Source organism: Amphiura filiformis, chromosome 9 (assembly GCF_039555335.1).
Source record: "Amphiura filiformis chromosome 9, Afil_fr2py, whole genome shotgun sequence".
Classification (NCBI taxonomy): Eukaryota; Metazoa; Echinodermata; class Ophiuroidea; order Amphilepidida; family Amphiuridae; genus Amphiura; species Amphiura filiformis.
The window spans coordinates 48,712,690-48,833,019 of NC_092636.1; the positions used below are offsets into that span (position 1 = coordinate 48,712,690).

At 37.5% G+C, this 120,330-nt stretch overlaps 3 protein-coding genes and 1 long non-coding RNA gene across 5 annotated transcripts; 1 reads left to right on the plus strand and 3 right to left on the minus strand.

Annotated features, from left to right (window-relative positions):
* Positions 1–5,504: 5,504 nt before the first annotated feature.
* LOC140161085 (uncharacterized) lies at positions 5,505–11,975 on the minus strand. Of its 2 annotated transcripts, XM_072184474.1 has the most exons (5): positions 11,300–11,975; positions 9,548–10,799; positions 8,634–8,885; positions 7,553–7,640; positions 5,505–5,869 (listed from the first exon to the last, which is right to left on the minus strand). In XM_072184474.1, exons 3-5 carry the CDS (start codon positions 8,783–8,785, stop codon positions 5,636–5,638), a joined length of 474 nt encoding a protein of 157 aa, XP_072040575.1. In that variant the 5' UTR covers positions 8,786–8,885; positions 9,548–10,799; positions 11,300–11,975; the 3' UTR covers positions 5,505–5,635. The 2 variants fall into 2 exon arrangements, with proteins under 2 accessions (XP_072040575.1, XP_072040574.1); XM_072184473.1 differs by having other exon boundaries at positions 8,634–10,799.
* A 44-nt stretch (positions 11,976–12,019) lies between these two features.
* LOC140161086 (uncharacterized) lies at positions 12,020–15,960 on the minus strand. The gene is made up of 4 exons (XR_011860071.1): positions 15,828–15,960; positions 13,962–14,064; positions 13,185–13,340; positions 12,020–12,278 (listed from the first exon to the last, which is right to left on the minus strand). It is a non-coding gene; the product is annotated as an uncharacterized lncRNA (long non-coding RNA).
* A 28,999-nt stretch (positions 15,961–44,959) lies between these two features.
* On the minus strand, positions 44,960–74,544 carry LOC140161087 (uncharacterized). Its single transcript, XM_072184475.1, is given in 11 exon segments — positions 44,960–45,655; positions 52,907–53,014; positions 54,220–54,316; positions 58,172–58,267; positions 58,270–58,306; positions 58,961–59,184; positions 60,290–60,704; positions 61,240–61,421; positions 63,066–63,136; positions 64,482–65,296; positions 74,337–74,544. Coding segments are annotated over 11 exon segments (2,415 nt in total). The 5' UTR covers positions 74,457–74,544; the 3' UTR covers positions 44,960–45,405.
* A 13,448-nt stretch (positions 74,545–87,992) lies between these two features.
* LOC140161088 (PAN2-PAN3 deadenylation complex subunit pan3-like) lies at positions 87,993–111,602 on the plus strand. The gene is given in 19 exon segments (XM_072184476.1): positions 87,993–88,090; positions 89,736–89,894; positions 90,453–90,520; positions 96,775–97,123; positions 98,187–98,416; positions 98,571–98,625; positions 98,628–98,732; positions 99,435–99,593; positions 101,276–101,392; positions 102,465–102,527; positions 102,530–102,640; positions 103,933–104,171; positions 104,878–105,017; positions 106,193–106,248; positions 106,251–106,386; positions 107,042–107,180; positions 107,958–108,008; positions 108,010–108,046; positions 108,049–111,602. Coding segments are annotated over 18 exon segments (2,193 nt in total). The 5' UTR covers positions 87,993–88,090; positions 89,736–89,839; the 3' UTR covers positions 108,132–111,602.
* Positions 111,603–120,330: the final 8,728 nt, after the last annotated feature.

Sequence of the window (120,330 nt, forward strand, 5' to 3'; positions counted from 1 at the left end):
CGCGATTAATAAACTGGCAGATTCTAAAACCAGATCTCAAGTTCAGTATTGAAGAGTATTATAATTATGCCATTATAACATGTTGCATTTAAGAAATAAAGGGTAATGCATGATCCTTTACACGAAAATAATGTGTCCGAGGCAGTAAAAACGTAAATATTTAAACGTTTTTACTGCCGAGGACACATTATTTGCGTGTAAAGGATAATGCTGCACCCTTTATTTCTATTCTATTACCACAAAATAGTGTGAGTTAAAGAGAAAATATCACATTTTTTGCCCAAATATTTCAAGTTGTTTTATACCTCAAGGTGGAGCGCCTACGCGTAGCCAAAGCGTATGCACATTCCAATAACACAACCTAACATTCCATTCTCCCCTATAAGCAGGTATGCACATACAATAACACACACCTGGCATTCCATTCTCCCCTACATAAGCAGGTGTGCTGTGCGCTGTGATGATAGAAGAACATAAAGTTCGTTGCCCTGGTCACTTTATCGCTAATTAATGGTCTGTCACGTGACGCGTTTCAACAAATCACAGTGCGCGATTTTGAATAATGGGTCGTGGGGGGTAATAGAATCAATAATATAGGCCTGATCTACGTAAAGTTTACTTACTGTTACTAATAATTATAATTTTTATCATACCCATTTACTAGTATTTTCATGATTTTGATGTAATAAATATCAGTATAATTTCAAGTTCAACTGAATGCGTTAATCAAGATAAGGCCTAAAAATTGTTTGATTGGCGATGGCGTATTAAACATAATTTTTTTTTTTTTTTTAAGGTGTAAATTTCGTTTGATTAGTCAAAAAAAAAGGTTTGTCTCAAAGCTTGCGCGCGCGTTTGTAAAATCGCACAATTTGACAAAAAAGAAATGCGGAAATTTTTTTTATTTCAAATTTAGTTTTTCCAGAAAAAAATCGGCGAAAATCAGACTTTTTCTCAAAATACCATGAAAAAGTCGGGAATAAAATAAAAATCGCATTTCGCATTTGTTTTTAAATTTCTCGTGAGCTTTGAGACAAAACTTTTTTTTTTTTTTTTTTGGCCTTAAGGCTTTGGAACTTTTTTTCTTCTTTTTTAAAATTCATTTATTTATATTTATTTTTTTATTAAATTTTATTATTATTATTTTTTTTTTCAAAAAAAAAAAAAAAAGTTAGAGTCAGGCATATGATTTTAGGGTTGGTCGGGTTACGCCAATCAAACAAAATTTTTAGACCTAAGTGCTTTCCGCCTAGGCCTACTTGTAAAATTAAAAAAAATTTTGCGTGACAAAACCAGGAAGTTTTTACTTAGGCCTAAAAAATTTTGTTTGATTGGTGTATAAACATAAAAAATAGTTAGGGTAGGTAGATCGGATTCTTCTTCTTTTTTCATTTTTTTTTTACTTTTAAGCTGTAAATTTCGTTTGATACAGGCTTTGGAACTTTTCTTCTGCTTTTTTTTTTAATTAATTTTTTTTTATTTTTTTTTAAATGGTTAGGGTCGGGTCTAATTTTAGGGTAGGTCCGGTTACGCCAATCAAACCATTTTTTATGTCTAACATATTTTTATTTATCAAAAATCGACTATATGGCATAATCTAATTTTAGGCCTACTTAATTTGACCTAAAAAAATGAAATAAAAAAAACAAACCGCATTTCGCAATTTGGTTATTAGGCCTCCTAGGCTTAAAAGAAACAAATACTTTACTTTTTTCAGAATTAGAAGCTAAGGTGCACTTCACCACACATGCATATGGCAATTGGCAAGCTGGATAAATATCAGTAATTTGATACACTCGGTTTATCAAGTGAAAAATAAAAAGTTTTCTCAGATAAAAAGTGAGTTTTTATTTTTCCGTTGGAAGAAGCCCCCTCCATCCACATGAATGAAAAAACAAAATCTTCACGAAGTTCAAGTAAATATTTCAATATTTCCTACATTTCCTCTAGAGTAGGAAAGGCGAGGGAAATATGCATTTTACCTGCCGACCCGACCCCCCCCCCACCCCATTTGAGGTGTGTTTAATATGCCCAGATTTCCCCATCCCAGGTGTGTTTTTTTCAATGATTAGGAAATGATGACGATTAATAATAACAATGGCTTCAATTTGGGCCTTCATTTAACCCTACACCACATTTCGCCATACTGCATTTTAGAAACGCTTGCTGTTAGAATAAGAAAAATTTTAATTGTAATTATTGCACAGGTCACGGCGACCCTGTGACCTTTCCGGAAAAAGCCGAGTGGCAGGTTTTTCAAATAAATATTTTCTGTGTAAAAACTGTACCATCAGATAGGTAATGGAATATATGAATTTTAACTGTACATCTATCACAACAATTTTTGATAACAACTTGCGTCACAATTGATCTAGTATAGAAGGTAGAGAATTTATTTCAATCTTATATACGCCATTTATTTTTTGGAATTAAGTGAAAATTAATTCTGTAAAAACTGTAATTTTTTATGTAATTTTCACATTAGACCCGACAAAAGATTACCGTTTTGTTGTTATGATAATCTAATCTTTTGATTTCGTAAATAAAATTAGGGTCTAGGGGTCTAATGTGGATTTAGGATGCAAACTGGAACAATCCAATGCCTTGTCAAAAGCATTTGCTTCAAAATGGAGTTCGGATGCACTTCGTAATACAACTTCCGCCACTGCGGGAAACCACATGCACAGCAGAGCACTGTGATTTAAGGGGTACTACACCCTCGATAAATTTAGTGTCTATTTTGCATTTTTCTCAAAAACTATGAACACGGTGGTAACAAAAGTTATGTATATTATAGGGCAGGAATCAATTACTACACTGGAATTTCAGTGACCCAAGACAAGCAGTTCGTTATTTATGATAAGAAATAAGGTACCGCTAGGATGTACCTCATTTCCTATCATATATACTGAACCGCTTGTCTTGAGTCTCTGAAATTTCAGTGTAGTAATTGGATTCCTTGCCCCAATAATATAAATTACTTTTGTTACCAGTGTGTTATTATTTTTTGCGAAAATGCAAAAATAGTCACAAATTTACCACAGGGTGTAGTACCCCTTAACCCATTCATTTCAAACTAAGTAAAATTGTACATAAATACACAATAGGATAATGGCTTCAATCGGGCTTTCAGTTTGCACTCCTCAAGGGGGAACACCCCCTCAGACATGTATGCATAAACAAGTCCTTTTCGTATATAGTGCCATATTAATGATACTAGGGCCTACTAGTGAGAACTTGTCCACGGTTCGCAAAGGTTTCTCACTTCTCAAGGGGAACCCCCCCCCATATCTCAGTCCCACTATACGATGCACAAACGCGACACGATATTATTGAATCTTTCTTATCGTCTTCCTTTCATGATCACATCATTTTTTCTCTTTGTCCCTTTCTATCAAGTTTTCATTTTTCATGGCCTTCTTCGATTCCTTCTTGTTCACTTCCCCCCCCTTTTTTTTTTATCTCTTTCCCCTTGCATAGGCCTACTTGCTTCCGGGGGCGGTATGTGTGCCAGTGTGCCTCATACTGCAGTTACTGTCCGTTTTCCTATACACAATACACAGTGCTCTCACCATTGACACGTGACCTCTACAAATGATGTATGTTGGAAGACTGGGCACTTGCCTAGTTACCATCACTGTGTGAAAAATAACCAGCCAATATTTAACTTATTCTCCAAACTTCTAGCAAATATATTTCTCTAACATGACCTAAAATTACAGCTAGGTTAGATGTTCAGAAATAGTCGCACTTTTGTAAAATATGAGTGAGGGCAAGGCATAGCTAGCCAACTCCCCGTGTTAATTGAATGGAGACTTGACCGAAAATATTGGTATCGGACCGCTCACTTCTGAAGGATGCCACAAAAAAACGGGACAAGCTACATTTAAACTATTCTCTGGCAATCATCATGATGAGTTTCTTATATAGTATGCCGAAATTGGGTACTGTAGGTGATTGACAAAGGGTCGCACTTTTGTGTTTTAGGAAGGATATGTAAACGACAGATAACACCAAAAATATGAAGAAATTATTTCCAAACCGTGTGAAGTCGACAATCATTATGTTGCTCATTTTCAAGAATGCTGGTTAACAAAAAGCAGGCCATTGTCTCTTTTTGGGGGGTTAGGTATTTTTCACCCATGATCGGACATGGTCGAAAGCGACATCACAAATCCTGGAAGTGAACTGGTTCAACCTGAAGTCATTGATCTGAAGTTCATGTTTTTTTACGAAAAATGACCTCTAATAAACACCCCTTTTGGAAAATGCAATTCCCAGGTCGTTTAATCGAGGAAATACGGTATAATTAATTTGACACCGAGGGCGTCCTCCTCAGCAGGTATTACAATATGGCTTTAAATGAGGGTTTACCCAAGTGTGAATTTCATTTTTTAATTTTAACTTTCAAAACAAAAGAAAGCAAACACACACAAAATTTAAACTTAAATTACCTATTTTATTGCAAATGAAGTTAAAAAAAACCAAGTCATTTTCATGAAGTGTTCAATTTGATAATGGGTTGACCTTGCGGTAGACGAAGAAACGGATCACTTCACTAAGAAAAAAATTCCTATCTGACCCCCGAAAGCGATCGAGCCATATATAGCTCCAAGGCCACATAAAATGGTAAAAATTTTAATATGAAAATAAAAATGAATAAAAAACCATGTATATTTATACAGAAACCTATTTAAAAATCTGGACTTGTGCCGCTAATTGCCAATGGAGGTAGATTATTCTTTATTGCACACACTTTTCTAATGATTTAAACACTTAATATTAGGCGGCAAAAACAAGATCCTGTTCTACAGGCTGACAGACTTGCCAATTAGGGTGGCTTGATCAGGATTTTTTTTCTGTCAGAGGCTAAATGGACCTAAAATGTTTTTCAAAAATATTTTTAAACATTCAAAATCAATCCACATCGACCAAAAACGGCTGCTTTTAATGTCATACAGGTAAAAAAAATATCCTCAAAAGCTCCTAAAATGCAAAATCTGGGTAGGCCGAGCCTTTGGAACATATTTTTGTCGCCTTTATACATCAATCAAAACAACCGAATTTATTTTTAATGCCAAATATACAAGCCTACATAATTATTAGGCTGTAATAGTTTTGGACTGAAGAAATAATCTCAAAGAGACACTTGATATATCTCATAATAACAAAATGCACTTTACAAATTGAACAAAAATTATACATTTGCAGTATTTTTGAACCAAAGTTTATGTGATGCAGCACATGAAAAGTGAGGACTTTGCAGGTGATGTCAATTTTGAGTTAAGTATTTCTGCTTTGAAAGCATTTTGCAAGCTTTAAAATTACATCTCATTTGCTCAAATTGATCAAGGCATTCATATTTTATAAGTGAAAAAGCATCCCAAATTCTTACTATTTTCATTATTTTGTCTTTTGCCACAATATGAAGATAAAATGCAATCAATTTTCAAATTACAATGGCAACAAAAGTACTGGATGACCAGCATCCATGCCCTCAGCAGCAGCCTGTATTTATATATCTCAGCAGTATTGTTCACAGAATTGCATGTGAAGTTATTTAATCATGCAAGTTATTCTAATTGCTGAAGGTCGCTCCTTGTGGAGACACACTTGGGTCCTGATGGGACCAGGCTCAAACAAAATGCTCAAGCCAGGCTAAAAAAGCGTGACTGGATACTGCTATCATTTTTTCAAATGTTTCCCTGTTCTGATGTTGAATATGGTACTTCCATTGTTCCATGGGGATATTGTTCTTGGATGTTTTTGAAGGAGTCCTTGTTTGCTTGGAACATTTGGTAGGTTTTGCTGTGATAGGTGGGTGCATGGTTGAACTAGAGATGGACCAGGCACAACGGATACCAAAACACTGAAAAAGAAAGTAAACAAGCAGTTAACTAAAAGGACATAATATTAAACTCAGTAAACAATAATCGTTGTATCTGATCCAAAAAAATGCACTGACTTGTGAATGTTTCAGCAAACACTGTTGCCTTTGTCAATACTTGATGAACACTTGTTCAATCATAATATTATATTATATTAAGACATACACTCCTCAAAGTAATTAAATGATCAAAAAAATTCATTCAATATTTTTAAAATGTTTTAACTGTCATGACAAGACTTTTTACAGTGTTTAGTAGAGCATGGACAAGGCCACATAATATAAAAAGATACTTCGATTAGGTACAAGTATGGTCAAGATAATCTGGATGAAATTTTTTGAACCTTTACTTTGAGGAGTGTATTTTGTGTGCAAAATTTCAGTCATGTGGTCACTTTGGATGAGACAACCCACTAGTTATTTAGGGAATGAACCAACAGTTCTTTGACGTCATTTAAACGACAGTCATTTAGTTAGGGGGTCAACATTCTGATCACTTTGCCTTTGATAAAGATCCTGCTAGGACCGAAATCTCAGGCCATTATCCAAATTTGTATAAAAACTAGTAAAAATATCAGTCAAAGTTGATTTTCCAGTTTTGAATTGTCAACATTTCACACTTAGTTTTTAGGACATCATTTGTTCCCTTATGTGGATCCAAATGTGGTCACCAAGCACACAAAATACAAAGAATGTGACAACACACAGAACATTTACCTTGATCACATAACCCTCGGCAAGAATGAAGACATACACAACATGCATACAATATAAACGGGAATATTAACAATGCACATCACAATAGGTAACAGAACTTATAGGAAAATATTAAAGTTATGATGGGTAAAATTATCTAAGAGAGTGATAATAGGGAATCCTTGTTAAGACGTCAGGGTAAATTCTCGGCATGAAATTTGAGGTTTCAGTGCTGTGAGTCATACTGAGTTAACTCCCTATATCGTAAAGATTCGCCTAATGACACTATCACTAGTGGAAGTTTTGGATGAGAAAACGTACATTTTCATGAATGGCTAGAATTTAAATTTTCTCATTCTTTTGGATGAGAAACTTCCTGGTGTGTGTGTCAATCATTATTGTCTTATTAAAACTGGTGAGAATTGCTAATCACCGCTGAGCTCAAAATAAACATTATTTTCTCATCCAAAAGAATGAGAAAATTAAATTTTAACCATTTTGGCCGTTTCTCATCAAAATGTCCGTTTTCTCATGCAAAACTTCCACTAGTGTATGGGGTCCCTTGACATAAGTGGAACTTTAGGTACAAGTGCCCTCATGTACAACTTCCCACCAGCAAATAAGGACACAGAACCTTAATTCTTGTTTGAATTTCAGAGGAGGGAGCTCTCTATTATAGGCAAAATATATAATTCTCGATCATGAGAGCCAACTTGGGTACGCACAGATAATTGCGTCAAGCGTACCACACTATACCACACGCTTACAGAGCAAGCACATTTTTTAGAATTAGCCAATCACGGTCCAAGGTCAAGTGATTGTGTTGTTGCACGAAAAGTATGCCGACTCAGCAATACGCAAAAGGTACGAGAATTACATATTTTGCCTATAGCACATGAAATTTACCAAAGGAGCCCAAGTACGCCATTAGGCGAAAATTTACGGTATTTACTTATAGGTGATGCTTACCTGGTAATCATTCTGTAAATTCCTAAAATGCCTATCACGGTAACCATGGCACCATTGCCATCCATCCCATGCTTGCTGGACGAATAACCTGCAAGAAGGAAAATAGGTAATTATTATACATCAGTGATAAATTGTACTCATAATACAAACTATGAATATAAATTAACATTAAAATCCCTGCTGGTGAAATACATTAGGGGCTGTGCAATAATTATCAGCCCCCCCGGTGGGTAACATTTCCAAACGGCTCGCCAAAAATCGCTTGCCCCCCCCCCCCCCTTGAACATGCCAAACTTTAAATGGTCTAGATGTATGTTGAAAATTTGCATATTTAAGCGTTTCCTAAGCCTTTTTAGAGCGTTTTATTAAAAGGCGCCCAGTGAATGCGTGCCAAAAATCGCTTGCCCCCCCCCTCTCTCGGCTTGCCAAAATTGCTTCCCCCCCTTTCGGCTTTCCAAAATTGCTCCCCCCCTTTCGGCTTGCCAAAAAGTTCCCCCCCGTAATTTTACCCTCACCCAGGGCTCATAATTATTGCACAGCCCCGTATTAGTAACATTTTAAAATAGATTTGATTGTACATGCGTTGCATGAAGTGCACTTTCAATTTTCTGAAAATGCTTTCCAATATGTGACCATACAGCACGAATGAGCCGTAAATGTCCTCAATTGTATTCTGAGTTACAGTGTAAAATGGGAATGAAGGTCATATTCCTAGGTATTTCAATTTGGTGCTACGTGTATCTCATTAAATGAGGTACACGTAGCACCCAATTGAGGTACCTATGAATACGACCTTCATGCCCATTTTACACTGTAACTCAGAATACAATTGAGGACATTTACGGCTCATTCGTGCTGTACGGTCACATATAGTGTTGCAGTTGCTTTCTCATAAGATTCAAATTTGAAATAGAACAAGTATTCATAATCCCACATTTGACGCCGCAATAGCAGAGCCAGGGTTTAAGGTTGATGGATCATAGGAAAATTTTCAGGGTAAAATTATCCGAGAGTGGTAAGAAAGAGTCTTTTTAGGGCAAATTAATTAAATTTGGGGGTTGTAAGTGCTGTAAGTACTTACCTGGTAGTGGTGTCCTGTCCGGTGAACCAATGGGTTGAGTTGAAGGCATAGATGTTAAATGATTCGTCCTGAGGGCTCATCCTGAAGTATGTGGCCAATCCAACTACTTTTCTTGAATGGTCCTGGTTAGTGGTCTTTGCTGTACAGCTCATCACTGTTACCGTACTCGTTCAATGACATTGACGATACATAGGCAGTCGGTAACTAAACTTCACTGATTTAGCAAATCCATGACCTAACAGAATAAAATCACTTACAAGCAAAAAAAAGTGTCAGTAAAAATGCAATGGAAACAGGAACAGAATGCTCCAATCACCAAGCATTAGACCCACTTTCTGAAGACAAACAAAAGACAATCCAGGCAAGCATAACACGAAAACAACACTCATACTGCTCACCTTGTTTGAACTAAATGCTTCTCATGAGTAGGTTCTATGTACTGATGCAAAAATGCAGGCTGGTACCTCTAACCTAACCCCAACCCTGGCCCTAATCCTAGTTCTAACCCTCCCCTACCTCTAACCCTAGCCCTAACCCCACATCTAACCCTATCTCTTGGCCCTAAACCTATCTCTAACCCTAGCCTAACTAGATACCAGACACTGAACTCCCGTTCAATAAATAGATCTACTCACTTCAGTATTTCTTACAAGCATGATGAACAGCAAGGATTATTATCAACGCATTATGCAGGCTTAAAAAGCTCAGGAAGTCGACATGGAGTGGGCTTCATACTCAGCAATTCAAGTAAAATGCTCCTGCTATCCTCCTTCACTTCATCATCATCCTTCACTCCTCATCCTCCTTCACTTCCTCATCCTCCTTCACTCCTCATCCTCCTCCACTCCTCTTCATCCTTCTCCTCAGGGACAACACAAACACATAAAAAAACATACAGAAAGCAAAATACTGACCATTTATTCCGGGCATTTATTGCCTCCTCTTCTGTCGAAACTCCAATTCCTGTCTCCACAAAGCCATCTGAAACACAGAAAAAAAAAAGAATAGAAATGTTAGTACATAAAATAATACAGCTATGCGCACCCTCTCCCCCCTGCCACTTCCCTATACCCTGCACTTGAACACAACATGAACAAAACAAGATAGACACAAACATACACAAAGCATACATAAAAACATGACATGAAACAAAACACATAAACATAAAACAGACAAAGACCACAAAGTGCACAAACAAGACAAGAAAGACAAACATACACATAGACAGTACAGACAAACACAGGGAGGGAGCCAGCTCGATCTCAGGAGCCACCCCAAGATCGATGAAGCCGGGAGGGAGGAAACCAGCTAAATCTCGGGAGCCACCCGAGACATGCAAGCTGGGAGGGCTAGGGAGGAAGCCGGCTCAATCTATCTCGGGAGCCACCCGAGACGAGGAAGCCGGCTAGATCTTGGGGAGTCACCCTGGGATGGGGAGACACCCCGGGATGGGGAAGGGGCACCTTTCGCCGGCAGTACTGTCTTGGTGATATACAATAGCATTTGTACTGTACAATTGGTTGCAATTCTACAGTTCAATCGGCCGGACAGGAATTTATGTCTGCAAGAGAGGTCAGAGACAAACAAGACACATAGAATCAGGAAGGAGTTAGGAAGCGCAGCAGGAAATACATGACAATGAAACAGAACAAACATGAGCACATAATTAAAAGCTTATTCAAGATTTTTTTCAATTTTTAAGATTTTGACTGCAAAACAGCAAATCAATTACTTACCAAACTCTAATTAAATTTGCTTTAATTTAAAATCCATTTTCTGTGCCATTTATGTTTTTACATACTTGGAACCCTTCACTATAATTGTCCCCAAGTGGTCGCCTCCTGTCATATAGTACCATTCGATCACCATTGTCATCCATTCCATAACTAATATATTAAACTGCATGCATTGATCTTCTGAAATGTTAAGTTTAAAGTGTCAAATTTCCTCAAATTCCTGTCGTTTCCTTCCCTTTATTAATGTAGTGACAACACTTTGCTTTGACACATCACTGACACAAATTTATCAACTTGCTAATATAAAATTGATCACAAAATAAAATCATTTATAAATCTTTTGTCGTTACAATACTTATCTGGTAACCATTATCCTCAAACATTTGGTGGAAGATGCCTATCATGGTATTATGGTTGCTTCACCAATAACCTGCAAGATGGAAAATGTGTATTGTTATAGGTTTGTGATAGGCTGTATGGGGGGGGGGGTCAAACAAAATACCTGGTACATCAAAACTACAAATATAATTTTTAAAACATTAAAATACCTGCTGAGGAAATACATAGTTATTAGCATTTTAAAACACAATTTCATTGCACATGAGTTGTAATTTTCCAAAATAGCACCATTGCTTTCTCATCAAATTCAGAAACGATGTTGATGAGGGGTGGGAAGATACATTTTTAATGTTCAAAAACTTTTTAAAACTTTTTTTGACCTCTTATTGTAGGTGCAAAACAATTCTACAAATAAAGGACAATAATAATGATACTAAAACTATTCATGTGCAGTAAAATTGTACCCATGCTATTGATGTAAAAAATGTGGAATGTTTTGTCATTTTATGAAGTAAAATTATCAAGAAAGAGTCCTTTTTCGGGAAAATTAATGAAATTTGGGGTTTTGTCAGTGCTGTAAGTTACCTATACCTGGTAGTGGTGTCCTGTCTTTTACGGTGACCCAGTGGGTTAGATGTTAAGTGATTCTTCCTAAGTGCTCATCCTGAAGTATGTGGCCATTCCAACTACTTTTCTTGAATGGTCCTGGTTAGTGGTCTTTGCTGTTCAGCTCATCACTGTTTGTTTCTCGTTCATTGACATTAATGATACATAGGCACTAGGCAGTCGGTAAGTAAACTTCACTGATTTAGCAAATCCATGACCTGGCAGAATAAAAATCACTTACAAGCAAAAAAAAAGTGTCAGTAAAAATGCAATGAAAACAGTAACAGAATGCTCCAATCACCAAGCATTACACCCACTTTCTGAAGACAAACAAAAGACAATCCAGGCAAGCACAGCACGAAAACAACACTCATACTGCTCACCTTGTTTGAACTAAATGCTTCTCATGAGTAGGTTCTATGTACTGATGCAAAAATGCAGGCTGGCACCTCTAACCTAACCCCAACCCTGGCCCTAATCCTAGTTCTAACCCTCCCCTACCTCTAACCCTAGCCCTAACCCCACATCTAACCCTATCTCTTGGCCCTAAACCTATCTCTAACCCTAGCCTAACTAGATACCAGACACTGAACTCCCGTTCAATAAATAGATCTACTCACTTCAGTATTTCTTACAAGCATGATGAACAGCAAGGATGTTATCTACACATTATGCAGGAAAAGAAAAAGCTCAGGAAGTCGACATGGAGCGGGCTTCATACTCAGCAATTCAAGTAAAATGCTCCGGCTATCCTCCTTCACTTCATCATCCTCCTTCACTTCATCATCCTCCTTCACTCCTCATCCTCCTTCACTTCCTCATCCTCCTTCACTCCTCATCCTCCTCTTCATCCTTCTCCTCAGGGACAACACAAACACATACAAAAACATACAGAAAGCAAAATACTGACCATTTATTGCCTCCTCTTCTGTCGTAACTCCAATTCCCGTCTCCACAAAGCCATCTGAAACACAGAAAAAAAAAACAGAATAGAAATGTTAGTACATAAAATAATACAGCTATGCGCACCCTCTCCCCCCTGCCACTTCCCTATACCCTGCACTTGAACACAACATGAACAAAACAAGATAGACACAAACACAAAGCATACATAAAAACATGACATGAAACAAAACACATAAACATAAAACAGACAAAGACCACAAAGTGCACAAACAAGACAAGAAAGACAAACATACACATATACAGTACAGACAAACACAGGGAGGGAGCCAGCTCGATCTCAGGAGCCACCCCAAGATCGATGAAGCCGGGAGGGAGGAAACCAGCTAAATCTCGGGAGCCACCTGAGACATGCAAGCTGGGAGGAGGAAGCCAGCTCAATCTATCTCGGGAGCCACCTGAGACGAGGGAAGCCAGCTAGATCTTGGGAGTCACCCTGGGATGGGGAGACACCCCGGATGGGGAAGGGCACCTTTCGCCGGCAGTACTGTCTTGGTGATATACAATAGCAGTTGTACTGTACAATTGGTTGCAATTCTACAGTTCAATCGGCCGGACAGGAATTTATGTCTGCAAGAGAGGTCAGAGATACAAGACACATGGCCTTCTTTTCCTTGTTCTTGTCTTGTCAAATCTTTTTCTCTCTTCTCTTTCCATACAGGCCAGCATGCTTATATAGGCTTTTTAGCCTGGCTTGAGCATTTTGTTTGAGCCTGGTCCCATCAGGACCCAAGCGTGTCTCCACAAGGATCGACCGTTTAAACAAACAAACAAACATAGAATCAAGAAGGCCTTAGGAAGCAGGAAACACATGACAATGAAACAAAACAAACATGAGCACATAATTAAAAGCTTATTCAAGATTTTTTTTCAATTTCTAGATTTTGACAGGAAATCAATTACTTACCAAACTCTAGTTAAATTTGCTTTATTTAAAATCCACTTTCTGTGCCATTTAAGTTTTTACATACTATTGTCCCCAAGTGGTCGCCTCCTGTCATATAGTACCATTATATTGTCATCCATTCCATAACTGATATATTAAACTGCATGCACTGATCTTCTGAAATGTAAAGTTTAAAGTGTCAAATCATTATTGAAATCATACATTTTGAACAACAAATATTATCAATCCAAGTTCTGCAAGAACCCCTCAAGTCGTAATAACCAGTGGCTCCGGAACCGGGGGGGTCTCAATAATTTTGGTGAGGGGGCCCAAGTAGCTAGGACCCCTCCCCCAATAATCTGAGGATAAAATTATAAGGTATAAGGTATATTCATAATTTTAGGTATATAATTCAAAATGTAATGTAGAATTCATGTAAAAATGTATGAATTTCAAAAGCTTCCTGCAAGGGGGACACCCCTTCCTGCACCCACCCGCTTCAGCGTTTCACGTTCCGGAGCACGGGCCAAAAATTTTGGCCCCCCCCCCCAATATTAAAAATACCTGTGCAATTAATACCACCTCTTCTTAGAGGTATTATATTAAAAGTTAATATAATATATCATTGTCAGTGATAAATGTCCTCGAATGCCTGTCCCGTTTCCTTCCCTTTATAAATGCAGTGACAATAACACTGCTTTGACGCATCTATGACATACCAACTTGTAATGCTAATTATAAAATTGATCACAAAATAAAATCATTTATAAACGTCATTACCATGGTTACAATGCTTACCTGGTAACCGTGGTAACCATTCGCTAAAATTTGGTGGAAGATGCCTATCATGGTAAGTTGGTAACCATGCCATCCCATGCTTGCTTCACCAATAACATGCAACCTGCAAGATGGAAAATGTGTATTGTTATACAGTAAGCCAAAAAATTAAGGTACCAGTTACGTTCACCCCCTGTATATCCTAAACAAAGGCAGATATGTAATAATTGGAACCAACAGCCAATAGCTGCATCTTTTAGTTTTAGTTCGAATTTAAGACCTCATTCGTTGACATTGTTTAAAAAATAAAGACGCAACGATCCAAACCCCCAAGGAAGATGCTGATTTAAAAGTTGCAGTTTGCCACATCGCATGTCAGTATTGATTTGTACACAAAGTGTTCACGAACAAGAAAACTAGCGCTGTGCTTTCATTGATTAGCACGAAAAACTAGCGTTGTGCTTTCATTGATTAGAACACAAAAGTGCAACTTTTTATTTCGTATCTTCATCAGGTTTTGGACTACCGTTTCTTTAATTCAACCAATTTCAACAAATAAGGTCTTAAATCAGAGCTCTTATATATACAGGCATCGGCTGCTTGTTTTAATTTTGACACATTTGTCTTTATTTAGGATATAGCCTACAGGTCGGTCACACAACTGGTACCTTAATTTTTTGGCTTACTGTAGGTTTGTGATAGGGTGTAAGGGGGGGGGGTCAAACAAAATACCTGGGACATCAAAACTACAAATATAATTTTTAAAGCATTAAAATACCTGTTGAGGAAATACATAGTTAAAACAATTTAATTGCACATATCATTTTCCAAAATAGCACCATTGCTTTTACACCCATCGTATGTGTGAGTTACAGCTTTTTACAATTGGAGACGGTTTATATACCTGCTCCATGCTCCATACATTCAATGCAATGTATGTACATTGCTTCGTCATCAAATTCAGAAATATGTTAAGGGGGGATATATTTTTCAGGTTCAAAAACTTTCAACTACACCGCCCCCTTTTCACGAACCCAAAACTTTTTATCCTTCAATATGAAAGTCCAGTGTTCCCAGCGAAAGTGTTATAGAATTGTTTATAAATTGCTTAAAACACAAAGAAATTGACAAAGTTGAAGCCCCAATCAAATGAATGTAGTAATTATATACTGTCAGTATATAATTAAATTACAGATTCATGTAAAATGCCTTATTTTGTCTTAAATACACGGCTTTCTGCTGAACCACTAGAAGGCTATGTTAGCACATCTATGACAATGACAAAGGTACCAAAATCTGAATTTTTTGATGATTTTTTACGATCGTCCGGATTAGCAAATCACTGAATGGGCCTTTAACAGGTTTTTTGCGAAAATTCAACATCACATTATAATCCTACCAACTATTAACAAAGAATGATGCAAAGCTCTTCAAATATGGAAGCAATTCCATTGCAAGAAACACATACTTACCACTCAACTCCATTAATTTTCTTAATGAACACAACATTTATCATCAATCAATTATGAAAATATATCCTCCAACTGGACCACATCACGGTTCCTTGCACAATTCCTTTTTTAAAGGAATTTTTATTCTGAATCCTTATTAATACATGTATACCAGAGGAACAGGTGGTGTGTGTTTCTGAGTAATTTTGAACTTGACCCTCTGCGCAAAGTTCAATGACCTTTTCTCTTCTAAAATGAGGGTCCCGGGATGAGAGTATTGTTAAAATGCCTCCATGGCCTAGATTAATTAACCCTATATAAACCCGGACTATAAGTACTATTCATCTGAAATATGACAACTTTGACATGATTCAGTTGCACCATTGTAGTGCATGTAAACTGAAAATCAACTGCATCTTGTCATTACAATGCTTACCTGGTACCGGTAACCATTCTTTAAAATTAGGTGGAAGATGCCTTATTGTGGTAACCATGGTAGCATTGCCATCCCATGCTTGCTTCACCAATAACCTGCAAGATGGAAAATATGCATTAAAAAGGTGCCCCATGAATGTGTGCCAACAATCGCTTGCCCCCCCCCCTCTCTGCTTGCCAAAAATTGCTTCCCCCCTTCGGATTGCCAAAAATTTCTTCCCCCACCCCCACCACCAATTTCACGCTCCCCAGGGCTCATAATTATTGCACAGCCCCTAATAATACACACAATTTTAAAACAACATCTTTTGTACAGAATTCAATGGGATTGGAAAAGTAAAGTGGCAGTTGAAACTCTTGAGTGATAACACTTTTCATAGACTTAAGAACTGCGTGGCCAACTCCCGAGTTGCCAAGGTTACTGGTGGGCAAGATCTGTGTGATCCACATTTCTTTAAGGATCCGTCAACAAAATGGCATATAGCACCTCATTATTTTGCTCGCTATGCTCATAAATGGACAAAATTTGAAAAGGAACTAAACTTTTTTTCAGTTGCTACACCCGCAAAGTGGACCTTTTTGGCCCTAGATGGGTTTTTTTTTTTTGGGGGCACCCTCCTATGCCTCTGTATGTCTTTATAATTAAATCATGTGGCATTCAAATCATAGGCAGAGGGACATGTCCCCTAATTTTTTCCAGAGAGGGGGGGCGATTTTGGCAAGCCGTTTGGAAAATTTACCCCCCGGGGACTCATAATTATTGCACAGCCCCTTATTACTTGGACGTTGGATTTCAGAACAAAATATGGATATGCCCTATAAAAAAAGGATAATTCACACCTTCTGTAGATTAACAGAAAGTTGACCATTTTTGTTAATTCGAATCGGGAACGAAAATATCCGATCTTTGCGATCAAAAACATAAAATTACAACTTTAAACATACTATTGGCAAAAGACATTATTACCAAACAATATAGAATAGAAAATTTGACATCATTTTCTCAAAATATTGAAGAAATTTGCTCACTAGACATCGAAAAAGTACGCAATCCAATTCCCGTTCAAACGCGTGGGAAACTGAAAGTGCATAATCCCCACTAACTCGATCCGAATATTGATTGACAAAATTGCAGCGTGAAGTTGTGAGTATTGCCGGGGAGTATTGCCAACAAATTATAATACAATAACAATTTTTACTGTTATAGGCCCTATCATTAAGCTGATCATAAGCTTACACGATAATGTCAGAAATTAATAATTTGTTCTGGGTCTGATTATTCGGACTAAGCTTACCGTTAGTTTTTATCCTGAGCATCTCGCACACATCCTGTCCTATACGCAATCAGATGGACTTTAAAAATTCGCGCGAATTTTTAGTCCAGCTGATTGCTGGTTCTGACGTCAGTTGGATATTCCATTCAGTCACAGAGGGGTTCAAGTTCACAGCTAGATCCGATGACGTACCGAACCGTAAAATGGGGTAACTTCGGTGAGCGGGGTAACTTTGGTTGGTCAAATATATATTTTTAAATGGTCATATTTTCGTACAGCAATATTGTTTTTAGTCATATTTGGTGTCAATTTGGTAAGAAATATATTTGGAAGAAATAATAGTCGCTCATGTCGAATTTCCTCAAAATTATTTTAGGAAAAAATCGGATTTTTACTAAAATGAGCATTTTTACATTTTTTCAGAAAAAAATAAAATCGATATTTGTGAGCAAGGATGTGTGCTTGATTAATTTTGCAGGGGTCAAATGTCACAAAAAACAATAACTTGCCCATATACAGCGAAGATCTATTTTTTTATATTTTTTTTCCTGACCAATACCCCAAATGTGGGGTAACTTTGGTCATGCTATTTTGAACCCCTAGGCCACCCTTACGAAATTATTAAAACATCTTTCAACTTCAAGGTGTAGAACGGAACCCTAATGTCATAAAAAAGAGTTAATTAGAAATATAATTGGTTTTGTTTGGAAGCAGTGATTTAAAAACTCTGAAAAGTGTCCAAAGTTACCCCATTTTACGGTAGGCCTACTGCGAATGCAACATTTGGCCACCACTAAATATTTACACAAATTATTGATGTCTGTGATTATTTTTCATGTAGTAGGCCTACCTCTTTAAACATGATTCCAACTGCAACCGGTTGGGATGAGTATTACGCCAAGAATGATAAAAGCCCGAGGGGGGGGGGGGGCACTCGTATGAAAGTAACGTAGGCCTACCCGTAGGCCTACGTGCCCACCAGCGTACGAAACTCCGGGGGTCTATCAGTGTAGAAATTTTCAGAAAAAAGGGGTCATTCGGTGTTGGCAATGTCAAAATGGGGTGATTTTGTATCATGGGAGCGCCCAAAATTTCTCATCATTAACAATCCAAAATAGTCCTCAAAATTGAAATTTTGAGGACTAATTGTTCAAAAAGGGGGTCATTCAGTGTAGGCTACTGAAAAAACGGGGTCGGGTGTAGGATTTGCCCAGAATAACGGGGTCATTTCATGGGCACATGGCGTATGATGTCAACTTATGGGAGTGCCCCCGGGGATAAAAGTCACTATGTCACTTGTTTTGGGGGGGGGGGGGGCCTGATGCAAAAAAAATTCCATCGCGAAAATTTCAGGGCCCCCCTTTTTGACAGGACATTATGGGTCAATCCCATAGAAAAGCATATCAAACTCAATTTTCCCATAAATTCACTTTGCCCCCAATGCCCCCTAGACTAGTCGATTTTTGATAAATAAAAATATGTTATTTGATCATTTTATATAAACACATTCAGTTGAACTCGAAATTATACTGATATTATTTTATTACATCAAAATACTAGTAAATACTGGTTATGAAAAAGTTTATATAATTAAATTAGTGACAGTAACAGTAAAGTATAGGCCTACGTAGGTTTATTGAATACAACATATTATAATGGCACTTCAATAGGCCTACTGAACAGTTCTGATTTTAGAATCAGTTTAATAATCGCGAAAGCCCGAGTTAAAAATCTGGGAAGCCAACAAACAGTACGGTGACTAAAAAGATCACTGTGAAAATCTATGCACAAATAAAAGAGTAGACCATGCACAATGGGCAAGTGGACTACGGAGAAGTCTAAATCCCCCCTGAGGACTGCAACTTACAAATGACATTAATAAAATTTCTCAAAACGCATTTTTATACCGATCGCGAGTGCATCCATCCAGCATCAGTATTCACATAACCCCCCTCTGTTTGCGAATGAATTAGTCTCCTCCAGCCAAAGATGTTTACCGACCTCTGTGCCTCCAGCTGAGTGAGTCTCCTACGCAGCCTGTTTGATTACGCTCCTCCACACAAACATGTTGTGTGGAGGGTGCGGAACCAAACTGGCTGCCGTGGAGACTACCAGCTGAGCTCTATTCATCAAGGTCGTGTCAGTGCGCAAGCGTGTTTCGCATAGGCCTACTAAATGGCCAGTGATGCCATGGTGATGTTTAATACCGCGAAAATTTAAATACCTGTAGACACTGAGACGGGGGATGCATGGTAAGCTTTATATTTATACTTGAGGCCAAAGGGGTGGTGTAATAATTATGTGTACCCCGTGATGGTGAATTAAGGGGGGAAAAGATTTTTTGGCAGGCCGAGAGGGGAAGCATTTTTGGCACTCGTTGAAAAGGGGTTCAAGCGAGTTTTGGCAGGTACAAAGGGAGGGGGGGCAAGATATTTATGGTAGAGATATTTTGGGCACCGTTTCTATATTTCTATATAGACTGTACGCCCAAAAAAGATTTTATGGCATGTCAAAAAGCGGGCGGGGGGGGGGGGCGGCAAAGGTTTTTTTGCACTCCATCAAGGGGGAGGGGGCAAAGATTTTTTTGCACAGCCAGGGGGGGGGGAGCATTGTTGGCATGTCTTTTTGAGAATTCACCATCCTGGGGGTATAGGCCTACACATAATTATTGCACAGCCCCTAATGTAAAATTGTATTATTATAAAAATTAATTGAATTGTTATGTATGTAGGCCTACAATTTCGCTGCAATTTTGTTGATTACACACATTCGATGAGTGTAGCCTACATCTCTCAGGTAAGGTTGACATCTTGGTGCTGGCTGTTTGCTATTGAAATCTAGTAGAAATTGATGAAGCATGACATGACACTGTGTGAAGCAATGGAAGTTCAGAAGTAAACAAAGTAAAACAATGCTGATTACAACGGGCGATCGCTCAAATTCTCAAAGAACTTGACCAAAGCTTTAATTTGGAAATATGGGTAAAGTCAAAAATAATGGCACCGTTTGGTTATTGATGCCTGCTGTGCAAATGAAAAAGATCAGCTAAGAAATTCATCTTTCAAAAAGTGTGTCATGATAGGCTCTTTAACCACAGCAATTTGTAGTGTCCACATGGAAATGTACACTTAATACCTCTTAGTTTTGATTTACTTAGTTTTATTTTTCTCCCTTTTAAAACTATATTCACAAAATGTCAGCTTTCTTTTGCGATATACGTGAGCATATGTTATGAAATCCTAATTTGTCTTACACTTATATTCTGCATGTTCTTTATTCATCATTTTTTCCTGCTTAGTTCGTTCTACATGAATGTATGAAAGAGGGTGGGGGGGGGGGGGTGTTTGTATGTATGTAATTGTATTTTATTAGACAAATTAAGAAACGTAGGCTAAGGTTAAGGGGGTGCTTGTTCAGGCCTTTTTGGCCTTCTGAGCAACTCCTCATTCAAATGTGTTGTTTAGCTGTTATTGTATTGTTGTATTTTGAATGAAATAAAGACTGATTGATTGATTGTGTCATAGCTGTCATGTAAAAAATAATATGCCCAATATTCTTCCCCATATGGTCAGGAGTGTTACATGTTAGCGTGACAAGAAAAGAGGTACTTGTATTTTAATCATGCACTGTAAAAAATATACAAGTTAAAAAAGTTTTGCATGGATTTTCATAGCATTTTGTGAAGGGTCAGCTATTATTAAGTACTAAATTCTTTCATATCAGTTGCTTAATAGTCTACTTATGAACATGTGAAGACTACATGGTGCGAAAAATAAAATATGTTCCAAAAATCACTTGTGTAGCATTGTAAGGTCATGATGACACTAATAATCTATTTCAGTCTGTTTTTAGTCAAAACAACATTTGTTTTCATACACCAAGGTGGCAATATTCATACATTACTTTTTATTTTATTAGTGGATTGCAATAGGAACTCAAAAACAAGAAAAATATTTGCAATTGCTTGAACATGTTTACTACAGCTATCTGAATAGGCAATGTCAGGAGTGTTACACAGAATTAATTGATTGCCAATAATTCAAATTTCTGAAGAAACTACCAGTCTGTTTGTGTTCTTTTAGCCCTGAAAATATATTCCTGAGGCCAAACTGCTGCAATCATGATATAAAGACCTTCATATTCAAGAAATATGTACATAAAAACATGGTTTTCAAGATTTTCTCAAAATGTTACACTCCTGACAATCAATTGTAAGTAATTTAGGTTCAATAATAAAATTGAACTAATGTAATTCATGTTTTTGCCCCTTTTTGAGATAGCCATAGATAGTGTCACCAAAAAATTACAAAAACTACTTTCAAAAATGTGATTTGTAAATGTTTATATTTGAGGCTATACAGTTACTGTAGCAAAGTGTCAGGAGTGTTACAAAAACATGCAAGCTGGGCTCAAAAAATTAAATTGAACGTCAGTCACCTAAATTCTGTGCCTTTTTTGAGAGGGCCATAGATGTTGTCAACAAAAAATACAAAGACCGTTTTAGAAAATGTAGTTTATAAAATATTTGAAGCCATACAGGATTACAGGTACTATACAGTGTCAGGAGTCTTGCACAATAGCACTACTTTGATGGATCCTTATATCAATTTGAAGAACAATGTGATGCTAAAAACTTCAATACAGTTTTTGCACATCATATTGCATTATACAAACTTGAACAGAAAATAATTTAAGATGTATATTTTGACAAATAAAAACTTTTGTTCCTGATTTCCACAAATTTTTAGGTGTGTTTATGAAAATTTCATTTTTTTTCCCAAAACTTTGTTTCCATGTGAAAAATTCTGCATGACTATTTTAGTTTAGCATCTAAGTAATTCATTAAAACTCAAAGAATTAATTATATGCATAATTTTGTCAAAATATAACAAGGAATGACATGGAACTTTTGTGTTGTGTTTCTGAAGATTTTGGACTACCTTTGCCAATAAACCAGTTGAAAAAGTATATTTAGTAACATCACTGATGTAATTTTTTTTCTTCTTGAATTTAGATATGTTGTGCTTACAATAAGATAGACTATGCCATAGTCGATTTTTGATAAATAAAAATACGTTATTAATCATGATGAACGCATTCAGTTGAACTCGAAATTATACTGATATTTATTACATCAAAATACTAGTATAAAATGGTTATGAAAAAGTTGATATAATTATATTTGTGACAGTAAAAGTAAAGTATACGTAGCGCTAGGCTTATATTATTGAATGCATTATATCATAATGGCATAATTGTATTGGCACTTCAATACTGAACAATTCTAATTTTAGAATCTGCCAGTTTATTACGAGTTAAAAATCTTGGGAAGCTAACATTCAGAGAGAGTACGGTGACTGAAAAGATGATCAGTTGTGAAAATCTATCAATTGTGCACAAATTAATTAAATCTGAGTTTTAAGCTTAAATGCAATATCCAGAGTATGCACAATCATGACAATGGGCAAGTGGACTACGGAGTAGTCTAACAATAAGACAACAATTACATTTCTGATCACTGTTTGTAATTTTCACCCTTTTGTCACACTTTGGTGCCATTATCTCTGATGAAAAAAATCATTAGAAGTTTTACAAGGTAATATTGAAAACATTTTCGGGGACACCAAAGCACTTCATCAATTTTCAAACCAATGCATTTTTTTTAATTCTTCACACTTTTGTAATTTATTTTCTTTCCCTTAAGGGGGTACTACACCCATGTGGTAAATTTGTGACTATTTTTGCATTTTTCTCAAAAAATAATTACACACTGGTAACAAAAGTTATGTATATTATTGGGGCAAGGAATCCAATTACTACACTGAAATTTCAGTGAATCAAGACAAGCGGTTCAGTATATATGATAGGAAACGAGGTACATCCTAGCGGTACCTTATTTCTGATCATAAATAACAAACCGCTTGTCTTGGGTCACTGAAATTCCAGTGTAGTAATTGGATTCCTTGCCCCTATAATATACATAACTTTTGTTACCACTGTGTTATTAGTTTTTGAGCAAATTGCTAAAATAAACAAAAATTTATCGAGGGGTGTAGTACGCCCCTTAATGCAAAGCCATTAATGCAAAGCCCCCACCCCCCTGCGTACGGGCCTGCTGTGGTGAGCGATTTGTAGCCTGGGTTGGTACATGAAGTAGGCCAGTGTTTCAATTTGGATGATAATATATAATAACTTGGGGCTTACGAGTAATCAAGGTTTAATAATGAAGAACCACTACTTAAAGCCATATTACAACATTTCCAAGCTATTCCATAAAAAATAGAATTGTATTTAGATATGTTCTCTTTTAATTTGGGCCCAAACAGACGAGGCAATACAAAGAAAATCGCTATTTAATACCAGCGCATATGTCGCCAATGGGACCCACTCATTCGAACGAGAGTTGTGTCGTTTCTTTAACTTCTTTTGATATGTCACGACTGCCCGCACGCCATGTACGTACTGTGTTATGCACATCGTGTACGCCTTCGACTAATATTTCCATCGTTATAATAAATCGTCTTCAAAATCTCGGATTTTGACAAAACTACAGCACCTCAAGTCTTGATTTTTGCAGGACATGATGCAGTCATGTCTACAGTAGAATTCAATTCGACCTTCGCAGGACTTAAACCCCTTTAAAAGCTATTAAACCAAGATAACACTCATTGAAAACAGCTCAACTGATTAAATCATATCTTCTCTTGTTAAATACACACATCATATGTTTCTGCTTTTACACGTACAATGGAGCAATGCGCTGGGATTATCCTTTCAGTTGGGTGAACGATTATAAAGCGAGCGCTTGAGAACAATTGTGTGTGGGCTTTGTTTACGAAATGAGACAATACGTGCTTATTGTTAGCCAGCGTTCTTGAAAATGAGAAACATGGTGGTTTGCAGACTTAACACGGTTTGGAAATAATTTCTTCATATTTTTTGGTGTTATCTGTCGTTTACATCCTTCCTAAAACACCAAAGTGCGAATATTTCCAAACATCTAAATTAGCTAAAAATTTAGGACATGTTACAAAACTATATTGTCTAGAATTTTAGAAGAGTACTTTTAATATTGGCCGGTTATTTTTCACACAGCGACGTTAACTAGGCAATGTACTATTACCTATAACATTAACTAAAACACCAAAGCGCGAATATTTCCAAACATCTAAATTAGCTAAAAATTTAGGACATGTTACAAAACTATATTTTCTAGAACTTTAGATGAGTACTTTTAATATTGGCCGGTTATTTTTCACACAGCGACGTTAACTAGGCATATCCCCATACTTTTTACGTAGGCTATTTGTAGAGGTCAATGGGAAAGAGCACTGTGTATTATGTATAGGAAAACGGACAGTAACTGCAGTATGATATGTTAGTTTACTAATGTAAAAAACTGAATTTTATTGAGGGTGTCCTCCTCAGCAAATGTTATAATATGGTTTTAAGCAGCAGACAAGCTAGTAATAGTAGGCTTGTGCATTATAAAGTAGAGACTGAAATTCAAAAAACCATTGTCTTAGTTTTACAGTAAACTACAGGATGTGGACAGTCACGATGGCCTTGCACACATACTCTAGTGAAGGGACTCAGATTGCTCTGAAGAAGTGGATCATGGACGCATAGGTACGTTAGTTATCAAATTCTTAATTATCAATACTAGTCTATAGGCCCAATATGGAAAACTACATCTGGGGTTCTAAATAGGTGGCCCGTTGACCACTCTTGGTTAGCCCCTTGAACAAAAATTGTTCTAAAAAATAATTTCCAATATTGGAAAAGTTTCGGATGTTTTTGTCTAGGAAAAGTGACCGGGCACATATTGTACAACTAATAATTCTAACAAATAATATTGAGGTTTGCATTAATATGTGCTCCCTGTTATTGTTTGCTTCCTCCATACCCCATCACTGTTCCTATATTTACCCCTCAAAACAATGACCAAAAGTCTCCTTGAAGATAATTGTTCAATAGCCATGTTGGCGGCCTAAAAATGTAAAAAATAAATAGATAGATAGCAATGTTGGCCAACCTAGTAACAGCTATCTAGCTAGCACATATTTTTGCTCTATTCAGACAGCAGCTGTAACACAATTATACCAATTTGCATTGCACTATAGGACATGTGGAGGGCAAGAGGGGTGGTTTGTGCATGGTTTCTTTTATACGTACTAACATTTTCTTTTTTCTTTTTTCTCAGATTACTGGCGGAGATGAGAGTTTCTACCAAACCAGCTGCAAGGACTCCAGATTATTTTGTCCAATCAGTTATTGCCACCATGCAGTACATTGAGATTCCTTGTCTGATCAGGGACAGTGCACAATTGCCACTGGATGCCATGACAGTGCTATCGGCTTCTGGAATACTCCTGCTGGCCTACCCCCCAGTTAGTGAGATTTGGGAGGCTTGTCCGATCAATTGTACAAGTGTACAGTTGCCACTGGATGCCGTGACAGTGCAATCGGCTTCGGCTTCTGGAATACTCCTACTGGTCTAGCCCCCAGTTAGTGAGATTCCACCCCTCCCCTACCCGCCCCTTTCTTATCCTCTCCTACTGGCCTAGCCCCCAGTTAGTGAGAGGCTTGTCCGATCAATTGTACACGTGTACAATTGCCACTGGATGCCGTGACAGTGCAATCGGCTTCGGCTTCTGGAATACTCCTACTGGTCTAGCCCCCAGTTAGTGAGATTCCACCCCTCCCCTATCTACTCCTACTGGTCTAGCCCCCAGTTAGTGAGATTCCACCTCCCCTATCCACTCCTACTGGTCTAGCCCCCAGTTAGTGAGATTCCTCCCCCCCCTATCCACTCCTACTGGTCTAGCCCCCAGTTAGTGAGATTCCCCCCTCCCCAGCCCCTCTTTGCCCTCCCACCCTCCCCCATTGTACTAACATTCTCTTTTGTGTGTTTTTTTTTTTTCTTTTTTGTATCTAAGATGGATGGTGCAGATGAGGATTGGGGTTACTACCAGACCAGACCAGACCAGACCAAACCAAACCAGTCCAAACCAGACCAGACCAGACCATTGGTATAGCGAGCAGAAGACGGGATGATACTTGATGATTGTTTGTTTGTTTGTGTCTTTGTTTATTGTTATGCAAGATTCTTCGGAATCACCCCGATTCTTCGGAATCACCCCGATTCTTCAGAATCATGGTTGGATAGCATGCGTGTGGTTGGATAGAAATGGGAACCCTGTGTCCTGTGCCGTCCTGTAACGAGAATTTTAGTGGGCTATATTGTGTGGGCTCAGATGTCATAGTTTCCTTGAACCACATTTTTGGTGTAATCTGCTACTATTCTCAGTGAAAATGCTCCGCGCTGCAGGCTTAGTCGGCATTAAGGTGGGGTTGAACTGGATTTGCGTGTCCGGTTGTAGTTGTTTCCCTTGTGAGGCACAGCCAGCTCTGTCTCATGGTGTGGCTTCTCTACCCAAAAGAAACATAACCAAAAGGGGCCTACCTTGACGTGGTGGTTATGCTTTAAACTAGACGGCTACCAACTGGCATATGTATAACAAACAAACACAGATCCCTAAAACATCCCAACAACAAACAATTTGAACAGTTTTTGCTAATTTGACCTTAGATGACCCCTGGTGACCCCGAAATGACCGTCCAAAAATGTGGCCCTAAATGTTGACTGTACCCTCAAAGTTTCATGCCCATATGACAGTATTGACTAATTTGGCTTTAAATGTTGACTGTACCCATTAAGTTTAATGCCCATCTGACAGTTTTTACTAATTTGACCTCGGATGACCCCTGGATGACCCCAAAATGACCGTCCACACATTTGGCTCTAAATGCGGACTGTACCCACTACGTTTTATGCCCATCTGACAGTTTTTACTAATTTGACCTCAGATGACCCCTGGTGACCCCGAAATGACCTTCTACAAATGTGGCTCTAAATGTTGACTGTACCCTCAAAGTTTCATGCCCATATGACAGTTTCACTAATTTGACCTCACATAACCCCAGGTGACCCCAAATGACCTTCCAAAAATTTGGCTCTAAATGTTGACTGTACGCACCAAGCTTAATGGCCATCTGACAGTTTTTACTAATTTGACCTCAGATGACCCCTGGTGACCCCGAAATGACCTTCCAAAAATGTGGCTCTAAATGTTGACTGTACCCTCAAAGTTTCATGCCCATATGACAGTATTGACTAATTTGACCTCAAATGACCACAGGTGACCCCGAAATGACCTTCCAAAAATTGTTTCTAAATGTTGACTATAACCACCAAGTTTCATGCCCATCCGACAGTTTTTACCAATTTGACCTCAGATGACCCCTGGTGACCCCCAAATGACCTTCCAAAATTTGGCTCTAAATGTTGACTGTACCCATTAAGTTTAATGCCCATCTGACAGTTTTTACTAATTTGACCTCGGATGACCCCTGGTGACACCAAAATGACCTTTCAAACATAAGGCTCTAAATGCAGACTGTACCCACTACGTTTTATGCCCATCTGACAGTTTTTACTAATTTGACCTCAGATGACCCCTGGTGACCCCGAAATGACCTTCCAAAAATTTGGCTCTAAATGTTGACTGTACCCACCAAGCTTAATGCCCATCTGACAGTTTTACTAATTTGACCTCAGATGACCCCTGGTGACCCTGAAATGACCTTCCAAAATGTGTCTCTAAATGTTGACTGCACCCTCAAAGTTTCATGCCCATATGACAGTATTGACTAATTTGACCTCAAATGACCACAGGTGACCCCGAAATGACCTTCCAAAAATTGTTTCTAAATGTTGACTATAACCACCAAGTTTCATGCCCATCCGACAGTTTTTACCAATTTGACCTCAGATGACCCCTGGTGACCCCCAAATGACCTTCCAAAATTTGGCTCTAAATGTTGACTGTACCCATTAAGTTTAATGCCCATCTGACAGTTTTTACTAATTTGACCTCGGATGACCCCTGGTGACACCAAAATGACCTTTCAAACATAAGGCTCTCAATGCAGACTGTACCCACTACGTTTTATGCCCATCTGACAGTTTCTACTAATTTGACCTCAGATGACCCCTGGTGACCCCGAAATGACCTAAAAATTTGGCTCTAAATGTTGACTGTACCCTCAAAGTTTCATGCCCATATGACAGTTTCACTAATTTGACCTCACATAACCCCAGGTGACCCCGAAATGACCTTCCAAAAAGTTGGTTCTAAATATTGACTACCCACAAAGTTTCATACCCATACGACAGATTTTACTGATTTGACCTCGGATGACCCCTTGTGACCCCGAAATGACCTTTCAAAAAATTTGGCTCTAAATGCGGACTGTACCCACCACATTTTATGCCCATCTGACAGTTTTTACTAATTTGACCTCAGATGACCCCTGGTGACCCCGAAATGACCTTCCAAAAATGTGGCTCTAAATGTTGACTGTACCCACCAAGCTTATTGCCCATCTGACAGTTTTTACTAATTTGACCTCAGATGACCCCTGGTGACCCCGAAATGACCTTCCAAAAATGTGGCTCTAAATGTTGACTGCACCCTCAAAGTTTCATGCCCATATGACAGTATTGACTAATTTGACCTCAAATGACCACAGGTGACCCCGAAATGACCTTCCAAAAATTATTTCTAAATGTTGACTATAACCACCAAGTTTCATGCCCATCCGACAGTTTTTACCAATTTGACCTCAGATGACCCCTGGTGACCCCCAAATGACCTTCCAAAATTTGGCTCTAAATGTTGACTGTACCCATTAAGTTTAATGCCCATCTGACAGTTTTTACTAATTTGACCTCGGATGACCCCTGGTGACACCAAAATGACCTCATAAACATAAGGCTCTCAATGCAGACTGTACCCACTACGTTTTATGCCCATCTGACAGTTTCTACTAATTTGACCTCAGATGACCCCTGGTGACCCCGAAATGACCTAAAAATTTGGCTCTAAATGTTGACTGTACCCTCAAAGTTTCATGCCCATATGACAGTTTCACTAATTTGACCTCACATAACCCCAGGTGACCCCGAAATGACCTTCCAAAAAGTTGGTTCTAAATATTGACTACCCACCAAGTTTCATACCCATACGACAGTTTTTACTGATTTGACCTCGGATGACCCCTGGTGACCCCGAAATGACCTTTCAAAAAATTTGGCTCTAAATGCGGACTGTACCCACCACATTTTATGCCCATCTGACAGTTTTTACTAATTTGACCTCAGATGACCCCTGGTGACCCCAAAATGACCTTCCAAAAATTTGGTTCTAAATGTTGACTGTACCCACTAAATTTCATGCCCATATGACAGTTTCACTAATTTGACCTCAGATGACCCCGAAATGACCTTCCCAAAATTAAGCTCTAAATGTTGACTGTACCCTCAAAGTTTAATGCCCATCTGAAAGTTTTTACTAATTCGACCTCAAATGACCCCAGGTGACCCCGAAAGGACCTTCCAAACATTTGGTTCTAAATGTTGGCTATACCCACCAAGTTTCATGCCCATCAGACAGTTTTACCAATTTGACCTTAGATGACCCCTGGTGACCCCAAATGACCTTCCAAAAATTTGGCTCTAAATGTTGACTGTACCCACCAAGTTTAATGCCCATCTGACAGTTTTTACTAATTTGACCTCAGACGACCCCTGGTGACCCCGAAATGACCTTCCAAAAATGTGGCTCTAAATGTTGACTGTACCCTCAAAGTTTCATGCCCATATGACAGTATTGACTAATTTGACCTCAAATGACCACAAGTGACCCCGAAATGACCTTCAAAAAAATTGTTTCTAAATGTTGACTGTAACCACTAAGTTTCATGCCCATCCGACAGTTTTTACCAATTTGACCTCACATGACCTCTGGTGACCCCCAAATGACCTTCCAAAATTTGGCTTTAAATAATGACTTTACCCATTAAGTTTAATGCCCATCTGACAGTTTTTACTAATTTGACCTCGGATGACCCCTGGTGACACCAAAATGACCTTTCAAACAATAAGGCTCTAAATGCGGACTGTACCCACTACGTTTTATGCCCATCTGACAGTTTTTACTAATTTGACCTCAGATGAACCTTGGTGACCCCGAAATGACCTTCCAAAAATGTGGCTCTAAATGTTGACTGTACCCTCAAAGTTTCATGCCCATATGACAGTATTGACTAATTTGACCTCAAATGACCACAAGTGACCCCGAAATGACCTTCCAAAAAATTGTTTCTTAATGTTGACTGTAACCACTAAGTTTCATGCCCATCCGACAGTTTTTACCAATTTGACCTCAGATGACCCCTGGTGACCCCCAAATGACCTTTCAAACAATAAGGCTCTAAATGCGGACTGTACCCACTACGTTTTATGCCCATCTGACAGTTTTTACTAATTTGACCTCAGATGATCCCTGGTGACCCCGAAATGACCTTCTAAAAATTTGACTCTAAATGTTGAGGGTTCATACCACTAAATCCGCCAGTGAAGCGGTTTCCGGTAAAAGTTTATCACGACTATAGTCCCAACAATGCATAAAAATTGTGCAAAATCGGTACAATATTGACAATTTTAATGTTGCAAATCGTGTTTTGCTAGAACTTGTGAATGTGATCTCTACTAATTTGAACAGAAAACGCGAAAATTTGAGTGATGTTTACGATGATGAGCGCATGAACACACGAGGTCAAAACGCGGTTAGCAGTCGGACGTAAACACGGGAAAATCGGGCCTTTTTATATAGCGCTATTTTTCTCAAAAAGTAGACCTAAAATATGGTGTCATTTTCAGATATGTTATGCAGAATTTTATTCTGATTAAGATGATATCAAATATATATTTCAAAGTAAGACGTAACTCGACTTATAGCCTAAAACGTGACCCCTATTTTGCACGTAAAGTCTATGGAAAGCTATTTGGTGGCATGTACCCTTGACTGTACCCTCAAAGTTTCATGCCCATATGACAGACAGTTTCACTAATTTGACCTCACATAACCCCAGGTGACACCGAAATGACCTTCCAAAAAGTTGGTTCTAAATATTGACTACCCACCAAGTTTCATACTCATACGACAGTTTTTACTGATTTGACCTCTGATGACCCCTGGTGACCCCGAAATGACCTTTCAAAAAAATTTGGCTCTAAATGCGGACTGTACCCACCACGTTTTATGCCCATCTTACAGTTTTTACTAGTTTGACCTCAGATGACCCCTGGTGACCCCAAAATGACCTTCCAAAAATTTGGTTCTAAATGTTGACTGTACCCACTAAATTTCGTGCCCATATGACAGTTTTACTAATTTTACCTCAGATGACCATTGGTGACCCCGAATTGACATTTGTAAAATTTGGCTCTTAATGTTGACTGTACCCTCAAAGTTTCATGCCCATATGACAGTATTGACTAATTTGACCTCAAATGACCACAAGTGACCCCGAAATGACCTTCCAAAAATTGTTTCTAAATGTTGACTGTAACCACTAAGTTTCATGCCCATCCGACAGTTTTTACCAATTTGACCTCAGGTGACCCCTGGTGACCCCCAAATGACCTTCCAAAATTTGGCTCTAAATGTTGACTGTACCCATTAAGTTTAATGCCCATCTGACAGTTTTTACTAATTTGACCTCGGATGACCCCTGGTGACACCAAAATGACCTTTCAAACAATAAGGCTCTAAATGCGGACTACCAACTACGTTTTATGCCCATCTGACAGATTTTACTAATTTGACCTCAGATGACCCCTGGTGACCCCGAAATGACCTTCCAAAAATTTGGCTCTAAATGTTGACTGTACCCTCAAAGTTTCATGCCCATATGACAGTTTCACTAATTTGACCTCACATAACCCCAGGTGACCCCGAAATGACCTTCCAAAAAGTTGGTTCCAAATGTTGACTGTACCCACTAAATTTCGTGCCCATATGACAGTTTTACTAATTTTACCTCAGATGACCATTGGTGACCCCGAATTGACATTTGTAAAATTTGGCTCTTAATGTTGACTGTACCCACCAAGTTTAATGCCCATCTGACAGTTTTTACCATTGTACCTCAGATGACCCCTGGTGACCCCGAAATGACCTTTCAAAAAAGTCGGCTCTAAATGCGGACTGTACCCACCACGTTTTATGCCCATCTGACAGTTTTTACTAATTTGACCTCAGATGACCCCTGGTGACCCCGAAATGACCTTTCAAAAATTTGGTTCTAAATGTTGACTGTACCCACTAAATTTCGTGCCCATATGACAGTTTTACTAATTTGACCTCAGATGACCCCTGGTGACCACCAAATGACCTTCCAAAAATTGAGCTCTGACCCCAAAATGACCTTCCCAACATGTACCCACCAAGTTTCATGCACATCTGTCAGTTTTAACTAATTTGACCTCACATGACCCCTGGTGATCCCGAAATGACCATCCAAAAATTTGACTCTAAATGTTTAAAGCAATGTGTGATTTGCATGAAGAATAGATTCTTATTTAAATATTTGTTTTCATTGATCACATTATCCCCTTTTAATTTCGAACCAAACAAATGAGGTATATCGAAGAAAATTGCGATTCATTCCAACGCCTACAATGCGTGTACTACGCTCGCCGATCGTATTACATGAAACTGCACGGAGCATCGCGCTCGACGTGTGTACATACAAGCTGACATCGATCGTTGAACTCCGAATAAAACCGGGTCAACCCGGTTTTAATACAAAAAGTTAAATTTTACTGTTATTAAAGCACTTCAAGCTTAGTCTTTTACGTGGTATTTTAGTATAGTATACCACTGGGCATTATAATTATGCAAAAAGTAGAAATCCGAGTAAAATTGAGGGCGTCGCTGTGAAGCAAATTACACATTATGTACGCACCAAGTTTCATATGACAGTTTGTACTAATTTGACCTCAAATGACCCTTGGTGAGCCCAAATTGACCTTTCAAAAATTTGACTTGTAAATGTTGACTGTACCTGCAAAGTTTCATGCTCATGACAATTTGACCTTGGATGACCCCTGGTGACCCCAAAATGACCTGGCGATTTGACCCCAGATGACCCCAAAATTATGCCAAAAACCTCATCAGGTCAAGATTTCCTGGCCCCGCTACTCCCCACTAAGTTACGTCACTGTACCCCGGATCTCCACATAATCTGTTCAAAAGGTATTTTGCTTGTTACACATAAATTATGCAAATTAGGTACTTAATAGGGGAAACCGGGGCAAAACGAAAAACCCCCATTAACTTCTTAGCTTTATATGTTGCCCTCAATCTCCAAGTTCATGTATTTAGAACACGGCATGGATCCAGATAATTTATAGAAATATTATCTGCCAAAGCACTCTGCTTTTGATGAATTACTTCGACAGCCATATTAATGATAGATGGGCTTAAGCCTATTCTATGCATGGTAACAGGAATAGCATACATTAGCGTGCAAGATAGTGATGCATGTCAAGAAAAATCTCACCTGGTCGGGGGAAAGGGGGGCACCGCTCAGTCCGACACGCCGCTAGTCCGACATGCCGCCAGTCCGAATCTGAAAAACACTTTTTTAGTCCGACACGCCGCTAGTCCGAATGTGAAATGCAATGCGCTAGTCCGACACACCGCTAGTCCGAATCTGAAAAACACTTTTCAGTCCGACACTCCGCTAGTCCGAATATGAAAACCATTGCGCTAGTCCGAATCTGAAAAGCACTGCGCTAGTCCGAATCTGAAAAGCACTGCGCTAGTCTGAATATGAAAAACACTGCGCTGGTCCGAAATTGTCAGGGGCATTCTGTCCCCCCCCTGCCATCCCGCTGGCTACTGAGAAAAATCAACAAACATGGTATTTTTTTCATGGTATTGTTTTCACTGATCACATTATCCCCTTTTAATTTCAAGCCAAACAAATGAGGTATACGAAGAAAATTGAGATTTCATTCCAGCGCCTATACATAATTTGCGTGTACTACATGTAATACTGCACGGAGCATCACGCTCGACGTGTGTACATATAAGCTGACGTGACATCCACGGGACATGTTAGCAAGCACTCGATCGGTGAACTCTGAATAAAACCGGGTCTCCCCGGTTTTAATCTAAAAAGTTAAATTTTATTGTTATTAAAGCACTTCAGGCTATAGTCTTTTACGTGGTATTTTAGTACACCACTGGGCATTATAACTATGCAAAGAGTGGAAATCCGAGTAAAATTGAGGGCGTCGCTGTGAAGCAAATCATACATTATGGCTTTAACAAAAGACAAGATTATATGAAACCAGGCCAGTACGCATGATTTCTTTTTGGGGGGGCACAGCATCATCATGAGGTCAGTAATTACATTTGTACAGACGAAATCACATGGAAATGGAAACGCACCATCAGCATGATCAGGCGCTGGATCAAAAATAAACTGAATTAATAAAATTCACCTCTAGAGATATCTTCCATTCCATTTAATGAAAAGAGTCATAATCCAGGATAATTGAAGCTTGCACTCTCTCATTGTTTATGTTGGATAATTTTCAACTACATGTAACATGTTTGACCCTGCAACATGCAGGATAGTTATTTGAGGGAAGACCTGTGTTAATAAATAAACAAGATCACTGCTTGGAAATAAGATAGGCCTGTGTACATTTCCTGGTAACAAGATGGTGATCAAAAGCTATTGATGCACACATCAATTTCAAATATTTGGGTCTATTTTTATGATGACACAAATATCAAAACTAGAATGAAGCATTAGGGCATACGTAATGATTGGATTTTGTTACTACGAATATTATCAATAAACATTCACTTATTGGCTTTAAAGGTGCTATTTTGGGGTTCAGTTTGTGTAGGCCTGTAATATATACTGGTACTTAAAAAATATATATTTCTTGAAAGTTTGCTTGTTACTCAAAAAACAAAAAGAGCTAAGGTGCAAACGTCGGTTCCAACTCATGCCATCCAAACCTGGTGATAATAATATTTGAGTAGGGGGACAACACATGAGTGGAGATATTTGAGGTCAAAGGTCATTTAGTGGTCAAATGAGGTCATTGTTGATTTAGATAAAGCGATGGGGAAATTGCCCTCCTTTGTAAAAGTAAATTTCAATGTCAAACATTACCTAGTGGTAATAATCTGTATAAGGGGGCATCAAGTTAGTGAAAATGTTTTGAGGTCATAGGTCATATAGGGATCATATTTTAAAATTGTTCGTATTGGGCTGTAAGTAGGTGAACGTAAACCTTAGGAGGAGTAACAACATAAAGAGCATAAAAGTATACAAATTGGAATGGAACTGTTGTAAGGAATCCTACTGAATCATCAGTATCTGGGAAAAAGTGCCTGATTTTGAGGTTTGAACCAACCGAATCTTTGCACTTCAAATTATTTTGACTTTTTTTATAAAGTTACTCAATGTGAACAACCATGTCCCAGCACATCCCTTTTTAAAGGGATTTTTATTTTGAAGTCGAATATACGGCCATGTGTCCTGAACTCGCCACCCTTAGCGTTACATCAAAAATATCATGAATTTTTACACTAATCGAGTTTCTCATAATTAGATTATCTCCACAATTATCAACCATAAGCTAGCAAAATTATACATTTTGGAAAGCTGAAGGCATAAGCAATTCAAATATACGCATTTCAACTCATTATATAGGGTGACCTTCAAGTTATACAGGGTGGAATAAGTAAGATTCGGATAAAAAATCGGATACTTAATGCATTGCTTATTACCAACTTGCAGTAATAAACTGGAAGTAAACAACATTCATTTGATTAGAGGATAGAGGGAGCCCACTGACTTTGGAAGAAACCAAAATCACAGCTGTTTGGTAATCTCGAAATACAGGGTGTCCCAAAGTATGTTAGATATTTTTACAATTCAACATATTTTGAACTGAAACATTTTGCCCCTAACCCATACAGAAAAAATAAGTCCATAATTAGATTCCTCATCAAATTTCCCTTCAGAAAATCTATACTTTGACTCTGGTAGGATAAGTAATTAAAATTTTACAGTAACTTTTAGATTTTGAAGACATCCGCATTACTTACTACAGTGTTTAATATGAAAACAGGTAGTTTTGTATGGAAAAGTTTGTATTTTCTAAACTAAACCAATCATAAATGATTAAAAACAATTAGTAGAAATGTTTAGCTGTAAGGTCATGAGTCTTTTAGATGCTAAATAGAGTCAAAATCCAATTTACAGCCTTTACAGAAGCAGATCCTGCACTAAAAATATCAATCCCATAGAGTTTGTGTGTACGACATCCCCCACCTCCACCCTGCCCATTCTGAATTCTATGAAACACAGTGTCAGTATTAAAAAGGCTAACGGAATTCTTTTTACAGGGTTGAAAGTGCATTAGCAATAAAATGAGACCACAAGCATGACAATAACTTCTTGCTTGGCAGAGATATCATCATTTAATTTGAGAAAATGTAACATCGCCACCTTTTTTGGGTGGCGAGTTCAAAATGCACGACCATACTGTATGTTCTCATCAAAATCATAGTGTAAACAAATTTAGTTTTAGAGCGATATCTAATGAATTTGTTCTTAAACAAATAAGTAAAATGCAAAATTGTAAATCATCAGGATTAGATCCATTCAATGTAAGGTTATTAAAGTTGGCTGCGCCTTTCATCTCAAAATGCCTTGTTCATATTTGCAACCGGTCTTTGAATGGGTCTACTTTTCCTGATGCATGGAAGAAGGCTAAAGTAACTCCAATATTTAAATCAGGTGATAAAACTAATGTTAGTAACTATAGACCTATCTCTGTATTACCAATTGTATCAAAGATCATTGAAAGAGCTGTTCATGATCAATTATATGAATATATGAGTAATGTAGGACTGTTATCAAATGCTCAATCAGGATTTCGTCCGAACCATTCCACAACAACAACCCTTCTAGATGTTCAAGATTACATTTTAAAGAATATGGATACAGGTTATGCTACAGGCGTTTTATTTATAGACTTAAAGAAAGCATTTGATACTGTAAATCATGATATTCTGATTAGTAAACTTAAACAATATGGGGTATATGGGGATGAATTATTATGGTTTAAATCATACTTAAACAACAGAGAACAAACTGTTAATGTTAACTCAACTTTTTCTGACTTTAGGCCAATTGATATTGGTATTCCTCAGGGCTCAATTTTAGGTCCTTTACTGTTTATCATTTTTGTTAATTGTTTACCTAATGCTGTGTCTGAATGTAAAACTGTAATGTATGCAGATGATACCTCTTTAATGTGCAAAGCTAAAAATGAATCTGATCTTAAAATTCAAATGGAGTCATGTCTAAGTAAGGTAGCTGAATGGTTCAAAGTAAACAAACTCACTTTAAATGTTGAAAAGACTAAGTTTATGATCTTTGGTACAAACAAAATGCTTGAAAAGTTCAACAATATACATTTATTATATAACAACAATGACATTGAAAGAGTAGATGAGTTTAAATATCTAGGTGTAAAATTTGATAGCAAGCTGTCTTGGTCAGCTCATGTTGATAATGTTAGTAAAACAATTTCCAAAAGAACTGGAATAATAAAACGTATCAAGTATTTCCTTCCATACAAAACCACTGTAATGTTATCCAATGCTCTTGTTATTCCCCACTTTGATTATGGAAGCATGGTCTGGTCAAATTTTGGTGTAGAGTACCATAATAGGCTTCAGGTACTTCATAATAACTTAGCTAGAATAATTCTCTCAGCAGATATAAGGACACCAACTAATGATTTAATGAATACATTGCAGTGGGTTAAACTTGATCAAAGATGGCATAATACTCTATTAATGACTGTTTTCAAATGTTTAAAGAATGAATATCCATCATACTTATCTTCTCAATTTGATTTTGTTCATGATAACCATAATCATATAACTAGAAATCATACTTGTAATACATTGATTGTACCAAAATTTAAATCAAATTCTGGACAACGTACTTTTCATGTCAGGGCAGCCTATGCATGGAATTCTTTGCCACCGACAGTAAGAGCTCAGATGGAAAATATGACTTTAGGCCAATTTCAGTCAAAAATTAAAGAAATTTAGGCCTGTCTTTATCTACATTTTGTTCATTTGCTTGCTTGATTTTTGTATAAATATAATTATTGTATTTCTGTATTTTGAATCATGGTTTTTATAATTATCTTTTAGTTGATGATACCATTATATACTTATTTGTAATACTAGTATATTGTAAATACATTGTTAATACTGTATGCTATTTTTGTAAATATTGTGTATCGTAATATATTTTGTTGCTATAACATGTGTTCAATGAGGGCCTGCTTGAAAAGCAGTGTTTGTCACTGAAGCAGTATTACCCTCAATAAAGAAAGAATAAATAAATAAATAAATAAATAAATACCAGATGACCTCCCTTCTTTTAGTGGAAGTCATACCGAATGACTCTTTTTAAAATTATTTTGCTGTAATAATATTAGTTTTAACAACTACCAGGGAGGGTTTCTGTCCATTGTAAGCAGAAATATCGAGGTAAAGTGACAGAATGAACCCTGAAGTCTATTTTTGGCTGTTTAACATGGACTAGGTATAGGTCTATGCCCGGTATCGGGATTTTTAACATAATGTTGAATGCTCTGTTGACCTATACAAATACAATGCCGAATTCAAGTTGACCGATTCCATTTAGTCAGTTGTGACTTGTGTAAATGTTACATTATACCCAAAGTCAGGTTTGAATTAACCAATTCCATATTATAAGATCGTACATTATGAATCTATACTTATCCTTGCCGACAAAACAAAGGCATTCTAGCCATTGTTGGAGGTTTCTCTAACTATAGCAATATTTTGTTCACTGCAACACGCTCGATTAACAGTAATTTCTAATGTTTCACAACTACTGTTTTTTTTACATTTTATTATACTCGGAATTCTATAGACTTTATTTTCTCATGCAGAGTGCCTTTAATAGCTTTTAATTAAGGGAACACATCAAAAGTGTGATGCTATCCTATAAACAAAAGTGCTTGTGAAAGATCAACTTTGACCAATATTTTAACTAGTTTTTTCAAACGTAATCAGATATTTTTTACCCCCCCCCCTCGAAAGGACTTTCGTTTAGAGGACGTCATCAAAAGTTTGGTTTCTTTCCTGGGATGGTCCGATTTTCAAAGTTCAACAAAACATACAAAGTCAATTATTTGTGTCCCAGGCCAAGCTTCCATTTGGTGAAGAGCAGGGATAACTGGGCTATTCCATTTAAAATCCACACTACCCCTGTGGAAGATTTTGGAAATATCTTCCACAGGGAGAGTATGAATTTTAAATGGAATTAGCACATTAGGCAGCACCATTTGAATTTCATACACCCTCTGAGAAAGATTCATCCTGAATCGTCCACAGTGGGAGGGTGAGTTTCAAATGGACTTGCCTAATGTGCTAATTCCATTTAAAGGTCCACCACCACATCTGGAATAATGAACTATATAATTGAGTTATGTGGCCCAGGGCATGTCAGTCCAGACACCACCTATAAGTCCAGACATGTATACTTGTATACTGGAGTGTGATCTATAAGGACAAGGTCGCCTACCAACTGGTCAGTTGACCAGGCCAACGATTGTGGGCCTTTAAAATTCATATGCCCCCTGTGGAAGATATTTCCAAAATCTTCCACAGAGGTAGTGTGCATTTCAAATGGAATAGCCTAATGTAGGTTGGATCATCTTTGGCGATGCTCTTTGGTGATGTCCCATCAATTTGCAGTGTCAATTTTACTGAATAATAATACTGATTTATATAAAATGCATTTACCAGTCTTGCATTGATCGTTGCAGAAAAATGTTTTATTAATATCAACATTATTATATATAGGCAGTCAGATTTGAGTCAGTTTTTTTTCTTCTGCTTCAATCATGTTTTGGAAGAACCATCTATAAAATCACATCAACATTATTATTTCACTTAGATTCTAAAAAGAATTCTTCTAAGCACAATCAGTACATAATCTAATTAATTGCATGGAATTTACCTAACATGAAGGTATCATCATGCCACTCTTGTCACCAGGCCCGTAACGAGGCCCAAAAAGTCCCATTTGCAAGCACAGCGAGCGAAAAAAAATGAGTTTTTTTATGCCTTTTTGGTTACAAAATGTCCAAATCCGCCCCCAGTCCAAATTTTGAAAAAAAAGTCCACTTTTTCAAAATCAGCACCCCCCAAAATAAATCCTGGCTATGGGCCAGCTTGTCACGTTATAATCTATTAATAACTTATTAAGTTATTATAAGTACCTAGTGGTATTCAACTTTGTATAACTTATAAACATTCTTGTCATTTGATTGGCTAATTAGGTCTACTATTGATTATTTCTGCTATTTTTTTAGCACCAGTTGCAAAGACTATTGCACTCGCGCCAAGTGCAATAGTAAATTTTACATTGCACTCACTGAAGTGCACTTTGCAATGGCAACGCCCCAAAATAAATCCTGGCTATGGGCCAGCTTGTCACGTTATAATCTATTAATAACTTATTAAGTTATTATAAGTACCTAGTGGTATTCAACTTTGTATAACTTATAAACATTCTTGTCATTTGATTGGCTAATTAGGTCTACTATTGATTATTTCTGCTATTTTTAGCACCAGTTGCAAAGACTATTGCACTCCGCGCCAAGTGCAATAGTAAATTTTACATTGCACTCACTGAAGTGCACTTTGCAATGGCAACGCTGACAAATGCGGGCGTATAGCACTTGCATGTTCGACCACAAAAAGCGTGAAACTTAGACCCTGCAAAAATTTCCTGCTATACAGTATTGTGATTTCACTGATTTGAAATACATTATTTCATAAATCCTGATACACACTTATACAAAATAAATTGAATGTAAAAAAACAAAAAAACTATATAGGCTTTGGTACAATCCACAGGAGAAAAACCTTTTTTCAGTCTAATGCCACGTCTCCATTGTGGCAACAAGTTTGGAATTTGAAATATTTACAAATCTTTCAAAGAATGAATCTTACAAAAGGCAAAGAAAAAATCAATCCTAGAAACCAATGATTGTAATACAAATAAATATCAAAACTTTATACACATGATTTAATCACAAGTTAAAGGATAATTCCAGTAAGCACAACATTATGTCTTATATGTTAGAAAAACAATTATGAAGCACAAATCACATGGTTTTATTTGAAACAAACTCATATTGATCATAAAAACAAATAAAAACAGCTGGCTCTCAACACGCCATATTCAAAATTCCCGTGGCCAAAATTGTCTAGTGCAATGATATCATGGTTACTTGTGCTCAATTGTTGTCAGCCTTGTATTGTATTACAGTGGAAACTCGTTAATACAAGCTCTGATAATACAAAATCCTGATAAGACTAGCTTGATTTTCAGGTCCCTGGCACTGAATCCCTATATAATATACAAATATATACTGCCATGAGATTCTGGTTAAAACTATGGGCCGAGTGAGATCAATAATACTATTTTCCTGAGGCGCAGCCCTGAAGGAAAATAGTATTAATTGATCTCAACGAGACCATAGTTTTAACCAGAACTTTCGAATGAAGGCAGTATATATTTATTTATATACTTCATTAATATGTTCTTTGTTCATTGATTGGTTAAAAGAAAATTATTTGATGTTTTGACTCTCCAGCTTCAATCCTGAGTGAACAGCACGACCAATTCAAGCACAACGTATATTTTGCCCCTCAAAAAAAAATCGAATAGGCTAAAATCGGGCTAACCAATTACAGCAGCGCGAAATCACGCTATGGCAGTTTCGTGTGCGTGAATTGTTCCGTCGCATCGAATGCGCACACGTGGAATGCAAGTCAAAAGTACTATTTACGGCTTGGAGGTACTATTTACGGCTCATCCGGGACATTGAAAATACTATTTACGGCGAACAGGTACTATTTACGGATAGGAGTACTGATGGTAGAACTATTTTTGGTCATGTGATCCACTTTTAACCAATCAATGAACAAGAATATATTAATGAAGTATATAATATGTGATGGATAAGACAAAATCCTGATAAGACAAACGAAATTTTGAGGCCCCACAAATTTTGTATTAAAGAGTTTCCACTGTACTAGGACGTCATTGCACTGGATAATTTCAGCGCCCATGTTGAGAGACGGCTGTATTAAATCGTTTTCATGGTCAATATGAATTTGTTTCAAATAAAACTATGTCATTTGTGCTTGATAATTTATTTTCTATCATATAAGGCATAATGTTGTGTTTTATTGCTGGAGAAATATCAGACATCTCTAAAATGAACAAGCAATTCAATAATCTAAGCACACACACAAAAACAGATAATCACAGATTGTCAAGGCATCAGCAAGTCTAAGTAAAGTCAAGTTGAGCACAAATCATTTAAACTCATTATTGCTACATTACTTTTACTCTAGCTACACAATGTATAATAAGTCAAACATGCTCAATTCTATGAGCCACCTTCTTGGAGCTCATTTCAAGACATGGCTATGAAGCCAGTGGGATAGAAACCTTTTCTCTTAAAATATAACAAGCAAGTTTAATATATATGAAATTTTGAATATTTGTTTTATTATATCACTGTTTTTTTTCATAGTAATGAATAAGCGAATACATTGTACCATTCCTTTGCCTAATTTTGTCAACATTGCGAAGTTATTTTGCCAATGTTTCTGCGCATGCAGAGGCCTTTGTCAAGTTGGCTTTTTAATGAGCTTCAAGAAACTGGTTCTACAGTGTCTGAGGTCCCAAAAGAACTTTACCCAGTTTCATAGGTCAATTGCTGCTTGAAGTACAGCTATTAACAATATTTTTCTAAAATTATGTGAAAAAGAAGCTAAACCAACAAAATTGTGCTAGTTTGAAGTAAGAGGGTCCAAAATCACTTTGTCCACAGGTATTGCAATGGGATGTGTCAGATTACCAACTGTATTGCAATGCATTAGACATGTATTTTATAATTGGTTCACACCCATTCAAAAGTGATTAAAATATTTTACCTGCAGAAATGAATTAAAATCCAAGAATTGATTCCTCATAAGTCATGCTAGATACAATAATATACCCTAAATTAACATAACAATTTTGAAATTAACATAACAATAACACAATTGCATTGGTTTAACCTTTTTACCTGGCACAATTTTTGAACTTGAAATAGGCCTATTTGCATTTTGTGACTGCGGGGCTTAGACAGGGTTTCAAGGTGTCAGGATGAGGCAATTCACAAAAGTGAGGACTTTTATGGCAGAGGTGTACCTAAGAATAGAGATTTTTAATGAAGTGCAGCGTGACTTTTGAATTTGTTTCCCGAATGTGAGAGTTCCACCCAAAGCTACCATATGGCTAGTTTTTAAAAGAAGTTCCACAATTCATTCATTATGTCAAACATCCTCCATGGGTCTCAAAGGAGAACAGATGATTAATTGTGTTTTCAACTGATCGAGTGTTCCAGGGTAAAGAAGAAATAAAACAAACAAACAAAAAGCAAACATTTCCTTTTCAATGACAGACTGAAGGAGTTTACCAATAATTATACATATGCCAAATGCAAACTGATTGCAATTGAGACATATTGAATTACGTGTGGACAAAGTGATTTTGGAGTTTGGACCCTCTTACTTAAAACTAGCACCATTTTGTTATTTTAGCTTCTTTTTCTCTCATTTTTTTACCATATATATTCTTAGAAAGAAATATATTTAGAATATGTAACAATATTGTGAATAGTGGAGAAATGAACCTTTGAAATTGGGTAAAGTTCTTTTTTGGACGACCCTATATAATAAACATACCCAGCATCAGCAACCTTGACTTCAAATATAAACTATTAAGGGATCTGGAATGAACGTTTTGAGCATTTCGACAGTATTTTTTGTGGGACATGAGAGCACATCAGACATATCGAATTACATTCTGAATACGAAGAATGTCTTTCTGATATCAAATAATTTTCATTTTTGAAATTCGCGATATAATACAAATTTTATGACAAATTATTATAATTTGATATTTTTCACATTTTTGATATATAACAGTCCTCGGTAAATTTTTATAAATCTAATGATATATTCTTAAAGTGTATGTAGCTGGGAGGAAAAGCCAGCGATCAATTGAAAATTTTGACCTTTCATATTGAAGATATGGATTTTTTCCCCAAAAGACCTTTTTTTTTTGGTGTTTTGGGAAAAAAAAATCATATCTTCAATACGAAAGGTCAAAATTTTCAATTGATCGTCGGCTTTTCATCCCACCTACATACACTTTAAGTATAAATCATCAGATTTATAAAGTTTACTTTAGTACTGTTAAATATCAAAATATCAATTTTAATCATTTGCCATAAAATGTGTATTACATTGCGAATTTCAAAAATCAAAATTATTTGATATCAGAAGGACATTCTTCGTATTCAGAATGCAATTCGATATGTCTTTGTGTTTGTGCTCTAATGTCCCACAATAAATACTGTCCAAACGTCCATACCCCAGCCCTTAAATAAAAACTTCCTATCCATATTGCTGTCATTTTCTCAAACTGACACACAACAGATAACCATACCCCAAGCCTCAAAATAAGCAGGCACCCTCAAAATAAGCAGGCACCCAGGAGCCATTTACCCATTGGTCATAACATTTTGTCCATACCAAAATCATGTGAACCAGGCTCTGCATTTGTTTTAATAGAGCCTGGTAGTTAAAAGCAAGTTTTGTATTTAATGTGTACAAATAAAATTTAAATGACTCTTAGCTCTTTAAAAATGGCTCCTGATTCACTAGATAATCACAGGACCAGGAGCTGCTTTTTCCAAATTTGTGGCTCCTGGCCCAGATCTGCTTATTACGAGGCTTGCATACCTCTGTATTATATTGACCATAAAGGCAACATTACCAAGTTGTTTTCAGTGTGAAGGCATAGGGCTATTCCATTTGAAATACACACACCCCCTAAGCAAGACTCTACCTTAAACATCCCCACAGGGAGTGTGAATTTCAAATGAGGTTATCTGCATGGATAACTCCATTTGAAATTCACACTCCTTGTGTGGGAGATTAAGTTCATGTCTTCCATAGGTGGTTTATGGTTTTCAACTTGAACAGCCCATGGTTGCCATGGTCACAGTCTGCACTCAGCAAATCACACATACATAGATTATTACAATTTATAATACCTGGTTTTTCTTCGGTATGCCGAAATCATTATAATATCTTTTCATAATACAATAATTTCTAGTCTATATTTAATATTAAACTCTTTTGATACACCCTGTAGTTTCCTTGCCTTAAAGCCTTATTCTGCAATTTTAGCTTTATTCCCAAAATCCTTACTTAGCAACCGCATAATATCCGCATGTTTCAACTGCGTATTATCTTTCTTTGCTGATGCGTAATTCTCCTTGACAAACAGGGCAAATTTGTTGGGTGTCCTGGCTCTAGAGGGCGTCCCATCCTTATTGACTGTAGGTAGGAGAACAAGCTGTCCTTTGCAGTAGGCGCAGCAGTATTTTTCAGTGTCTATTGACTTGGAGTGACGACCAATGCTGCACAAAATTAAGAGGAAAAAATGGGTTGAGGTTAATGACTAGATATGATTTTGTTGTAATTTAAATGACAAATGCACAAGCTGTTAAATTTGTTTACAGAATAATGTATGAACACAAAGGGGGAGTACATTGAGGTGGAAATATAACAATAAAACCACAAGTGTATTGATAATTTGGCATTTGAACAAACGATAAAATCCTTTTGAAACATAGAAAATATACCATTTTCCACCCTGATGTGGCATTGACGTCAGTGTGCATTTCATTGGGCGCAAAAATCGCTAGTTTGCGCTCAAAGCGCTGATGTACACACGCATGCGCTTAAAGATGCCACACAGATGCACGCTCGTAACAGCTGCCTGAATGTTTTATGCCAATGCCACATCAGGGTGAAAAATGGTATAGAGGACTAATACTGGTTTCTAATTTTCTGCCACTTGCTGGCGGCGGCGTGATGCTTCATCATGCCGCTTGTACTTTTCTGCACACAGAATAGCACTATGAAAGCCAATGTTTTAATGCTGTAAAAATCGTTTCCTGTTCTCATACATCCCGAGTTGACTTGAATTCAACTCCTAGCAAATCATGAATACATGTAGGTATCGTAATGCATACATATACAGGGTAGATTTTTCAATGTGATATGCAAATGTAGCATACAAATATTATTGTACATGAACATGAAAAACTTGTTGGGTGCACGTGGAGCTCATATATGTAAACACAGATCACTATCTTCTCTGATACTTTATACACAGATGCATATGAAAAACTTGATTGAGAACACACTAAACTTTAACTGAAGAATAGCTTAAATTAAATTTTTTTTAAAGATCCCTGATACGAGCACATGTTATATCAGCAAATATTTATTCATTTATAACATTCAGCCCAATAGTGCTCATAGGCTACTAAATTAAAGGGATACCAACCGAATATAATGTGACGGGACAAGGATATGGGAAGACGTCTGATTTTAGAAGCAGGAGGAAAACCGGAGCACACTGAAAAAAACCCTGCCAGGACCAGAACCAATCTCAACGTGGCAACGTGGGGAAGTGAAGTGGTGAGAAGCCCACTACACTAACCCATCCTATGATGACTCGTAGTATGTAATCTACCAAAAAAACGTTGACAACGTAAAGAAATCAGCAAGTTTAAAAAAACCCACCTCGGCTCACTTTTTGAAACTTGGTCCCATTTGTAAAAGGTACTGATTTAAACTTTATCATATATATATAAATTTAAAACATTTCCAGAAGTGTTATGTATCTTTAATGTGCAGATGCGATATTAATTTGTAAGCTTTCTGGAACGACCTGAAAGGTTATTATCTTGTTCTTGCACGGTAAACCAATATCCTATTGTGTTTTGTTTTATAATAATCATGATTAATGATTAACAAATAACACGTAGGCTTGTAATCTTGTTGGAAACGCTGTGTTCTGTTGAAATAAAATAAAAACACTGACTTGCTGTAGGTGTTTAAAATGGGACCAAGTTTCAAAAAAGTGAGCCGAGGTGGGTTTTTTAAACTTGCTGATTTCTTTACGTTGTCAACGCTTTTTTTTGGTAGATTTCTTTTCTTTTTATGAATGTAGCCAAGCAGCTCCAAGCTTGGAAAGTCATCAGGTTAGGATGTGCTCCATAAAACAAATAAAACGAAAAATAGATGTTTGAAGTTGCAATTCTGGATTCATGACAATAAATAATAAAACAAAACGTTAAGAGGCGTACACAATGATCAATATACATTTTAATATACTTTAATTATTCAAGGCAACGTAAATATGTAAAGAAAATTTAAATATGAACAACACACACCCAATGTTGACAATGCCAGAGAGACACAGAGAGTAAGTCCGATTTAGGCCTACTTCAAGTCGGAACTGGTAAATGCGCATTATATTTAAGCCTATACTACGGAAGCGTCAAAATGCCCCGAGTAGGCAATATAATCGTGTTTTAATGTATGTGGTTCTTTGTAGCCCTGCGGGGCAACCTAGTTCGATATTCCTATTAAGCCGCGGTTGTCGGCGATCTTTCGTGGTCTGTGGTTTTCATCAAGCCCTGCCCTCTATCGGGAGCTAATTTATAGTTTAAGCTTGTTGGATATCCATATTTCGTGGTTTCTGGTTCTTTGTAGCCATGTGGGGCAATCTAGTAGCATATCCAAATTTCGCTGTTTTTGGTTCTTTATAGCCCTGCGGGGCAATCTAGTTGGATATCAATATTGAGCTGCAGTTGTTGTTGATCTTTCGCGGTTTGTGGTCTTAATTTGTTGGATATCCATATTTCGCGGTTTGTGGTTCTTTATAATCTGGCTTGTTGGATATCCATATTTCATGGATTGTGGTTCTTTGAAGCCCGGTGGGGCAATAGTTGCATATCGAAATTCAGCGGTTTGTGGTTCTTTATAGCCCTCGGGCAATCTAGTTGGATATCAATATTGAGCGGCAGTTGTTGTTGATCTTTCGCGGTTTGTGGTCTTAATTTGTTGGATATCCATATTTCATGGATTGTGGTTCTTTATAATCGATAGGCCTGTGGGAAATCTGGTTGGATATCCAAATTGCGCGGCAGTTTGTGGTTCTTTGTAGCCCTGCGGGGCAATGTAGGTGGATATCCTATTAAGCGGCGGTTGTCAGCGATCTTTCGCGGTTTGTGATTTTAATTTCCCTTATCAAGCCCTGCCCTCTATCGGGAGCTAATTTATAGTTTAAGCTTGTTGGATATCCATATTTCGTGGTGTGTGATTCTTTATAGCCCTGCAGGGCAATCTAGTATAGGGTCAATACGCCTATTCTCGGTCACACGCCTATTCTCGGTCAGTTAGTGTATTGAACAACCGCTGACGATCGTTGCTTTAATTTCAGCCGTGTTTTCCGAACGAATCATTTAGCCGTACCGGTGCTGCAGGTTTTGGTGACTTTTTAATACCACGGCAGCACAGTTCACCTCAAATGATAGATTTTGAGATTGTATGGTGACCTGAAATATCGGCATTTAAAAAAAATAAAGACGTCATTTAAGAGGTGATATTGTAATATAATCAGTGATGCGAAATTGTACGTGCATTTTAAAGCTGTAATTTGTAAACGCGTTGATCCATTTGCATCGTAAATAACACCATAGCAAATGATTGGTGTTGTGTTTATGTAAATTCCCATAGAAACAGGGGTGTCCGAGAATAGGCATACGAATTCCGTTGGTATTCCTATTCTCGGTCAGTGCTCCCTAGTATAAGCTATGTTGGCATCGTTGTTGCCATGAGAAGTGTTGCATTTTGCTCTGCAGGCTTAAATTAGGCCTATAGCCATTTGTCGAATACAAATGAGCGAGGAGAAATTATTTGTGACCGCCCGCCACTCCCCTCCTCTACCCCTTACCCCATCCCCTACCCTGTCGTATTTTCGAGCTTTTTCGGTCGGAAAAATTGGGTCAACAATGTCACATTTCTGTCGGCAAAAAAATTCGCGAGGCGCTGTTCAGGTGCCTGTAGCGCAAAAATTTTGACTTTCATCGCTTGGATGCTAAATTGGTCAATTTGGCGCCCGTAAGGTATGTTGCCCCCCGTAGAATTACGCCACTGATCGATCTGCAGTGGTATTGATACCAAAATGAATTCATTTTCATCAGTAAAACGTGAGTTTTGGTGATTTTATGTTGCTACACACGGAAATTAACCCTTTTTTCACATTTTATGTCTATCTACCTGACAACTAATGGTTTAATTGCTTTTAAAATAATTACTAGAAAGTTAGAACAACCAATTAGCTACATATTATACCAAAATGAATTCATTTTCATCAGCAAAACTTGATTTTTTTCGTGATTTGTATGTCCCCTACCCCTTAATATTGTCATATTTTACGCTGTTAGATATGGAATATTAACATATTTCTCATATATTTATGTTTGATTACCTGACAAATAAAGGTTTAAATGCTTTTAAAATAAAGCTAGAAAATGAGAACAATCAAATAGCTACATATTGATACCAAAATGAATTCATTTTCATCCATAAAACTTGAGTTTTGGCGATTTGAATGTCCCTATCCCTTAATATTGTCATATTTTACGCTGTTAGACATGGAATATTAACATTTTCGTATATTTTATGTCTATCTACCTGACAACTAATGGTTTAATTGCTTTTAAAATAATACTAGAAAGTTAGAACTATCAATTAGCTACATATTGTTACCAAAATGAATTCATTTTCATGAGTAAGACCTGTGTTTTGGTGATTTGTATGTCCCCTTACCCCTTAATATTGTCATATTTTACGGTTCTACACTTAAATAATGGATTTTTTTTTACATTTTTAAGTCTATACAACTAACAACTAAAGGTCATTTTGCTTTAAAAGATTACAAGAACCAAATAGCTATGTATTGATGCCAAAATGAATAAATTGTAATGAATAAACATCGAGTTATGTTGGATTGTACGTCCCCTACCCCTTAATATTGTCATATTTTACACTGTTACACATTGGAAAATTAACATTTTTCACACTTTATGTAGACCTGATGGTTTTTCTGTTAAAAATAATACTGGAAAGTTAAAACAATCAATTAGCTACATGTTGATAACAAAATGAATTCATTATTATGAGTAAAGGTTGATTTATGGTGGTTATTATTTCCCCTAACCCTTAATAATACCATATTTGACATGGTTATACATGAAAAATTAACCTTTTCTCACATTTTATGTCTATCTACCTGACAAATAATGTTTGTTTTGCTTTAAAATAATACTAAAACATTTGAAAAATCAATTAGCTACATATTAATTCCAAAATGAATTCATTATCATGAGTTGAAGTTGAGTTATGATGGTTTATATTTCCCCTACCCCTTAATATTGTTACACACGCTGCTACATGTGGAAAAGTAACTGTTTTTTACATTTTCAGTCTATTTTCCTGACAAACAGCGATTGATCTCACGCCACACATATAAATATTCAAAATATTACATGAATGGCAACTTACCAAACAAATTTTGTTAATGGAACTTATATAGTTCACCTGAGTGACATATTAAGACACGTAAAACACCCCAACCCCGAACCCTATACACCCCCACCCCCACCCCCACATACACACCCACCTACCCCAAACCTACACAGCACAAACCAACATGCACGTAAACATGCACTTATATAAATATTTGAACCAGAACATAAATGTTTGCCTAGATATGCTTGATATTAAAAACAAAATTAAACAATGGAGCTTAATTAATTTTGAAAATAGAAATTGACACAATAATAAAATTTGAAGCCAGTGCCACAAAAATACCCACGCTACGCATTGTTGTGAAAAATCTGATTTTCCACTAGTGTATGGACTGGCCACTTCCAATCATGATCTAATGAAAGCTAGGTTTGCTTTCAAATAATACTAGAAAGTTAGAGCAATCAATTAGCTACATATTCATACCAAAATAAATTCATTATTATAGGTAAAAGTTGAGTTATGGGAATGTATATCTCCCCTACCCCTTAATTTTGCCCTATTTTTCGTGATTTTATGTGATTATACGTCCATATATAAAATGACAGGTACAAAAAGTGTTACCACAATTTGAGACCACTACCTACCTAGCAGTGATCAAGAGGGTCCATACTAACTACCTATGGTGTAAAACCTTGTATGTAGTGGGGGTGAACGAACTCCTTATTTAGGGCCCTGTGTGATCTTGCTCCTGGACTAGTCGGGCGTGCCACCGCATTCCGCTGTGCGCTCCCACAAAATAGGACCACCTCGGACCCCGATCGGATAGTACAACATTTTTTGCCAATAAACCGTTTTGAATGGATCGCTCCTTGTCAATATATCTGAGAATACTGCACACGTATTTTATTATGGGTTTAAGTTATCTAAACCGCATCATACCGATCAACCAGGCTTCCAAAAGAGAATGACCGAGAATAGGTATAGAAAAACTATACGGTGACCGAGAATAGGTGTTTAGTGACCGAGAATAGGCGTTGTCGTCAACTTTGACCTTTTGACCTTGTACTTCCAATACAAGTCCAATGGAAGATGTCATGCAGGGTATGTTAATCGGGGTGTTGTGTGGAATGCACGTTCCCATATAGCTAACTTTTATAATCATTTACGCAAGAAATAGAGCGGGTTGTTTCTTAAGTGACCGAGAATAGGCGTATTTACCCTATATCCAAATTTCGCGGTTTGTGGTTCTTTATAGCCCTGTAGGGAAATCTAGTTGGATAACAATATTCAGCGGCAGTTGTTGGCGATCTTTAAGCTGTTTGTGATTTTAATTTGTGACAATTTATAATATTTATTCCAAATATAATTTCAGTCTGAGCTGTGAACAGAGCCACTGATAAATGTGATTTAAATGACGAAGATATCATGATAGTCAGGCATGGTGAAAGCATCTGGATGGTGAAAGTAGGCCGTAGGCCTAGGCCTAAATGTGAATAAAAAATCAAACACGTTTGTTTGATGAAAAAAAATATAATATCACAATAGCAATGGATGTTCGAAATGGTGTTATTCTTGATTTATGACACAATAAATTGGTTAATAAAACATTAAATAAAAGGCGGCGGGAAGTTTCGAACTTGGGCAAAACTTCATAAGTGGATTAGAAGTCCATGGCCTTAACCACTTCGCCACGGGGACGTCCCGATATAATGACGTGTGAAAGTGGAGTATTTATTAATATGAATGTATGCTGTGGTCCGGAAAGAATAAAAGAATTGTGAAAAACTTGATTTTTTGGCGAATGGGATCCAGAATTTGTATGTATGGTATCCAGGAAAATGCTAGAGTATATTTTGAAAGTGAATCTCAAAAAGTAGTGCGACAGTGACAGCCATGTATGGCTGTAGCAGTGACGAAAGATTGTGGATATCAGTATGATTAGCTATGATTTTACACTAATTTTGGCTATGAAATACCGCGTGAAATATTACAAGAATGTTTGTTTGTTATCAAACAATTGGATTGACTGTAAGATTGGTGTAACTTTTTGAATTAATGAGTTATTAAAATATTACACTTTGGACAGTAAATAAGATTTAGCATGGTTTTAGATATATTTTGTACCCAGCGAAAAATATCACAGAACAATAGCGTTTTGTTTCGTGTAAATATAGTCCGCGGTGCATCTGTTTATTCTTCTTTATCAGTCGTTTTTTTTAAAAACTTGCTGGTCATGCTACCGCTTGACTCTAATTTGTGGTGATTTCATATAGACTTACGTAGTACTGCATCTGGTACATTGGTACTTGTATTTGGTGCTGATCTCATAACTGTGACATCTCTTGATCACTGGTATCTCTGGGTGAGCTATGTTAGCTTTAGCAGCCCTGTAATTAAATAGAATAATATCGGTTCACATGGTAAAAAAAGAATTTGAACACTAGTCCAGTATAAACCACTACACAGTGGAAAATGATAAGATTGGTGGACCTGATTACCAAGCCTTGAAATAAGCAGACTGGAACCAGGAGCAATTTGTTTTTGCACATTACTCCTGGTTCACTGGGAATTTACCAGAACCAGGAGCAATTTCTGAAGAAACAGGAGCAATATTTTCTAAAAGTAATCCTTTTCTGCATATACATGTACATGTAATAGCAGCACTACTGCATCAAGTGCAAAACTGGAACCAGGAGAAAATTGCTCCTGGTTCATGTGAATTTTATAAGGACCAGGAGCAATTGGTGGCTTTAGGAGAGCAAATTTGCTCCCGTGCCTGCTTATTGCAAGGCCTGCTGATTACAGACCTTTGCACTGATTCAATAATTTATCAGCAAATCAGCTACTCTATAATGAGCATATTTCGCACTGAAATTTAATCAGGTTGAGAACCTCTGGTCCTGCTACCCCCTACCAAGTTACGTCAATGTACCCTGTATGGATATCCAGATATTGGGAAACAAAAGAGACGCCACTGCCACATTAGGGTGAAAAAAGGTATCTTGACTGTGACCAACGAGGTAGAGCGCCCTGCTCACTGAACTGATGAAGTCGTTTGCTCAAGGTTACTTGTTGCCGGTTCGTAATCAATCAAACCCTAAATTGCACGCGATGAAATATTAAATGTATAGAGAGACAAAACAAATTATCCGCATTAAAATTCCAAGGGTATCCTCATTTTATGTAATTATTGCTAAATTACAGGAATGCATGCACATCCTCTGAATCTGGTAAAATGTAGGTTTTGTCAGTGTTGCCCGATCATTGCTACCACTTTTGGTTTGCCATTGTGGTAGAGCTTATGGCAACGGGATGAATGTACTATTTTTAGGAGTAGTTTGACTTTATTATAGCAATATATGCTAAAACAATGGTACACAGTAAAGTTGAATGGGCTAAAATGGGGAATTCATTTAAATTTATTTATTAATACATGCTAAAGTAAACTGAAAATTTTGTTAGGTCCCCGGATTCATTTCGTAACAGGTTATTCAGTGTGCGGTTTTCAATGAACAGGCAACATACTAGCTCGAGCTCAGTGATCTACGTATACATATGTTGTTGACTGTGACTGATGTATAAAACCACTTACCAATACTTCCAATATCTTCCATGTCCATCATGTACACCATTAACTAACCAGGCTGCTGCATGACACAACTCATGGATTAATGTATCCCTCAAGCGCTCTGTAAAACATATGGGGAGAGCAAGGAGTACAGATTATTTAGGGCCCATACCTATTTACCAGTGTGCAGCCATCCCAAGCTGCAGCTTACACCAGCCACAATGCTTAAGCTCCATTGAATGAGAGATTCCCCAGCCATGCTGGAGAAAGCAGCACAGTCACTGGTTAGGTATGGGCCCATATGTATGTATCAAGAATAAAATTGTAGGACAACCAAAGAGATTATAACATGACATGACATATGACATGACATGACATGACATAACAATACATAACATAACATAACATAACAATACATAATATAACATAACATAACATAACATAACATAACATAACATAACATAACATAACAATACATAACAATACATAACATAACATCATAACATAACATAACATAACATAACATAACATAACATAACATAACATAACATAACATAACATAACATAACATAACAACAAGAATTTATATGCGCAGAAAACAAAACCAAAAATTCAAAAATACAGAATGCAATGGCAGCAAAAGTTAAGGAAGTTAAGGAAGAATTCAAGGTGCAAGAGAAAAAGAAACCAAAAAATTCAAAAATACATAAAGCATTGGCAGCAAAAAGTAAGGAAATAAGTGAGTTTTGATCAATGACTCCAGGCTGATGGCATTCTTGATTGTAGATGGTAATTAAGCCATTCCAGAACTTTGGACCAGTCACTGAAAAAGCTCTATCCTAATCACATTTGGTCTACCTCATTGCGGATGATGAATAGTGATGACATGATTTTTAAACAACCCTGGCTATAGGATGAGTAGGAAGAGGTTTTATAATGGTTCACTTTGAGACACCTAATTAAAAACAACTGCCTACTCCTTCATGCAGCGTTCGAAATTTTGGTTGTCCGGTTGCCCGGGACAACTAAACAAGGCGGTTCTCGAACCACGAGTCTCGCCTGCTTTCGTGACCACCTGCTTTTGCGATTACTTTTGGTACAGGTAAATGAATTTGGTGGTTATCGGCTGGGCACAATTATCTGGCTGATGGTGACCGTACCCATCAAGTTTCATGCCCACCAAGATTCATGCCCGACCAACAGTTTTTACTAATTTGACCTCAGATGACCCCTGGTGACCTCGAAATGACCTTCCAAAAATTGGGCTTTAAATGTTGACTGTACCCACCAAGTTTCATGCCCGTACAACAGTTTGCACTAAATTTGACCTCAGATGACCCCTGGTGACCTTGAAATAATAAAACAAAAATTGGGCTTTAAATGTTGACTGTACCCACCAAGTTTCATGCCCCTACAACAGTTTTTACTCATTTGTACTCATTTGACCTCAGATGACCCCTAGTGACCTTGAAATGACCTTCCAAAAATTTGGCTTTAAATGTTGACTGTACCCACCAAGTTTCATGCCCGTACAACAGTTTTTACTTAATTTGACCTCAGATGACCCCTAGTGACCTTGAAATGACCTTCCAAAAATTTGGCTTTAAATGTTGACTACCCACCAAGTTCCATGCCCGTACAACAGTTTTTACTAATTTGACCTCAGATGACCCCTGGTGACCTTGAAATGACCTTCCAAAAATTTGGCTTTAAATGTTGACTGTACCCACAAAGTTTCATGCCCGTACAACAGTTTTTACTAATTTGACCTCTGATGACCCCTGGTGACCTTGAAATGACCTGCCATAAATTTGGCTTTAAATGTTGACTGTACCCACCAAGTTTCATGCCCATACGACAGTTTTTACTAATTTGACCTCAGATGACCCCAGTGACCTTGAAATGACCCCAAAATGACCAAAATTTATCGCTTTAAATGTTGACTGTACCAACCAAGTTTCATGCCCATACGACAGTTTTTACTAATTTGACCTCAGATGACCCCTGGTGACCTTGAAATGACCTTCCAAAATTTGGCTTCAAATGTTGACTGTACCCACCAAGTTTCATGCCCGTGCAACAGTTTTTACTTAATTTGACCTCAGATGACCCCTGGTGACCTTGAAATGACCTTCCAAAAATTTGGCTTTAAATGTTGACTGTACCCACCAAGTTCCATGCCTGTACAACAGTTTTTACTAATTTGACCTCAGATGACCCCTAGTGACCTTGAAATGACCTTCCAAAAATTTGGCTTTAAATGTTGACTGTACCCACCAAGTTTCATACCCGTACAACAGTTTTTACTTAATTTGACCTCAGATGACCCCTGGTGACCTTGAAATGACCTTCCAAAAATTTGGCTTTAAATGTTGACTGTACCCACCAAGTTCCATGCCCGTACAACAGTTTTTACTAATTTGACCTCAGATGACCCTGGTGACCTTGAAATGACCTTCCAAAAATTTGGCTTTAAATGTTGACTGTACCCACAAAGTTTCATGCCCTTACAACAGTTTTTACTAATTTGACCTCTGATGACCCCTGGTGACCTTGAAATGACCTTCCATAAATTTGGCTTTAAATGTTGACTGTACCCACCAAGTTTCATGTCCATACGACAGTTTTTACTAATTTGACCTCAGATGACCCCGGTGACCTTGAAATGACCTTCCAAAAATTTGGCTTTAAATGTTAACTGTACCAACCAAGTTTCATGCCCATACGACAGTTTTACTAATTTGACCTCAGATGACCCCTGGTGACCTTGAAATGACCTTCCAAAATTTTGCTTTAAATGTTGACTGTACCAACCAAGTTTCATGCCCATACAACAGTTTTTACTAATTTGACCTCAGATGACCCCTACATGACCTCAGTGACCTTGACGCACTAACCAATACAAACCGGTTCTGTCTCGGGTCAAGATGCACCCACCCACCAAGTTTGAGGAACGTGCGACTCATAATCTCCGAGAAAATAGGCGGAAGGCAAACTTTAACCAAAACTTTAACCAAATTTGTCACATACACACACACACACACACACATACGCACGGAAAAGTGATTATATAGTCTCCTGCCTTATCAGGCGAGACAAAAAGTCGCCGGACAACCAAAAATACTGATTCGGTTGTCCGCCGGACAACCATAAATCTAGCCAAAAGTCACATTTGTAGGCCTACAGACAACCAAAAACTTAGACGGACAACCAGAAATTGTAATCTGGTTGTCCGTGGGACAACCATTTATTTTTCCTAAATTCGAACACTGCCTTCATGCCTGCTCATAACTGCTTAACTTAACTTACTTTATTTATAATGCGCTTTTTCCTGTGGCTACAGAGCGCAACAACAACATCATAAAAAACAAAAAACAGCAAACATGATCAAATACAGAAAACAAAGGCAACAATATTACATGGAAAAAGATATGTCATGACATGAGCATAGGTTTGAATGATTCAAGAGAAACAGTATTTCTGATATGAACCGGTAAGGTGTTCCACAAACGTGGAGCTGCCACTGAAAAGGCTCTATCCACAGCACCCTTCTTGGAATGATGCACCAAGAAGGAAGTGCTATCTGCCGAGCGGGTCTTCATTGCCCTCTGGGATGATCTTCTCACAGTGATGCAGTTAGTTGTGTACTGGGGAGAGAGCCCATTCAGAGATTGAAACACATAAAGCAGCATCTTGTATACAATCCTCTCACTGACAGGGGGCCAATGAAGTTGGCTCAACAGAGGGGTAACATGCTCAAATTTTGGTTTGAGACTAAAACGTGCACACTTATTTTGCATTTTCTGCAAACGACTTAGATCATTTTGCTCACCTCCACCCACCAGTCAGTTACTGGATCATTACATCAGTACCAGCTTTATGAACAGTCAGTGATTCACTGATGAAATTGTTAGCAAAAAGAGTTAACACTCGATGAATAAAATATTTAAATAATAAAATAGAGGGATGAACCTACCTGCCGAGTCACACACTTTGTCAGAAAGCTCCACTCTAGAATGCCTCTTTTCGCCAACTTTACTTTTGCTGTAGAAGCAGTACCCTGCCGTTTTCTCAGTCGTTTATTCCATGTGATACTCAGGTCAGATGGAAGCTGTAAGAAACATAACCAGTGTCCGAATTAAGAAAATAAGAGGGGTTGTCCCACGGACAACCAGGTTGTAATTTCTGGTTGTCCGCCTTAAGTTTTTGGTTGTCCGTAAGCTGCCACAATCTGAAACAACTACATGTGACCAATAAAGTGGAGTGAGTGGAGTCAATTTATGAACAATTACTGTTAAATATTTAACAATTCATCAGTTGTGTCAGGTTTGAGCAAACTAACATGCTGAAAAAGTGACTTTTGGCTGTAGATCTTTGGTTGTCCGCCGGACAACTAGAGCATTATTTTTGGTTGTCCAGTGCATGTTTTGGTTGTCCCGGGCGAACGGACAACCAAAATTTCGAACACTGAACATAACCATGCACTATTTAAACTCTGAACAACAAGGTATATGTAAAAACATTGGAAAAATTTATATTTTGTTACTTGCAAAATGATGAACTTGGTAAAATAGAATTTGTTTCGAGTGCTAACTGCAGACAGTGGGCGATTCCATTTGAAATCCATACACCCCCTATGGAAGATATGACCTTAATTTTCTGCACAGGGAGTGTGAATTTTAAAAGGGGTATTGTAGTTGAATGAAAGTCCTACACTTTAATTAAAACAAAAATAGATAAAAATAAAAATGGGGAATTTACTTACCTTATTATCAAATACTGTTTCATTATATAACGTGAAGAGTTTCTGAGTCAATTTCTCTTTATTCCTCTTGAATTCCTTAACATAAGGTGAAAATGAATGCTCCCCTTTCACTGGTGTAGCGAGTGACGATAGAAAACTAGGGGTAGCTCTGATGCCATGTCCCTGCTGGGGTTTGTCAAGGTGATTCAATACAGGTCTGCTTGGTTTTGTAGGCACGGTATAACCTGAAAGAGACATCATTAAGATCAATTCAATTTAAGAATGGTCTGCACCAGGCCGCCGCGAGCTGGCCCGCACCAGGGATGGAGGTGATATTTCAGGTTCACTACAATAAAGAGATATTGAGGGTTGAGAGCCAGAAAGCCTCAAATCACAATCACCTGCTCCAACAAAATGACCATAAAGTCACCAGGGCACTATAGAAGACACACAGTCCATTAATCATGACACAATTCAATAGAAAACAAAAGACATTGTGGAGGAAATACTGATTTTTGAAGACTAAAGCAAGGAGTCAACTTTATGCTCATTTTGTGAGAGCTGGTCAAAGTGAGTTACGGCTTTCTGGTTCTGAACCCTCGATATATAAAACATTCTTTTCAGGAAATGCACGTAGAAATTTTTTTTTTTTCATGTCAAAGTGGTCAGTCAAAGCCAACTTGTTTGATATTGGCTAATGTTTGGCCTTTCTGTCACTGGCTCCCCAAAGCCAAGTCTAAACCCTGGGAGCATTTCCCTTCTTCCCCTTCTCCGCCTTGTCGGTGGCAGTCCCACTTTTAAAAATCAACAGAAAATTAAAGGAGATCAGATGCTTATAGTTAAGTATAAACAAAAATTGAAATTATGTCATGAATATTTTCAACACTTGCTCTTTTAAAATGTCTTGTTATTACCTTTGTTTGGAGAATATATTTCTTGCAGGGCAATTAAGAGCTGGCTCGAGCCAAGATGGCCTGGGTCCAGGGAGGATTGATGTAAATTATCTCAATGATTTACTTAAAGAAAGAAGAAGCCCGCCAGAGCAGTTCTTCTGGGTGGTGAACCAAACCTGCCTGGTTATCAAATTAATCAGTGACAAGGTTATCTCTGAATTTGACATGTGATAATTGATGCAATAACATTAAAACATCAATTAGCACCTGTTGAATTCAGAGATAACCTTGTCATTGATTAATTTGATAACCAGACAGGTTTGGTTCACGCCAGAAGAACTGCTCTGGCAGGGCTTCCTCTTAAAGCGCCATACACATTTAAGAAAGTTTTTTTTTAATATTACAATGGTTTTTATATATAATCATTAAAATAAAGATTCCAATGAAACCTGCTTACTTGGTGGCTTAAAATTCTTGGGCTTCAACGGTGGCCTAACTGATGGAGTTACAAACGCACCATCATCACTACTCTCATCTGATTTTAAACCGGACAGCACATTTGATAATGGTTTGCTTTTGATGGGTATTTTGTTACTGGCCTTGACATTCCAATGCTTTGTTACATCTTCACCAGTTTTCTGTTTCATAGTTCTTGGCTCCCACATCGGGGTCTTGAACTCATCATTGTCACTGTCACTGTCTGATAGTATATTGCTGGAATGTGTGGTAGCTTTGGAGGTGTTTGCAGGCTTCTTGAATACTGGTTTGGAAGTGGCATTGAGATGAGTGGCCGGTGTTACAAAGTTGTCACTGTTGTTTGCGCTGTCTGACAGAAGACTCTTGTATATAGAGGAATTGTTTGATTTTTCTTCCTGTGGAATAAAACATGTTTGTTTTAGTTTTAATAAAATACCCTCACGGTGAGTTTGGGGGCCTCCGAATTTTAGCCTGGCCCAGGGCCCCTAAAAAGGTAAATCCGGCCATTAGGTACCCTAGATGTAATTTACGGGGAAATAAAGTATCATCAGGGATCAAGTCAAAGTGCAGTTTAAAATTTGCACTTAAATTTTTGTTTTTAAATGTTCTCCAAACAGATGTGTGTGTAGTGATCATATTTATTGAAAAATATACCTGTGTGAACAAGTTCCGCAAGTCAGTTTTGTTTGACATTGAACTCTGGCTTAGAACTGGAATTTATCAACTCATTGTATTAAATTAGTACCATTAAACCTTTCAGGCAAACTAGAACAGGGCAAGCTTTGTATTATATTAAATAACAACCTTTGGTAACCTACAACAGAAATTCAAACCCAGGTACCTCAGGACACCCTAGAGCCGAATATCTCAGCTGAATATCTTTCTACACTATAGTAGAGAACAGTTTAATATGCGTTATAATTTGCTCACCTCATGTGGAAATATAGATGTTTCAGCATTATCACATTGATAGTAAAACACTTCATCCTGTTGATCTTCATCATCTGATGATATCACAATGGGTTCGTTGTCATCTGCAATGAAATCATCCATCTCATCTTGACTAGGTGGCTTGGCAGGGGTTTGCCCCGATGACTTTATAGATGCTAAAACTAAACACAACAAATATAGAGTATGAATAAAACTTCAAGCCATAGCTACATGTACATCCTTTTTCACAAAAATGCATACTTTCACAAAAAGTGCACAATTCACCTCTAAACGGATAACCTGAAATTGGTTCTATAATATCAAATCAATTGATCAACTATTTTCTATTGATCACCTCACATCACCACTTTTACATAAGTACAATGTACACAACAGTTTTTATTCACATTTGTGACCATCCTCGATATAACTGAGCCCGGATGTTGCCAGTGCCACTATTGAGATATGCTCCATCGAACTTAACAATAAACAATAGGAAACAAAGGATTTATTGACTGTTTTATTGATTTTCACTACTTAAATGTCAAGTACTATAGACATGATATACATCATTTTAAAGCAGAATATTTTGGTTGAATATCTCAAAAATGATGATTGGTGACTTCAGGGCTCAGTTGTGCTGAGGGGTCACATTTACTATATGTGACCCGCTGTGACAAAACCAGGAACAAGTCGCATTATTGACATTCCATGATTTGAATTAAAATGTACGCAATAGACAATAAGCTTCAAAATAATATCAAAATTAATATTAGAATAGCATCAAATACTTTTCAAGATATGGAAAATTTTGTAAATGATACCTTGATATTTTTGCCAAAATTGCTATTCTGAGTAATGGGCTAATTTGTTTCCTGCCTTACACAGGATTGAATAGTGATTATCATAGTTCAACTGTTATTTATTGATTAAATAAACCTCTTTTTAATAAGTACTTTCAAGGATTTGAAAGTCCACTTAGTCCCACAGTCAAATATATATAATACCATGAAATTAAGAATTCCAAAATTTGATTTTGTTTATGGGAATGTCATCTTTAAAGGCCTATAACTCAAAAACATGTCTGGCGACTTGTTCCAGGTTTTGTAGGAGCTGGTAACAAAATAGTACACCATCACTGAGCACATTTCTACCGATATGCAAAAGCTGGGTTGTGTAAATGTACAGTGTGATCATTAACCCCATGCATAATCCTACTGGAAAAGTCACCCTCGTACCAAGGTGGTTGATAGCAACATTATCCAGCATGATGTGGTTGTCAACATGATGCATTGGCAAGACGATCGAGAGAGTAACTTAAGAAATTACAATAATTAAGGTTAGGTACCTAACATAGGTTTTAGGGTTAGCATAATTAGGGTTGGGGTAATGATTATTGATTAAGGCTATGATTATGAGATCCCAGTAAGGATAGGAATATGGTTGGGTGGTGACTACCACATTTCTCTGATGTGTTTACCCTGCAATTCCCCTCTCATCACATTTCTTTCCTATACAATTACAACAAAGAACACAACCATTTGAAATCTACACTAAACAGCCCCTCTGTGAGAAATTAATGCCTTTCATAGGGGGTGTAGGGATTTCATTTAGAATAGCCCATTCATCAACATGATGCAAACCATGCAGTCATCCTAATTACGATCATATCAAATGTTGTGAACTTCAAACAATCACAAGTAGCAACACACATAAGTGTCTGTTTGTTGAAATCATGTTTCACAATATTATCAACAAACTAAGTGGAAAGATGTCAGGGAAGATTAAGCCTGAGATATGGTTCATATGAATCATTTTGTACTTACAGTTCTCAAAATTGTCATCATCATCACTGCTGCTGTCTGATGCATATCTCTTGGCAGGGGTTCCTTCATTCCTATCAAAAGTAGTATCAATAATAATAATCACATAATTGAATGCAACTCAAGTTGCTAAAATATTCCCTGAATATAATACTAGGCAATTTTAAAGAATTGTCAATCAACCTGATTTCAACTGTGTAGAAAGTTGCTGCCGATGTTCTTTTTCTTCAATCTCGGTAACATAACATGCGAGGCTTGTATTTGATATTTATTTGATACCTCTCCACTTTTTGGAATTGCTTGGCGTGCTATAATATTGCCAAAGAGGGGCGTATCGGGACAGAATTTTGTTTGCCGACTAAAATGTACATGAGAGGATTGAGACCCACAAAGCCGTAACTCACAAAGGAATCCTTCGTGAGTTTCTGGCTCTCAACCCTAAAAATTGTTGACCCCTGATTTTTGTCACCAGAGTGCTCGGGAATCTAAAAAGTAGGGTGGGGGTAAGGGACAAAAGAGATCTTGAACTATTTTTTACAATGGGTAAGATTTTACTTTACTACTCATGCCAAACATGTATGGCCGCAGCGCGAAAATAACAACCAAGCTGAAGGTGAGTGAGTTAAACAATGATCAAAGTGAGCTAATCATATTTTTCTTAGGTTAAACCAACTGGTTTTGAAAGAAAACGTTATCCTACTGTTTAAAATTGTAGCTCTGAAGAAGCTTGACTTATCAAGGCAGGAAAACCGTCAACTGATGAGTCCATTATTTTCGCCTGTGGGTGGTATGATTGTAAAGCAGGATATTTTCTACCTCATCATGCTCACATTGAGGCCCATCATCCAAACATTCTTAATCCTAGTTTTGAGTTAAGGGGGTACTACACCCCTTGATAAATTTGTGACTATTTTTTCATTTTTCTCAAAAACTAATAAAACACTGGTAGCAAAAGTTATGTATATTATAGGGGCAAGAAATCCAGTTACTACACTGAAATTTCAGTGACTCGAGATAAGTAGTTATTGATTTATTGATCAAATATTGGTTTTCCCTCATTTTTGACTGTAACTCCACAACTGTTGTCTGTGCTGAAATAAAAATTTTCAGTCAGTAGATGTAATCCTTGCCCCTATAATATACATATCTTAATTGTCACCAATACACTTTAATTTTTGAGAAACATGCAAAAATATGCACAAAATTTGCCAGGGGTGTAGTACCACCTTAAATTGCTTCAGCAGGTTGGATTCTAGAAGCATAAAAATGTGAACATGATTTCAGGGGTAAAGTGTGTAATGTGGAGGGGGGGGAGGCTGTTAATTGGGTCAACCCCCTTTTTAAATCAACTGTCTCTAACAGGCAAGTTTCCAACTGTTAAAAACTACCAAATGAATGAAATCATAAAAACAATCTTACCTGTAATTCTTGAATGTCGGTAAATTATCCTCATCAATCTTCTCATCAAACCCATTCGTCATTCCTTCATCTTCAGACGACTGACTACTAATAACCACACATTCCCCATTATTTGATCCTTGCCGGCCTTCTCCTCTATTCTTAAAATCATTCAACTTCTTTCCCTTGTGTTTTTTCTTGTGAGACTGCATTAACCTTTCTGTTAGTGTTAACACCTGTTCAGGTTCTGAATCACTGTCATCGTCATTCAATGCCTGTGTCACATGATTTGTCACATGATTTGAGGATGAGGCGCTGGTACCAGCAATGGTGATATCATCACCGGTTGTGGTATGACAAGTTTTGTCACCATCAATATTATCATCAGTATTTTTGTACGGGAATGGACTGCACTCGTTTTTTCTGTCATCAACGTCATCATCTGAATTTGATGCGCCGCTACAGTCAGGAATGTTATGCGCGGGTGATGTAATACTTTGCTGGTTTGTCTTTTCTTGATCATTTTGCTCATCAACACTGTCATTGATTTGCAACTTCTCTGCTCCAGCACCCAAGATATCATCTTGACTACTATCACTGGTATCTGTTAATTCTATTCCATTGCTCAACAGGTTGGAAGAACATCCAACATCTTTCTTGGATGTACCTGGAATGATTGGAGATGGCTTCTGTATGGGCTGAATGTCAGTGTCTGCTGTTTTGTTAAATTTCTTCTTTTTCCAAGTGGCTGCCTTTTTGTCACCATCATCCTTTTTCTTTTTCACTTTTGTTCTCTTATCTTTACTTCGCTTAGGTTTTGACTTGACAGTTGAAGGCTGTATCATAAAAAACAAAATTATGGTCATTCAAAGAGTGCAATTTATTAATCAGGCTTTGTTTTCTGAATATTCAGATGTGCTACAAATCACAATTAGCAGCCCCATTCAACACGGGGCCCGGAGCAGGTGCAGAGCTCTTGCCCTGTCTGGGGTCCAAGGGGCAACACCTCATTCTAGAAACTCCTGATTTTACTTTTTCAAAACTTTAAAAGTTGGTTATTTTTAAGGGGTAAAAATAGTCAACTTAGTCTTACTTCGTAAAGCTTTAAAATAATCAACTACATGTAATGGGTCATTCCATGCCAACTTAAAGGATGACTCCGGCGATCACATCATTATGTCTCTTGGAAAATTAATTAGCAAGCACGAATCATGTGGTTTTGTTTGACACAGACCCATAATGTCAATAGAAACTAATTAATACAGCCGTCTCTCAACATGCGATATTCAAAATTCCCGGGCACCGAAATTGGTCAGTGCAATGACGTCCCCGTAATACAATGAAGGCTCAGCACAGATAACCATTGCATGACGTCATTGCACTAGACAATTTCGGTGCGGAATTTTGAATATCGCGTGTTGAGAGCCGGCTGTTTTTATTCATTTTAAAATAAAACCATGTGATTCGTTCTTGATATTTATTTTTCTAACATATTAGGCATAATGTTGTGATTGCCAGAGACATCCTTTAAAACAAATTTTCAGAAAAGATTGGCTGGACATCCTCTCAGATTTGGTTTAAAATCACTTACAAATATTATACATAACCTTATAGTCCTATAGACCAAATGAACACATTTCAAAAAGTAGGTCTCAACTACTGTCAAAATTCGCTGGGTCAGACCCTCACCTTTTTTGCTCTTGCGACATTAAATAATTTCCAGGTTTAGATATCCATATTTTCCCATAAGAGTAAGCTAGGGCTACAAGGTGTCAATGTCTTTGACCCAAATTTTCAGATTCTGGTCTCAATTTTTTTTTATCTCACCCCCATTTGCCCATGGATATACATGTAGACATACCTACACGTTTGCGTTGACGCGCATGGCAAATTCCCATTTGTGACCCCCTGGTTCTCAAGTGTCATTTTGCCTTTTGTGGGTAATATAGGATGAGGTGTGACCCCTTAACCCACTTGAGGTAAACCTAGGGCTGCTACAAATACGCAATTGCATTATTTGCAGCTAAGGCTCTCACCTAACAGGTATTTATGTACCGGTACTCATGTACCCGAATTTTGGAGCGGGAATCCGGGTACCCGAAAAAACACAAGTTTCCACCCTGACCCTTGAATAACAAAACAAGGTCTATAACTTTTTTTTATAAATTTTTTTTCTTTGGATTCAGATAGCCTGTTACTGGAATTTTGACCCGGGTAGGCCAAGGATGGTGCAGGCGATGTTTTTGATAATATTTTTTAGGAATTAGAACAGATTAGAATAACTTCTGAAGTTCATAGGGTCAAGGTCAAAGGTTAATTAGCTGCATATGAATCACATGCGGTCCCAGTAAATTTTGACTGCTTTGTACTGGGTTTTACCGTGCTGATTTTGACCTTATTTTGCTGCCATTCTTCTTCAAATATCTAATAAACATGGTTTAGCGGTGCGCTAAACTGAATATGCGGTGAAAAAATGTAGTTTTATGTACAAATTTTTTTTTCAATGTGTTTTTCAAAGTTTTCAGCGACTTTAACAAACCACTGGACCTATTCTGAAGTGCTAGGATCACTTACTGGTAAGTTGAAAAATAAAAAATTACGAAAAATTTACAGTTTAACACCCTCATAACAGAAGTCATTATTACATGTTTCTAATTTGCAATTTTGATTTTCTGAGTAATAAACCCATAATTACGGTAATCAAATTTCGAGCCGCATTCTTCATTAACTTGTGGAATACATCTCTTTTGATGTATTCCACAAGTTAATAAAGAACATGGCTTGAATTTGATTAATTATGGGTTTATTACTCAGTAAATCAAAATTGCAAATGAGAAACATGTAATAATGACTTAGGCAGTTTTGTTATGAGGGTGACGGTTTGTTATCCTTAATATGTAAACCACAAACTAATGTTTACCTCTTCATTTATCACACTGGTTTTCCATGCATTTATAATATGTGATAGATGAAGCTCTTACGGCTTGCATATTAAGGATAACAAACTGTAATTTGTTTTCAAATTACCTGTAAGTGATCCTATCATCCTAACACTTTAGAATAGGTCTAGTGGTTCTATAAAGTTGCCGAAAACTTTTAAAACAAATTAAATTATTTTTTTTGCGTTGTTCGGGTACTTTGGCCCGTGAATTTGCACCCGGGTAGGCCAAGAACCGGCGGGAACTCGGGTACACAGGAATTGGTGAGAGCCTTCGTTTATATGCATTGATAATTACTGTCCAGATAAACTTTGGTTATAATTGAATGTATTTGCAATTAATGATAATTATAACCCATAGATTCTTGTTAAATTGGTAATGTTTTTTTTTATTCGGGGGTGGGAAGGGGCAGTGGCGTCCTATTGGGGGCATCACACCGACCATATGATGGGGGGGGGGGGAGAGGGTACACCGGGTACGATGGGGGAAGGCACAGGCAGTTTTTCGACCATTTTCCTTTTTGGAAAATTGATGGGGGGTAACTTGAGCAGGAGTGATCCCATTCTGATGATCAAGTGAACTGGCCCTCAAGTTTCTGCAATGATCTTTGGAATAGGGAGCATGCGCCAGCCAGTGTTCCAAAGGGTGCCTGCTCAAAGACATAAGCTGAGGGAGGGGGCAGGTCTCATACTTGAGCGGGAGTGACCCCATTCTGATGATCAAGCTAACTGGCCCGTGAGTTTCCACATGACTGTTGGAAATTGGAATAGGGAGCATGTGCCAGCCAGTGCTCCAAAGGGTGCCCACTCAAAAACATTTTAATGGGCGGGAGGTGCATGCACCAGCTAGTGCTTTAAACATACATGTTAAAGGGTGCCTGCACAAACAACATTATCTCCCGACCTCCCCCCTTTTATCAGTGCAAAGGGGTACTCGGGTGGGTAGTATCAAAACCATGATTTTTTTCAATGACAACTACATGTATAAAAAAGAAAGGAGACACTTGATCACAAATTCGCTCTTTTTCAATAAGTTTTTCTTTATTTTTGCATTTGTGTCGGCCCTCACTGAGGTCTTCATCTTTCTGTCACAGCTGGAATCTGCATCAGAAAACAGAAATAAAACAAAATGTTAGTCAGGCCTACATGTTCATTTGTTTCACATCAATACAAATAAAATCAATCAAGGATTTACAGTTCAGTAATTAGCAAACTGTGCTTATTTCTTAAAACTGTGTACCATACTTTATTATAAGCATAGGCCTATAAATATGATAAACATTATAATATGTGCATGCACAAAAAGTTTATACCGGAAATTGGCTGAAAAATTCAGACATTCAAATTAGCATATATCTCCGTAACCACATTATGTCGACATGTCATTTAGTACATGACATTCATTTATGTTATGGCTCCTTACTTTTTTCTTTCATTTCTAAGTTTGATCATTGATGAGAATCCATGAATCAAAAAAGTTCAATTTTAAAATGTTATGGCAACATGATATTTTTAAGTTTTTAATTTAAATTCTTCTTCTTCTTTGACGTTACTCCACAACGCTCATTTGGAACCACACCATCTCACGCCAAAGGTAGTATAATCTCACGCCTAGGTAGTAACTCTCATGCATAAAACTGTCAAATGAGTACAATCTCACACATTGTAAAAATAATTTGTTCTAACTACCGCCCCCCCACATTTTAGATTCTCTAGTGCCGTGGCTCAAATAATCATGGGTCAAAATGAACATTGTAGTAGGCAAATAATAATTCCGTCCTGGTACACCTCCGTTCGACAGTGTCTCACGCCAAGCAATTCCAAAAAGACTTTCTTCAAGCTAGGGGTAGGGCATTGCTTGGGGAAATAAAATATATTAGGGGCCTCCCGATTTTATGATGTTTTGACAAACTCTTGGCAATTGCAATTTTACACAGAAATGACTGGAAAAATATAACATAATAACAAATAATAACGACCTCCCTCACCGATTTTTGTAAAAGTCCGGACATATACATGTTATTTTTTTACTTGGCCTAAAGGTTTGCATCTCATTCTAGGTATGAAAGGTGAATTCAAATTTGCCATCAAACTACATGTACATCATTTTATATATCACATTAAAGGTCAGATCTATTGCAAAAACAAGTTTACCTCTATTCGAAGAGAATAATTATTACCGTACATTACAATACAAGTTGACACTTGTTGCAATTTTTATGCATATTTCTCCTGAAAAAAGAGAAATTGTGTGGGTAAATTTCGGTCTCGTACATGTTCTTCCCCGTTTGAAGCAAAATTAATTTTCAAGGCAGCGGGCTATGACATAAGTAAACGAAGAGGATACTAATACTATAGACGAATCTAAATACACGCATTCCTACACCTGACTACATGTAGCAGCCTTTAGTTGGGTCCCCGTCGGCTACAATGCATCCAAAATGTGAAATGATCATGATCCGGCCTTGGCGGAAATTTTAAACTGCATTCCATCACCCGTTTTACACCTTCCGCGAAAACACAGGTAGACAAAAGAATGATTTAAAGGAGGATTTCGTGATCCTAGCATCCTCTTTTTATGACATGTTTCAGTACATATCCACGAAAAAAGCCTATTCCCAAAATTTCAGTTGATTCCGATTTTGCGTTTGCGAGTTATGCATGATTATGTGTATTACACTGCTCCATAGACAATGCGTTGTAATTTCGTTCTGGTGCACCAGAACGAAATTCAAATTTCACGATATCTTAGCTAAACGAATGAATCTGCAAGAGATATTTTGTACATAAACATTATGTAGCCAGAGGTTTCCAGCGATATAAAAATCTCAACTTTTTTTGAGAAAAGTGGGGGGATGAGGCTGTGGATCACGAAATGCCCCTTTAAGTTTACAACACAATACAGTTGTGCAAATAAAAGCCGCCTCACACCTAGAGAAGGTCGAGGAGAATTAATAGAATAACACAATAGAAATAATTCCGCAGGTAATCCCGTCGCATCTATTCATAGATGTACAAATGGATGTACAAAAGGACTATGTATGAAAAGATGCGACAGGATTACCTCTATTGTATATATATTATTCTATTAACCCTCCTCTTCTTTGCATCTTTTCTAGGTGTTAGGCGGCTTTTATTTGAACAATCGGGCGCTCAAAACACCAGGTTGGTGCTAGCGGGAAACCAAAGATGGCCGACCAAATCCTGACCATGACTTGGCTCGTTGGATTCGTCTATATCATGCTCTCATTTACTTGTGTGACAAGTTTGACATTAGCAACAATGAGTTGTACTATTATTTACCATAACAATGCTGCATAACAATATGCAGACTATTGTTCTCATTTTGGAAACAAAGCCCACACAGTATTGTTACTATGTGTTTGCTTTGTAATATTTCATCCAACTGAAACTATAATAACTATATAGCACAGGGAAATCAGATACGGCACATGAGTTGTGGACTTAAGGCCAAGTAACAAAAATAACATGTATATCGTCCAGACTTTTTCAAAAATTGGTGAGGTAGGTCCTTATTATTGTGTTTATTTTTTTACCATTCATTTCTGTGTAAAATTGCAATTGCAAAGTGTTTGTCAACATATAATCAAATCGGTGAGGCCCCAGATATTTTTGTTATTTCCCCAAAGCCCTACCCCTAGCTTGAAGAAAGTGTTTGCAATGTGTTTATAAATGATAACCAAGAACTTCTGAACATGTCTTTTCATCACAACAATTTTAGAAATAAAGTAAGGGAGCAAATAGGAAAAATAACAAAAATATTTGAAAATCTCCAAAAATCGGTGAGGGGGGGGGGACGACGATATACATGTTATTTTTGTTATTTGGCCTAACACGGTTTATATGCTAGTCTCAAATTTGACCCAAATATATGATTTTTTATGGTGATGAGACACTCGCACATGGAAATTTAGAGGGATTTTGATAGCAGTTCCATAGAAAAGCTGCTATCATCATGAGACTAAGATCTAGAAACACCACCGAAATGCTGTTTTGTTAGGGACCATTCACAAACACTTTGACTTGTAAGGGGGGGGGGGCTGATGCAAAAAAATTTTATCGCGAAAATTTTTCGGGCCCCCTTTACAGATGTTACGTTCTTGCCGGCTTTTCTCTCAGTAAACTATGAAATGTTATATTTTTTCTCTCAGACATCAAAATCACACAATCAAGCGAAGATTTTACAATAATTCTTACAGTCCTTTATTCATGTCTCCATCCTCCCTCTCCTCTTCCCGAATTCCATAGTTTTATGACATCACGGTTGGACATTATTGAAGAGGCGTGTTTGTTACTTTTCCGTCCCATTCAAAAGTGAATTCCCATAATAAAATACATTCGCAATCATGGCGCTACGCAAATCTGCGGACATAGCGTGCCGCACCGCGTAGGCCTACTACTAGTTTGAGCGCATTGCAATTAATCACGCACATTACATGTACTACATGACAACAGACCTCGAAAATTTCAGGGTCAATGAAAATTATAGTCCGAATAATCAGACCCAGAACAAAATATTAATTTCTGACATGATCGTGTACTGGGTCTGAACTGTTTCCATATGAAATCTTGATGGCAAATTGGACAATAGAAGCACATGGTTCTACGTGACAGCTTTTTAATCCCTATTCAGGTTACGTGAATCACGCTATTGTGGACCATCCTTCTGATACTTGAGTGTTTGGACATGGGGAATGGTTTTTTGTCTACCTCTCTGTTTGTAAACAAACCAGGAGGTCGAAATCGTCCTCCTCGCCGAATACGAAAGTCAGCGTAATAGTACGGCACTGGGTCAACCCCATAGAAAAGCATTATAAACTCATTTTTTCCAGGAAAATTTGTGGTCATTTTTTTCAGGCCCCCCCCCCTTAGGAGGGTCCAAAATTTTCAGGGCCCCCCTTTTTTGCATCAGGCCAGTGTTCAATTTAGGAAAAATAAATGGTTGTCCCACGGACAACCAGATTACAATTTCTGGTTGTCCGTGTAAGTTTTTGGTTGTCCGTAGGCCTACAAATGTGACTTTTGGCTAGATTTATGGTTGTCCGGCGGACAACCGAATCAGTATTTTTGGTTGTCCGGCGACTTTTTTAGTTGTCCCGGGCAACCGGACAACCAAAATTTTGAACGCTGCATCAGGCCTATGCCTGCCACTTCCACATACTTGTGCATAATACGGAAGGTCGATTTGTGCCCATAAATGTTTAGGCCTATGTTAAACTGTATGTTATACAAATTGTACAGCTATCATTTCTACCCTATGACGAACCGACATACCTGTAAATCAAATAGCCCACAAAAAACTGGTCATCGCTGGTATTTTTCATGAAGAAAAACGACACTTTTTACGCGGAACATGTCCAAAACACGCCAGCTGACGTACAAGCCTCCCCACGCATGTACATAAACAAGCCGTGTTCATTGTTTAATTGTCACCTGCAGCTGTTCGCAAAAAACTTTCTGCATAAAATTACCTGGGGTCGTTATCAGGCCTGAGACACACTGGCGCTAGTTTGAGGACAGTCACTATGAGTTACTAATGTCGGCACATGCAGAAAATGCGTGATGGGTCGCCATTTTGTGACTCGTGCAAGCTAACACAAACAAATTATTGGACTTAATAATCTTATCAAGTTTTAATAAAACGTGCATCTATCATGATAATATTACATTTTATTATTTTATTATTTGAATTACATAAGCTATGTCAATTTTGTGTCCATGTTAATTTTTATATGGATTTACCTGTGTTGATTTTAAACTGTTGTGAACGTGGAGCTACGCAAACTGGCAGGCGATTACCCACCATGCAATGCGAATACACGGAAACGATCCAGTTTAGGATGCATCGCAGTTCCTATTGTGTAAACCAGGCGTAAACCGCCCATCCAACCTGATCGTGTGCACAGGATTTGTGCTGGAGGCTAGTTAATGCGCACAACCAATGCGCAGAAGAAGACCTTGATACTAGGCGGAGCTTACGTTTCACAAGAATGATTGACAGCTGTGAGTAAGTGAAATTCTGTTCTGTGATTGGTACAAAAATATGGTTCTCGTATAAATGAATATATTATCCATGGCTTCAAAATTAGGAACCGTTTCTCCCACAGAGCCCTATATAGGGCTCTATGGTCTCTACTCATCATACACGACCGTAGAAGATCTGGCCAGCGACGACGCTTGCCAATCAGGCTAGCTATTTGTACGGCGTGGCCTCTCATCCTTTTTATTATCTCTGGTCTTGTCACGCTGGTAGATTCGCCCACCTGTGACTACTGACCTGGATCTGACAGAAGATTGTGGAATTCACGATTTTCAGCAGCAGGATTTTATGAAACTGCCAATATTTGCAAGTATTCTGAAGGATCGGTAATAATTAAAATATTTTTCATGGTGTCGGTAGTGCAAGTTGAAGTTAGTGAATTTGTGGTTTTGTATGTTATGTGCAAGAGTGTTTTCAGGAAGCGTAAATAGGCAGGCCGTTATGCTAAGCTCTCCATCTTATATGCAAGTTCGGCGACGAGCTGGACACATCACACGGTAGTGTGATGTGTCCAGCCTGATATACATCAGGCCCCCTTACAAGTGATGTGTTTGTGAACGGTCCCTTAATAGCTGAATCTTTTTGATGAAAGTCAATCTTTGACAAGATGCAAGTTGTAACTTTGCTACGGAAAGTGCTATCTATGTCTGACACTGACAGTGACAAAAAGGTTTTCAGTTTTGGCAAATTTGAATTCACCTGGGTCCTGGCATACATATTCACATTGAAATGATTACAACTTTCCCTATTTTTTCAAAATTTTAAAAAAGTGTGATATACATATGTGTTTTATAATTTTATAGCTACTTGCTAACATGTGTAGCATGGTATTGGTATCTAGTACTGTATACTGTACACAGTCACAGATTGTACTGACTTCATGATCTTCCAGTGGTGCGAAACTCTTTGCAGCTTCATCAATATTGAGCCATCCGAGATCATCTGCAACACTACTGAATAGATCCTTCAATTCATCTGTTAGTCCTGCACTAGCCATGGTTGCAATTTCTACCAATTTGCTAAGAAAGCCCAAATATTTGAAAGACAACTGGCATAATTTATTTTTGCATGGGGGTCGCCATTTTGAAATTACCGCCTTGAAAATAACATTCAAAATTCCATTTACTTGCATCACAGATTATAAAAATACTGATAAAACCTGACATTATAAGATAAAAAATAATTAACAATAATATTTCAAAGAAATGAATTAACTATTTAATAAAGCAATAAATCAAAAATATATTTTTATATGCAATTAAAACCCACACGTGTGACCAAGGATGTATGCGAGCTATTGGTTTTACAATATCACCACTAACGGCTTCGTTCATAAATGGTTATCTGTAACGGACTGTAAATGGACTTTGCCAGTGAAAGGAGGTTAATCAAATGAAAACATGGTATTCGAAAGGTAGCCGGATTGAGTCACATATGGATCACTTTACATTACAATTTCACCGAATCTTCGGTGAAATGATGCATATCTTCACTAGCAGACAATTTTGAACTTGTTTTAAACATGCACAGTGGATCACCAGGGCATAAGAAGCAAGCAATTTGCCGATATTGGGCGGCGAAAAGAACTTGTTTTACGGGGACGATTGTCAATTTTTACACGGTGACCCCGATAGTTTATCAAAATCACCCGTAGAAAACAACATGAACAACTTTACAATAAGCAACTCTCTTTCTTCGTTAAGTCATGATTTAGCAGCTATGGATCGTAAGTTTGATAGAGAATGTTTTTATGAATATATACAAGAGTTTTGGGCACCCTTCATGAAGAGGAAGTGACATTTTTTTGGGATTCGCTGGTGTCGATTCTGCATTTATTGATAAAGCTTACCATGTTCAGTACAATGACAACGTTCACGTACTGTACAATCGGTGCACGTACAGTACAATACGCACTCAGCTCTGCAGTTGGTCATGTTCAATTGGCCTGAATTGATGATGTAGTGGTGAGCTGTCAGTAATATGACTTTGTTGTGATTCACATCTTTACAGTAAATAAAGTGTGATCCATCTCGTGAATGATGCCATGTCACCATGTCCCTGATGTGTCATGACTCATGAGATCGATTTATCGACAAATCATGTCATGACTTCTTCATCAGTTTGTGTAAAAATTAACTTAAAAGTAAATTACCAAAATTAAAAAATTAAAAATCCAAATTTTCATATTTTAAATTTATTTATTAGGCTCTACTTTACACTTGATTCGGACTGTCCTAAATAAATTGTCCACGTCCAACTTAGTTTCGTCAGCACAGCCACAGACATCGACTGTTAACTTAAGTGTGGCTCACGCATGCAATACTAAAAGTAATGGTTGTTTTTTTACTTTCAAAATGTGACATGTACACCAAATACAGCCCCCGAAATGGTGATGAATCGTGTGCGTAGGATCCAGGGTTCGATTTAGAAAACAAAATTTACATGCACAACTCTGATTTTTTTCCTCAAAATGGGCTGAATAACACAAAATTTTGCATGCAAAGAGCCAAAGTTACATGCATTTGTGCATGTGGTCGCATGTCGTGAACTGGGCTATCAAATATGGGGGATTTGTTACATGTGAATAGGTTTTTTATTGTTCAGTCTCAATTAATTTCAGAATTACATCCCCTAAAGAAGTAAATTTGGTGTCATTTTGTTGCTATTGATCTCCCCCTTCATTTAAGACCATTTATAGCTTGGATTAGTAACAAGCGAGTTGGGGAGTCAAAATGTCCGAGTGGGTTATGGGGGATCGGAGGACGTCGCATGGGAGGACGTCGCACACCATAGGAATTACACACAAAAAGCAAAAAAGGAAGCAACTTTGAAATGCTGTATTTAGAAAAGTACAAGTAGCATGAACCACAAATTTCATACATAGTATTCTTGATACTAGGTCTATTTCAAGATATAAACAGTTTTGAATGTTATGCAACCTATTAATTAATTAATTGACTGTTAATTAACTTCATTTTGACCCATTTTCTGTGGGGGTTTTGTGTACGTTGTTCATACTTCCTTTAAGTTCCTTTCTAGGTTTTGGAACATTGATAACCAAATAGAGCAGAAATGATTAATATAAAACAAGATTAATATGTGTTGTTTATCACCACACAACAAAATCCAATGTATTATGAAGAAGATGGATTTTTTGGTCATCGCACAACAAAAATCATCTCCGCTTAATGGATCACCCTGTATTCTCAATACTAGCTCTACAAAGCAGAAGGAAACTTAAGCAAATGTGATTTTTTAAACTTATCTAGATGGTAAATAATCACACATCAGATAAACAGGTCTTTCAAGGGACTATATAGCTTGAAAACTTGTTTTTTACCTGGTAAAAATACACAATTTTGACCACCCCGTATGTTCTAACCACAATGAAATCAGCCCCCAGATTTTTTTTTAAATGAAAGGCCATGGTTACATCCTTCTAGATCAATATCTGTCTTTACTTATTCATCAATGGGAAAAAATTACCAGGGTGTAACAAATTGCATTTATTTTAAAATTAATTTTATGTTACACCCTATATAAATTTTACCCACCCTGAATATTGACTTTGTTTTTGCCACATATGAGATCCTTGTAATGTAGACTTCCTAAAAATGTATACTTTCCTATACATGATATGTACAAAATAAAAAGTTACGTTCAGTTGAATACAAATCTGTGTGATTTTTGACATTTTAGTGTGTGTAACACTTTTTATGCCCAGTTCATGACATGCGACCATGTATATAAAAACCCCTCTAAATCGAACACTGGTAGGATCAGTGTCGGTGAAATTGTTGTAAAATTTGGTAAAAAACACCTCGTGCATATTGTCCGTCTCTGTTAGGGAGTCCAGTAGTTTCCGATTTCAATTTGTATCTGGAAGCACGTAAACACGCAAGAATTGTCGTATGTTTTAAACATGATTTTTATGTTCAAATGGAAAAATAAATTATGATTCAAGAGATTTAAGATTAATCTTTCTAACTGTATGATGTTTTTTCCTAAAAAAGTCCGTATAATCCTAGATCAATGCGATAAATACGGTGTACCTTCAGAGCAACAGATTAGCAGTAGATGCATTCGTCGCCATCTTGTCACATAGCTTCCGGATGTGACGGAGTTTTTGGATCACATCTCATTAACCCCTGACCTAGTCCAAAATCTGAGATTATTATGGGATAGACAAAAGAATTCCCCATCCGGCAATAGTAAACAAATGCCCGTCGATAAAGCATGAACGGTAGTCAAAAGCAATTTCTGAGGCACCAAAATCAAGGTAATTTTTCCCGATTTTTCTTGTCAAAAACCTTATAATTCGGTTATAAAGAGTCCATGAAACCTATATGAAACTGGTATTAGATTAAATTATAGACTTTCAAGAAGAAGTTGGCCAAGTTGCAGAGCAATCGGAGGTTGCGGTAAAATGCGAACCATGATTTTGTACAGGAGGTACTGTGGTAACATGCGGCACGGGAGTGTAGCGGTGTGTTAGCGGTGCATGCCATGTGCCTTGTCGGGTTGACGCTGGTGGTAGATGTAAGCGCATTATCGGGTCTTGAGGGCAAGGATAAAATGAAGAAAGCACACTTAATACAAGTGATATTATTTTTGTTACTACTTTTAATCATTTCTATGATACTTAAAGAATCTGTGTAATATTTTTTAAATTTTTTTTCACTTCCTTTGTATTTTTTTTTTTCAATTCTGAAATTGAGTAGTGCAGTGTCAGATGAGCTTCATAAACTAAAGACAAGAACATTTTGCATGAGGGCGTCAGAGAAATATGAGAAAAAAACCACTTCAATGAATTGATATTATTTATGTTACTACTTTTTATCAACTCCAGTATAATAAGAATCTCTGTTCTAAACTTGTTATAAAAATGTTTGCGTTTTTTCACGCATAGGCCCGAAGTTTGGGGTGACTTTAGAAAAAAATAAAACACACACAACTGCACTTCATACTATGTAATCATATGTTGTTACTTTTTTATTCAATAATTGTCAATATGATATTACAACACTAGTTGTCTTTTTTAACTCCCTTTTCAAATTTTATTAGATTTCAAATAAATTTTGAGACAGTAATCGACATAATAGGGACTTCGTTGCACACATTCCAGTTGGTCGCGGCGACAGACACAAAACCTGTACGCACACAACTTTAATTGAGCATAACTTCACTATACTTCAAGCTACTGAGCTGATTCAAAGACTGTTGGTTTTCTCTTTAAATTCTCATTCCAGTGATACCAAACTTGATAAGGTTCGCTTAAAAAAGGCAAAAAGTGCCGGACTCCCTGTTGAAAAACTGGATCCTCCATCTCCGAAGTAAAATCCATCATGACCACTTGAAATTTAGCTTCCAGCTAAATCAGAAATATACCATGATGTCCAACAAAAAAATTATAACCCAAATTACAGATAAATGAAATTTGAGTATCTTCAGTCATCGAAATTTTTGCCTGTTTGATGCCAGAAAAATGTCCATTTTCAAACGGCAATATTTTCCGAACGGAACCACAGATTTTACGCCAGGGCCAAGCAGCCATCTTGAATATACATGTATCTCAAAATACATGAATATGCATACCGTATATATGTTTGAGCCCTGTAAGGCTGTAAGGTCATAAATTCATGCATAAAACCATGTCGGGTCTAAGGGTGTGAGTTCAGCACGAGTCCCGGGAATTCGAGTCCCGCCCGAGAATCCTATTAGCCGGGCAGGAAATTCCCTGCCCGGGTACCCGAATTAAAAAAAAAAATTTGCTTTTTTCGGTTTTGTAGTGTCTCTGGACCTAGACCTAAATGCTAGGATCATTCATGGTTGACCTAAAAAAAAGAAAAATTTCAAGATGTTTTGTATTTTTAATATGAAAATTGATAATTTGTATTCATTGCATTTTTTGTTGTTGTTGCAATTTGGTACCCGGTTACCCGCCCGAAAAATCCGATGGGTACCGGGCACAAAATTACCCGAAAATCAGACCCCTAGTCGGGTCAATTCCAACAATTCTGATCAGCCGAATAAGTGTTTGTGACATACTGGGTTCATGAATATTTAATGAGCAGCGCGCTGCTGCCTGACACGGTAAAAAAAGATAATGGGGATCACCAAAAGTCTGATGCTATGCACTTTGCATGCTTAGGGGGGCGCAACACTAAATCACTACGCATTTTATGTAAGAACGAAATTCGCTAATATAGTCCATAGTGAGTATGAGATTGTAGCGACCATATCTACCGACATGTTCACTTTAAATCACTCAATATCAGCTCATATGAATTCGACAAGTGTCTTCAATGATAACATGCAGAAAAAACCCGACATTTTATCTCAAAAGCAATTGTCTGTGGCGGATGAAGACAACTTCCGATTTTGAAATGTGAGTGGTGAATTTAGTATATTTTTAGGCCATATTTTTTTTTTTTTTAAATAGCGAAAAAAGTCAACGGTCATCGATATATGCCGACAAAAGTTTTGGAATCTACAGAAACAGAGCTTTAATTTGATACCAAATTTATTTTGTCAAGTATTGCAGGGACGCCAGGAATGGCGCTCGAAGTAGGCCAAAATCACACGTTATCCTATGGGACGCTTATTTAGTGTTGCGCCCCCCTTGTAACGGCCGTCGCTATGAACGCGTTCTTTTTTTATTTTTTTCGTAAAATAAGAAATGCGCGTCATGAAATGTGTTCTATTTCAATCATGATGATAAACAAGGATTACGAAAAGTCACCCTGATGAATTATTATTGGGAAAAATGCTTTATTGTCCGAGCAGGCGCCTGCAAAGTCTAGAAATTGTATCCAAAAATCTTCAAAAAGGCTCAAAAATGGGTTTTAAAGTTAATAGGCATTGTTAATCTGCATGAAGCCGTTTTGCTGCATATTCAGTAGGCCTATGCAAAAAGACCATAATTGTTACTACTGAAACAGGGGCGGGGTGTTTGTACTTCACACTCATGAACAAGTGCTTTCCAAAACAAAATGGCAAGACAGATAATCTAGAAAAGAAATTAAACTTGGTTCAAAGACGTGCTTAAATTGGTGTCAGGCACGAGTTATAGTGAGTTTTGTGCAAACTTTAGATATTGGAGGAAAAGTCGAAATATGCGATTTTCCGCGCTTCGGCACTGATCTTTAAAACAACATTTCTCTTGAACGAAATGTCGCAGAGACATGAAATTTTCGGTGTTGAGCTACAAATTGTCTCTAATTTAATTAATAAGTGACAAATGTGGATTTTGAAAACTTTTAAATCCTTATAAGGGGCGCAACACTAAATCACTACGCATTTTATGTAAGAACGAAATTCGCTAATATAGTCCATAGTGAGTATGAGATTGTAGCGACCATATCTACCGACATGTTCACTTTAAATCACTCAATATCAGCTCATATGAATTCGACAAGTGTCTTCAATGATAACATGCAGAAAAAACCGGACATTTTATCTCAAAAGCAATTGTCTGTGGCGGATGAAGACAACTTCCGATTTTGAAATGTGAGTGGTGAATTTAGTATATTTTTAGGCCATATTTTTGCACCGCGAAATAGCGAAAAAAGTCAACGGTCATCGATATATGCCGACAAATTTTTTTGATTCTACAGCGACAGCGGTTTTCTATGATACCAAATTTATTTTGTCAAGTATTGCAGGGACGCCAGGAATGGCGCTCGAAGTAGGCCAAAATCACACGTTATCCTATGGGACGCTTATTTAGTGTTGCCCCCCCTTGTAACGGCCGTCGCTATGAACGCGTTCTTTTACATTCTTCAAGTAAAATAAGAAATGCGCGTCATGAAATGTGTTCTATTTCAATCATCATGTTAAACAAGGAGTACGAAAAGTCACCCGGATGAATTATTATTGGGAAAAATGCTTTATTGTCCGAGCAGGCGCCTGCAAAGTCTAGAAATTGTATCCAAAAATCTTCAAAAGGCTCAAAAATGGGTTTTAAAGTTAATAGGCATTGTTAATCTGCATGAAGCCGTTTTGCTGCATATTCAGTAGGCCTATGCAAAAAGACCATAATTGTTACTACTGAAACAGGGGGGGGGTGTTTGTACTTCACACTCATGAACAAGTGCTTTCCAAAACAAAATGGCAAGACAGATAATCTAGAAAAGAAATTAAACTTGGTTCAAAGACGTGCTTAAATTGTTGTCTGTCACTAGTTTTAGTGAGTTTTGTGCAAACGCTCGCATATTGGAGGAAAAGTCGAAATATGCGATTTTCCGCGTTCGCACTGATCTTTAAAACAACATTTCTCTTGAACGAAATGTCGCAGAGACATGAAATTTTCGGTGTTGAGCTACAAATTGTCTCTAATTTAATTAATAAGTGACAAATGTGGATTTTGAAAACTTTTAAATCCTTATAAGGGGCGCAACACTAAATCACTACGCATTTTATGTAAGAACGAAATTGCTAATATAGTCCATAGTGAGTATGAGATTGTAGCGACCATATCTACCGACATGTTCACTTTAAATCACTCAATATCAGCTCATATGAATTCGACAAGTGTCTTCAATGATAACATGCAGAAAAACCGGACATTTTGTCTCAAAAGCAGTTGTCTGTGGCGGATGAAGACAACTTCCGATTTTGAAATGTGAGTGGTGAATTTAGTATATTTTTAGGCCATATTTTTTGCACCGCGAAAGAGCGGAAAGAGTCAACGGTCATCGATATATGCCGACAAAAGTTTTGGAATCTACAGAAACAGAGCTTTAATTTGATACCAAATTTATTTTGTCAAGTATTGCAGGGACGCCAGGAATGGCGCTCAAGTAGGCCAAAATCACACGTTATCCTATGGGACGCTTATTTAGTGTTGCGCCCCTTGTAACGGCCGTCGCTATGAACGCGTTCTTTTTTACATTCTTCAGCGTAAAATAAGAAATGCGCGTCATGAAATGTGTTCTATTTCAATCATGATGATAAACAAGGATTACGAAAAGTCACCCTGATGAATTATTATTGGGAAAAATGCTTTATTGTCCGAGCAGGCGCCTGCAAAGTCTAGAAATTGTATCCAAAAAATCTTCAAAAAGGCTCAAAAATGGGTTTTAAAGTTAATAGGCATTGTTAATCTGCATGAAGCCGTTTTGCTGCATATTCAGTAGGCCTATGCAAAAAGACCATAATTGTTACTACTGAAACAGGGGGGTGTTTGTACTTCACACTCATGAACAAGTGCTTTCCAAAACAAAATGGCAAGACAGATAATCTAGAAAAGAAATTAAACTTGGTTCAAAGACGTGCTTAAATTGTTGTCTGTCACTAGTTTTAGTGAGTTTTGTGCAAACTTTTAGATATTGGAGGAAAAGTCGAAATATGCGATTTTCCGCTGTTCGCACTGATCTTTAAAACAACATTTCTCTTGAACGAAATGTCGCAGAGACATGAAATTTTCGGTGTTGAGCTACAAATTGTCTCTAATTTAATTAATAAGTGACAAATGTGGATTTTGAAAACTTTTAAATCCTTATAAGGGGGCGCAACACTAAATCACTACGCATTTTATGTAAGAACGAAATTCGCTAATATAGTCCATAGTGAGTATGAGATTGTAGCGACCATATCTACCGACATGTTCACTTTAAATCACTCAATATCAGCTCATATGAATTCGACAAGTGTCTTCAATGATAACATGCAGAAAAAACCGGACATTTTATCTCAAAAGCAATTGTCTGTGGCGGATGAAGACAACTTCCGATTTTGAAATGTGAGTGGTGAATTTAGTATATTTTAGGCCATATTTTTTGCACCGCTGAAATAGCGAAAAAAGTCAACGGTCATCGATATATGCCGACAAAAGTTTTGGAATCTACAGAAACAGAGCTTTAATTTGATACCAAATTTATTTTGTCAAGTATTGCAGGGACGCCAGGAATGGCGCTCGAAGTAGGCCAAAATCACACGTTATCCTATGGGACGCTTATTTAGTGTTGCGCCCCCTTAGACTTAGTGGTGCCTGGCGTGCTAACTGGATCCTTTATTTCTAACTTCGTACAGCGTGAATGGGGGTAGTTCGTTCATGCTCAACTCCAAACAGTTTAGTCATTGTTAAAAATGCGATCCCCAACACTTTGCTTACCTTTGGGCCAATTTGTTCCAACGGGCGCCACGATGATAGTCTCCTACACAACCAGATTGCGCCGGTCTGATGCTCGTCGATCCTAACAAACCTGTGATAGCCACATACAGTCTGGCCTGAGACTAATATTATACACATGCGATGTCGCACAATGTATCAGCCAATCGTAAGCCTTGTTCATATCCGCTTAGCTGCACTGCTCATGCGCGCATGCCGATCAGAGGCAAGCGACATGGAAGTATGAAACCAGCGTTAGAGCCGCCATTTTGCCCATGGATGTGCGTTCTGCTCGTGAGAAAAATTACCTTTTGTTGGCGTTAATTTTAAAAATAAATCAAACAATTTTTTTAAAGTTGTCAAAATGCTCAGGAGGAGCTGCTTCAATTCAGCTGGTACCCTAAGCTTTTTGAAACATTACCCTTTTGGGGGCTGTAAAGCCTAAAAAAAAAAAAAAGCAAATGAAAATGGCTATTCTTCCAGAAAGTTTTTGTTTTGAAATCAGTAAAATGTTAAAATGTACTGGATCTGGATAAGGTTGAGTCGGCAGCTTCAACTAGCAAAAGTCGTACTATCGCCAACTTTGCAATACATGATGCAATAATAAAGTCAGCCAGAATCACTTACATGTACAGTATGTGTTTTTATGCCTCCACCGGAGACTGTAAATATGTTTCCTGGTTGTCCGTCCGTCTGTCCGTCCGAGCTAGTGAGTGCAATTTCTCGGAACTGGTAAGGGGTATAGTGATGCAATTTGGTGGAGGGGTGGCAATTGGCGGTCTCCAAATTTGTGCAGGTTTTTGCCGCAAAATATGGTAATTTAGTACCGGTACCTAATTTGCATAATTTATGCATATCAAGCAAAATAACCTTGTGCACAGGTTATCTGGAGATCTGGAGAGTTACAGTGATGAAATTTGGCGGAGAGTAGCACAGCCAGAGGTTCTTGACCTGATTTGATTTTCAGCACAAAATATGTGTAATCGCAAGGTTATTGTGAGGTCATTTGGGGTCATCCGGGGTCAAATTGCCATATATTGTTGCAGGTTCATGAAATTGGTGGGGAACGACCACCCTAGGAAGACAAAAATGTCAAGGTCATTTTGGGGTCATCCGAGGTCATCATAGGTCAAATCGCCATCTAGATTGTTGCAGGTTCATGAAATTTGGTGGGGAACGACCACCCTAGCAAGACAAAAAATGTCAAGGTCATTTTGGGGTCATTCAGGGTCATCCGGGACAAATTGCCATAGATTGTCACAGGTTCGTGAAATTTTGTGGGGACGACCACAGAAACAAGGCAAAAATGTCAAGGTCATTTGGGGTTATCTGGGGTCAAATCACCATAGACTGCTGCAGGTTCATGAAATTTGGTGGGAACGGCCACCTTAGTGAGGCAAGTAATGTGAAGGTCATTTTGAGGCCAAGTGAAATTGCACCGTTAAAATGATGGGCGCCAAGGTGGAGGTATTATGGCCGACGCTTATGCCGAGAACCGCGCAGGTCGAGAACCGTGAAATTCTAGCTTTTTCTTCTTTTTTTCATGATCAATTATCTTTAAAAAAAAAGGGCCTCATCGATCATATATGGCCATGTTTTTTAACCTGGGATCCAATTGTGTTACATGTGTATTTTCAAGAAATTTAGCTCCTTTTACAGTTGAACCAATATAGCTAAGAAAGTTTACATCTGAAGTATATAAAAGTATACATATTCTGAGAGGTTATTGTATAAGGATTGTAAAAATAATATGTTACATCAAATATACAGGGTGGCCTAAACAATATACAGGGTGTAACAAACTAAAAGTCAGTGAAAGTTATGGTCTACTAATTTCCCTCTACAGTACATATCAAGCACTTACATGATACATATGAATGTGTTCATGATGTAGCTTAGCCCAATACCCACCAACACATACCAAAATTAATTTCGCTTTATCAATATTCGGTCATGCATACAGGGTGGTCAAAAATATGGGTTTTTGTGTGTGTTTTTGTTATTGATGTTTAAAATTAGCTAGAAAGAGGTAAATTTTGACTAAATATTGAACATAATTTGACATCTATGTATCATTGCCAAACAAGCATCACCTAATTACACATGTTTCATACTAATTATACATACAGGGTGGCTCAAACGTTAAATTTCTATATCTCCATACTGCAATCTTTTGAGAGATCAGAGAAGATGAGAAAAGAGGAGATCGCTCGAACATATAATCCGATTACCCACAGTTAACCTCTATTCACTTTTCTTTGTTTGGGGTACTTAAAACACCACTTGAAACTTCCTTTGTGGTAATCTGTTCATCCGCCACACGCTCGTCTGATTTGGTAGTTCTCTCCAGTGGAGAAAATATTCCACACACGGAAGTACATGTACATCGTTAAAGTCCCAATTTTGCAGTCAAATCATGCTTTTTATGATTAAAAAAAAATAATACTAACCAGGGTGACCATGATTTTTAAACGAGTGAAGAAGCATTATATATATTGCAACTCCCATTAAAAAAATCAAAAAATTGTTAAGTTATGGAAAGTCAAGCATAATTAATTTTCCAGTCAAATTAATATAAGGTCAAAGGAAAAGAGATTTAAATGATAACTATTTGAATATTTGCGGCAGTTTACGGAAACATAAAACCAGTGTAATCAGTAATTCAAACTCGTGTCAGTTTCTCCATATACTCCCGTTGTGTCCAAACGTGTCCAAAAATGCTATTTGGATCCAAAATGCGGGTCTTTTTCACAGGGATCTCGGGTCAAACTTAGCAGCCAGTCATGCCAAACAATACAGAAATTATATTTCGCGGTCAACTGACGTAACAAATTGATATCCGGGCATGCGTCGTTAGAGCTAGACAGTCGTGACTCGCAAAGCCACTTATCGTATTAGTTGATCAATCGGATTAGATCATTGTTTCCATCTATAGCCGGATGCACACATTATTTATTTGATGTGGGCAGCGAGCGACCTCCTCTTTTATCATCTTCTCTGGAGAGATAGATACATTGATGGTGAATGACTAATGCAGTTATTATTAATATATTCATGTTATTTTACCAACATATTTTTGCCTTGCACACTATACACTAGTATAGTGGTATGAAGTTACAGGGTGGCATAAAATTAAATAAACATACATGTTCAAAAGTTGCACTTATGGCAAAACACTTGTTTTGGCCACCCTGTATATTGATTGATGTGTTAAAATTAAACTGTAAACTTGAGTCCAAAGCCATCTATGTGATGCCAAAACAATCACAAACTTACTCTGCATGCTTTGAATACAAACTGTTTCAGTTGATGACTTACTTGCAAGAGTAGACACATTTTATGAAAATACACATGTATGTAAGCCTATTATTAGTATTAAATCCGGCCAAGTTTGTTACTTATTACCACTTTTTAATTACTGATTATTAAAATAAATCTTCCAAAAATGTGCTCTGATCATTTGGCACTCAAGTCATCTTATAGAGTGGCTTTACATTGATGATTATACCACATTATGTAACTTTATTGAATCTAATATGCAGCCTTATCCTCTTCCTTTTCCTCCTCCTCCTCCTGCCCATCCTCCTCCTGCCCGTGCTCCACCCCTGACTAATAATGCTTAACGAACTGTTGTAATTAATTAAAACAATTCACCAATTTTTTCTTTTTTTATATTTGAAGCCTATTAAGGGGGTACTACACCCCTGGCCAATTTTGTGCCTATTTTTGCATTTTTCTCAAAAATCATAGCACATTGGTGACAAGTAAGATATGTATATTATAGGGGCAAGGACTACAACTACTGCACTGGAAATTTTATTTCAGCACAGACAACAGTTATGGAGTTACAGTCAAAAATGAGGGAAAACCAGTATTTGATCAATAAGTCAATAACTACCTTACTTGAGCTGCTGAATTTTCAGTGCAGTAGTTGTAGTTGCTGCCCCTATAATATACATATCTTACTTGTCACCAATGTACTATATTTTTGAGAAAAATGCAAAATAGGCATTAAAATTGGCCAGGGTGTAGTACCCCTTAACTAACCTTTTTAAAATAAGCCCACAATCAAGTCTGTCAGATAGAGGATTACAAAATTACACACATCTAAAGACATATGATGAGATAGAAATGTAACAGCTCCACCTTTTTTGGGTACCGAGCTTAAAAAATGGGACCATATGAAGAGTTGGAAGTGTTTCCAAAACAATATGCAACAAAAGAAATATTATTGTCTTTGTTTGGTTACATTGTACATCTGAAAATCAATATCCGACTTGTCACTTCCGACTGATTTTGCTTGATCACATCACATATTGATGTGCAATGAGCCTATTGGGAAAACATTTCCCTCAAGAATGATGAAACTTATAATATTCTAAGCCACTAATCTCATGAATCTGTTTGTTTTGCCACTTGTAGTTGCCGATCCCCATCATGCACCAGATCATTTCTTCACAGCTCCATTTGATAGTGAAAACATTGGACCCTCAACAAGCAAGCTGCAGTCATTAATGCAGGTAGGTGATGCATGGACAGATTTGTGTATCAGTGCACCCACTGGGCCCTATACACCTTGGCACAAATCAGCTCCATTTTATAAGCCGTCATTGTTTGTTAGTCGGTCAATAAGACAAAATTCTGATATATTTGGTTTGTTTGGACTTCCTTTACCCAGGGTACGTAGCTCCTTCAATGTCAAAACACTGTTAATTTCCAAGGAGGCCCTGTAGAGGAAGAATGTACAAATTTATCCAGCTTTTTTTAAGCTCAGTATTTCCAACCTTCACTAACAAGTTAAGGTCAATAAGTTAACTTCTTTAAAAGCATTAAAAATTCAAAAAAAAATTCATGTGTTTTTTCGGGAAATCACATTTTTTTGAAAATCGTGGTGCTTTTTTTGGCTTCCAAAATCGTGTTTTTATCCGGTGCTTAACTTTAGGTCCATTCAAAAATCTACCAGATTTCATGTGCAAAAGCATACAAAAATCATGTAATTCTTTCAGTATTATTTTACATACATATTGTAGATCTACAAAATAAAAGCTGATATTGACCCATAATCATGTGGCCTAATATTTTTACAAACCTTCGACCACGAAAGCTGATTTTGACCGCTTTTCCAATAAATAATCTCATTGCCATGAGTCGGATTTCATAGAGCTCTATGTCTCAAGGGTTCCGAAAACTGTATCTGTCAGTGAAATTGGCTGCTATGGATCAGCTAATCAGCTGCATCGATATTATAATAATTTATGCATATGATCAAAGTTGTACAGAATTCACATGTTTGGAGATTAAGAGATGAATTTGTCTGTTTATGTGTAAGGAGAAATAGCTTGAATGCAGTTCCAATTTGACAGTCGGCTCATGGTACATTGTAGGCTCGTTTGATGTCATTGGGGCTAATTGATCTATCGGGGATCAGCGACAATAGCTTAGGCGTGTCTGAGCCTGCCTAATTTTACATGGACCCGCAAATTTCCGTTTGGACGCATATTTGTATTTTAGCACTTTTAGCACTAGAAACATGCAAAATTGCATGTTTTTGTCCCTTATTCCCCAAAAGGTTCACAAGGGCGAGTTAGCGCAGCGGTAGTTCCCTCGCTTTGCACCACTGAGGTCCTGGGTTCAAGCCCGGCGCGCCCAAGGACTCATGTGCACTTGGTTTATCCCGATTCGATGGTCGTGCTCGCAGGTTTTCTCAGGGATCTCCGGTTTCCTCCTGTATCGCAAAAATCGGTGACTAGTTGTTTGGTTATCAAAAACTTCCTTCACCCAATGGAATTTGGGGAGCTGCACAGATAATTGGTGGATGTTACAATCTAAATGCGGATAAGTGTGCACCGTTCGGCAGCAGCCTAGTTGATGCGATCTGATTGTGATGATTCACCATTGCAGCAAAATTACAGCGCTTTGAGTCCTCTAAGATCTGGAGAAAGGCGCTTTATAAATCCAAAATTTATTTATTATTTAATATAGAAATTTGACTTTTATTGCCAGGGAAAAGGATTGGGCTATGTTCCAGTTGGTAATTTTAGGATTTAATAGTTTTAACTGCCCCCCCCCCAAAAATAAAGTTAGTGCTGTATTTTTTGGAATTTTGAATAGGCCCCCAACCAATAAGTGACCACTCCTCAACACAATTGTATTTCCTTGTTGCAGCGATCACACTCGGTTGGAGGAGGTTTATCGGACTATGAAGGTGGTGTTGGAGGTAGTGGAGGCAGCAGTGGCACTGGTGGGGGTGGAGGGGGGGTGGAGGAGGCATGCCTCCTTTCTCTCAGGCACCACCCATGTTTGATCCCAGTAATATTCTCCCAGGTAAGTTCATCTCAGTAACTGCAGTAATAATGGCTTGAGAGTTTAAAATAGATACAAAAAGGGGAAGGGTAAAATCTCAAAAAATGTCAGAAATTGTGTAACGTCCCCGGTAAACCAGTAAAAGTCAGGAAATAACGTTCCTGTTTGCATTGTCGTACTAAACAGTGTCCCTTTTTGGGGTGGTTTCACCTAGGGGTGTGGAGAAGTGTGTGATGTGTAGATGTGGGATGTATATGTCCAAATGCATAACATGCGAGGGTTTCGTGAGAGTGGTCCAGGGCTTCAAAAGTGTAAATTTCCCGAGAAGCAAGCTGAATTTCCCACAATTTATATCATGTTTTTATATGCAAAAAAACACAATTTCCTTCCCTCAAAATACCAGAATTTCCATCCAAACACCAACATTTCTTGGGAAGGAGTTCCCCAAATTCCTCACTTTTTTGAGCCATAGAGTGGTCATTTCCTATATTTTTACTGCTGCTCTTATAAGGTTAGCTTAAATATTACCACTTGGTCCAGTGCTTGTGTATATCTTGACACTATGCTTTATTTTTGTAGGCATGAGGGGTGATGGAGGCATGTCAAGTAACTTTGGACCAATGAAATTGTCTCCGCCAGGAGAAAATGTAAGTAGCTTTCTGACTTTATGCAATAAATTTATGGTAACAGTATGGATTTTTTCTTCTCAGTTGGATTGTTTCTCTCATTAGGTGTGTTTCTACATTTGACGAAACAATGCTCACAGTTGGAAATGTTAGGCCAATGTCCCATTATGTATGTACGCAGGAGTCAATAAATATGTCTCTTTCTGCATGATCATTCTAGAATGTTTTTCTGTCTGGGGAGAATTTGATATGTACAATAAATTGAGCCATGTACATGTATGTGTCGAACCAAACTGGAGAACTCATACCTCCATGTTTTGGTTTCGCTCGGGGAGAGGAAATTAGAATACCTGGATTATTATGCCATGCGCCTGGTATTTCTGGCAAGTATTTGTGCATGTTTGTTAGTGATCGATTTGCTGTAATGCTTTGTCAGGTCTATGTGACTAAGCCTGTTTTTTAATGGTCATGCTTTGTGTTTTAAAATTGCTTACCTTTGTTGAAAAATGATTGAAGTACGAATACGCAGTTTGAGTGACAATATAGATGAGTTAACATCATCACAATTTCCATTGTTTTTGCTTGGCAGTATGCGCGTGCATCATATCACAATAAGGCTATTGAACAGTGTAGTGAACATTATCCCAGGTTGCATGCAGTTCACTCAAGCATATCGATACCAATCCCTTGCCTTTGTTGATAAACATTGAGGTCAACTCATCTATAAAGTGATGGATTTCCCATAGTGTTATGTAGGGGATTATATCGTTTTATTGCTTTTGGCTGAAAATTGTTTGACAAAATTCAGAACGTTTTCAACATATGTTCCCAAAAATCTTTTTTTTTTTGCAAGATTCCGATGATGGTCATTTTATGGTCATTTTAGCCTCCAGAAAAACAGACAACAATTTTGACCAGCCATACATACTTTAACATCCACCTGTAAAACAGGTTTTTTTGGTCACCTTATAAATATTCTATTATTTTACTGGTAAAGACCTTGTAATGTAATGTAATTACAAAGACATGTTCCTGATGAGTTCTTCCACAGTATTTCCATCTGATTTCTTTGGCTCAACCAGTACAATTCTACTTGAGAATACAAAGCATGCAGATCATAAATTCACTTCTTTTGTAAATAAAAACAAAAAATACATCAAATGTACCAATCTCCTACAGAGGGTCTCTGAAAGAACTGCATTATCAGACAATTTTAATTTGCGAGTATATGGAACATAATAGTATAATTAAATATCATCCGGATTATGCTGTACATTGTACAAGTCCAGAATTTTACTCACATTTTATACTTTCATCTTCCATGCAGAAGATTTGATCACAGAAGATGATAATTTGATATTTTATTTGATTCAGTGCTGATGAACTTATTCAAAGTGAACGGACTACATGTAGTGTGTGATAAAGCAGTTAAACACAATTTTTTGAATTTGAAAATGACACCTGAAGTTCAATCCAGTCCACGTTTCATAAATAATGTGGTTTGAACCATTCATGCATATATGCCCAGTGCTGGAATTGATGCGTCAATCATAGGTCATTGCCTGCTAAAATGAAAAAAAAAAAAAAGTACGCTTTCAAATTCTCAGCATCACACCCCTACCCAAAAAACGGAAACAATCTTTTAAGTGACCTTTGACCTTGTACATAGTGTAGGTCTATGTTATTCATAAAAGAATTTGTTTGCTTGTTTTTATTTTGGTGGTACAATGGAGTATTTTTAAAAGTGCGAAAATTAATGTCCCGCTGAAAATGTCCACTTTTACATAAATATTGAACGGTTCAGGAATTAAAAGATTAAAAATATAATTTCTGATGGTACAGTTCTTCCAGAGATGCCCAAATGCTATTGGATATATTAATTTTGTAATTGTTTTTGCACATCTTATATTTTAAGTATCAATAATTTCTTCACTTGGGTTTTTTTCTTCGGAATGAATGTGAAATTAAGAAGTGGATGGTGTTTGCCCAATTTTTGTTTCAGGGACCACAGAAGTCCAAATCTGCCATCACCATGCAGGATTTACTGCTGGGGACAGTGCATTGGGACCAGCTAAGCGATGCTGACTTAAATCAGTGGACGGATAAGGTGGCCGCCAGCCTTATCAAGGCTTACCGAGCACGCCAATCGCCCAGAGACACTCCAGATCTAGACCTGAACCCGGTCAAGATTTTCAGGTCACTAATTATTAATGTATTTTGCATTGAAATGTTCTATCATTTTTACCAATTGTTTTGATCGCATGGTTGCATACATTATAATCAATGTATAAGTGACAATGGTTTCATGGATACCTTACTTGTAGCTATTCATATATAACTTTCAAATAGGGCAATTAGCCCCCAACCGTGCTGTTTTACGGCTGTCAGAATTGCCAGTTAGGGTCAGAAGAGGCTTTACAATGTATGGGCCTAAAAATGTCCCTCCCCAAAATCACAGAAAAATCTGGAAAAAGTACTAATAATTTCATATAGAGGCCCTGCATCATTTTATCGATTGGCTCCAAACAAAGGATTTGAACCGGTGTCCTTCACCGTAGTTATGGCGGAGTGCAGTCCATTCAATCAAATGTTGTCATCAACCTATTTGATCGTAGTGCAGGGTTATGTGTGTGAGACGAACTGTCATGGTAGATTGCAATCATGCTTTTGTTGAATTCATGCATTTGAGTAGTCAGCCATATTTACGGGATGATACGTCACATATGCATGCAAGGCCTCTATAGCTAAAAAATAGAATTATGTGGATTGGTAGGACCTGTAGAATGTTTTTTTTTTCCTGTCGCCTTGTTTGTAACAGCGTATTTGTGACCTTTTCCGACGAAATAAGTGTAAAGTCACAAGTTGGATATTTTGAGACCTTCCAATTGTTGAGTTGCTGATCTTTGTTTGAAGACACAGGTATAGTCATGATCAGGTGTCTTCAAACAAAGAACATCAACTCAGTGGGAATGCCTTGAAACTCCAAACTTTACACTCATTATGTGGGAGCAGGTCACATTTTAGATAATTTTGGAATCTGTTAAGTCACCTGCTGGAAAGGAGACATTTTTTAGGTCCAGTAAAGAGATTCATTTGGTAGCATTGTTGAAATCATAAACTGGTATTTTTGTTAGCCAAATCCAAATAAAAATTACTCACAAATCTCTTGGCTGATGGCTTGATCACAGATGAACTGGTCCACTGCTTTTCCCGCGAGACTTGGTTGCTAAGGACGCATCCTCGTTACCGGAAGTGATGTTGATTTTAACAGTGGGTCATACATGATCTAGAAAGTGTGCACCTTCGTCACGATTGAGTGAGTTCTTGCCCCTCCTTCTGATTTGGATGGCCTCCCTGACTCTCCTCGTGAACGCATTGGAGTCTCTGTTGAGTCACTTTCTAGATCATGTATATGACCCACTGTTAAAATCAACATCACTTCCGGTAACGAGGATGCGCGCCCTTAGCAACCAAGTCTTATGGAAAAGCAGTGGACCAGTTCATCTGTGATCAAGCCATCAGCCAAGATGGCGAAAGCTTAGATTCATGAGTAATTTTTATTTGGATTTGGCTAACAAAAATACCAGTTTATTTTTTTAGGTTGTCAAAAGGAAAAGACCTTTATGGCATCACAAGTCGTGTGTGGGGGTGTGTGTGTGGGGAGTGTGTGTCTGTCAACAATTATGTAAGGCTTTTGGTTCAAATTTGGTCTCATGAACAGTTCAAATGCTATTGCAACCAAACTAGGGTCATAGCTGCACTTTGGGATCCTTCATGTGGTATTCAAGGTCATATACAGAGGCACTCAAAGGTCATTTGAAGTCATTTGTAAATAAAACATTGTTTTTTAGTTAAAATTTGGTGTCATACGAACAGTTTTTAAAAATCCTATTTCAACTCAGCTTGGTTCATGAATAGCTGCATTATGGGTATATAATACAGAGGTCAAAGGTCATTCAGGTTAGCTTGTAAAAAAAAATAGTTTCATATCTTTGGACGACCTATCTGGGACCGCTGTCCCATTTTTACAATAAATAATTTGTTTAATGTTTTTGAGTTGTAAACATAAAATGTATGTAGTAAATGTATCCTTTCTTGAGGACTGAATTTGCAATTTAAAAAAAAAAGATTAACAAAAAAGAACTGAAAAAAGAACCCAAAATGAGTTAATATTTTGTAAATTTTTTTTTGAAAAAATTAGGGAAAAAAGATTTTATCTCTCAAATCCGCATGCATAAGTTTGTGAAAGCTGTTCTAGTGCATAGCCCTACAAGCTAGGCCTTTTTACAGGCTTTTTAAAGTTGGATATACATGTAATAGGAAAAAAATGACTGCTAAAACAAGGAAAGAGTAGGCTAAAAACACTAAAAAAAATCCTGCATTTTACATATAGCTAAGCTTATTTTACTTAAAATTTTAAAGGCCAAATATATTTAAGAGACGTAACTTTTTGTTTTTTGACCTTACCAGTGATTTTGGTATTGTGTTTCCCCAATTTTGCATTTGAAATGTTTACATTTGTAAGGCCAAAAAAAAATATTGTTGTGTTGCCCTCAAGTGGGAAAATGGGAAATTTGGGTCGGACAGTCGGATTTCCTTTTGTTTTCCTTCTTTTTTTTTTTTTTCCAAACCTTCAGTTTTTAAAAATCCCCTCAAATATAAAATACGGTAATGCTTCTTCAATTAGGGGACATTTGTCAATTTTGACTTCTGGATACCTGTTAGACATCAATTAAAGACTAGTATTTCAATAAAATATTAATTTCATATGAAAAACATTGATTTTTTGAACAAATCTGTAAAAATCATCATTCAAAAAAAAAAAAAAAAAAAAAAAATGCCGACCCTGATTTTTCAGGATTTAGGGTCGGGCGGTTGAGGGCAACACAACAATTTTTTTTGGCCTAATGCATCCCCTACATGTATCCCCTTTTTTTCATTTCTTCTTTGTTTAATCAGTAAGAATGGAATAGGTGAAAAGTGACATGTATTTTTTAGTTTTGCTTGAAGGTTTTTATTTTATTATTATTTATGTAGATCTCATCTTGTTTTAAGGGATTATCAAATTGATCGAAATTGAGATTTTTGAAGTAGAAAAATGACAAACATGAAAGCAATTGATCTGATGAAAACAAAATCCGACATCAAAATTAAGATCTGAATAAAAGCATGTTTGTACTTGCTTCTATTTATACGTTTGGTTCAAGTGAGGCTGTCAAATATGATGAGACCATCAGTGCTAGCAAGTGGGGGGGGGGGGGGAGTGAACCCCAGGCAGGTTTCCGGAAATTTCGTTATTATTTTTGAACACTCCCCTGGAATTCACTTTGCCCCCCCCCCCTCATGCCTCCCTGGAAAAAATGTCTGGTGCCGCAACTGGAAATCATGTTTAACGAACCCGCACTCACTAGCAAACTACAGTCAGCACAGTAAATAAGGTAGCAGTCTATGAATCATGAAAATGAGGGTCGATTTTGAAAATCAAGGTGACCATGATATTGACCGCAAGGATGCTTTCTGAGATGTAATTGACGACAAATGAAATTGGTTATGAAACTAAAACCATAGAAGGTGGAAAACTGTTTGAAAAACCAGAGGAATTAGAATCTGTGTTTATACATGTATAGATATCATGTTTGTTATGAGTGCACGTGACAATAACTTAATTCAATTATGGTGAGTGTCGTGACAGTGGGGCTTGCTACAGTAAACGTCAACGGAAAGTGAAAATGCAGCAATGAATTTGTACCGTCTATCAGTTTTACTTATGAATTTGTACCTTCTATCAGTTTTTAGTTTCATAACTTGGTTATTTCTGCATTATTTGCCATTACTGATATCTCAAATTAAAGCAAACCATCCTTGCTGTCATTATGGTCACATTGATTTTCAAAATCGACCTTCACTTTGGCTATGATACATGAACTGCTACCTTATAAATTAATTTTGCTGACTGTACGTCAGCAATTTACACTTTACAGAGGGGATTATTTTATACAATGATTGCGAAATAGGCATGAGATTTTATGATAAAGTTAATCGTCTGATGGCACATAGACTAAACATTTGTACAGAAATCTCAGATAATCCCTTGAAGCATCCATTATCAGTATTTTAAGTTAGCATATTTTACAGGTGTACAGGTTAATAAGTTATGATCTTTAACCCTTTTCAGTTGTTTTCGTTTACAGTTGGCTGTTATGTTAAGTTTCTTTGACAAGGTTGAAGGTGAAATTTTTCGTAATTGTGCAAGTTTTGTCTCTGTTAATCTGCAGGGTCCTAATCCACAAGCTATGGAGTTTGTTCCGGGAGCACGTAACACGGCCCCACCGGGTGGAATTAAAGAGTTTATGCCTCCTAATATCCCCCCTCCACCAGGCCCACCTCCTCCCGGTGTGCCCCCACCAGACTTCCTGCCCAACCTTGCGACTGATTTCCCGCCTCTGCGTCACCATGCTCCGCATTCTTCGCAGCCAGACGTCAGCACCAACGATATCATGCCAGAGATCCCAGAATTTGTGCCACGATCGATAGCAGCAGTATTGGCAAGCCACAACCAGGCACAGCATTTGAGAAATAGCACCAGTGCAACAACGTTAGGCCCAGGAGGGTTACATAATTCTGGTGAGTTCTTTGCAATGATTTTGATGTTTGTTCATTTGGTCAGTTGGTTGGGAGAATGTTGAATGATTACATATTCTTACAAGTTTATTAAAGGAAGGTGACCTGATATATTTGGAAAATGGAATTCTTTAAAATTGACATATAACATAAAATGTTGTCCCTTTCAAGCATTCATGCAAAAAGAACACATAAATGTTTGTTGTAAATGGGACTAATTCCTTATGGAATTACTAACATCTATACAGCGTGAAAATCATGATAATAATATGGTCCACAGTGTTTTCATTAATGATATTCATGTAATGAATTGATATCAAATGAGAGATCCTATTTTTCTCAATAACATATATTGAAATTAGGAGTTCCAAATCAGTGTATTTCTGAAGATATCATCAAAAAACTGACAAATTAGTCAAGACTAAGTTTTTTGATGATTTCTTCAGAAATATTCCGATTTGGAACGCCTAATTTCAATATGTTAATGAGAAAAATATGAGCTTTCACCTGATACCAAAATCTGCATTTTCATGTGGTAAAGTGGGGGGGATGAGGCTATCAATCAGGTTACTTTTAATTTGATTTTAATGTTATATGTTCAGTTGGTTGTTAAGTGTATGGTCAATAGGTTGAACATTGACAGGGCGTGGTGGCAAGGATTTTAGCCAGGATCCAAAATCTGCCTGTCCAAATACAAAAAATGGCCATTCCGACTTGGGATTTAAGCTGCCAGTGAGGGCGCCACTATGTGGCAAATTGCGACCAACCAATATTGTAATATCCAACAGCAATAAAGCTTCTGAATTGCCTTATTTAAGTTGATTTTACAAAAATTTAAAGCAAATTCTGCTATAAATTGATATAACCAGGGATTTTTATCGGACAGGTTATATATTATTATTTTTTATTGGACGGCCTAGACTTTTTTCAAACCACTAAGTTTGTGATCAAAATAGTTCTTAAGAATGATAATTCAGCAGGTAGTGCCATGAGGGTTTTAAAACTTAAAACGTTCAATCATCACTATAATTTTCTCATCTTCATCCACATTTTTGCCCCTCTTCAGGTTCTTTATCAGCAGGAGCTTCACCCTTACACTCACCGGGTGACACCCCTACAGCTTCCCCGGCATCCAAACGGAAAGATAGGCCAGGAAGCCACCCGCCACCGTTGGACATTACTGGAGGATTTCCATACAAACCAACGATGCAAGAGAACATTGGGGGCACCACCTACTTTTATACTGAAGACCAGCCTGCGCCGCTGTATGATGCAGCTCCACCACAATCAGGAGTGGTAAGTTAGAGAATAAATGATTGATCAATAATTGTGATCAAGCCATCAATCAGCCTGGATGGCAAAAGCTTAAGTACAATTTTCTGGATTTTTCGCACAATAATATTCAATTTTAAGTTAAACTATATCTTTGTTTCACATTTGTGACTTATAGGTTATACCTAATTTCCACATCTACCCAACGCCCCCAGCCCATGTTATGTACATGAAGCGAAACCAAACGCTCCTTCTTTCTTCATGGGGGAGGATCTCAAAATGGACATCCTGAACAAGCACTCGGTTGTCATGGCGCAAGCCAATCCTACCGATGACCCAAGTAAGTGGATTCCCATAATATAACAATAAGTACATTGACATCATGTGGTGTTGATTATGCAGAATTTTTTTTTTTTGGGGGGGTGTTAAAATGTATTTGAATAAGAAATATTGATGTCATGTTCACCCATTTCCAGTTCTGTTACAGGGAGCAAGGACTATGACTATACATATGGCATGTACTTTATTTTAATATCATCATTGTTCTGTCAAAACCTGGTAACTCCAATATAGCTGCTAGGTGTTGAATATATACAATATAATATATTGTATTGTACACGTACTTTTCACACAGTAGCCCCAGTGCAGGTGTTAAATATGTACAATATAATATATTGTATTTAGAGAATAAAGGTTGCTTGTAGCTGCTGTCGTGCATCTATCGTCTGACGTCTCATATAACACAGGTGACATTATTTTAAGTAAAACAACGAGGCGAAGCCAAGTTGTTTTCTATGGGACATGAAACTAGCGCAAGTCATTGGAGCCATTGGTTTCTATGGGACAGAAAATTTCCAAAAGGGGAATTATTCACAAGTTGCCACATTGGGCTACCAAATAGCAGGTTTGGCAACCCTGGCATTGACTTATCTACTATTTCAACAATGTACACTTTTTTGCCACTATGAATAGAGACATGAAGATGAATCAACATGAAATTATATTTCATGTAAGATTTTGTTTATTCTTCCAACTGCTGTAGGCATTCCTGCCGAAGTGGACACCTACAACAGCTTATTACCGTTGGAGCCGTTACCCAAGGGACCTCTGGAAAAGTCCAGTACTTTTGGCTACACTACCACGTGTTACAAGGCCATCAACAAGAAAGATGGCAAGGCATATACCCTGAGAAGAATACATGGTAAGGACTCCTTGTTGTCGCTGCAGTAGATATTTAGTTGAAATTTAAAGAAAAATAAATGTAGCCATACAGCCTTGTACATACCTTGCAAAAGAATTAAGGTGCCAGTTATGTTCAGCCCTGTATATCCTAAACAAAGACAAATATGTCAAAATTAAAACCAAATACCTGTATCCTTTAGCTCTGATTTAAGACCTCATTAGTGAAACTGTGATCTAAATTCTAAAACCCTAATGAAGGAACAAAATCAAAAGTTGCATTTTAATGTTCTGATCAATGGGAAGCATATCACTAGTTTTCTTGTTTGAGAACACTTTGTGTATATATCAATAGAGCATGCAATGGAGCAAACTGCAACTTTTGAATTTGCATCTTCCTTGGTATTTTAGGTCATTTCTTGACTGTTTTCCAACCAATGAGAACTTAATTGGAGCTAAAAGATCAGCAATTGGCTGCTGGTGTCTGTCTTTGTTTAGGATAGACAGGGGTAAAAAATAACTGGTACCTTAACGCGGCTGTGTACTCAAGACGTTGTTTCTTTCGCAAAATTGAGCTTTTTTATATTTGTTACTTTGTTATGTTTTTTATAAATACAAGGAAAGAAAATCCAGATTTATAAACTCCAACTGCGCTATTTTATGGATTTTATTTCACTATTTCATTCGTGTTTGCAATTATAAAAGAGAGAAAATCTTTGTTGTATCAGCGGGGTGACACGCGCGCAACAACGCATCGCAATTTGTTAACGCACAGATACGCTACGCATACGCGACGCTTATCTGCATGCGTGGCGCATCCTTTGGAAACACTAATTTCAAGTGGTCAAATGGCTCCGTTTTAACTGATAAAATGTGGGTTTTTTCAAGTTCTTTACCTCGATTTGAATATCAAGTTATGAATGGATTTCGCTCAAACTTCTCAACGGGCTGTGGATTTACCCGATGTTCACATAATATAAGGTAGAAAAACGAAAACTGCCGCATTCTCCTGTGAGATTCGATGAAAGGGCAAAATGTGACCACTTTAAACTTTAACGGCCATTATTTCAATGTTCATTTTCTCGGTAAAATGACGATTTAGGTACACGATAACTCAATAAATACAGCATCTATAGGTAAGCAAATATGATCATCGTAAAAAGCATGATCGACTCAAGAAACGGTTTTCTCATTTTTTATATTTTGGTCTATTTCCGATTTTAGGCATCATTTTGTGCAAATAGGCGTTTGTGAATTTTAAAAGTTCAATTTGATGCCTTATATGGTCAATATCTCAAAAATAAGGCCAATATCAAAAAATAAAAAAAACGTTTTTGGAATGGAGCCTCAAGATTGAGCTAAAAACAAAATAAAATATTTTGGAAAGAGTGTTTTTTGTTATGATGTACCTCACAAATATTGCCAAAAACTCACTTTTTGTGATTTTCTTCATAATTGTTGTTTTTACCCCAAATCTGTATTTATATTAAGATTTATTGATGTCTTGCCTTTATAAAATGTATACTTTTATATGTCTTTATGCTAATAATTACAAAGTTATTGCACTTTTACTACATGCATGTCTGAGAGTACACAGCCACCTTAATTGTTTTGCAGTCTGTGTATAAAGGAACTGATGACAGGCATTATCTTTCCACAAAAATCATAAAATTGGTGTTTTTTTCCATGCCTTTGTTTTTGCAGGTTTCCGTATGAGCAACACACAGTGGATGGTATTAGTAGATAAATGGAAGAAGCTTCAACATTCCAATATTGTTGCTCTCAGAGAGGTGTTTACCACCAAGGCGTTTGGAGAACATTGTAAGTGTACCCTGACAGTGTGTGTAGCTCAGTGGTTAGAGCGTCGGACTCGCAATCCGAAGGTCCGGGGTTCAGGCAGGTATGTCTGGAGGTTTTTCTCTGGCTTATCTGCCTAAAGCATGCTATGTGTCCATTGTAATTTCATGTTAGTGTGCAATGTGTGGTTCTTCTTTCCCCTCCACAGCGTCATCATCCCTATATCTTCGTGTCAAAAATTGCAGTGATAGTACGGCGAATCCTCGTTTTTCAAAAGCTACGCATGGCGATTTTGTTTGAGATAGGCCGAGCGACTCAGGCTAAGCATACCATTTACATGATATGAGATACCACAGAGCCTGCCGTAGAGTTTCTATTCTACGATTTATGCATGATTAGTACCACATATGGTGTTGCCATTATAGAAAATTGATTTGTTGTCAGGTAAAACGCAGGTTTTGTTTCCAATACACTAACTCGAAAAGCAATACACTAATTAGCGGGGCCTTGCTGTTTGCTGTGGATATATTTTACTGCATTTTATAAGTAAAGATTTTGAAATCAAAAGTCAAAATTGTGATATATTCAACTGTTTGAGAAATGAATTATAAAAAGGAACCCGTGTAAGATCCAGGTGCTGTATCTATAATACAATGTACATTATCAACTTTTTTTATCTGCATCAATAGAATATCGATTTCAATCGAATTGAATACATGTCTCCATTTTGAGTTTGTACTACACCACTGAGCGACCAAGCGATCGATTTCTAGCCAATCAGATAGGCCTCCTTTTCTGACCAATCGCCCGTCGCTCACCAACGGAGTATTAAGTTTATATTTATAACACTGGGTGTCGACACTGTGCCCTGTACCCTGTTTGACTAACATTCATTGCTCATATGGCAAATTGGTAATCAATTGGAATAATTGAAAAATATTGAAACAATAGTTTAAAAGCTAAATTAGCAAAGCTTGTGTCTAAACTCTGTAAGGTATACTAGTATATTTATTTGCAAAAGTAACAAATGCCGCCGCAAAGTCCATGTAAAAAATTGGGAGTAAGTGCTCAAATTTCTCTTTGTTGTTCTTTGCAGCCACTGTTTTTGTGCATGACTTCCATGCTGGTGCCCAGACCTTAATGGTCCGGCATTTCAACCATGGGGTTCAGCAGATGGCTTTGGAGGTGGTGGTGGCGGCGGCGGCAGTGGCTCATTCAACAAAGGACCTAAAGGAAGCTACATGGGTTCACAAGGTGTTGGCAGAGGAAACCGTATGTGTAATATCCTGATAGTTCTATAAAATGTTTGAAATTCAATAAACACCGTATGTGACCTTACATACAGTGAAGAGAACACGTATCTTGATAGCAAGTGTAACACAGCGGTAGAGGAAACTGTATGTGTAATATCTGGAAAGTTCTGTGAAATGTTTGAAATTCAATAAACACCATGTGATTCGATCAAGCAAAATCAGTCGGAACTCAGAAATATTAAATTTTCACTTTCTTATCGGATAGTAAAAAGCATTTACAAATCTGGATTTTGCAGAAAACCCATAGAAATTGAACAACCAGTTGCAAAGATTTGAGCAATTAAAGAGTTTCCAAAACAAAAGGAAATATTGCCTTTGTATGGCTATATCTCAAAATCAATATTTCTGAGTTCCGACTGATTTTGCTTGATCACATCACATATGTGACCTGCATACTGTGAAGGGAACACATATATTGATAGCAAGTGTAACACAGCAGTAGAGGAAACTGTTGTGTAATATCTGGATAGTTTTGTGAAATGTTTGAAATTTAATAAACACCACACGTGACTCCCTTATATCTAAATAGAGTGAAGATTTGATACAGATTTGGTTTTGTCCTCAGGATGAAAAACAGAACATGTTTACACTTAGTTTCCACCTCAAAATTGCTAGTGATGTAAGTGCTTTCACACGGTTGCGCCGCAAGGGTGTAGACAAATTACCCTTGTAGCTATGCATGTGTATATGCTCTGCGGCATTAGGTTAGCGTGCACGATTCAAACTACATCAAACTTGAGGTGAAGTATAATAAGGATTAAACAATGTTTTAGTAGATAGATGATACAGCCTTAGAGAGGAAGGAGGTCCATAGAAGAAAATTGTTTATAGCCAAAATAATAAATTCTCGATCATGAGAGCCAACTTGGGAACGCACAGTTATTTGCGCCGAGCGTACTACGCAAAGACCGGCGCTTACGGCGCAAACACAGCTTTTGAGGATTGACCAATCACACAGTCGTTGCTAGGCAAGGTCAAGGTTCTGTCTTGCAGGTCGCGCGATTGTGTTATTCTATGAAAAATACGCTGACGCAGAAGGTACATCCTCTCATGATCGAGAATTTATTATTTTGGCTATAGTGGATCTGAGTGCAAACCTTGATATTGGTTTTATTGATCTTGTCTATATGATAAGCTCTTGAAGTTTCATCAGAAGAAACACTTCTACATGTACTTTGAATTAGAGGGATAATATTAACATTTAGCATTATAGTTTTGATAATCTTGAATGTGTGTTTTTTATTCTTTCAGTGTTAAATGGTCCCAGACAACATGCTGGTTTATTACCAGAGAGTCTTATATGGACCTACATAGTGCAGCTGAGCTCTGCGTTACGGACCATTCACACGGCGGGTTTGGCGTGCAGAGTTATGGACCCTACAAAGATCCTGATCTGCGCCAAGTCTCGACTCAAAGTGAATTGTGTTGGGATCTTTGATGTGCTCACCTTTGACCAAGCTAATCCGCTGGCTATGATCTCACATTACCAGGTGGGTTTCATGTTGTATTTATTTGTGGCTGTGTGTAAGCTGTGCGTTTGTTTTCACCTACAAACATGGACTTTGAGTCCACACTTATGTAGTGAAAAACTACACACTGAAATGTGGAAGACTGGACTTCCACGGTCGTAAGACAGCGGCAGAGGGTGCTATACAGCATAACTTAGCATATGGGACAGGGTCCTCTATCGTAGGTGTAATACCAGGTCCATAGTTAACGGTGAAATATCACAGAATCCGCATTTGGATTATGATATGTCTGTGTGTGTGGGTCCACGGTTTCACTGTTAACAACCACACACACAATACGGGTCCATGGTTGTCAGTGAAAATGTGCATGGGTGTGTGTGTGTTTGTAATTACCTCCAAACGGTGATGTTAATGTGATACTTTACATTCCAACCAGGGACTTTCCGTGAACCGGTGGTCAGTGGTCATCCCGCTTCTTAAATTTGTGCAATGGGTTGCAAAATATGAGTGTGCATCCCCTATCAGTGATAACAAAAGCAGTCCCTGGTTGATAGCCCAAAAATCTTAATAAATGTTTGTATTGGCCCAACAACAAAAACTTTGATATGTACCCCTTTTGTGGCCAAATCAGTCATTGCTAATTTAGCTGTACAGTATGTCCAATAACAATTTTGATGCTTTATTTTTGTGGTTAACTTATTCAGTGCATATATCCTTTGTATTTCAGCAAGAAGACCTGGTCTCATTAGGTAAAGTGGTGCTGGTCCTTGCTTGCAACTCTGTACAGAGTATACAGAGACACAATATCCAAACATCGATGGAACTGGTTTCTAGGAATTACTCTAGTGACTTGAAAAACCTCATTATGTAAGTGTTGTCTTTGCTTCTATCACCTCAAATATGATTAATGCAATCTTAGATTATTAAATGCATAGATTGGAACGTCCCTTGTCTATGCCCTCTGGGCATGCTGGAATTTGGCTGATGCCGGTACAGCATTCAGACTTGGCGACCTTCCCTTTCTTTTTAGGCTTGCGCTACTTTTATACTAAATTAAATTAAATTTTTGCAAATTGGTCAAATATCTACCCTCTTCTCTTATACATTCAGAAAACCAAGAAGTAAAAGAATTAATTTCTGAATTTGCAAAATTTAGTTTCCACGATAATGGAGCACATTATTATTGTGCATTATTATGCTTTGAGAATCGTCCATCCTATACTTTATACACATTTAAAAAAACCCAATTATGCTGGATATCTGGCACCCGCTGCAGTCTTAAATGCCCTCAAGCTGAAATTGGCGACCAATTTCACCTGAACACAGAGGTCTCTGCAGCAGCTTGCAGTCCACGATCACCATACATGTAGCGTATAGATATCGTAACACCGTTTAGCGACCCCACGTTTTTTGACCAAATACCACGTTTTTGACCAAAAATCAGATTCTTAAAGCATAATAATGATAAAAATCAAATGGATCCTTTCGCATGATACACAAAGATATTGGTCTCGCTGTTAGTTTAAAAGATATCGTGCTCGGCTATATTTTAAAACTGACAGCTCGACCAATATCTTTGTGTATCATGCTCAATCCATCCAATTTTATATCAAATAAGGTTATTTTACACCAGCCCTCGAATTAAGGATCTGAAGGGGCACGGCAACTTTTTTAGGGCAAGTTGATAATTGCCTTGGATTTTCACTGAAAAGGCAAGGCAGCACGGCAGTTTGTAATATTTCAAGAGGGCATCATGGCAACTGTTGAAAATTTGAGAAGGGCACCAAGCCAATTTCTCAAAAGTGAAGAAAACACACACAAACATAGATAGATGATTTTATAATGAAGGGGCAGGGTTGGGGCACCGACGGCAACTTCATTAGAGGGCACGGCAAGTGACTGCCTTGGGTAAATGACATATTTTGAGGGCATTACAGCAGTATGATGGGCACCCACGGCAAAATGCCATGGGTGCCGAGGGCTGTTTTACACTGGACATGAGCGACCTAAGCTTAACCTTTTTCATTTCTACGTTCATTCAGCTATTTGTTGACCAACCAGCCTAGGCCAAGGTCAGTCAACGACATCATGCCAATGATCGAGCACGATTCTACACGCAGCTGGACGCGGCACAGATGAGGAGCGATGTGCTGGAAGAAGAGTTGGCGAAAGAGGTGCAGAATGGACGTATCCTTAGACTCATCACCAAATTGGGCATCATCAATGAAAGGCCAGAGTGAGTATTGGGCTATGGTAGAAAAACTGTTTATTTCACCTTTGCTGATGACCTGATTAAGGATTTTTCATTACAATGTAGTGTCCATGTAGACTGCTGCCCTCATTCACGTCAACCTTCTGGATTGACGACTGAGAAAACTGTGGAAAAAAAGTGACAGATTTTGCAACAGGATTCCTGTGGCATAGAGCATGCGCAGTTGTGTCCAAATTGACATTTTGACCGAGTTTCTTTTTTTTAGAAATTAAAATCTATGCAAATGAGCTACCAAATTAGCATATTTTATGACAAAAACTAAAGACCACCAATTGCCACCCCTCTATCAAGGCACATCACTACACAAATTTATGCTAATTAGCTACCAAATTAGCATATTTTGCTACAAAAACCTAATAGAATTTAGAGACTGCTAATTGCCACCCATACACCAAATCACATCACGATATGCTTTACCAGTTCCTAGAAATTGCACTCGCAAGCATGGACAGACGGAATGATGGATGGACAACCAGGAAACTTAATACCTCAGGTGGAGGCATAAAAATTAAAGTTAGGAATTTGAAGATTTTTGAAAGGTGTTAAAACTAAAAGTACCTTAAAACGGCAAGAAATGTTTTCAATGTCACCTTATGGGAATTAAATGTCTTGTCCACAGATTTCATGGAGATCCATCATGGTCTGAGACTGGTGACCGCTACCTGCTGAAATTGTTTCGTGACTACCTGTTTCACCAAGTCACAGCGGAGGGTACCCCATGGATAGACATGGCTCACATAGTCAACTCTCTTAATAAGGTAAGCTCTTGACCATATAGACCACTTGACATCATTGTTTATCAACAAAGGCGAGGGACTCGTCTATCGATATGCTCGAACGAAGCGCTACACTGTTCAATGGCTTTCTTGTACTATATGAAATGTGGTGGGTGATTTAAAATGCACGTGCCCTGAGCAAACTGCGATGAGTACGCACACTGCAGGGCAAAGAACAATGGAAATTGCCATAATTTGCGCGCATCCTGCCGAGCAATGACGTCACATGTCAAGTGGTCTATATATCATTAAGAATTGTAAGATTTTCCTGTCTTGGATGTTCATCATCACGATAATGCCTTTACATGCCTTATTGCTCAGGATGGAGTGACCCCTCGCTCTCTTCTGGGTGATCTTTCTCCATTCTAGTCTGCCTAGTGCTAGACTTTAATTTTGGCCTCCTGTATAGCCATTCCTGAATCTTGTAGCACTTGGTCTTTCCATCTATTTGATGGTCATCTTGGGTCATTCTAGTAGGCTTGGAGTTGGAGTTGTTGTGTGTGGGGTGTGTTTGTGTGGGGAGCATTCTGTCGACATGGCCAAAGCATTTCAATCGCAGGCTGAGAGAGTTTTTCGGCGATGGTCTTTGTTATATTGAGCCTGTCTTATATCTTCAATTAGATTTACCCCAAGGGCATCTCATTGCAAATACCTCAAGCTTTTTGTTACTTTTAATTTCTGCATTGTCCATGAAACAGCTCAGTATTAAAGTGGGCCAATAGGACAATAATACATACCTCTATTGTTTCTTATTTGCAGCTGGATGCCGGTGTTCCAGAGAAGGTGTGCCTCATGTCCAGAGATGCCCAAAAGCGTCCTGGTGGTATCAGTCGCCGATCTCAAACGATGCTTGAGACCACTTTTGAAGAAGTCGTAAACACCATGGCAGAACCTGTGGTGGTAGATGATGCACCACCACCACCCGTGAGCTAAACCAGGGTTGTATTGAATGTGGCTAGTCACCAGTGGATGAACACACAGCAGCTTGTGTTGAAGTACTAGTTGGACGGTAAGGAAAAAAATGGTCAAATCTGGTGAACTAGCCATAAATGGACTAAAAAGACCTTGGATCTCTGAGGGCATTGATATTTTATGTTTCTGCTTCTGTATTTACGCCTGTGGTAAAAGGAAAAAACAGTATTATGGTACAGTCTTGAATTTGAACCAAAAAAAATAGTAAAAGATGTACCACTGTTTTTGTAGTGCTTCCTGCAGTACTTAAAAGCTACAACACAATCATGATGAACTGTGACACTATTTTGTGGTGAACTTTGACATCGTCGTTATGGTGATGAATAGACTTTGACAACATCATGATGATTGAAAGGACACTCAGTGCGTATTGGACTTGATTGACCTCTGACCTATAAAAGCTGTGGATATACTAATGCCAAGACTTGTTAAAGATGGTCAGAGGGATTCGTCAAGAAACATGCACACATTTGGAATATTGATGCTACCAAGACCAAAAAAAGAGTGATTATTTTGATTTTTATATATTAAAAATACAATTGTTAAAATGACGAATGTTGACAAATCAGAATCTGCACGGCAGTATTACGACGTGGGCGGACAAGCATTGTCTTAAGGAGGAATTTCGCTACAGCTACTCGAATAGAGTGAAGACATTGGACCTACTTGGTCTAATAAAATTTGTAATAAAAACCATCACATGTTCATATACAACAACTGAATGAGACTTCTACGCATTACCAGCTTATTAATTAGTTAATCATGGTAGGTCGGCACAGGTGATGTCAAATGCATGAGGAGGTGTTTAGAAGTTTTCCTGAACCTCCCAGAAAAACTGCAGCTCACATAAGGAGAGCTAAAGCTTAGAAACCAAAGCTATAATGCCCAGGAGAGCTGTTGATGACAAGGGGAGTTATAGCTGCTGATGGTGCTGTAGGTAATAAGGAGAGCTGTTGCAGACTAGGAGAGCTGTAACTTACAAAGAGAGCTGTAGCCTACTAGGATAGTATCAACACATGTGGAGAGCTGAGGTTCACGAGGTGATCCATAGCCTAACTAGGGGAGCTGTAATTCTCCAGGAGAGTTTTTATAGGAGAGCATCAGCCTACATGGACAGCTGTGAGTTGCAAGGGGAGCTGAAGCTCCTCAGGGGAGCTATATTTCACAACAATGGTGCAATGGAATATTCTAGTTGAAATCAATACGCCCCCCCTATGGAAGACACAACCTTAATCGCCTACACAGGGGGTGTAGATTTCAAATGGAATCACCCATTCAGGTAACTCCATTTGAAATTCTCTCTCCCTGTGTAGAAGATAAGGGTCATGTCTTCCATGGGGGTATATGTGTTTCAACTGGACTAGCCCTATCCTTAGCTCAAAGGGTGAGGATTACAGGGAAAGCTGAAGGGGAGCTGCTTGATCAGTACAACTTGTTTAGTGTTCCAAGGAAGTGAATTGAAATGGTTCAGTATATCTCTGTACACATAAGTTATTAGAGGTGGGTTTGTTTTTTGTATCTGTAAAAGTTAAAGTCTAAAATGCAAGATAATTTTTGTGGGCAAACATTTTCTGGAATTTGGCTGTATTCATGATGTAAGGGGAGTTATAAAGCTGGACTTTTAAACATGGTAGTGTCAGCAAAGATTCGAAGATAGATTTAAATAAAAGCCTTATGTACTTAATTTGCAAAACTGGTTGTATCATTAATGATTATTGTTATTTGTATTCGGTCGTGGATAGTCATTTTGTAAGCCTGTTGATTTAAAATGGAATTAACAGGTCTCAACATGGCTTTACCAACAATGGCAATTTCTGTTGTAATCCATACACCCCCTATGGAAGATGTGACCTTAATCACCCACACAGGGGGTGTAGATTTCAAATGGATTCACTCATTTGGGAAACCCCATTTGAAATTCACGCTCCCTGTGTGGGAGATTAAGGTCATGTCTTCCATAGGGGGTGTATGGATTTCAACTGGAATAGCTTTATTTTCCAAAGTATCAAAGGACAATGATAATAACAGGTTTTGCTAACTTGAACCAACAGTAGAGAACAGTGTGGTATATTGTGCATTTTTTGAACTGGTTTCAGTTTATTTTCGTATTATTATTATTGTATAAATAAGTACTATTTTTGTAAGTTTTAAAAATAAAACGCAATGGTTGGTCTGTTGTATACATTTCTGGTCATTACAAAAATTGGAGACTTCTTTGATAGCAAATTCATTGGATTCCGTGTATTGTGAAGAGTGTGAGTCCAGTATATTGCGTTGGTTTTCATCAAAGAGTATTTTAAATTTTATGTGTTCAGTGTAAAAATAAATTCAAGCTAGAAATGTTTTCAGGGGAGAGGAGGGTACTGCGTCCATTTTCAGTGTCAATCTCTCTGGATGCGGATCGGGAAAGGCAACACAAATGGTTGTTACCTTCATGTAAGCATACTTGGAGTTAACATAGTATCAACATATGGATTGCATGGATTGATAATAGGCTAATATTGGTGTAATAAAACTGTTTAATCCAGCAATGAAATCTTGACAATAGGCTAATATTGTGTATGCTTGCATGAAGGATAGAGCCACAATGGTAAAGAGGCATAGGTAAAAGCTTAAAAAGTTACCTTTTCAGAGTCTGTTTGAGCAGCGATGTAGCTTGCGACACCATCACAGTATCTACAGCGTAGTGCTTACACTCCTCCGGTCAGCTGAGGTCAAGTGACAGCAGATCGTCATAGATGGCGGGCAGGTCATATCTGGCATCCCTGTTGAGTGTATGTCTTTGGGTCTTGCTCTCTAAGGCTTATCTGATCTTTCGGTTCCAAAATAAATTTGTCCTCCCTGCCAGGTGGTCAGGTGACTGGGGAGTGTAATCACTTCACTGAATGAAGACGCTGTGATGGCGTCGCAAGCTGACTCAATACAGACTCTGAAAAGGTAACTTTTTAAGCTTATGTTAATATGACAAAAGTCCAATATCACTTTACATGCTGCTAGGCACAGGTATGTTGGCACTGAAAATCAAAACCAACCAGAAATTATATAAATTCTCCGAATATGTATTTTTAAAAATATACAATACTGTATACTATTTTGGATACACATGTATATTTTTTTGAAACGATGTTTGATGTGTGCTTTGCAACCAAAAGATGTTTTGGAGGAAATTAGTTTTCTCAGGCCCTAGTGTTCAATGCATGAATATTTTAAATAAAGATCAAAACATCTCCCCCAGTTAGAATTCTTTTCTGCATGTCTTTTTTTTCTGCGATGTAATTTTACCAGAAACAACTTGTTTTAAAAGGTTTTTTAATAATTTGTCAGGAAGTTTGGTAAATTGCACCATGTCACTTAACCCCATGAGAACTACATGCCGATTGGCCAGAAAGAAGTTTTCATTATCAATTGAACCAATCAGCAACATTGTTAGACTAATTTACATAGCCATGCAAAAAATTGGGGTGAATTATTTGCAAAGCTCCATTCTGATTGGTGATTAAAGTGAAGATATCATGTAACTGACCAATCAGAGGCAATGTTAGATCGGCAGGTAGTGCTCAGGGAGTTAAATTGCACCATGTGACGTAATTAATATAACATTTCTTGCCTGTAATTGGTGATTTTTTTTTTTTTTTCAAGAGAAGCTTCCACCTAAATTTCAGTGTTTTTAATGTATGGAATTGTGACAATGTTAATATGATATTGGATGTAAAAAATGTTATCATGTGAGAGCTAAACAAAGGGTACGAGAGTCCAGGCTGGAGTGTCACACATAGGACCAAAAATGTTTTTATCTCATGACATTTATAAGAGAATTGGCAATTTATTATGTGAGCATTACAATGTTTTGCCTGTGCCGTATTGTACACAGTTTACACATACATGCAGTGTGACGTTCGCTGGGTGCATGATAAAACAATCTGGGTTACATGTGCACTATTTTTCCTCCCATAAGCTACATGAATGCAAACATGGCTGACACCATCCTCTCCATGTGTAACCTCTTTGGAGCAACCAAACTGCTAACCATATTCTCTTTAATTTTAAACATCACTGGTTGGATGACCAAAAAGTGAGGGGAGGGGGAGATATCACTTTGGACAAGTCAAAAGAGAACAATGTACCTACTTGACGGGAAGATTTCTATTGTGGAATACTGTATAAGTATAAGCTGTAACTTTTGAGGTAGTTTTATTTCAGCGGATCCGTACTTCTGTATGGAAACACAAATATAAAGATGTGTGAAAACATTTATGCTATAGGGTTGACAGTGCACTTGCCAAGAGTATGCAAACATTAGCAACTTGCGCAATTTCTCCCAAAGTTGCAATCGCGAAACACACCAAAAATGATAGCTTACAGAGTATTCTTAAACTGCATGTGAAATTTTCAGTAATAACTACAGGAGACTGTTTGTGAGCAAGAATATGGTAAACAAGTTGAATTTGATCAAACTTTTATTTATGCACCTGTTAATTGGCCAAGAGAATGAATGCTTTCATCATTAGTCCTATTACAGACCTTTCCCATACATTTCCAGGCACCACAAAGTCTGGACTCCAAATAGCCTATTGTGTAACACTACATGGTAAATCTGCTATATTGGTATGTCACACATAGAGACCATAATAGTGTACCTCTGGCATTATATGCAGAAGCCAGGCACATATACTGACGGCATAACAATAAAACTGGGATATCAAATACGATAATCAACAAACTTGTGTAATAGTGTATCCAGCCAGTAGTTCAAAGGCTAAATTTTTTAATTTATACTGGAGAATTGATATTGCAACTCACTTTGCTATATAAACTGAGCTCAAAAAGAAACTTATAATTTTTTATTTTTTTTTTCACAAGGTCATATCTTGAAATCCTGTCCATCAAATTGAACCAAAATTACACACAGATTTACTTCAATACTCTACTCATAACACATGTCAGTAACTAAGCAGTTACCCAACTTACAAAACAGCAAAATGCACTGACATGGGACAGCTTCCTGGACCACATTCACAGCCCAGCCCTGTTTCATGAAAAAAGTGTATGAAAAGCAGAAAGCAGCACCGCTTTATCATCTGTGCAAGGATCTAGTGTGCATTTTCACAGATTTTTTGTCCTGGGTGCCAAATGTTGGGCTGTGAAAGTGAAGGAAGTCCAGGAAGCTGTCCCATGGCAGTGCATTTTGCTGTTGTGTCAGTTGGACAACTGCTTGGTTACTGACATGTGTTTTGAGTAGAGTATTAAAAGGTAATCCTGTGTGTAATTTTGGTTCATTTTGATTGACAGTATTTTAAGATATGACCTTGTGATTCACAAATTGTAAAAAATTATAAGTTTCTTTTTGAGCTCAGTTTACATATAACATGGTATCAAAAGATTTCATAAAACATGTGATTGATTGGTTATGATGTGCAATCATTATCACAGTCCTCTGAAGGCCAAAACTATTGTCAGCTTCATATCAATTTCTAAAAGATCCAGAATTATTTGTCTTTCAAAGAATAATCTTTTTAGTTATGCAAATATGTGCTTCCTTGCCCAGGGACTGCCTTTTGAGAAGAGCGAGAGCAATCACTCTCTACTGCTCTCCTTAAATCTGATATAGGAGAGTTATTTTTAGCTCTCCTTAGTAGACCATTCTCTCCGTACATTCTGTTGTGAATGCGCTGAACAGCTCTCCTTGAAGACTCCAGAAGAGCTATTTAGTGCTCTCCTGCCAATACCAAAAGACAGTCCTTGCTTGCCATGACTGACATTAATTGTGACAAGCATTGGCAAAAAATGTAAGTGCAGATATCAAAAGGAACCATACAATTTTGAGACATTATCCTACCATGTGCAACTTGCCAATATGGCTGATTATTGCATGCTCCTTGTAAGTCCTTGTGAGATCCAGCATTTGATGATGGTATATTGAACATTGATTTGTTAAGTTCAGATTAGCAGTTGTCATTCAATGATACATATTAAAAAATAAAGTTAATTAGCAGAAAAGATGTTTTGTGCTTCCCATGATGCCTTTCTCCCATTTTGATTTTCTCTACTGATTTGCTGTCTAGTGCAAAATGTACGTCAATTAACAGCACATTTCTTGACTATCAACCCATGTTAAACCAGTCTATTCTCAAGATGAAAACAAATGGAACATGTACAATGTAATGGGAGTGTCATTTGATGAAATGAGGGGATGTATCATGTTGCAAAGGATTCTGGGATGGGTAAGAAATCTTCTCTGGCTAATTAGATGACACCTGTAATCTGTATTGTGTAATTAAATCTGTTAATAATATAATTTAATTTGATTTCTTGATATGGAATTATGATTGTTATGGATGAGTGTGTCATTAATTTAAAAACCATTATTTTTTTAATGAATTGTGATATTTTTAAATTTATTGAATTACATTTCATTTTAAATTGAATCAATTAAATATCTAAATGTATTTTCCAAGAAGCATACTTTTTTGATTATTTAAGATTATGATATTGTATTAATTTGTTTTTTAATGTAAACTGTTTGAAATTGATCAAATGAAGACCTCAGTTCCAAAGGATGTTAACACCACCACTTCAGTCAAAATTCAGTTTCATGTACGAAGAGAAATTGTGTTTCAGCTGAAATCCAAACACTCCATATGTCAGACAGACATGACCTTAGAATGTCCAACTCAGGTTGTCTCCTTTTGTGGAAGATAAGGACACGTCTTCCATAGGGATGTATGAATTCCAACAGGATAGCCCATTGTGGTATTTAATTCATACATGTGGAATGTTGGACTGTTGGTTCTTCCATGAGGCCCAGGGTCTTGATTTCCTTCAATTATCATCAAAGAAGCGAAAACTTAACATTTGTATCGAGTCTGACACATGAAAATATTCCAGCGTGTGCCACGGAGCGACTTCCTATCGGCAACTGGGTTCTACCACTCCGTTGTGACAGGGTCGTGCTCTGCTGTTCTAAAATATGTATTCAAAAACAAACAAAGTCAAAAGATTAATTTGGACACAACTGCACAGTCTCTGACCACTAGATTCAGGTGGTAGTTCTGACTCTTTATTAGCACATAAGTTGCTCAGTCATCACCCCAGGACGTTGACGATTGAGGGCGTTAGTCTAAGATGCATACAGGAAGTAGTGCTTTAGCAATGTGTTATTAGAGATGAGGGAATCAAAGACAAACATGCAGAGTCATAAATGAAGGCCAATTTTTCTATAAAGCATGCAAGACTAAGAAAAATTTCGAAGCACTATATGTATCTGCGTTTGTCAAAGCTTAGTCACGATACCGCTAGTGCAAAGGCATCTAAGTGGCCCTTGGTTCATCCAAAGTGGCTCCTGGTTCACTCCAAATCTTGGTGAACCAAGGGCCACTTTTCTGCCAAAGTGGCCCCTGGTTCAAGCTCTCTTATTTTCACCCTTGCTGATGACATGTATGATTGGTTAATAATTAGACAGGCGATTGACCAATCGGTCCTCATGAATATTCGAGAAGTGTGATACAAACTATGGCATGTTTGTCTAAATTTCCTCTGTATTCTTCTTTGTGTTTCCGTCAATAGGACTCGGGCTGTGCTTTCTGATCAAAAGTAATTTGTTCATGAGCAAAGATATAAAGCAGCTTGTTGGCATATCAACCACTGTTATGCTGGTTTCATACTTTCTGCCGCTTGCTGCTGAGCGGTGTGACGCTTCATTTGTTTGCAAGCTTAGCAGAACACCACAGAGCGGAAGCGGCATGACTCTGAAAGCCACTCTTGCCGCTCAGCACCTCTCCAAAATCGTATTTTGTCCTCATACGTCAGAGTGGCACCGCTCCGAGTTGACTGCGGCAAAGCGGTGGAGTGATCGATATATTGGCTTGCCGCTGGTCACCGCTAGCGTTTCTGGTGTGACTGCACAGTGAAGTAAAATTATCTTCAGAGTGGCAAGCCAGCATTAGTTATATCAAAGGTTAACCTATATGAAGTGCACAAAAACCTACACAAAGTTTTAGAGAAGCATGTCAAAGTTGCATCAAATGGCCAATTCCACTGAAAACTCATTGACCTTCTATGGAAGATATGCTTTTAATCTCCCACACAGGGAGTGAGAATTTTAAATTGAGTTACCTAAATGGATCACTCCTATTTGAAGTCTGCGCCCCAGTGTGGGAGATTAAGGTCATGTCTTCCATAGATGGTGTGTGGATATCAACTTGAATGGCCCAAAAAGTAGTGACTTTGTAATGTGGCCTTAACTATCGTACAGGGTGTAATTTCCAAGCAGCAGATTTTTTTTTCAGTATTTTGAAATTTATTTGCAGTCAGCTTTTGTGTGCTGGGGTTATAACTGAACACTGTGATTAATTGATGAGCAGGGGTGTTGTAAATTGCCATTAGCAACACCTGTGGTACAGGTCAATCGGCTATTTTGGTTGAAATCCATACACCCCGTATGGAAGACATGATCTTAATCTCCCACAAAGGGGGTGTGAATTCAAATGGGGTTACATGAATGGGTGACTCCCATTTGAAATCTACACCCCCTGTGTAGGAGATTTAGGTCATGTCTTCCATAGGGGTGTATGGAATTCAACTGGAATAGCCCATTTGACATGCACTTCAACCAACAATTTGAAATGTATACAGGAATGTATAATGTTTTGGAAGAAAAAAGGGTGTTTTTTTCTTCCCTTTTTAAACCTGTGGTCCAGCTTCTCAAAGTGTATTCAGCATGGTTTTGGTTTGGTTAATTTCACATTTAAAGAGGGAGCCCCGCCAGAGCAGTTCTTCTGGGGTGAACCAAACCTGCTTGGTTATCAAATTAATCAGTGACAAGGTTATCTCTGACTTTGGTGCTAATTGATGCAATGATATTAAAATATCAATTAACACCTGTCAAATTCAGAGATAACCTTATCACTGATTAATTTGATAACCAGGCAGGTTAGTTTACTGAGAAGAACTACTCTGTGAGGCTCCCTGTTTGAGATTGGCAAGATGGGCAGTGTGATCGTATGACTCATGATGGCATGTAGTCATATGATAACAGTCCTGTGCTTTGTAACTTGGGATGTGAAATTAACTGGAACTTCGTGTTTCAAATTTGCAGACTGATAAAATGTATATTTCAGTATTCTGTGGCATGTGAATGTGCAGGGACATGAAGAATTGTACATGCATAATTAATAATATATTTTTTGTCATTTTATTGTTAAATTATGATACAGTTTTCATTGAATTGGAAATCATTTGGATAGAGATTTATTTTCTCTGTGCAGATATTGAATGGTTTTAACCGCCATTTCCGTGGTAACAGATTTATAAATCGTTTTTAGTGCTATTCCAGGTTTGCGCTTTGATGCAGCAAATTTATTTTGGTATTTCATATCAGATGGCGACAATATTTTTCCTTCAACCTTAAGATGGATAAACATAATACACTTATAGGGCCAGTATAACATGTTAATGTTTTATGTGCATCTTGCACCAGTGCATGTAAAAGGCATGAATGCATCTAACATTCTCTACTTCTACATTATACAGACCAATAGGATGCAGTTTATATGAACTGGCTCAAAATGGATGCCAAAACATCAAACTGTATTATAGGCAAGTTTGTGCATAAATCTTTATTTTTTGAAACTATATTTTGGTATCACGGACTACTTTCACGACCTGATTCATCTAAAAGTTCACCGATGATATTGTCATAGATTTCTGCATTCGGAGAAGAGAAGTGGCTATGCTTTCCATTTGTTGAGTATTAAATGTAGCACAATTCAGGGAAATGGTTTTACTAAATGTTAAAAATATTCAATTTTAAGTTTTAAAATGGTACATTTGGATGCAAACCACATGGATATTAAACTTCTCATTTCAAGATACAGGCAATTTATCAGATAATGGTTTTATGTGAGGAAATTTTACACAGTGGCAAAAATGTATACTTATTTTGTTGGGCATATTAACACTTGATTGTCTATTCCAGATGAAATCATTACATCCCCCGCTATATATGGAAGACATGACTTTAATCTGAATAATCTCCTACACAAATGGAGTCCACCCATTCAGGTAACTCCATTTGAAATTTACACTAAGCTGTGTCATCATGTCTTCCAGGGGGTGTATGGATTTCAACTGGGATAACCAAATTTGTTACTTCAGGTCACAATGAAACATTTTCAAATTCCTTTATAGATGGGAACATTAAACTTTTTTGAAATTTATAAAAGTCCATGTATGCCAAATCTGTGACTATATCTGGAGCCTTTTAAGCAGTTACGTTACAATGGACTATACAAGTTGAAATCCACACACCCCCTATGGAAGGCATGACCTTAATCTCCCACACAGGTAGTGTAGATTTCAAATGGTCGCCAGCCATTCATGATACCCCATTTGAAATTCACACCCCCTGTGTGGGAGGTTAAGGTCCTGTCTTTGATAAAGGGGTGTATGGTATTCATCTGGGATAGCCCAGTAGAAGAGACAAAGACTTTTGTAATAAATCAAGTACATCGGACTTATTTGTGTTTTCACATCCTGTATTTGTTAATGTTACATTAAGTTCTATTATCAACTTCATCAATTGTATAAATACACTGAAATATATAAATGTTACATACCAAAATGATAACACACACAAACACAAAATTGTCCAATACATTATAATATGCCAAAAAGAGTTGCTTAATTTATGCTACTACAATATTTTAACAAAATGTTACAAAATATATAGTCTCCTAACCATGTGCCTACTAAATTGGGTCCATTAGAAGGAGATAATAGTGGTTATATTGGATACACTGAATGAATTGATATGTGCTCTTTGCATCTTTTGTACAGTACCAGAACAAGTATGCTTGTAAGATTTTCCTCTTTAAGATTGTAAAGATTTGCAAATATTTTAATAAAAGAGTTTTGAAAACATGATATTTAGGATTGAGCATACCAGTGTGTTATTTATTGTGAGGATTTTAAATTTTATAAATTGCACATGGAATTAGATATGTTTATATACATTTTTAAAGTTACAACTCCACAGAAAGTTTTTTTGACAATGGAAAAGTACAGTACTTTCACACTCAAAAAACTTTCTGCGGCGTAAATTGGAAAACAGGTACATCCTACCACGATAGTGCACTTAAATGTAGCTTCTAGACACAGGCTAGACTTATAACATTATGTACTAGATTCTGGTAGTTAAGAAACAGTTGCGAATTCAGTAAATTTCCAACTGCAGTGAAATTTCCGTATTGTTCAGAGTTGTGTGCCGTGCGTCGAGCATTCATGATCATGAACTCTGACATAAACAATCATGCTGACAGGCTTATCAATCATGACAACAAGAGGGTTGGAGACTTGGCGGCCTCTTTTATGTGCTCAATGATTACATTACGTGTAAACAATTAGGAAATTCAGCTATATCCTATAAATTGAAGACAGAATAAAAAAGACTAGTTTGCGTATGACGTTCTGTCAACCTAACCAAAAATGCCATACTGCATAGGTCAGCAACCAATCATGCAGAGCTTTTACCCTGATGCCAGATGCAAACTAGTCGTTTTAATTGGTCTTCAATTATAAATAGAATGGTGTTACCAATGGTTCTTATTTTGATGGGTCAATGTTTTTGGAGAAATAAAATTTTAGAAATGACCCATCATAGTAAATATCAAAACTTGCTCCATCCATAAGCACAATGGATTACTTGAGGATGGCTCAAGACCCAATCACGGGGCCATGGAAGAACTGCTGAATGGGTTTAGTTTCTATTGTACAGGCTCTGCCCCAGGGGTTCTGCCAGGTCACCAGTGGTCATCAAAACTAAAATGTTAATATTGCATCACATGAGCAGGAAAAACCTTGTGTAATATTAAAGTTCATATATGCAAAACCTCATTTTGTGGGAGCAGGTTATTGTGAGTTTAGGCTTTTTGGCGCTCAACCCTCGAATTATCAGCAGTTTGTCATATCAACAGATTTATTACTTTGATAACAACCAATCAAAAAACAGTCCAATGCATAAAAAGTATACAAAAAATGCTATGTTTTGTTATAACTTTAAGGCTCTATCATTGATCCACTGAAAAAATGGGCTATTCCAGTTGAAATTCATACACCCACTGTGGAAGACATGACCTTAATCTCCCACATGGGGAGTGTGAATGTA

Bases quoted from the DNA above. Each gene is read 5' to 3' on its own strand.
- LOC140161085 (XM_072184474.1), bottom strand. From the start codon at position 8,785: ATGAGCTGTACAGCAAAGACCACTAACCAGGACCATTCAAGAAAAGTA. The intron at 7,641-8,633 runs GTAAGTACTTAC...TCCTTCTTGCAG, and splicing joins GGACAGGACACCACTACCAG to GTTATTCGTCCAGCAAGCAT. The intron at 5,870-7,552 runs GTAAGCATCACC...TTTCTTTTTCAG, and splicing joins ATTTACAGAATGATTACCAG to TGTTTTGGTATCCGTTGTGC.